General features: G+C 50.1%; 3 protein-coding genes across 27 annotated transcripts in view; 2 read left to right on the top strand and 1 right to left on the bottom strand.

The window, feature by feature from the left end:
• The first annotated feature begins 17,478 nt into the window (after window positions 1-17,478).
• SLC6A13 (solute carrier family 6 member 13) lies at window positions 17,479-52,117 on the top strand. 7 transcript variants are annotated; one of them, XM_040463068.1, is made up of 16 exons: window positions 22,100-22,300; window positions 22,809-22,969; window positions 23,258-23,376; window positions 29,770-29,904; window positions 32,501-32,641; window positions 36,889-36,973; window positions 37,645-37,777; window positions 38,680-38,814; window positions 45,356-45,459; window positions 46,363-46,487; window positions 48,229-48,341; window positions 48,667-48,804; window positions 49,575-49,677; window positions 50,129-50,229; window positions 51,218-51,388; window positions 51,681-52,117. In XM_040463068.1, exons 5-16 carry the CDS (start codon window positions 32,521-32,523, stop codon window positions 51,801-51,803), a joined length of 1,452 nt encoding a protein of 483 aa, XP_040319002.1. In that variant the 5' UTR covers window positions 22,100-22,300; window positions 22,809-22,969; window positions 23,258-23,376; window positions 29,770-29,904; window positions 32,501-32,520; the 3' UTR covers window positions 51,804-52,117. The 7 variants fall into 7 exon arrangements, with proteins under 7 accessions (XP_040318996.1, XP_040319001.1, XP_040318998.1 ...); XM_040463062.1 differs by lacking the exons at window positions 22,100-22,300; window positions 22,809-22,969; window positions 23,258-23,376 and adding exons at window positions 17,479-17,577; window positions 20,637-20,843; XM_040463064.1 differs by lacking the exon at window positions 23,258-23,376 and having other exon boundaries at window positions 22,092-22,300; window positions 22,814-22,969.
• Window positions 52,118-57,384: 5,267 nt separating this feature from the next.
• Window positions 57,385-84,538, top strand: SLC6A12 (solute carrier family 6 member 12). 10 transcript variants are annotated; one of them, XM_040462626.1, is made up of 17 exons: window positions 57,716-58,025; window positions 59,905-59,989; window positions 60,858-60,923; window positions 62,052-62,313; window positions 68,313-68,447; window positions 71,456-71,596; window positions 72,416-72,503; window positions 73,491-73,623; window positions 75,074-75,208; window positions 76,958-77,061; window positions 77,377-77,501; window positions 77,913-78,025; window positions 78,484-78,621; window positions 79,334-79,436; window positions 81,291-81,391; window positions 82,097-82,267; window positions 83,422-84,538. In XM_040462626.1, the coding sequence occupies exons 4-17, from the start codon at window positions 62,100-62,102 to the stop codon at window positions 83,563-83,565; spliced, it is 1,845 nt and encodes a 614-aa protein (XP_040318560.1). In that variant the 5' UTR covers window positions 57,716-58,025; window positions 59,905-59,989; window positions 60,858-60,923; window positions 62,052-62,099; the 3' UTR covers window positions 83,566-84,538. The 10 variants fall into 10 exon arrangements, 8 of the variants coding, with proteins under 8 accessions (XP_040318557.1, XP_040318564.1, XP_040318560.1 ...); XM_040462627.1 differs by lacking the exon at window positions 57,716-58,025 and adding an exon at window positions 58,066-58,638; XM_040462623.1 differs by lacking the exons at window positions 57,716-58,025; window positions 60,858-60,923 and adding an exon at window positions 57,385-57,502.
• A 10,831-nt stretch (window positions 84,539-95,369) lies between these two features.
• Window positions 95,370-136,957, bottom strand: part of IQSEC3 (IQ motif and Sec7 domain ArfGEF 3) — a 108,524-nt gene continuing 66,936 nt past the window's right edge. For 2 of the 10 annotated variants that reach the window (XM_040462993.1, XM_040462994.1), the window contains 11 exons: window positions 134,669-135,804; window positions 132,502-132,663; window positions 116,948-117,070; window positions 116,327-116,493; window positions 111,067-111,206; window positions 109,827-109,952; window positions 107,771-107,870; window positions 107,433-107,594; window positions 104,513-104,605; window positions 102,175-102,224; window positions 95,370-98,889 (listed from right to left, as the gene is read on the bottom strand). In XM_040462993.1, coding sequence (XP_040318927.1) covers window positions 98,455-98,889; window positions 102,175-102,224; window positions 104,513-104,605; window positions 107,433-107,594; window positions 107,771-107,870; window positions 109,827-109,952; window positions 111,067-111,206; window positions 116,327-116,493; window positions 116,948-117,070; window positions 132,502-132,663; window positions 134,669-135,804 — 2,694 coding nt within the window. In that variant the 3' untranslated portion in view covers window positions 95,370-98,454. Of the gene's footprint in view, window positions 98,890-101,672; window positions 102,087-102,174; window positions 102,225-104,512; window positions 104,606-107,432; window positions 107,595-107,770; window positions 107,871-109,826; window positions 109,953-111,066; window positions 111,207-116,326; window positions 116,494-116,947; window positions 117,071-132,501; window positions 132,664-134,668; window positions 135,805-136,957 lie in introns of those variants that run through there. The other 8 variants (XM_040462999.1, XM_040462998.1, XM_040462996.1 and 5 more) reach the window with 8 other exon arrangements.

Raw genomic sequence — 136,957 nt, 5'->3', positions numbered from 1 at the left:
CCACCCACCAACTCCAGTTATACACCACAGCACAGGGGAAGTGCCCTGCAGGTCCTCACCACACCAGGGACTATCCAAAATGACCAAGCGGAAGAATTCCCCTCAGAAGAATCTCCAGGAAATAACAACAGCTAATGAGCTGATCAAAAAGGATTTAAATAATATAACAGAAAGTGAATTTAGAATAATAGTCATAAAATTAATCGCTGGGCTTGAAAACAGTATAGAGGACAGCAGAGAATCTCTTGCTACAGAGATCAAGGGACTAAGGAACAGTCACGAGGAGCTGAAAAACACTTTAAATGAAATGCAAAACAAAATGGAAACCACCACGGCTAGGATTGAAGAGGCAGAGGAGAGAATAGGTGAACTAGAAGATAAAGTTATGGAAAAAGAGGAAGCTGAGAAAAAGAGAGATAAAAAAATCCAGGAGTATGAGGGGAAAATTAGAGAACTAAGTGATACACTAAAAAGAAATAATATACGCATAATTGGTATCCCAGAGGAGGAAGAGAGAGGGAAAGGTGCTGAAGGGGTACTTGAAGAAATAATACCCGAGAACTTCCCTGAACTGGGGAAGGAAAAGGCATTGAAATCCAAGAGGCACAGAGAACTCCCTTCAGACGTAACTTGAATCGATCTTCTGCACGACATATCATAGTGAAACTGGCAAAATACAAGGATAAAGAGAAAATTCTGAAAGCAGCAAGGGGTAAACGTGCCCTCACATATAAAGGGAGACCTATAAGACTCGTGACTGATCTCTCTTTTGAAACTTGGCAGGCCAGAAAGAATTGGCACGAGATTTTTAGTGTGCTAGACAGAAAAAATATGCAGCTGAGAATCCTTTATCCAGCAAGTCTGTCATATAGAATAGAAGGAGAGATAAAGGTCTTCCCAAACAAACAAAAACTGAAGGAATTTGTCACCACTAAACCAGCCCTACAAGAGATCCTAAGGGGGACCCTGTGAGACAAAGTACCAGAGACATCACTACAAGCATAAAACATACAGCCATCACAATGACTCTAAACCCGTATCTTTCTATAATAACACTGAATGTAAATGGATTAAATGCGCCAACCAAAGACATACGGTAACAGAATGGATAAAAAAACAAGACCCATCTATTTGCTGTCTACAAGAGACTCATTTTAGACCTGAGGACACCTTTAGATTGAGAGTGAGGGGATGGAGAACTATTTATCATGCTACTGGAAGCCAAAAGAAAGCTGGAGTAGCCATACTTATATCAGACAAACTAGACTTTAAATTAAAGGCTGTAACAAGAGATGAAGAAGGACATTATATAATAGTTACAGGGTCTATCCATCAGGAAGAGCTAATAATTATAAATGTCTATGCGCCGAATACCGGAGCCCCCAGATATATAAAACAACTACTCATAAACATAAGCAACCTTATTGATAAGAATGTGGTAATTGCAGGGGACTTTAACACCCCACTTACAGAAATGGATAGATCATCTAGACACACGGTCAATAAAGAAACAAGGGCCCTGAATGAGACATTGGATCAGATGGACTTGACAGATATATTTAGAACTCTGCATCCCAAAGCAACAGAATATACTTTCTTCTCGAGTGCACATGGAACATTCTCCAAGATAGATCATATACTGGGTCACAAAACAGCCCTTCATAAGTTTACCAGAATTGAAATTATACCATGCATACTTTCAGACCACAATGCTATGAAGCTTGAAATCAACCACAGGAAAAAGTCTGGAAAACCTCCAAAAGCATGGAGGTTAAAGAACACCCTACTAACGAATGAGTGGGTCAACCAGGCAATTAGAGAAGAAATTAAAAAATATATGGAAACAAACGAAAATGAAAATACAACAATCCAAATGCTTTGGGACGCAGCGAAGGCAGTCCTGAGAGGAAAATACATTGCAATCCAGGCCTATCTCAAGAAACAAGAAAAATCCCAAATACAAAATCTAACAGCACACCTAAAGGAAATAGAAGCAGAACAGCAAAGGCAGCCTAAACCCAGCAGAAGAAGAGAAATAATAAAGATCAGAGCAGAAATAAACAATATAGAATCTAAAAAAACTGTAGAGCAGATCAACGAAACCAAGAGTTGGTTTTTTGAAAAAATAAACAAAATTGACAAACCTCTAGCCAGGCTTCTCAAAAAGAAACGGGAGATGACCCAAATAGATAAAATCATGAATGAAAATGGAATGATTACAACCAATCCCTCAGAGATACAAACAATTATCAGGGAATACTATGAAAAATTATATGCCAACAAATTGGACAACCTGGAAGAAATGGACAAATTCCTGAACACCCACACTCTTCCAAAACTCAATCAGGAGGAAATAGAAAGCTTGAACAGACCCATAACCAGCGAAGAAATTGAATCGGTTATCAAAAATCTCCCAACAAATAAGAGTCCAGGACCAGATGGCTTCCCAGGGGAGTTCTACCAGACGTTTAAAGCAGAGATAATACCTATCCTTCTCAAGCTATTCCAAGAAATAGAAAGGGAAGGAAAACTTCCAGACTCATTCTATGAAGCCAGTATTACTTTGATTCCTAAACCAGACAGAGACCCAGTAAAAAAAGAGAACTACCGGCCAATATCCCTGATGAATATGGATGCAAAAATTCTCAATAAGATACTAGCAAATCGAATTCAATGGCATATAAAAAGAATTATTCACCATGATCAAGTGGGATTCATTCCTGGGATGCAGGGCTGGTTCAACATTCGCAAATCAATCAACGTGATACATCACATTAACAAAAAAAAGAGAAGAACCATATGATCCTGTCAATCGATGCAGAAAAGGCCTTTGACAAAATCCAGCACCCTTTCTTAATAAAAACCCTTGAGAAAGTCGGGATAGAAGGAACATACTTAAAGATCATAAAAGCCATTTATGAAAAGCCCACAGCTAACATCATCCTCAACGGGGAAAAACTGAGAGCTTTTTCCCTGAGATCAGGAACACGACAGGGATGCCCACTCTCACCGCTGTTGTTTAACATAGTGCTGGAAGTTCTAGCATCAGCAATCAGACAACAAAAGGAAATCAAAGGCATCAAAATTGGCAAAGATGAAGTCAAGCTTTCGCTTTTTGCAGATGACATGATATTATACATGGAAAATCCGATAGACTCCACCAAAAGTCTGCTAGAACTGATACATGAATTCAGCAAAGTTGCAGGATACAAAATAAATGTACAGAAATCAGTTGCATTCTTATACACTAACAATGAAGCAACAGAAAGACAAATAAAGAAACTGATCCCATTCACAATTGCACCAAGAAGCATAAAATACCTAGGAATAAATCTAACCAAAGATGTAAAGGATCTGTATGCTGAAAACTATAGAAAGCTTATGAAGGTAATTGAAGAAGATTTAAAGAAATGGAAAGACATTCCCTGCTCATGGATTGGAAAAATAAATATTGTCAAAATGTCAATACTACCCAAAGCTATCTACACATTCAATGCAATCCCAATCAAAATTGCACCAGCATTCTTCTCAAAACTAGAACAAGCAATCCTAAAATTCATATGGAACCACAAAAGGCCCCAAATAGCCAAAGTAATTTTGAAGAAGAAGACCAAAGCAGGAGGCATCACAATCCCAGACTTTAGCCTCTACTACAAAGCTGTCATCATCAAGACAGCATGGTATTGGCACAAAAACAGACACATAGACCAATGGAATAGAATAGAAACCCCAGAACTAGACCCACAAACGTATGGCCAACTCATCTTTGACAAAGCAGGAAAGAACATCCAATGGAAAAAAGACAGCCTCTTTAACAAATGGTGCTGGGAGAACTAGACAGCAACATGCAGAAGGTTGAAACTAGACCACTTTCTCACACTATTCACAAAAATAAACTCAAAATGGATAAAGGACCTGAATGTGAGACAGGAAACCATCAAAACCTTAGAGGAGAAAGCAGGAAAAGACCTCTCTGACCTCAGCCGTAGCAATCTCTTACTCGACACATCCCCAAAGGCAAGGGAATTAAAAGCAAAAGTGAATTACTGGGACCTTATGAAGATAAAAAGCTTCTGCACAGCAAAGGAAACAACCAACAAAACTAAAAGGCAACCAACGGAATGGGAAAAGATATTTGCAAATGACATATCGGACAAAGGGCTAGTATCCAAAATCTATAAAGAGCTCACCAAACTCCACACCCAAAAAACAAATAACCCAGTGAAGAAATGGGCAGAAAACATGAATAGACACTTCTCTAAAGAAGACATCCGGATGGCCAACAGGCACATGAAAAGATGTTCAGCGTTGCTCCTTATCAGGGAAATAGAAATCAAAACCACACTCAGGTATCACCTCACGCCAGTCAGAGTGGCCAAAATGAACAAATCAGGAGACTATAGATGCTGGAGAGGATGTGGAGAAACGGGAACCCTCTTGCACTGTTGGTGGGAATGCAAATTGGTGCAGCTGCTCTGGAAAGCAGTGTGGAGGTTCCTCAGAAAATTAAAAATAGACCTACCCTATGACCCAGCAATAGCACGGCTAGGAATTTATCCAAGGGATACAGGAGTACTGATGCATAGGGGCACTTGTACCCCAATGTTCATAGCAGCACTCTCAACAATAGCCAAACTATGGAAAGAGCCTAAATGTCCATCAACTGATGAATGGATAAAGAAATTGTGGTTTATATACACAATGGAATACTACGTGGCAATGAGAAAAAATGAAATGTGGCCTTTTGTAGCAACGTGGATGGAACTGGAGAGTGTGATGCTAAGTGAAATAAGCCATACAGAGAAAGACAGATACCATATGGTTTCACTCTTATGTGGATCCTGAGAAACTTAACAGGAACCCATGGGGGAGGGGAAGGAAAAAAAAAAAGAGGTTAGAGTGGGAGAGAGCCAAAGCATAAGAGACTGTTAAAAACTGAGAACAAACTGAGGGTTGATGGGGGGTGGGAGGGAGGAGAGGGTGGGTGATGGGTATTGACAATAAATTGACATATATTAACAACAATTTGACATATATAACATATATATATATATATATAAAACAACAATTTGACATATATAACAACAACAATTTGACAATAAATTTCATATATTAAAAAAATAAATAAAATAAAAACATAAAAAAAGATTTAAAAAAATAAATAAAAGAAGAAGAATAAGGATTACTGATAGATGAGTCCTATATATCCACTTGCCTATAGACCTGTTTACATCTCAGCAAGGGGTGCTGGCTTTGTGTGTTGTTTTACAGTTCTTTTCAGGGATATATTTAATATTCTGCTTTAAGTTCTGCTTTAAGTTCTATGTATAATGCACATATATATACATATATCCTATCATGTCTTAGAATGACATAGCCCTAAGATTTCCAGCTTTTCAAATGTCAACTTTTCCATGCTTCTTCTGCCAATAGACTAAATTGTTTCTAAAACATGGCTAATGCTTGCATGAAAAATGTGTCTGGGAAATATTATATATAAATAGTCTAGTTCTGCCTTGTTTTTTCTAGTAGTACTAATTAGGCTACCATTGCATAATAAATATTTGTTTACCAAGCAAAGGTTTGTCTGATTATTGGGATGTGTTGAGGCTATGGGAGATGAGTGGACAGGTGGAGGGAGAAGGAGATACTGTGCTGACTTCACATGAAATTCCCAGTTTTGAAGGTGTTTCTCTGTTAAGCTGTATTTTTCTTTAATTTTTTTTAATGTATTTATTTTTGAGACAGAGAGACCGAGCACGAGTGAGGGAGGGGCAGAAAGAGAGGGAGACACAGAATCTGAAGCAGGCTCCAGGCTTTGAACTGTCAGCACAGAGCACGATGTGGGGCTCAAACTCATGATCATGACCTGAGCTGAAATCAGCCTCTCAACCCACTGAGCCACCCAGGTGCCCCAAGCTGTGTATGTCAATAGTTGTTATCTTCACTCTCTCTGGCTTGCAGAAAGGGAGGAAAGAGAAAAACATTTGCATTAATCTCAAGGAGAACAGGTTTTTGATAACTAAGATCATGATGAAGGGAAGAACAGTAGATGAAAAATACAGTGTTAGAGTATTTTGATGTGGTTATAGAAGAAGCTAGAATGAAATGTGAAAAACCCTGGCATTAGGGCCTTTCTAATAGAAATTGAGGTATAAGGTGCTCCCTCTTCTGCCCCCCCCCCCTCCTTTTCAAGGTACTCCTTTCCAAGTGATCAAGAAGCACTACTTTTCTGGCTAAAAAAGTAGAGCTGAAGCCCAATGCCAAAGCAACTGCAGGCTCTGGTCTGGAAAGCAGACTGAGAAAAAGGTGGCAGGAGGGGAAGGGCAGAGTCATTACCACAGATCAGGTGCAGAATGGAGATCTGTGAAAATCAGAATGGAGTGGCATGTCACAGGATGAGACTCATGCCATCAGGCCTGCCATAAGGGACAGAGGAAATCCACAGCCTGTCACGGGAGAAGGATACCACGGGTACAAAATAAAGTGGAGGAAGAATGAAGAGTGAGTGACCCATGTTCACACGGCACAAGGTGAAACCACAGTCCCTCATTTCTTTAAAGTAGCAGGATAGGTTCCTAGAGCAGAAAGCCAGCAAGCATTCCTCTTGAATTCATGTCTAAAACATATTCTCAGGGGCACCGGGGTGGCTCAGTCGGTTAAGCGTACGACTTTGGCTCAGGTCATGATCTCACAGTCTGTGAGTTCGAGCCCCGCGTCGGGCTCTGTGCTGACAGCTTGGAGCTTGGAGCCTGCTTTGGATTCTGTGTCTCCCTCTCTCTCTGCCCCCCCTACTCATGCTCTGTCTCTCTCTGTCTCAAAAATAAATAAAAACATTAAAAAAATGTTAAAAAAAAAGGCACCCGTGCAAGTGAGGGACCCCAAGACATCACTAGCTTCAAGGTGTACCTATCTCTGCTGGGTGAAACAGAGGGATCTGGGGGAGCCCTGGATTCAAATCCCAATTCTGTTACTTAGTAGCTTTGAAATCTTGGGCATTTACTTCTCTCTGAAGCTCTCTGAGGCTTACCTATAAAACAGGGATCATGCCAATCTTTCTGGTTTGTCAATGCAAACCAGGAGAATGTATGTTAAAGCGCCTGGCACAGTGCCACAACTGCTAATATTGATGACTCTATAGGGTGCTACATTTTGGTAGGTATAGTTGTTGATGAAGAAGTGAACACTGATTATTCTGGTCATTCTTGTTTAGAGCTCTAATTCTTAAACATGGAGGAATGTGTCTTTAACTCATTTCGATGTTTCAAGGATCAGCTGAGTGGACTGAATACTTTGAGACTGTTTTCTTTATTTAGAAGACGGCACTGTATCATCTTAGAGAAGCTTCCATTCTAGGGATGCTAGGTCTGCACTGTAATCCTTGATGTCAGGATTGGGAAAATAATGACTCTTGGAATGACTGGAGCTGCTGAGAGAAAGAACTGTGGGCAGATAAAGTAGAAGGGGAACCATGAGAGCCACTTTTTTCCATTATGGCCTGAGGTCAGCTGTGAAAGATGCAGAGCTGAAGTGAAGCCTAGACATGATCTGGGCTTACTCTCTGATTTTACACATGAGCAACGGGGGCCTAGAAAGGTGAAGTTCACTGCCCAAGGTTATGGGGCTGATTAGAATCATTTCCAGGACTGGGATCGTGGAGTTCTGCCTCCCACGTTATCCGTTTTTTTTTGTTGTTGTTGTTTGTTTGTTTGTTTGTTTTTTCCCACCACACTGAAATTTGCTCTTGCCTCATTCTGCACTTATGCCCTTTCTTTCTGCCTCCTCCATGCGCCACCCCCATTGGTCACCTTGGAGGACTTGCCACACAATTCCCATACTGACTTATTTAGGCTTCTGCTTCTAAGTCTGCGAGTGTGTATGTGGAATTCGCCAATTGGTGGATTTCTTGATTGGTGGAAACCAAGAACTGAATCAGCAGTGTGGAGCCACCGTTGAAGCAATCACAACATGGAACAGTCAACAACAATACGGCACGGCAGGGTCCGGAAGTTTTGAGCACTCCAGCTTGACAGAGATGTTAAGAACCTGGAGAGCATCCAGGGACAGCACTGAAAACAGTGGGTGGAGTAAGAAAGGAGGATTCTTAGAAGAGATAAAAGGGATTTGTGATTATTTATCTTGGAGAAGAAAAGGCTGAGGGTGGCTTTCCAAAAGAATTTCAAATATAAGGCATCTTTCCCGAGGATGGAATGAGAGCTAAGATAACTGCCACAAGAGCATTTAGGCTACAGAGGTTTTCAACTTCAGCTGCTCATTAGAGTCATCCAAGGAGCTTTTGAAAACAGTCAATGTCCAAGCTGCACTTCACAACAATAAAATCAGAAGCTTTAGTGTCGGGAGCCAAGTGTCAGTGATTTTTAAAATGCTTTCCAGGTGATTTCAATGGGCAAACAAGAACCTGGGCTAAGAGTGAAGACAAAAGCCCCTTACCTGCTAAGGGTTATGTGATTATGGAGAGGCCCTGAGTGGAGTGTGTGATCTTCCTATTTGGAAATGGTTTAAGTATATAATAGACCCTTAGCTTCTTGGAGTGTAGATAGATATAGATAAACACATCTGTAAATATAGCTGTCTGTATCTACATCTATCTGTCTGTCTATCTCTATACCCCTTAGAGATAGGTTTTGATGTGGTAGCCTTTTTCAGATGCAGTAGTTCTCAATCCTGGTTGTGCATCAAGTTTAATCTTTGTTAGAATCAAGATCATATTTGTGAGAATCAGGGTCAGTATGCATTAAGATCAAATTGTGGAGCTTTAAAAACACAGAGCTATCAGGGCACCTGGATGGCTCAGTCAGTTGAGTGTCTGACTCTTGATTTTGGCTCAGGTCATTATCCCAGAGTCATGGGATCGAGCCCCACATCAGGCTCTGAGCTGAGCGTGAAACCTGCTTAAGATTCTCCCGCTTTCTCCCTCCCTCTATCCCTCTCCCCTGTTCACACTCTTTCTGTCTCAAAAACAACTGCCCCCCAAAAACCAGAGATATCTAGGTTCCACCCCAGAATAGTGAATCAAAATCTCTTAGGCAGGACCCAGACTATAAACTTATATATGTTATATATATAGTTAGCTAGATTTATATATAGTTAGCTAGACTAACTACATATAGATGTAGTTATATATAGATATATAAATCTAGCTAACTATATATATGTGGTTATTACATATAACTACATTATATATATGGAGTTATATATATATATATATATGTGTGTATATATATATAGTTACTACATCTAACTACATATACATAATGTACTTATATACATCTAACTACATATACATAATGTACTTATATACATATAACTACATATACATAATGTAGTTATATACAGCTATCTATAAATTTATGTAGCATAGCTCTATGGGTAATTCTGATGTACAGTCAGTGTTGGGAATCACTTTCTTTTTTTTTTTTAAATGTTTATTTATTTATTTTTGAGACAGGGTGAGCGGGGAGGGGCAGAGAGAGAGAATCCCAAGCAGGCTCTGCACTGTCAGCACAGAGCCCAAAGCGGGGCTCAAACCCACGAACTGTGAGAACATGACCTGAACTGAAGTTGAAAGTCAGACATTCAACCGACTGAGCCACCCAGGTGCTCTTTGAGGAAAAGTGTTTAACTGGAGAGGAGGAGCATGTTGGAAGGGAGAAGGGAGCAGAGTTGGCAGGGGTTCATGGGCCAGATTATCACGTGCACAGCCATCCACCTTAGTTTTAAACACTCTAACAGAGCAGGCAGCCTCCTGAGCTGCTGAGATCTTAGTGTAAAAAACAAGGGTTAGCGACACCTCAAGGAGGTCATGCTCTCATAATCCTTGCTTTCCTAGTTGCTCCAAGGCCCACTGAAGCAAGGTTTTCTCCAGACTCCATGTTCACGCATTGTGATTTCATATTCAGAAAAATTTACATATTAATCTGATAGAAGAGTTGAGAGGAGAATGGCCAGATGATGTCTATGTATTCCAGGAAATTTTTCTTTCCTTTTTTTAATGGAAGGAAGGGGAGAAAGATGCAACAAGAGTGAAGAATGTTGGGGTAGGGCTTCCTTCGAAGGCCAGAAAATTCCAGGAGATGGCAAGGGAGAAGCTGTGGCCAAGGCCTTTGAGAGGAAGGTGGGTTTCCTCCTCTCCACAGAGTTACCAGCTCCCGCTGTGTCATTTCAGCTCTGCGAGGCTCTGCATGTGGCTACCAGTGAGAAGAGAAGCCCCGTGACAGCTAAGACCTGCATTAGCACTGCCAGAACCTTGGCGTGGCTAGGCCTTGACACCCACAGTTGGGCCCCGTGTTCTCCTGTTGAACATAAGGCATTTCCCACATCATCATCAGACAAGGCCACTTTGTGATCATGATGGAAAAGACAAAAATAAGACCACTCTGTGATCATCTCTGAAAACAGACAAAAACATGAACGTTATCCAAATCACAAAAAATGGCTAACACGAATGACCACTGCTTCCCTACAAATTCCCATTTTTAGCTTCGCTTCATTCTTCCTGCTTTCTAGATAAAATTTAGCAAGAAATCTGGTCAGAAAATGATCTCTGCTTCCTAATAGCAACCAATCCACAGCAAAGCTCTGCTTCCCGAACCATCCTCAAAATCACCTAACACAAATTCATTTTATAATCAATCCTCTCTAACACCCTCTTACTGAGATCTCCCACCATCCTGATGGAGCACATTCTCCCTTGTTGCAATGAGTAATCAACCTGTTTCACTACTGGTGTGTGCCTGGTGTCTTTGGCTGGTTGGTATTGCTACAACACAGTTTGGGTGTGGGCCCTATTCTTTTCTAGTTTGGGGGAATAAGGATGGAGGAGACCCATATAGTCACACTCCTTTTTGGGGCCCCTTCTCCCTCTCTGGACTAAGGAAAGAGTCATCAGCAGTGACACATGAGATTATAGGCAGTACCTTGAGTTCCATATCCTCCAACTAAGTGATCAGTGCATCAATATATGTTCTTGCCTATCGTAAATAAACTCCTGTGGTGGTATTTAAAAATGGTTAGCCCAAAAGACTGTCCAAAGGTTGAAACTGTCGTGTTAACACGTTGCCACTCTGCCCTCCCTCACCGTAGCTCTGGGCTGTAGTGTCAGTGTGTGGAATCTATGTTGAGAATTTCTCCATTCACTCAGAGCCCCTTATCGCTCACGGTTAATCAGCCAAGAGTTTCCTGCTGAGACTAGTTAGTTACATAAATGTTGCAAACTCTCCTCTCTATTCTGAGAATGAGACAAGAAAATCAGGGGAACAGAGATCAGAAGAAACTGCATACAAGTAGAAAAGGACTACAATTAATTTTGTGGAGTTAAAAAGTTATGATTTTCCTTCCTTGGTAGGGAAGGTAGAGTAGTGGGGCAGGATTGTCAACACGTCGGGATAGGAGACAGCCTCTAATTAGATTGTTAAAATAGTCTTCAGGTCTGATGAAATTTTCAGTGAAAGCAACAATTTTTCTTGTCATTTCATTATTCACCTCTTTCCTAAGAAAGCTATGTTTAATCCCATGGGCTAGCAACGGCCCAAATAAACACAGTGCTACAGCTGTGCTTGGTAGCCTTTTTCTTGTCTTTTTTTTCCACCCCTCCTGGAGTTAAAGTGTAGCATGGTATTTATAAGTAGTGGACTTTGAAATCTTGCAAGCCTGAGTTCAAATGCTGCCCCACCATTTTCTAGGTACGTGACCTTGAGTAAGTTATTTACTTCTCCCTAAGCCTATGTGTTCTCATTTTTAAGAAGTCATAATAGCTGTTTCTGTCGTTGTGTCTCTCCCCCAAATGTGGGGCAACCCGATGGGTGGAAGCTTGCAGCACGGGAGGTGAAAGAATTCACCCGAGGCAGAACAAGGGAGATAGAAGTTTGTTGAATGCACTGGAAGGGAGCTGCATGCAGGACAGCAGAGCAGAGACTGTTATGAGGCAGGGGTGTGGGCTGTATTTAAAGGGGAGGAGGAGGAGGTGTGGGAATATATGTGATTTTCCTTTTTTGTTACCTGTGTCCGGGTTTATGTAACCCATTGGTCAGCTAGGGATTATGGATACTTTGAGGTGGGTCACCTGATAGCCCTGTCTGTATTCAGCCAAGAGGCTGGGGTCACCTCACTCAGGCTTCCATCGGTCAAGCCTGTTGCCCAAAAACGGCCTCTACATCTGTTTCATAGGCTTTCTCTGAGGGTAAAACGAGATGGTGCACGAATAGCACTTACACGGTGCCTGGCACACTGGAAGTGCCTGATACAACTAGTAATGGTGATGATTGACATTAATATTCTTTGTCATTAGTTTTATTTCTTTAAGACCTTGGGCTGACAGAAGTTAGGCTATCCCATGTGGAATCGAACACAGCATAGTGAAGAGTCATCAACATTTTCAGTATTACCTGTGTTACCAGGGCTTTTCACAACAGGGTCAATCAAGTACTTGAAAAGCAGTAGTCAGGGAGCAAACGATCGTCTTTGGGGAAAACAAAACAAAACAAAACAAGCTTTTTATATAAATTAGTTTTAGACTTAAAGAAACATTGCAAAAATAGTCCGGTTTCCCTTCACCCAGCTTTCCCTAATGTTAACATCTTACCAAACCGTAGTACGGTTGCCAGAATCGGGGACGTAACATCGGCAGAGCACGTTCAAAACTAAGTCCTTCTTCATATGCCACCAGTGTTTACACTAATGTCCCTTTTCTGTTCTAGCATCCTACCTAGGATCCTATGTGGGATCCCAGGTTACATTTAGTTATTATTTCCTTCAGTCTCCTGCGGCCTAAGACAGTTCCTCAGTTTCCTTGTCTTTCGCGACTTCGATGCTTTTAAAGAGTAGTAGTCAGTTATTTTGTCCAGTGTCCCCCACTCCGGGGTTGTCTTATGTTTTCTCGTGACCAGACTCAATCTTTGGTGAGGATACCACAGAAATGTTGTGTTTTTCTTAGTACATCATCTCCTGTGGTTCGTGATGTGCTTATTGATAGGTCTTATTATGGGAGATGTTGACCTTGGTCACTTGGTTATGGTGGTTTCTGTCTGATTTCTCCACCATGAAGTTATTGCCTCTTAGTAGTTAATAAATATCTTGGAGGAGATACTTTGAGACTATGTAAACTCTGTTCCTCCTCAAATTCTCACCCACTAATTTTAGCATTCATTGGTGGATCTTTTCTCCAACAATTATTACAGTGGTATTTGCCTAATGGTGAGTTTCTATTTCTTGCTTTCCTTCTACTTTTATTAATTGGAATTCTACTGTATAGGAGAGCTCTCCATTCTCCCCCATTTATTTACTTCATTGATTATATACTTATATTAGCATGGACTTGTGAATATATTTTTTCCTTTGGGTTAAAACCCATTATTATCCTTATTCATATTGTTGCTTGAATTGTTCCAGTTTTAAAAAAACATAATTTGTTGTCTAGTTTGTTCACTACTTCCTTTATTCCCTTTCAGGGTGATATTTGAAGACATCAAAGAGGTCAAACAGTTCCTCACCCCTGTGGTTAAACAGAACTAACTATGCCTATTAATTTAAAGATTTCCAGAGGAACCCACCACTTCCCTCACCAACCAATTCCAGTGTTGACACTGGAGTTGCTCAGAAATATTCTTTCTGAAATGAATCATTCTCCTAAAATTTATTTGCCCTTGTGTCACTCCTAGTAGAGACAAAAAATTGCTGGGGGAGTATATCATGGCATATTGGCATTTAAATATGCCCAGGTCAATTGGATAGAAGCCAAGACCTCCCAGGCCCACTTTCTCCATCGTTCACTTTATTTCATGCATCCTGTTTGGGGAGCACATCCTCCCATTTTCCTCACTAACAGGCCTGAGTGAGTCTTAGAACTTATGCAGACTCTTGAGTGAGAATTCTGGAGTACTGGTTCTAGTGTTACCTTTTCCCAGATTCTCTGACCCAGGAGACAAAAGGATAATGGCAATGTGAAGGAGATGCAAAGCTAGTCCTGCCTGATTTGTGCTTAACCCCAAACAGGGAGTTATGAAGAATTGTCATGAACACTCATTTTCCAGTGGTTTGCAAACTTTTTAAAACTTTGGTCAACCTAAACAAGGCAAATGACCTACAGCATTGGGGCGCCTGGTGACTCAGTTGGTTGAGTGTCTGACTCTTGATTTCAGCTCAGATTGTGATCCCAGGGTTATGGGATTGAGCCCTGCGTGGGGCTCTGCACAGAGTGTAGGGTTTGCTTAAGATTCTCTCTCTCCCTCTCCATCTGTCCCTCTCCCTTGAGTGTATTCTCTCTTTCTCTCTCTTAAAAAAAAAAAAAAAAGACCTACCACATCAATTCCTACTTTATGGAACAAAAAGAAATTGAGGGTAACAAAGATTTGGAGAGGAATAAAATAGCAAAAGAGCAATCAAAATGGTAATATGTGGGGCACCTGGCTGGCTTAGTCAGTGGAGCATGTGACTTTTGATCTCAGGGTTGTAAGTTCAAGCCCCACATTGAGTGTAGAGATTATTTAAAAATAAAATTGAAAAAAATGGTAATATGCAAGTGGTTATGTAAAAACAATAGGATCAACCAGCAAAACAAAACATTCCTTTACATGAGAGCAGCAACTCAAAACTAGCTCAGCCTGATCTTAATGATGCCCTGATCCCTGACAGTCTTTCCTGGAAACTGGGAACGCCAATTTTTGCACATAGAGGACATAGGAGGGGCTGTGCAACATTGCTAAAGGCTGTATGGTATCTTTATATATGTGAGATATATATATATATATATATGTATATATATATATATATATATCTGAGGCCTCAGTAAACTCAAGTTATCTGGTCTTTTTTTTTTTTTCTTTTAATTTAGAGAGAGTGTGAGTGAGGGAGAGAGGCAGAGGGAGAGAGAGAATCTTCAGCAGGCTCCACGCTCAGCACGGAGCCCATGTGGGGTTGGACCCTCTGGGACCATGACCTGAGCTGAAATCAAGAGTCAGACGCTCAACCCACTGAGCCACCCAGGCGCCCCTATCTGGTCATTTTTGAGTACAAATACCAGAGTGTCCAACTTAACAGTTCAGTTACAAGGTCATTAGTAAGTACCACTCAATGGTAAATAAAAATAGAAGTTAACAGTGTTGGCTTTGAAGACAGACTTTTTTGCAACCTCTCTCAGAGAAGATATTTGGTCTCTTGTTTTATAGTTAAGTAAGATGGAGGGATGGTTAGAAGGGGAGAGGAGACGGAGCTGCTGAAATACAGGAATAATAATCTCTGTGAGGCTCCTTGGGTATTATCATAACGCGCTGCCGTGCCCCTTGCTGCCATCCCTGGAGGGGATGTCGCAGATGAGACAGAAGAGAAATAGAAACTGTGTTAGAATCTCGGATTTACCTTCTTTTCTACTCCTCTGTGTCCTTTCAGGCACATTTTTTTTTGTTTGTTTGTTTTTAATCCCATTCAGTCATCCACCTCCACCACATGACTATTTCTTACTGTCTGGCCTGACATTCAAGGCTTGCTCTGTATTAGGCCCTTTACATATGCCCATTTTCTCCCGAAACCTCAACTCAACCCTGCAATGTAAGCACCTTTTCATAGATTTCTTGAAAACAAGGTTCGAGCAACAAGACCACAAACTGGAAAGTGATGGAGGCAGGACTCAGCCCTGGACCGTCTGGTCTCGGCGCCGAGGCGGTGTCCTGGCACTGCACTGCGCCCCAGCCGGTGGCTCTGGGGGGCTCTGCTGGCCAAAGAGGCAGCCTGCCTTCACCACGGCCCCTGGGCTGCTCCTGCCCCGACACTGAGTGCCCGGGACAGCGCCCGCCCCCTCTTCACAGCCGGCTCTTTCACTTAGGAGGACTTTAAGGCTTTGCTTTGTTGGAAAGTTTGGCACTTTCTTTTCTTATTGGTTTAAAGAGTTATTTCAAAAAATCAATTCTAGCACGTTATTTAAACATTCAAACCGACCCCAAAGCTTAAAAATTTAAGCAGAAGTGGAAAATGTCCCTTACTTCATTTTTCATTTCCTGACCCCAACCCCTTCTCTCCAGATAGAGCTACTATTAATTGTTTAGTGAATGCTTTTTCTGACTTCTCTTTTTTCTTTTTTAAGATTACTTACTTTGAGGGGCGCCTGGGTGGCGCAGTCGGTTAAGCGTCCGACTTCAGCCAGGTCACGATCTCGCGGTCCGTGAGTTCGAGCCCCGCGTCAGGCTCTGCGCTGATGGCTCAGAGCCTGGAGCCTGTTTCCGATTCTGTGTCTCCCTCTCTCTCTGCCCCTCCCCCGTTCGTGCTCTGTCTCTCTCTGTCCCCAAAAAATAAATAAACGTTAAAAAAAATTAAAAAAAAAAAAGATTACTTACTTTGAGAGAGAGAGAGAGAGAACAAGTGGGGGAGGAGCAGAGAGAAGGAGAGACAGAATCCCAAGCAGGCCACCACACCACTGGCGCAGAGCTCGATGCGGGGCTCGAGCTCATGAACCAGGAGATCATGACCTCACCTGAAATCAAGAGTCAGACGCTGAACCGACTGAGCCACACAGACACTCCCAGCTTTTCTATATGTATATAAATGTGTGTGTGTGCATGTATGTGTGTTGAGGAAGTTTTCCTGGCTTCTCAGTTGTCTGTAATCTATATATCTTTACTTTTTTGTTTTCTAATGAAAGTTTTCTTTTATTGAACTTTATGCATATAATTTTGCCAGTAAAACAAAAAGTACAAAATAAAAAATAGATAACATGGTACAACTTTCAATGATCGATAGTTTTTTCATTCTATCAATGTATTTTTTTTTAATTGAGGTGTAGTTGATTCACAGTATTACATTAGTTTCAGGTGTACATATGTATCTTTATTCTAATCATAGTCTACACCAAATCAGAACCTACAGAGGTGTAAGAGAAATGTACACTACAATTTTTTTCAATGGTTTTTTTTTTTGGGGGGGGGGGAGAGAGAGAGAAACAGAGTGCCAACGGGGAAGGGACAGAGAGAGAGGGAGACAGAATTCCAAGCAGGCTCCAGGCTCTGAGCTGTCAGCACAGAGCCCGATGTGGGGCTTGAACTCACGAACCATGAGATCATGACCTGAGCCGAAAGCAGATGCTTAACCAACTGAGCCACCCAGGCGCCCTGAGAAATGTACATTTAATCTGCACAGCACCCAACCCAAGGGACACCTATTCCTGATGTGTGTATAGGAGTACAGGAGCACTGGGGCTGGAGAAAGGGTGGAAGGTGGGATCCCTCTAGGGTGACCTTGAGGTTGCCGGTGGGGTGGGGGGCGGGCAGGAGCACATGAGCTCTGGGGGAGAAGACTAGCTGCCCAGCCTCACAAGCAACTGGCCTGACCTGCCAGGGTGTACTCGCACTCCCCAGGCTGTGAAATGACTCCGGTGTGTAAGTCTGCTGCTCAGGGGGAGGGAAAGTGGGGTGGGGAGGCAGGAGGAGGAATGTGGGCAGGGCCAAGTTTAGAATTACAAGTGCAAGTGCCGCAGAGGAGTTGGAACCATACTTTAAATAGCCAGCACCTTCCCCTTCCCCCTTAGATAATTCTTCTCCCCCTGACTGGACCTCTGGCAGCAGCTGCACTAAGGTTCGTAATATGTTCTCTCTCTCTCTCTCTCTCTCTCCCTCCCTCCCTCCCTCTCTCATTTTTCTGTTTCTGGGTCTCAGACTATAGGATGGGATCATAGGACTTACAACCAAAGGATTTTTTGATCCTCCTAGAATATATGTTTCTGACATTCATGTGTGTACATGCAAAGCCTAGATGGCTATATTCTTGGCTTTCTGAAACTGCAGTGGCTGTTGACTTAAGGGACAATGCGATTTAGAGAAAGAGAGCCCTAGATTGAGCAGAAAGGAAAGCTTTTTTCTCTGTGAAATGAGACAATGAGCAACTCTTTGACAAGATTGAAAGAAACTACAAATTTGAGTGCCTGTTATTCTGCTAAGTCCTTTACTTTATATGCATAACCTCATCTAATCCTCCCCACTTTTACAGATGAGTGAACGAAGGCTCAGAGTAATTAATTAACTTCTCTGAAGTTGGGCAGCGAGTGGTACAGCACAGACCTAAGATTTGTACCCGGCTTGTCTGATTCTACAACTCATGACCTTTTTGTTGCACCACACAACCTCTGAGAAACAGTACCCTAATGAGGCAAGGGACCCAGGATAGGGCTACTGTTTCTTCTAGGGTCTGAGAAGATGAAGGAGTGGAGGGAGATGGCGTGCCATCATTGGAAGACACCCATCGGATGGTAAAGGGAGGCTGAGAACCGGCACAAGACGTTAGACAACCTTCTCAAAAGGACTGAGGAAGCTTGCTTCTTGGGACCAGCTGCTTGGATTTCTCCTTCTCAGTGCACACTCTTTGGAGCCTATTCCCTAATTTATCAAATAAGCAAAGATCCCTACTGTTTCTTGACTTTCTCTCTAACTTTTTGAATCCTGAAGGTAGCCCCCGCTGAGGAAACTGAACCATAGGAGAGTCTGGCCAGATGGGGCTCCCAATGAGAAAGTTCTGTTAACATGAATTTTTCTTGAGGGGTACAAAAATGTCCATCTGCTTACTTCTCCGGGAAAGGGGCCACTGTGAAAAATCAGGGAGAGTCATTAGAAGATGCTTCTTTAGACATGCTGAGAGACGCCTGGGTGGCTCACCTAGTTGAGCGTCTGACTTGATTTCACCTCAGGTCATGATCCCAGGGTCATGGGATCGAGCCCCATGTAAGGCTTTGCACTGATCGTGGAGCCTGCTTGCGATTCTCATTCTCTCTCTCTCTCTCCCTCCCTCTGCCCCTCTTCCCTGCTCATGTTTTCTCTGTCTCTCTAAAATAATTAAAAAAAAAAAAAAGACATGCTGATAAACCTGGGCAGCCAATTAAATCGAGAGATTTAATTGAAAGAGCAGGGACAGAGTGGGTTCAAGTCCCACTTGTGCAATTTACTCGCTATATGACCACAGATATGTCATTTAACCTCTCTGAGCTGCACCTTCTTTATTTACAAAGCAGAACTAATACTGCTTATGTTTCAGGGTGGTTGTGTGGATTAAGTGAAATAAGTATATGTAAAGTGCTTTGTAGTAGTTACTCTTTACGTGTGAGCCATAGCAGATCTTATCTTCAATCTCAGTAAGAGTCTAGAATAGGGCAGGGGAACATTTGGAACTGTGGCCCTTTATTCATTTCATGTTGTCTTCTCTACTGAAATAGATTCCCACATGTTTCATCACCAACAAAGAAAAAGAGCCCATAGTTCATCTTTCTCTTATGTTGACTTCAGAGAGAGGTAGAAAGATAGCTGGGAAGGTCAGTCCATCTTAACTCAGCTTCTCCCATTCCTTTGGAAGGATTTCTTTTCTTTTCTTTCTTTCTTTTTTTTTTTGAAAGAGACCAAGAGTGAGCTTTAGGCGGGGGCAGAGACAGAGAGAGAGAGAGAGAGAATCCCAAGCAGGCTCCTTGCTGACAGTAAAGAGCCCGACTCAGGGCTCAAACTCACAAACTGTGCGGTCATGTCCTGAGCTGAAATTAAGAGTTGGACACTTAACTGACTGAGCCGCCAGGAGCCCCTGGAAGGAGTTTTTAAAAACTTGCTTTTATTTTAATGTTACAAAATAAATCATGTTCTTTGATGAAAACATAGAAAATAGAAATAAGGAAAATATTCCTATAATCCAACCACTGAGCGAGAAACATTTTGGTGGATATCCTAGTCTTTTTTTTTTTTTTTAACGTTTATTTATTTTTGAGACAGAGAGAGACAGAGCATGAACGGGGGAGGGTCAGAGAGAGAGAGGGAGAGACAGAATCCGAAACAGGCTCCAGGCTCCGAGCTGTCAGCACAGAGCCCGATGCGGGGCTCGAACTCACGGACCGCGAGATCATGACCCGAGCCAAAGTTGGACACTTAACCGACTGAGCCATTCAGGCGCCCCTATCCTAGTCTTTTGATGCATACACTTTATAAAATGTTTTCCAAGCATGATCATATCATATGTGCTATTTTATAATTTTTCACTCCACATATCGTGAACACTTTCATTTCATTACACTTTCTTCTGCAACACAATTTTTCATGATTATATATTAGTCCGTTGTATGTATGGGCCATAATTTCTTAACCTGTGTGTGTTTTCTAATTTTCTGCTGCTGTAAACAATGAACATCCTCAGTGCCAAATCTTTATCCACAGTCACAATTATTTCCCTAGAGTAAATTCCTGCATGGGAGATTGGTGGGTTTGAGGATCTTTTCCACTGTCCCCATACAGAATACAGACACTGGAGCACATGCTAACACAGACAAAGCTGGTTGTAGGATGGCGTGGAGAACTTAGCCCAGGGGCCATGTGAACTCTTCCATGTCCACAAGCCCCAACCCAAGAGGCCCTCCCTAGTGGAAAGAATATCTATACTTCAGCATCAATGCTTTCTTCCTGAACAGTAAAGGAATATACATTCTTAGCAGGTGTTACCCAGGCTTTACCAATATGAGATGCCAAGGAAGACGTGGGTCTATAGGCAAGGGGGTAGGAATTTACTTTCTCCTGGTGCACTTATTCCCTCGGGAGTTTGCTGGTGAAGGAAGGGGAAGGCTTTCCTCCCAAGGTTCCCAGCGGTAATAGAACACTCTGCTTGTTTTTCAGGTGGGATGGATAGCAGGATCTCGAGCACAGCCAGCAATGGGGAGACAAAACCAGTATACCCTGTCATGGAAAAGACGAAGGAAGATGGTACCCTGGAACGGGGGCACTGGAACAACAAGATGGAGTTTGTGCTGTCAGTAGCCGGGGAGATCATTGGCCTAGGCAACGTCTGGAGGTTTCCCTATCTCTGCTACAAAAATGGGGGAGGTGAGAGCTACTGCGCCACCCCACCCGTCCCTGGAAGGAGGATGTCTCCATCTCCTGTAATTATTGCCCCTCTGGGGACTCCCATGGGTGCATAGAATGCTGGAGTTGGACAGCCCCTTACAAGTCAGTAAGGACACTGCAGGAGACTGAGACCTAGAGAGATTATGTAACTCTCCCAGGGGTCTTTCTAGAATGCTATGGCATCATAGACATATGAACATAGGTTTGGAACCAGATGTATCAGAATTTGGATTCTGGCTCTGCTACTTACTCTCTGTGTAGTCTTGGGCAAGTTATTGAGGCCCTCAGAGCCTCAGCTGCTGTTCCTGTAAATTCAGATAGTAGTACCTGCCTTTAAGTTGCTGTAAGGATGAGAGGTAATATGTGTAAAGTGCTTAATAAATGGCAGCTGTGTTGAAGATGATGTTGATACTGAACTGTCCTGTGGTCTTGAGACTCCTTAGTCTTTGTGTTTTCCCTTTCTCTGCTGGCATTGTGACATTCTCTAAGCCAGTCATTACCCAACCCCTACCAGTGTCATAACCTTTGATACTAGTGGCTCTGCCTTCAAAACTTCCCACTGAAAGTTTGTGTGTATGCAGTATTAACTCTAACTCTTTCCTAGGGCTTTTTTGGCTTCTCATTCCTCCTATCCCTTCCAGCCTCCTAGAATAACTTTGCTACCCCACAGCAGTGGTGGTAATTTTCCAACCAGTAACTCACTTTCAGGGAATCCCAGACCTCTGTGGGACGCCCTGGAGGGATTTCTCAGGTACTGAAGTGTTCTGGCTGAGCAGTAGGTTACGAACATCTCCTTGTTGATGGGTAAAGCTTATAGGTGTTGGGGCTCCCAGATCTGGTTTGGAAGTGAGGTTGCAGCCTGGGCTGCCGGAGGGGGAAGTGCAGAGGTAGGTAACGCGGGGAAATGCTGAGGGCAGTGGTTATTCTGGGGCCATGAGGATTGGAGGGTACCCTAATGTGACACCCAGCCTTGTGCAGGGGAGTCAGAGCCTCCAAATGCATTGAGCTCAGTCTCCCGGTGGTTTCGGACAGTGGAGGTGGGAGGGCCAGAGAGGAGGGTACAGAGGTCCTCTGAGCCCATGGAGCCTATTCTCAGGATTGTGGCAATTGGAGGATTGGCCATGGAGTTGGAAGTTAATTTGTATGTTTCCAGAGGGGTGGGTATGGGCTGATGCGTCCTTTCTCCCCAGGGATTTCTGGCCAGCAGCCTGAAATCACAGGACTTTGTTCCGTGTGCCCTGTGAGGGAAGGAAGGAGGTCTTCCCACTTTGAACCTAGTCCTGGACACTCCACACGCTTCCCTTCAGAGAACTGGGTGGAGGGACAAGGCTGGTCCAGGGAGGAGGAGGAATCTGGGGGCTAAAGCTGGCCACTGGGACTCTATATCTGGAGCCTAGTAACCAGCTTAGCTCCTCACATGGCAGGAAGATTAGGAGGTGAGCGGCTTTCCCCAAGCCTCTCTGGAATTGGGTAAAGGTTGGCCTGGGAATTAGCAGGAGTGGCACGAAGACGTGGGAGGGAGTGATATCCAGGTCTGGCGCAAAACTGCTGGGCTGAGAAAGGTGAAGAGAAGGGAACCGTAATAGGAGCAGTGGGGGGTGTGGGCTCACCCTGTTGAGGGAGCTTGTCTGGCAGTGTTTGGATCTGAGCTCTGCCTTGGGACTCTGTGGTGAGTCTGTGTAGGCCTGGGAGTGTGTGACATTGTCTCCAGGGGAAATGCAGGCCCAAGAGGAGAAAAGAATCGGGGGCCCGTGTTTCTTGCTATGGGCTTGTGAGGGAAGAGGGTGGGTATGATGGCTGTGGCTGCTTCCTCCCTGGAGAGAGCCTGCCTTCCAGCATGCTGATTCCGATTGAGAGTGGAGACATTTTCAGGGGTCCCGGATCCAGTCAAACTCTCGGTTTAATCCCTAACACTGCCACCCACAATCTCTTCCCTTGATCAAGTGCAGGGTCTTAGGACTCCTCTTTTCCTTGATGGACGACAGCAGCTGGAGGGAAGTGTTCTGAGGGGCTTTGGAGCTAGAGACTGATGCCCAGGTTTGCTCTGAAGGGCATGAGTCACCCAGGGCCACCGGGGGAATTAATGGAAAGCCTCCTTTGCCAAGGTAAGGGGGACTAACCGAGGAGGTGTGTGCTCGTGAGAGGGACCTAGATATGCCTGGGTTTTGGGGTTCCCAGCAGCTTAACCTTTCTGTCACCACTCAGCCCCCTTCATCTCCCAGCAAAACAAAGTTCCCACAGAGAATGGGTCCCCACACTTCCTCTTCTCACCCCCTTGTCTGTCAAGGAACAAACTGATGCCTCTTTCTGACCCTTTGCTACCAGTATGGGGAAGGAAGGTGAGGAGAATGGAGACCACTTACATTGATTTGACCCTTTTCCTCCTGCTTTAGTGATTTTATTTAAACCCATGGTCCTCCAACTGGGACCTGGACTCTCAGGGGATGAGAGGAATGTTCTGACCAAGTTCTGGAGAAGGATGCTGGGGTCCTCTGGGGTGTATCATGCTCAGGTAATGGACCCTATCGGCCTGCTTCTGGGCTTCTGGGCCCTTTCTTCAACTTCCTAGCTTTAAACAGCCACTTTTGTGCTTGGGGCAGGAGGGGAAGATAAGCTTGGCCCTTTATTATTATCAATATTTGTCTAGTGGTGAGGTCAGAGATTAAAAAAGTCCCTAAAATATAATTTTAGTTCCAAACTTAAGAAATACAAATGATGTCTTCTTGGGTTCCTTCTAGCTTTAACATTTGGTAGATCCAATTTGAAGTGAGTTCCAGAGCAGAGAAAGGGCTGAAGCAAGAAGATGATAGAAAAGAAGGTAAACTAGTTAAACACTAGAGTTGAAAACCAGAGAAGCTGAGACAGTGATTTAAAGAAGCCCATCTAAAATCAGAAGAAACTGGTAGGCTTTTCAGAGAGATGGATGAGCGAGATGCCTGCCTCAATCATCTCCTAGCTGAGCACAATCCCTGCTGTCCGGGACCTGTGGCCAACCCACCCCCACATATCTTTTTGGAGTCTCCAGTCTCAGCCAGTTGCCCCAGCACACAGCCCACCAAGCCCCGACCCTGCCTGAGTCATTCAACAGCAGTTACAGGGTACAAACTATCTGCCTAGAATTATTCTAAGCTGTTGGGCTACATCTACAAACAGAACAGAACAATTCCCTGTCCTCGTGGGGCTTACATTCTTGAAGAGGGAGCCAGACAATAAACAATAAATGTAGTAAATAAGAAAATTATATATAGCATATCGGAAGTTAATGGGTGCTGTGGAAAATGACCAAGTAGAGCTGGGAAAAGAGGATCAGGAGTGTGTGTGTGTGGAGGGGGCACATCGAGAACATTTGAGCAAGGTTTGCCAGGAGCGAGAGGGCTGGTCATGTGGATATCGAGGGTAAAAGTGCTCCAAGCAGAGGACACAAAAGATTTAATAGTAGTAAAGCAAGAGGCTGACTGGCTTATTTGAGGAGTTGCAAGGAGGGGAGTAAATAGAAGCTGAGGTCAGAGAAGTAAATAGGACGAGGGTGGCAGATCATGTAGGTCCTTGTCAGCTATTGTAAGACTTTGGCTTTTGCTCTAGTGACATGGGGAGACAGGGCAGGGTTTTGAGCAGGAGCGGCATGATCTTACATTTTAAAATAATCTCTTTGGCTGCCGTTGAGAACTGATTGTACACGAGTCGGGGCAGAAGCAGACCAGTTACGAGGCTAAATATTTCGGAGTCATCCTTGAGTCCTTCCCTCCCGCTCCCAGACTGTTAGATCTACCTAATTACCCAGATTCTGGGGGCTTCAGAGCATGAGTCTTTAGCTGGAACCTCTCCAGCTCCCTGGACTCTGGCTGCCAACAGACTTGAGGAACCCAGAGTGCCTGGGACTGGAGACCCCACATGATGTATGCAGAATCTGACACCTCTTGTCACTTCCACTGCTGCTGCCTGGGCTTAGCGGTCCAAGGATTGCAGACTGAGCACTGCGAAGGAAGGAGTTGCCCTTTACTGTGATGTGGAAGGCCATAAGAGGAGCAGGTTTTAAGAGGAAAATAAGGAGTTGACTTTGGGGAACACTGAGTGGAGATATCTGTCAGATATCAAGTGGAGATGTCGACTAAGCAGTAAAACATATGAGTCTGGAGTCTGTGAGAGAGATGTGGATGGGAGATATAAATTTGAGAGTGATTAGAATTTTGATGGTGATAAAAGAGAGCAAGGACTGGGGGGAAGGGGAGGGACCATCAGGAGACAGAGAAGGAGAAACCAGTGGAAGAAAGATGATACCAGGATGATGAAGTGTTTTGGGAGGCAAGCATCAAATGCCGCAGATAGGTTAAGAAAGATATGGAGTGAGAATGAAGTGTTGGCTTTGGTGGCATGGAGGCCTTTGGTGACCTTGTAGGAGCAGTCCCAGTGGTATGGCGGGGCAAAGGCCGCTTGCAGTGGGTTCAAGATAATGGGGAAAGAAAATGATTAGAAATAGGAAATATGGGTGATTTGGGCAAAACTTGGGAGTGGGCAAAGTACATTTCTGCTGTCTGTGTTCTCCCTCCTGGGGAGGGATAAGCCAATATGAGTGCCGCGTAGTAGTGACAGTGTGCCCGTATGTCTGGCGGTGGTGGGGATGGGTCTCCTGACTGGAGAAGTGGCCCAAGAACTATTTCTCAAGCTCTCCACCCTCAGTTCCCTGGAGGGAAAAGCAAACATGACCTTCCACCAGGGCCTATCCCTTAAAGTTCTAGCCATGCAGATGAAAAGTCTCTGGATAACTCAAAAGGCATGATGTTGGGGAAAGGTGGTAGGAGAGGGTTTTGGCAAGAGAATTCAACTCTACCACAAGGGAATTTTAGTTACTTGCCTGCCAATCTCAGCCCAGACAAAAAGACCATCTGCCAAACATTTTATGCTTAATTCCTTTTCTTTTTAAAGATTTTATTTTTAAGTAATCTCTACATTCAACATGAGGCTCAAACTCACAACGCCAAGATCAAGGGTCTCATGCTCCTCTGACTGAGCCAGCCAGGCGTCCCTATACTTAATTTCATTTTTTTAAAGTAGCTCCACACCGGCTGTGGAACCCAACACGGGGCTGAACTCACAACCCTGAGATCAAGACCTGAGCTGAGATCAAGAGTCAGACACTTAACCTACTGAGCCACCCAGGCACCCTCACCCCCCACACTTAATTTCTAAGTCCAGGTTGCTGAAAACCAGGGGCAGAGGTCACTTGTGCTAAGAATCGTTGGTTTTTGCTAGTCATAGAACAGCAGCTGGAGATCAGTTACCTTGTGCGAGGACAGGTGCTTCCTTCTTCCTTGTACCCCGCCTCCCCCCAAGCCCTCTCTGCTTCTGATCTTCAGTCCCCAGACACCCAGATCCTGGTGGCTTCAGAACATGGGCCTTCCGCTAGGATCTCTCCAGCTCCCTAGACCTGGCTGCCAGCAGACTGAGTTTCTCAACACCTGGGATGCCTGGAGACTGCATGTGAGGCTACAGCAGAATGTCCCGCAACTGGATCTCTAGGAATGGGGATCTTAGAGGAGCAGGCTGTGGGGGAAGGGCAGCTCTAGACCATAGGGAGATGAAGGCAAAGAGGATTAAATGGTACCTGGCCTCAGGGAGAACTGGTCACCTTGCTGTTGCTTGTCAGTATGTAAGAACAGAGAGAAGAGAAGAACACTTTTTTCCTCCATGTAACAGTAATAGCTATTTTAGTAGTGTGTGATGATTTGTTACCATTTTCAGTTAATTACTCACCCCCCAGGAGTGGTCAGATTAGTGGTGACTGCAGCACATAACTGCTCATGTATGCTCACTGCTGTGTTGCTCATGTGGAATCTCATCTGTTAATGTTTTAAAATATTAGCTGGAACGTTACAGATGACACCACAGAGTGTGCTGCTTTTGTGAAGGGTGGCCTACAGAATGATTCCCCTCTAGGTTGGGCATGTGGCCTCTCCATCTCATGGGGGAACAGGCCAGGACCTTTTAGAATTTGGAGAAGGAGACTAACCCACAGGAATAGGGAGCAGGTAACTGAACTCCATCCTCCACCTCTAGGACTAGCTCCATCTTTTAATGGTGGTGACTGGGGCTGTGGGGAAAGAGGCAGAGTGCCCCCAAAGCACTCCCCAGTCTGCACCTGGCTCCCTCTGGGTCCCATCTCTCTCCTACCCCTTCCCTTTGTAGGACTAGTGGCTCTGCTTATTGAGTGTGAACCTTGCCCCTTGTGGCCAGCTGCCCACGTGCTCAAAGAGGCAGAGGAGGAGAGGCATAGAGCTGACCATGGAACCTACTGCAGTTAAACATTGGCTTGGTTTATTGGGAAAGAGCAGGTAGCATAAAGATAGGGAGGTGGGGCTTGAGCTGGGCAAAAATTCTCTTTCTCTCGGTCTTTCTGTCTCTCCCTCTTCTCTCTCCTTTTTTTCTGCCATGCTTTCAACTCTGAGCAGTAACTGTCCATATCAGCTACTAAGTTCTGTCTTCCCTTATTTTCCTTTCCTACTCAACAAGTCTTGGGTTGACTTATGGACTTATTAGGCTGAGGTGTTTATGATCTTTATTTCTTTGCCCTTCTGGTAATCAGGTGCCTTCCTCGGTGCCTGACTTATGGATGTGTAGACTACAGGCCAGAGATTTGAAAGGTGAAGGACTGGAGAGCTCTATTCCCCATTAACTTTCATTTTAAACCGTTTCATTTCCTCCATCCCCAGGTCTTTGGCAACCACCATTCTACCCTTTAATTCCACAGATTTGGCTTTTTAATTTTTATTTTAAGTTTGTTTGTTGTTTTAGTAATCTCTACACCCAACGTGGGGGTCGAACTCACAACTCCAAGATCAAGAGTCACATGCTCTTCTGACTGAGCCAGCCAGGCACTCCAAATTTGGCTTTTTTAGATTCCATATATGAGAACAATCAGTATTTGTTATTCTCTCTCTGAAAATGTAATGTCTTCGAGGTCTATTCATGTAATCTCAAAAGGCAGGATTTCCTTTTCATGTGTTGATATTTAAAGTGCATTTCTTTTAAGCAACATGTAGCTGAACCTCGTTTTTTTTTTTTTGAAGCCAATCTGACAATCTCTGCCATTTATTTGGGACATTTAGACTATTTACATTTAAAGCAATTATTCATACAGTTAAATTTAAATAAAATTATCTTGCTTTTTGTTTCCTACTTGTCTTATCAGTTCTTTGTTCCCCTTTTCCTATCCTTCTGCTTTCTTTTGAATTAATTGAATATTTTTTATTATTCCATTGTTGGCTTTCTTCCTTTGATGACTTATTAGCCATAAGCCTTTGTTATGTTAGTTGAATGATTGTTTTAGGTTTTGTAGCATACATTGGGTTTTTTTTTAATGTTTATTTTTGAGGGAGAGAGAATGGGAGTTGGGGAGGGGCAGAGAGAGAGAGAGAGAGAGAGAGAGAGAGAGAGAATCTGAATCAGGCTCTGCGGTGACAGCACAGAACCTGATGCAGGACTTGAATTCATGAACTGAGAGATCATGACCTGAGCTCAAGTCAACCAACTGGGCCACCCAGGTGCCCCTGTAGCATACATCTTCAATTTATCACAATTCACCCTCAAGTAATATTATACCACTTTACATATAAGAACCCCACAATAATACATTTCCATCTCTCTCCTCCTGACTTTTGTGCTCTTGTTGTTACATGTTTTACTTTTTCATCTGTTATAAACTCCACCTTACATTGTGTAACCAGTCAGTTAACTTTTCAAAGAGATTTGGGTGATAAGAAAAAAATTCTTATATGTTTACTTGTGTATGTAACATTTCTAACATTCTTCGTTCCTTTGTGTAGATTCATATATCTCTCTGGCATCATTTCCCTCTGGCTGAAGGTTTTTCTCTAACATCGCTTGTAGTACAGATCTTTTGGTGATGGATTCTTTCAAGTTTTGCTTGTCTTAAGAAGCATTACTTCACTTTCATTTCTGAACAGTATTTTTATTGGGATTTTTATATTTCTATAAAAATTCTTGAGCTTTGCTCGGGACCAGTGAAGTTATTTGATACTTTTGGGTTTTGCTTCTAAGATTTGTTAGGGAGAACCAGAGCTGTGCTCAATCTAGGGCTAATCATTCCCCACTTCTGAGGAAATACCTTCTCTCCCCAATGCCTTGAGAATTCTGGGACTATCCAGTCTGGCTAGTGGGAGCCAGCACTCTTCCCAGCCCTGTGTGAGCACCATTACTCTCAATCTTTCTGAATGGTTCTTTCCCTTAGTTCGGGTCATTTCCTCCTATGCAGATGCTGAGTGGCACTCAGTTGAAAGCTAGAAGGGAACTCTCCACAGATATTTGGATCTCCTTCTGTGTGCAGTTCTCTCTTCCCTGGTACTCTGTGAACTGCCCTATCTACCTTGCCAACAGATAGAGGTCCACAGTGGAGAAAATGCCAGCATTTCCAGAATCAGTACACTTGTCTCAGCCAATAATTATGAAAAACAGAAGGAGAAAGGATTACTAAAGGGAAATCTGATTTCAGTCTGCTAAAAGTCTCTCTCTACCATTAAAAGCAGTCATTTCCTTGGAAAAAATTATAGTCTGTGGGCTGTGTTAATGCTCCTGGATTCCATTATTCAATGAGCGCCTTGCTGTGGCCACAAGTTTTGTGTAATTAAAGTAATAATTGATGTTCGATGGGGAGCAAGCCTTGGTAGGTATAGATTGAAACTTTCAGTGATAAAAAGGGTGTGTTAGGTAACTTGGTGACTCTTGATTTCTGCTATGGTTCCAGATATCTGGACAGATGTCCCCTGCATTTTGCATGTCCTGCACCCCTGGGGATTCTGACTGGCAACGTGGGGTGGTGATGGGAGGAGATGAATGTGGACTATGAGGAGGGTGGTGCCAGGTAATGGAAAGCCTGTTTCCCACCCCACAGGTGCCTTTTTCATCCCCTACCTCATCTTCCTCTTTACCTGTGGCATTCCTGTCTTCCTCTTGGAGACAGCACTGGGCCAGTACACTAGCCAGGGAGGCATCACAGCCTGGAGGAAGATTTGCCCCATCTTTGAGGGTGAGTAGCCCTGTGCCTGATTCCAGGATATCTGCATACATGGTTATAAACCTTATTTGGAATGACTGGATTTAGTAGCCGTGCTACTAACTTGGGGTATATTAGAAATCTGCCAAGTAGGTCATGGAAATCTTGGGTCAAAGATCAGAGTGAGAATTCATCAGAATGGCAAGCAAAATGTCACAGACTTAAAGACTTTGTGTCTTTATGTTAAACCCCCCACTTGTGGATTTAGGGCTGAGCTAATCCCTTGGTCTCTGAGAGAATGGAGAAGATGGGGGTGAAGAAGGGAAAAAAGGCTTTAGATTAAATAAGTAGAGTGCAAAGCTATCTTAGCTATGTAGTTTACACATGCATAACAATGATTTTGTATTTTTCAAAGCATATTTAATTAATTACAAAACAAATAAAGAGAATTTTAAATGGCAAAAAATATTAATAATTCTACTGTCTTGACACAATTGCTATTTAGACTTGAGGGTGTTTAATTTCAATATTTCTCTTTCTATATGATTTTCTTTAAGTGTCTATTTTGAAATAATATATAGTCACAGAAAGTTGCAAAAATAGTATGGGGAGGTCATATGTACCCTTCACCCAACTTTCCCCAGATGTTAAGATGTTACTTAACTATTAAAAAATATCAGGACCTGGAAGTTAACATTGGTACTATCCACAGACCTTATTCAGATTTCCCCAATTTTCCAAGCACTCATTTATGTGTGTGTGTGTGTGTGTGTGTGTGTGTGTGTGTGCGTGTGTATAATTCTGTGTTATCTTATCACATACGTAGATTTGTGTGACCATCACTACAATCAATATACATACTCTTTTATCACAAAGATCTCTGTCATGCTACTCCTATGTAGTTACACCTACCCTGCCCCATCCTTAGCCCCTGGCAACCACTAATTTGTTCTCTATATCTATAATTTTGTCATTTGGGGAATGTTATATAAATAGAATTGTGCAGCCTATAGTCTTTTGAGATTAGCTTTTTTACTCAGCATGATGCCCTTGAGATCCATCCCAGTTCTTGTATAAAGAGTTCGTTTATTCTTTTTTAATGCTGAATAGTATTCCATGGTATGGATGTACCACAGTTCATTTAACCATCACCCACTGAAGAACATTTGTGTTGTTTCCAGTTTGGGGGGTTTATTTCATTCTTTCTGTCTCTCTGAATAGAGCTAACATATCTGTTAATCTGGAACATACCCGGTTTATGTTTCCACTTTTCAGTTTTTCCATCCTCTACCCAACAATTATTTTATTTTATTTTATTTTATTTTATTTATTTTATTTTATTATTTTAGAGAGAGAAAACACATGAGTGAGGGAGACAGGGAGAGGTTGAGAGAGAGAGAGAGAGAGAGAGAGAGAGAGAATATGAAAGCAGGCTCCACGCTCAGCATGAAGCCTGATGCAGGGCTTGATATCACAACCCTGGAATCATGACTTGTGCTGAAACCAAGAATCAGACATTCAATCAACTGAGCCACCCAGACGCCCCAACACAATAATAATTTAATGATTGCATAAACTTCAGTTGAGTGGGTATATCATAATTAACAGTTCTCTGTTTGGGGCTTTTTAATTATTTTCAATTACTTATAACATTTTTATATTCGGCTATCATGTGTATTTGTTGAGATAGCTTTCTGCCTCTTTTTGGGGAATTATTTCTTTGGGATAAATTTCCAGGATGAGGATTGCTGGATCAAATGGACAATCAAGTTGATGTCCCTTGGTCTAGCTTATTAAATTGTTCTATGGAAATGTTATATTGACTTGCCATGTCATTAGATATGAGTAAGTATCTTTCCCCCTTATCTTTAATGACTCCAAGGTATTTGTGGTTCCCAAACTTGTCTGCAAGTTGGAATCACCTGGGGATCTTCAAAACATCCTGAGGCCTGTATCCCATCCCCAGAGATCGTGATTTAATTGGTCTGGAGTCTGGTCTAGACTTTGAAATTTTAAAAATATTCTCAGGTATTTCTAATATTTGGACAAATTTGGAAATCACTGAGTTACATCATTTGTAACAAATTTCATTACATCTGGCTATACAGAAAGGTACCTCATCATTGTTTCCTTTTGCATACCTGCAATTATTAGGAAAGATCTATTTGTATTTCTTCTTATGTGAATTGTCTATTCCTGCTCTTTTTTTTTTTTCCCAAGTAGGCTCTACACTCAATGTGGGGCTTGAACTCATGACCCTGAGATCAAGAGTCTCATGGTCTATGAGCTGAGCTCAGCCAGATGCCCCTGTTTCTGCTCTTAACATGTGTTTTTATATTTCAGAAATATATCAGCCTAATTCCAGGGAACATTAACTATTGAAAATCAGGGAATTCTCAGAACCGGTAAAGAAGAAAATTCACAGGAATCCAGGGCACAGCAATGGAAGGCAGAAAGAAAAGTCTCTCCTCACCTGCTGGGGAGATTGAGGAGAGAGTCAATGAGCCTGGACCCAGCAATGTTTAAGGGCTCTGACAGTGGAGTACAAACCCCCTCCGAAACTGGGAGGGGTGGCTTATGAGAAATCTGTCCACTGTCCTTAGCCCAATTCTGCAGTTTTCCCCTCCAGGCATCGGCTATGCCTCCCAGATGATTGTCATCCTCCTCAACATCTACTACATCATTGTCCTGGCCTGGGCCCTCTTCTACCTCTTTAGCAGCTTCACCATCGACCTTCCCTGGGGAAGCTGCCACCATGAGTGGAACACAGGTAAGGTCATCTCTAGAGAGTCCATTTCTAAACACCACATTAGCCAAGACCGAGATTATCCTTATGTCCTGAGTATCCCCAACCGTAACTTGGCACACACTAGAAGTCTGCCAAGTAGGTCATGGAAATCTTGGATCAGAAGTCAGAGTGAGAATTCACCAGCATCACAGGAAAAATGTCACAGACTTAAAAAAAAATTGTGTGTCAACTATACTCAAATTAAAAAAATGATAATGGGGGCACCTGGGTGGCTCAGTTGGTTAAGCGTCTGACTTCGGCTCAGGTCATGATCTTGCGGTTCGTGAGTTCGAGCCCTGCGTCAGGCTCTGTGCTTACGCCTTGGAGCCTGGAGCCTGCTTTGGATTCTGTGTCTCCCTCTCTCTCTGCCCCTCCCCTGCTCATGCTCTGTCTCTCTCTGTCTCTAAAAAATAAATGTTAAAAAAATTTTTTTAAAAATAATGCATTCAACTCATGTATTATGAAAGCATGTGTTATGCAAATAGAATTGATTCCTTTCTATGTAGTTTAGCCATTTACTTATTTCAATTTGAAGTATGATTACTTAGGTGTATATATGTATTGTTTGTCCATTAGTTTTCTTTCTCATGGCTTCTTTCTGATACTATCCTAGGTCTTTCTAACTCACAGGTCATCTGGACTTAACCAGAGAATAAACTGTTTTGTATGTCTTCATTACAATTTGTAGTAACAATTAATTTCTCCTGTGCTTATAAGATTGCATGTGACTCTCTCGTAAGACAACAGGAACCACCTATGGCCATAGAACTGCTGAGTCTATTTGACTGAAAGTAACAACAATTAAAAATCCCTAGTGCCGTCCAAGAGAACTTATCGGTGATAATGACAGTGTTCTCTGTACTATCCAGCGTGGTGGGTGCTAGCTACTTGCGGTTATTGAGGACTTGAAATGTGCCTAGTGTGTGTGAGGAACCAAATTTTAAAACTTGTATTTAATTTTAATGAGCTTAAACGCGAACATCCACATGTAGCTGGAAAATACCCTATTGGACAGCACAGATGGAGAGCTGTCCTGCTTGGACCCTCAGCACTACAACTCTCAGTGCTGATCCGTCACCAAGGCCCTATATGTGCCATGATTAATTTTTTGTTGTTATTCAGGTAAGGTAGTCAGTTCTGAACTGGAGTCTGAGTCTTTTTCTTGCCAGGGAGGCACATTTTGCAATGTTTAGCAAGGCCCCTCTTGTCCTCAAACTTTTGATCCCTTCCTAGGCATTCTTTTGCTGATCTCTGCCACCTTCATTCCACCATTTTGCAAGTGAAGAGTCAAATCTTGGAGCTTCCTCCCCTGGTACCCCAAGATTCAATAGGTTTCCTTTCTTCTTGGCCTTTAAAGTTAATTTATTTTTGAGAGAGAGAGACAGCAAGCGAGGAAGGGGCAGAGCAAGGAGGGGCTTGAGTGAATCCAAGCAGGCTCTATGCTGTGAGTGCAGACCCAGACACCAGGCTCGAACTCATGAACCATGAGATCATGACCTGAGTGGAAATCAAGAGTTGGCTACCCAACCGACTGAGCCACGCAGGCACCCCGTGTTCTTAAATACATGTAGTATTACCTGCACTGAGCCCTGACTCTACTGTGGCACTTGCCTTACTTTTGGGCTGTTGGTCTGGTTTTCCCACAGGTCAGTAAGATCTTGAGGACAGAAAAGGTATCTTTATCTCTGTATCCTTTGTGACTAGCACAGTGCTGCCTACCTCATAAGCACTTGAAAAAATATTCGTCAGATCACTCCAATTTTATTTTATTTTTTAAAGTTTATTTACTTATTTTGAGAGAGAGAGAGAGAGAGAGAGAGAGAGAGAGAGAGAGAGAGTGAGGTAGGGGCAGATAGAGAAGGAGAGAATCCCAAGCAGGCTCCAAATTCTCAGTGCAGAGCCTGATGTGGGGCTCAAACTCACAAATGGCAAGATCATGACCTGAGCTGAAATCAAGAGCTGGACCCTTAACCAAATGAGCCACCCAGGTGGCCGGATGAGTCCAATTTTAAAAACCTTTTTTATTCTAATATCTTCTTTATCATATATTTTTTCTTTCTTTCTTCCCTCCTCCCTTCTTTCCTTCAACCCTCATTCATTCATTCATTCATATATTCTAATGATGCTGAAATCACCCTTGACAACCAGCTTGTCAGACAGTGATTTGATCCAGATTTCAGGGGAGTTCCTTTTGTAAAAATGTTGCAAATTTTTGGTGGCCTAGGGCTTTTGCTTCAGGGCACTTTTAGGCCTATATACCTTTGGGTTGACTGGAGGATCTCTGAGACAATTCTGAGGAAAATTCAATTCCTGAGCCTTTTGCTTGGCATTTTTGACATTTCTCCTAGTGAGTCTGGTTTTACTCAGAGCCTAGCGTCTTTCATATACAGAACATCTTGTCCTTTCAAGATGAAACAATACTTTTCTGGGTGTGCAGAAGCTTCAAGGAGAGAGAAAGGGTTTAGTGAAAAGAATGCCTGATTTACATTCATTCAACAGATATTTAATAGAGCTCCTACTATGTGCCAGGCTCTGTTCTAAGCAGTGGGGTTACGAAAATGCACAAAAACAAAGCTCCCTGCCCTCATGGAATTTTTGTTCTAGTGGCAAGACACATACCATAAACAAAATAAATGATTAATATGTATTATGTTCAAAGAAATGCTAGGGAGAAAAGTAAAACAGGGAGAAAGGATTGGGAGTTTTAGGGGTGGGAGTTGTCATTTTAAATAGAGTCATGGGGTGCCTGGGTGGCGCAGTCGGTTAAGCGTCCGACTTCAGCCAGGTCACGATCTCGCGGTCCGTGAGTTCGGGCCCCGCGTCGGGCTCTGGGCTGGTGGCTCGGAGCCTGGAGCCTGTTTCCGATTCTGTGTCTCCCTCTCTCTCTGCCCCTCCCCCGTTCATGCTCTGTCTCTCTCTGTCCCAAAAATAAATAAAAACGTGGAAAAAAAATTAAAAAAAAAATAGAGTCATCAGGGAAGGTCATACTGAGAGGACATAGGACTAATGCTCTGAAGGAGGTGGGGGAATCAGCCACTCAGATTTCAGGGGCAAACACTAGGTAGAAGGACCAACCAGTGCAAAGGCCCTGAGGTGGCCCTGTGCCTATAGCATCCAGGGAACAGCAAGGGGGTCGGTGTAGCTGGAGCATTTGACTGGGGGAGAACTGGGAAAGGAGGACAGAAGTGATGGAGGTAGATTGAAAAGGGCCTTGGAGGCAATTATAGGGGTTATAGCTTTTTTCTCTGTATGGGATGAGAAGCTCATTGGAGAGCTTTAAAGTGAGACATGACATAAAGCCACTTAAATTTTAACAAAATCATTCTGGCTGCTGTGTGGAGATTTGGCTAAGGAGGTAGGAGTAGAAACTGAAGGCCAGTCTAGGAGCCAGGGAAGGATGAAAACCTGCAGGGTTTTCATAGGGTGCTGGTAGTGGTAATGAAAAAGGTCAGATTCTAGGTAAGATTTTGATAGTAAAACATATAATTTGCTGAGCTGGATTCTAGCCCTTGCTTCGTCATTTATGAGCTGGAACCGGCCATTTCTAAGAAGATTCACTTTCTTCATGTGTATGATGGGGAAACACTATCTATCTTAATATCTCTAGGATTATTATACTAACACAATGTATAAAAGAATGTGAGCCCCATTGTGAAACTCCAGTGTCAGATGCAGATAGTTAAGAACCACGACTTACTGGGCACTTTGCACTCATATTTTCATTTAGTCCCCTGTCAATCCCACAACTGGATGTCACTACATGCATTCTAGAATTGAGGGAAGCGAAGTTAGAGAGCCACACGGCAAATAACCAGAGGGTCAGGATTCAAGCCAGAACTTTCTGACTTGTGTCTGTGCTCTTGGCCACTCTGCTCCATCTTTTCCCTAGAAAGCACTTTTATGATCCCTCAAAGGTTGTGACTTTACACAAGACAGTGACCTAGAAATATTTGTATACTTTGAAGAAGATGTCATGTGGAATATCTTTCCTGATGCCATCGATCATGCTTTAGTAAGAATATGTACCCAAACATTTAGAAGCCCACACGTACAGTCCTGTGGGGGAAGGTGAAGTAAGCTTGTTGAGTTCATCTTGTGTTCGAGGATGTTTTGTTTGGACAACTTCAGCCTGGTTCATTCCAAGACCTTACCTTCCTCATGACTCTCTCTAGTCATGCCAAATATTCAATGATCTTTTTCTTTCTTCCTTCCCTGGGACCCACGGGTAGACTCCTGTGTAGAGTTCCAGAGGACCAATGGCTCCCTGAATGTGACCTCTGAGAATGCCACGTCTCCTGTCATCGAGTTCTGGGAGTAAGTGAGGCCCCTCTCCCCATCCCAGTGTGGGTTGTGTTCAAAAGAAGGGCACAGGGATGGGCTCATGCAGGGCTGACCCTCAGGGGACCGCAAGAGAAGAATTTCCACGTCCTTCTTTGGTGGCCTAAGTGGTCACCTAAGTGGCCTTTTTTCTGGTGTGCTTGTATTTGTGGTTAATGCAGAACTGGTTTCAGAGATGAGAATTTTGCAACTCTCCTCAGGCTGTGCTTGCCTCTCCTCTCCCATGCACCCATGTGCATGTTAGCACACATGCATGTGTGTGCACACTCCCAACCCCTCCTCCCTTCTGCTGCATGCATATTGCCTCTTAGCCCCCCTCCCTAATGTTGATAATGACCTAGGACATGATTCCTAATATCAAAACATCCTGAAACCCTGGTTGAGAAGATGTGTGTTTGCACCTCCCTCTCTAGGTTAAATTGGTACTCAGCCTCCCAGAGCAAACTTACCTGGGAACAGTTTATATTTGCCTCCCTTTATATCTACCCCCATCTCTGGGCAAAGGAGAGCCTCATGGATCTGAGTGAAAAGAGCTGACAAGCCTTTGGACAAGAGCCTGGAGGCATGGCTCCACTGCCTGAGACACACGGGCTACAAAACTGAGGCTGGCAGCAAAAGTGGAGCCCGGCTCAACCTTCTCTCCCCAGGAGGCGGGTCCTGAAGATCTCTGATGGCATCCAACACCTGGGGGCCCTGCGTTGGGAGCTGGCCTTATGCCTCCTGCTCGCCTGGGTCATCTGCTACTTCTGCATCTGGAAGGGGGTCAAGTCCACGGGCAAGGTCCGTGCTGGAGAGCTCCTGGCCCCTCTCATCCCAGGACTCCCTGTCCTCCCTGGGGGCCTGGTCACCCAGGAGTTCTCCTAAGCTGTAACCTGGTCAGGGATGGGAGGGAATGATCTCGCCAAAATTTTGTGTGGCTCCCTTCCTTGATTCTGTGTCTCTCCTTGATTCAATCCTGTGGACTCTGGTACATGGGGAAATGGAGTGGAAAGGAGGGGGAGAGGAAGGCAGGAAGGACACTTCCAGATCTGTGGAATGTGATCTTGCAATACACCATGTGTGGGGGCACATTGCAAACTGGATACAGTTCGTGGCTCTTGTTTCACCCAACAGTTCTTGGGAGAAAGAATCTGCCCGAGACTGTTAATCTCAAAACGATTCTCAACCACCCTGAGAACCTGGGTTGGGGGGCACTCTTTGCCTTGGGTGTACAAGGTATGAGAGGGCTTTCTGAGTTCTTCTGGACTCTTGCCCTGGAGGCCTCCAACAAGGCTTCCTTCGTAATCTGGCTGCCCGGGTGTGCTAAGCTCGTAAGCTCTGTGAGGACAGGGATCATGTGTTACAGAGTTTTCATACCTGACAACCCTTGCCGTAATTCTAAGCACACTTGGTGGGAGAATGCCTGAGTTCATTCAGTCACTCGACAAGTATTTACTGGGTATGTGTCAGGAGGAGGGTGGGTACTTTAAGTGGGAGGGAGAAAGGGATAAGGGAGGTTGCGGCTTACGGCAGAGGGCAGATGGAGTTGAACAGCTGCAAGGGTTGGGTGGGGGAGGAGAGAAACTCTCTTGACCTCTTCTGTGAGTGTGGGGGAGCTCCGGCCTCCTGACTCTGCTGCTGGATCGCCAGGTCCTTCCTTCCAAACTCACAGGTTCCTTGTGTTTCATCTGCCCTCTGGCCAGGTGGTGTACTTCACAGCCACATTCCCTTACCTCATGCTGGTGGTCCTGTTAATTCGAGGGGTGACGCTGCCTGGGGCAGCCCAAGGAATTCAGTTTTACCTGTACCCAAACCTCACGCGTCTGTGGGATCCCCAGGTAAGAAGCCACAGACAAGGGCCATCACGTGGCCCTGGAGGCTGTTTCCGTGCACTGTGGTCCGGAATCCCTGCTCCCGGCCCAAACCCCAAGGCATCCATGGTGGTGGCGTAGGGGGGCTCCAGACATGTGTCAGCAGCTGTTTGTGGTCCCTGCTTGACTCACACCTCTCAGGGCTGCCTGAGACGTGTCCCTCGGGGCCTTTTACTCACAGGTGGCGGCCCTTTCCCCACCGTCTACCCCGTCCCCTTTTTGCACTTTTTTTTCTCTTGGTGATCTTTCACACTGAGCTTCCTCTCTATTTCTTCACCCTCCACCAGCTCCTCTGGTTCCCTCCCGTAGCCACGTGGCCCATTCTGAGGTGTCCCGGGCCCCTCCCAGCCAGCTGGGCTGGTATTGAGTTTCCTGTCAGTTGTCAAGAGGCCCCTGCCTCTTCCCTCCCCTTTGGCCCTTCCTTTGTGCCCACACTCTGTCTGCTTCAGCCAGCTTCCTCGTGGCTTGGCGCAGGGAGGGGGGTGGTGCTGCTTGCTGACTGGAGGGGTTTGTAAAGCAGGGCCTGAAATAAGAAGCCACTGCCTCTGACGGGTTTCTTATCTTCTCATGTTTGGCAGCCATTTTGAAAGCTGGCAAAGCCAGGAGGTGTCGAGGGCCGGAGGGGAGCGTGGGTAAGCTCCACCCCAGAGCCCCTAAAATGTGTTGCCCAGCTACGTGCCCCGCCTCTGCCTCCCTGGCACGGAGGTCGCCCTCCCTGGGGAGCATGTACAATTTAGAGATCCTCCCCTTGGGTCCTGGAGGAGTTCTCTGAGTTTGGAAAGGGGCCCTGAGGAGACATAGGGCGGGAGGCTCCCAGCACAAAAAAGACTAACCGTTGGATGGCTTTGCAAACATCATAAATAATGCGGTACCAGCACATTCCCTGAAACTGCCCAGGGGGAATAAGAGCAAAGGGAGCGGCACACAGTTCCACACTTTCCTCTGGGGCTGGGTGCTCAGCCCATGCAGAAGCAATGGGTCCCCATGATACAGAATTTTGGGTGATCCAGCAGCTGAATTTTTCTTAGGCCTTCCAGCCACCCCAGCCGAGTTAAGTTCTCCCATCCCAAGTTCTACCGGGCCTGCTGTGGCTCCCAGAAGTAGCCAGAGCACTTGCATTCAAAACCTCCCCCAGGGAATCCATAGCCTTGCATCCTAGGTATTGCTCAGTGACCTGGGGGGATTTGGGCTTATCCCACCCTCCCCCATTTCTTAAACATAGTGGAGGTGCAGATTGCTGTGGCGTCAGCTCCATGTGACGCACAAAGGCTGTAGTCAGGCTTTGGAACAAACCATAAAACTGTAGGTGTTGGCGCTAAAAGGACCCCAGAGATCATCTAGTGCAAACTCCTCATTGAACAGATGAGCAAACAAGGCCCAAGGTCACACAGCAAGTAAGTGGCTGGCCAAACAAAGTGTATTTTTATTTTGTGAATCATAAGCACTTTGACTTATCTGGGACCAAAGTGTTGTGGTGGAGAGTCCACAGCGAACAGGAGGTCATGGGGGCAGAGTTGAAGGACAGCTTTGAAGGCCAAGGGTAGACTCTGGCTTGGGTCTGTTGTGCAGGAGAGCTCCGTTGTCGTTCTGGAGCAGCAGAGGTGTGAACCAGTCGTGAAACCGCACAGTCTGCCTTTGTTGGGAGGTCAGGGTGGGAAGGAAGGGCTGTGTTCAGGCGGGGAGACAGGCAGGTAGGCTGACACAGAACTAGGAGAGAGGGGTCTGGGATTTCTGGAATGGATTTATGGCTTCTGTGATCAGTGCCTCATTTGTCCTGATCAGCTATTTATAGCCAACAACTATTGAGTGCTAACTATATCCCTGTCATTGTTAAGAGGCTTACATCCATTATTATAGCTTATCCTCACAACAGATCAATGAAGTATCCTCATTTCATAGATAGGAAATGAAGGCTTAGAGAGTTTAATGAATTTTCCATCTTCATGTCTGCAACTGGAAGCTGGGCCTGAACGCTGACAAATCCCATATACTTTATGATCTCTCTTTTAAAAAAAAATTGTTAATGTTTATTTATTTTTGAGAGAGACAGAGTGCAAGCAAGGGAGGGGCAGAGAGAGAGGGGGACACAGAATCCAAAGTGGGCTCCAGGCTCCAAGCTGTCATCACAGAGTGGGGCTAGAACCCACAAACTGCGAGATCATGACCTGAGCGGAAGTCATACGCTTAACCGACTGAGCCACCCAGGTGCCCCTACTTTAGGATCTCTTGAAAGCAAAGTCCCGTCTGCACATCTTGGTTTTTCTCACAGCTCATTCATTCAGCAAAAATTTCTTGAGCATTCATTATGCAGCAGGTCTGTTCTAGGTGTAGCGTTTGTTGTAGAGTAGCTTCTAGCAAACATGAAGAAGGTGGACCAGATAGCCTTCAACTCTGAGCGTTAATAAAGTCACGACTCCGGGTCTGGGTTACCGCAGGGAATAAAACCTCTTTTAATCTGCCTCTGGGATATTACCCTTCCAACCCCAGCCAGCTGTAGGCTGTGCAGATAGCATGTGTCTTCCTGGCCCTCTGAAGCCATGAGGAAGGAGATGTTTCAAGAGCCAGGCTTGGTCTGGGCTTCCCAGCAGCCTCACTGGCAGCCAGGTCCTGGTCTCATGCTGCAGGAAGCCTTTGTTGTCAGCGAACAGAGCAGCGGCCTGCAGGTGTGATGCTCCTGCCAGAGCCCTAATTGAATGTAGTTGGCACTCCCCAGGAAGTGCGATAATTCCAACTGGCATTTGCCTGGCACTTGAGAACGGTGCAAAATTCCTGCTAGCCAACACAAAGACCAAAGACATCTCTCTCTGCCAAGCAGTTGGTCTGGGAGTGGGGAGACAGGCAGAGACAATGCTGGGTTGATCTGGCTTTCTCCTCTCTTTCTGCCAGGCTTGCTGTGTGTCAGGCAGGTCACGGACTCTCTTCGTGTTCCCTGGGGCTCGTCTCTTTCACATTGAGGAGTGGATCCTGGAAACTCAGGACTCTACTGGGCGCTTGTTTCTTTCCCTCGCCTGGCCCTCTGTCCTGCTGCACTTCCATAGATGGATGGGGCAGCAGGCTGAGGGTACAGTGTCCAAAGAGCCCTTGTGGAGCCTTTTAAAGCCCTATGTTAAGCTATTCTAATGAAGGGTCTGTTAAGGGAAGAGGTTGGGTCCATTGATTAGAACGAGTCTTTTTATTTTGACATCGTACATTGAGATCTATGGGACCTCATCATTACTGAAAGGCGAGTTGCCTTTTTAAAATAACAACAACAACAACAACAACAACAACAACAAACAGCAGCAACAGCTAATACATTTATTATGTGCTTACTGTTTGCCAGGCACGTAACTGGTTACATGACACGGTGGTCCCCACACAACCCTGCGAGTTTGCCGTTAGCTTCATTTTGCTAAAGAAGAAATGGAAGCTAAGAAAACTTAACAAATTTGTCCTAACCCACAAAACTAGTGCATGGGGGAGCCTGGGTTTCATTCCAGGTACTCTAGAAGTCTGCTGTGTTGATGACCATGATATAAATCATCCAAAGAATATGAATTTGAGAGTTTTAAGGGATGCTTTTATTATTCCAGAAGGTGGGATAGGGAACTAATATTTATGTGTTAAGTATTTCATATATATTATTTTATTTGTTGTTATACCCATTGCCCTGATGAGAAAAGCAAGGTTCAGGGAGGTTAAGTGACTTGCCCAAGATCACATAGCTAGTAATGAATAGAGTTAAGAATTGAACCCAGTTCAATTTGACTCCAAAGCCCAGGCTTTTTCCATTGCACACTATTGCCGTCCTAAAAATACTGAATATAATAGTCCTTGGGATTGAACTCAAAGTTGGAAACGTCTCTCCTGGATCTTCTAGAGGTCTCTGTCTTTCTCTGCTCCCCCAAAGACCTCTTTTTTGCCCACATTCCACCAGGTGTTTTTCACACTTGTCTTATTCTCGACCAGACCTCTATTTCAACCAAAGACACACTGGGGTTTTGCTTTAGAAGCCAGGGCTGCTGGCGTGGTCAGGGAGCGGGTCGCCTGTGGCGGGGAACAGGACAGCTTGCTCTGCTTGTCCCTGTGGCCCTTCCTCTGACCCCACTGCTCTCTCCATCCCAGCAGGCCTGTCAGGCTGCAGCTGGGCCAAGAGCAGGGGGCTTGCCAAGCTCCCCAGGAGGGGGCTTTTGTCAGAGGCACCGGGTCTGCCCCTTGCCCTCCGAACTCTCAGACCTCCTGCTGCATTTTTTTCTGTGTTCTCATTAACCTCTGTTCCCACCCCAGTCTTAGTCTGTCCTCCTCAGGGCAGGGTGAACTGCCAAGGCACAATTTTTCTTATTTTTTTCTTCCCGAACCCAAGTTCGTGAAACCTCATCACCATGGGATCCTGCAGCCCGTGCCTGTGTGTGGGCAGCTGCAGAATGTCTCTGAGGGCACTGGAGGGTTTCCCTGGTAACTTGTGGGTCAGTCTGCACCCTGTGCACTGCCAGGCACAGGGAACAAACTTGGAAGATCTGACACTGGGCAGGCTCTCGGGCCATATCCTGGATGACCTGATGGGGAGAGATCGCGGGGGTCCGTGGCTGTGAGCCCCCGGGTAGATCAGGGCGTCTCCCAGCCCTCCATGTCTGTGCCTGGGTCAGGCCTCTCCCCACAGGCTCAGAGCCTCTTGCTGCAAGGCGCTGCGAATGACCTGCTGAGTGAACAGGAACGAAATAGAACAGAGCGACCTCCGGTCACTGAGTTTTCCTGCAGTGACCATTCTCACAGGCTCTGTGGGGGCACTTTTAGAAGAAAAAGCTTTGAGACATCTCAAAGGAGCAAATGGAGGACCCAAGGCACCCCCTCAAATGTCCGTGGCATCACACCGAATTTTGTGAGCCCCTCCTTCTCGTCCTCAGTTTCATTCCTAACTTTTCCTTCTCTAGCTTCTGAAATAAATCCCGAAACTGCCCCTCCTTTTCCCATTATAATTTGCTGTCAGGTTTAAAAAAGTTTTCCTGGTGTTTCCATCTTTGTGTGCTATTTCCTTGTTAGCCAGGGACCCTTCTGGATCTTCGACTGTGCCGCTTGCTGCTGACGCCTTTTCCCTGGTGGCAACTCCCACCTCGCGGAATACCTTGGGGACAGGGTTCACAGCGAGCAGAAGGGGCAGGAGACTGGAGATGGTCTCCCTTTTTCTTCACCAGCTTTCCCTGTGCTGTCCTGCTTCCCACAGAAATGGGACTATAACCAGAGGACTGAGTGCCCTGGATGGGTCCCTGATGCCAGTTCTCAGGGGCAGTGATTCCCACATCTGGCTGACATTAGGATCATTCAGGAAGCTCTGAAAATAATACAGATTTCTGAGTGCTCCTTCAGTCCTAGAGATCCAATATCTCAACTGGGGCTTGCCAAGGGGTCCCTGAGACCCACCACAATGCTGAGGAAAATGGGCACTTGGGTGAGGGTGAGTGTGACCAGAAAGCAAGGGAGGTTGGGGGCCGCGGAGATGGTTAGTGAGGCAGGGAGAGGTAGGTGAGGGACTGAGGAGCTTTGGACAGACAGAAGCTGAGGTTCTGGTGGATGTGGGCATTGGGAGCTTGACATGGAGGTAAGGAGAGCAGGGGCCTACTTGGGAGCTGCTAGGGCAGGGCTGGGCAGAGACCAGAAATGGCGAACACAGAGATGGTAGGACACCTGCCTGGTGATTTCTGCGCCCGTAGCTTAGTGCTCCTTTGTGGTGCTCACATCCTCTGAAGACGGGAGGTGCCTGGGGAGGGTCTGTGGCCCCAGGACCCCACCTCCTGCAGATCTGCAGAGTTGCCTAGTTCTGTTCGCCTTGATGTTCTTTCTCTTTGGGATGTTATTGTAGCTGTTGAATCTAAATCATAACATGCCGGGGCTGGGTCAGCCAGCTGAGACAACAGTAACAACCATGCCTTATGTTTAGCCACAGAGCTCCTTCCCACCCCCACCCCCCACCCCCCACCCCCCACCCCCCCCACCGAGGAGTACAAAGCCCTTACAGATGCATTTCTATTCATCCTCTTGACTTGGTCAGCTGCGGACTACTTTCTGTTTTTCAGATAGCAGATTTTGAGGCACACAGGGGCAAAGCCATATCTCATGTTGGCATTGATATTAAGGGCCTATATCTGTCCTTGGATTCCTTCTGAACTGGTCACACTGCCAGGAGGGGCGAGGATAGGGGGGAAGTGCAGGCAGAACCCAGGGCTGTATTTCTGTTATACAAAAGTTGGTGCTGGGTCTAGCCTAGTCCTAGGGCTCCCTCCCAGCCTCCTCCATTAAGGGTCCATTAGTCTTTTCCAATGCCCAATGCCCACGCCATCCTGGTAGTGCCCAAGAAACTCCATCTAGGGGCCCAGGAAGTAGAGCCCATTGGGACAGCAGGGTCACAGGCTGAGAGCAGGGTTCTCACCATTGCTAGCCGGTGTCTGGCTCAACCATGGGCCTGTGTGCCCCCATGGAGCCCAGATGGCCTGGCTCTCCTGGAGTGCAACTTTCTTGCCTTTTCCCCGTGTAGGTATGGATGGACGCAGGCACCCAGATTTTCTTCTCCTTCGCCATCTGTCTAGGGTGCCTGACAGCCCTGGGCAGCTACAACAAGTACCACAACAACTGCTACAGGTGACTGGGGGCAGTGGGGCCCAGGCCACCAATCTGCCTCTCTCAACTGCCCCCCTCCAGCATGCTAGATCAAGGGTGATTTGGAGGGTGCACCAGCTCATGGATTCACCTTCCCCCTACTCGTCTTCACCCCATTTTCCAATGCCCCAGGGCCACAAGTTGCTGAAAGGAGCCAACTGCAGCACAGGCAGGGGGATTGCTTCCAAAGGCTGGGATAGTTGCAGTTGGCTGGGAAACCACAGTGAGGGCCCAACCCTCCGGCTAACGGAGAGGTTGGTGGGCTGAAGCCTAAGGAGTAATTCATCATATACAGTGGAACCTTGGCCTGACCTGCTTTGTACATTTGCCCCAACAAACACTGAATCCTTACCTATTTTTACCTCACTGCTCCCCTTCCCATGTCCCCCTCCCTCTGGTTCCCTACTTGGTTCATATCAGAGCATTCAAGCTAATTTCAATCTTAGCTAAAAAAAAAAAAAAAAAAATCATGTCATGAATTACGAAATCAAATTTGGGGGATGGGAGTTATTTGTTGCTTGGGATTGTCTATGTCCATACCCTCCATATTAGTACGCCAAACTGAATTGTGTCCGAGTGGTAGCGTCCCAAGCGGTGTGGTGGCCATATGGCAGGGAGGGGAGGCCGTGTGGCAGTTTGTAGTTTTTAGACTAGCATTTTACTTCCTTAGAGCCTTATTCTTTCATGACTACCTTGACTGACTCCAAGTCTCAGCTAATGGAGTGGGCAGGGGGAGAGCAGAAGCTAATCCTGGCGGGCAGCCCCTCTTTGGCCTGCGTGAAGGGCTGGGGTGAGTGTCTGCCTGTCTGAGGGGCAGTGCTCCCAGTTCCTGTTGGCAACCCCTCTCTGACCCTGCCTGTCTCCGCCTTCCCACCTGCCCCACAGGGACTGCATCGCCCTCTGCTTCCTCAACAGCGGCACCAGCTTTGTGGCCGGATTTGCCATCTTCTCTGTCCTGGGCTTCATGTCTCAGGAGCAAGGGGTGCCCATCTCTGAGGTGGCCGAGTCTGGTGAGTGTTGTGGGGAAGGGTGCCAGGGGCGGCTTCTGTGAGTTTTGCTTGAACCTTTGCCAAGCGGGATCTGTACACGTTTCTATTGTCGCCAACACTGGGGGTGAGCCATAGTCATCTTTCGGTGGACGTGTCCTGGGAAGACCTGGGGAGCACCCTGACCCCAGCTTCAAAGGGTAGAGGCATAGACAGTGAGCATTTCCCACAGCTGGCCTCCACGTCCTTGCCCTGGAGGCAACCAAGGTGATGAGGTTCATGTTTCTCCTTCCAGAAACAGTTTAGGCATATATGAGTAAAAAGTGCGCACGCACACACACACACACACACACACACACACACACACAAACATTCATACATGCCTAGCACATATTACTACTGCTATTTCTTACTCCCTTCAAAAAGCTAACTGATAATATACTATATACACTGTTCTGGGCTTTTTGTTTTACTCACTTTACCTTTTTTTTATTTTTTTATTTATTTTATTTATTTTATTTTTTTAATTTTTTTTTTCAACATTTATTTATTTTTGCGACAGAGAGAGACAGAGCATGAACGGGGGAGGGGCAGAGAGAGAGGGAGACACAGAATCGGAAACAGGCTCCAGGCTCTGAGCCATCAGCCCAGAGCCTGACGCGGGGCTCAAACTCACGGACCGTGAGATCGTGACCTGGCTGAAGTCGGACGCTTAACCGACTGCGCCACCCAGGCGCCCCCACTTTACCTTTTTTTAAGTTTATTTATTTATTTGGAGAGAGACAGAGACAGTGCAACGGAGGAGGGGCAGAGAGAGGGGGGGAGAGAATCCCAAGCAGGCTCCTCACTGTCAGCAGGGAGCACAGGGCTCGAACTCATGAACCATGAGATCATGACCTGAGTTGAAATCAGGAATTGGATGCATAACTGACTGAGCCACCCAGCTGCCCTTGTTTTGCTCATCTTAAACTGTATCTCGAAGATAAGTTTATGGTGGCACATAGTTTCCTCCTTTTCACCATGCAGTGCTATTGTTGCTTTTAAACAGAATCAAGGATTGGTCCCCTACCTGGGTAAGCTGTAAATGTCCCTTGCCCTTCCCCTACCCCTATTCTTGAGGGCCACCGTCGTGCACTCACTAGCAAGGCAGTGTTTTATAACGTTCCCACAGCACATCCTGTCACGCAGAGTACCAAGCACTGGGATCCCACTGAGTCTTATTAAAAATCATAGCGTTTCACTTTTATTAAACATTTACTAAATGCCAGGCACTGTGCGAAGCATTTTGCCCGCACCATGCAGTGGAAAGCTTTGAGGCAGGTGCTAGAATTATCTCCCTCTCACCAGTGTGTGACACTGGGTCAGCTGCACGAATGTACCTGGCCTGCCGACCCCTTGGCTCTTAAGTTTGAAACCTCTGGTTTGGGGCAAGAGATCCTGAGAGTGAGCCTGGGGATTCAGGGTGGAGCTTGCAGGAACGCAGGTGATATGCCTGCTTTCCATTTTCCAAAGCCCTTCACACTCACAGTGTCTAGGTTCCATCCCTGCCAGTGAGAATACAGCGGGTGGTGCCTTGGAAATTTGGGACCCAGGTAGAGGTTTAGGTGGCTTCTCCTGGGTGAGTTTGGGGGTGATGATGGTAACTTTGGGGTCCAGTTTCCTCTGGCTCCTGTGATTCCATGGCCCCCGCTGGGAAGCCTTGGGATCAAACACGGCCTGGAGCCAGCCCAGGCACTGCGCTGTGTTCCTCTGCTTCTTGCTGTAGGCCCTGGCCTGGCTTTCATCGCCTACCCCCGGGCTGTGGCGATGCTGCCCTTCTCTCCTCTCTGGGCTTGCTGCTTCTTCTTCATGGTCGTCCTCCTGGGACTGGACAGCCAGGTACCAAGAACTGGCCGAGCAGAGCCTGAGAGATGGGTGGGTGTGTGGGGGCTGGAGAAGGGGGAGCAGGGGAAACAAGGCTGAGCCTGATGTCCCGAGGGGCCTTAAAACAGCCTGGGGCTGGGCGAATGTCAGAAGTGGATGCTCTTCTAGGGACCAACAAGAGCTCTGAAGGGGAGGTCCAGACTTAAGTGTACAGGACAGCTTTGGGGACCTGAGACAGGGATGCTGCAGGGCTGACGCTGGGAGCCAGAAGCCAGAGCTAGTTGGTGCAGTGTGTTTTGGGAGCTCTCTTTCCCTCCAATTCTTTTGCCCTCTCATCCAGTTTGTGTGCGTAGAAAGCCTGGTGACGGCGCTGGTGGACATGTACCCCCGTGTATTCCGCAAGAAGAACCGGAGGGAGCTTCTCATTCTCAGCGTGTCTGTCGTCTCCTTCTTTGTTGGGCTGGTCATGCTCACAGAGGTGAGGGTCTGGGAGGCTTGGAGGTGCGGACCGGGTGAGGAGGAGAAGCCAAGCTGGACGCTGCCACCTGTCAGGCGGAGCAGGCTGTGTGGGTTCAGGTCGCGGGGCAGGCCTTCCGGGCTTCAGGGCCCTGGGACACCCTCCTTTCCCAGCCACAGGAAGCACAAAGCAGGCGGCACCTTCCTCTGGCCTTTGGACACTGGCCACCTACCTTTGGGGGTGGCCAAGGGGTCATTTGGCTCCAGGTAAGCTAAGAGGTGTGAAAAAGATGGTCAGAAAGTCCTGGATTAGGACTGCCTCTCCAGCAAGCTCCTGTGATTTCCCAGGCAACTGAACCAAGTTCCAGGCACAAACTTCAAAGGAAGAAAGGGAGCCCTGGGGAAGGGTGATATTTTCTGTTTTGTCTCAAGGGAGACGGAAGGAGATGGAGCTTGCCAGCTTGACAGTATCGAGGACAGCCCCTGTCCGAGCGTTTGCCAAAAAAGTACACGCTTTTTCTTAGACTTCCGGGTCAATCCCTAAATGTTCTCAGGGATGAGCTAACAGTAGCTGTCTATTTTAGCTTCCTTCCAAAAATCATAATAAAAAATAATTACTGTCTCATATATGCCTAATGCCTTAGAGCTTACAGACTATGTTGTTTTAATATCTGTCTCCCATGATCCTCACCAGGTCTGCTCTGTCGAGGGTGTGAGGCCGGAGGCCATGGGCCAATCTGTTTCCTCTGGATACATTTCATTTTTTTCTTTCTTTAATCTCTTCCTGGGCAGGGCGGTATGTATGTGTTTCAGCTCTTTGACTACTACGCAGCCAGTGGCATGTGTCTCCTGTTTGTGGCCATCTTTGAGTCCCTCTGCGTGGCTTGGGTCTATGGTGAGTGACTCTTCCCCCAGGTCCCAACCCAGTACTCACTGTCACCTCAGGGCCTGAGAGCAAAAGACAGTCATCTCCTGCTCACACCCACCTTTTCCTGGGGCACCTCCCCTACTCAGCCTCAAAAATCTTCTGGTTGCTACTGCTACCATTGTCACTCTCCTGGTTATGACTGTACCCAGACCACCCCAAGTGGGTCCAAACCCTGTCCTATCCAAACCTTTTCAGCCCTTAACAGCCTTGGTAATCAGAAAGTTATTATCTTTGCCTAAGCCGAGTCCTGCCCACTGTTGTGCATGCCTATGAATTTCAGGGAAGAGATTCTCCCAGCAGCGATTTGGAAAGACAACCATGGTAGCTTCTGTTCATTGGCCTTTGCCCATCCTGCCTCTGCCTTCGATGCTAAAGAATGTCCTTTCTCCCCCTTCCTTCCTTCTCTTCTGCACGGTAGGAGCCGGGCGCTTCTACGACAACATTGAAGATATGATTGGGTACAGGCCATGGCCTCTTATCAAATATTGTTGGCTTTTCCTCACACCAGCCGTATGCACAGTAAGATAACCCTCAGGGGGTAAAACTACAGGAAGGCAAAGAAGGACGGTGGCCGTAGGAGGGTAGATAGGCTGTTAGCCCTGGAAAGGATGTGTCCATGAGGATTGAGAATCATTTTAGATTTTCACTCGTCCTCCTCTTGGATTCTAGAAAACGATTAGCGAGATAGATTCTTCTTTTCCATTTCACAGAAGGACAGACTGAGGTTCAGAGCTGTCAGATGGCTTGAACCCACACCACAGAGTGAGTCGAATGTCACAGGGCAGGAGCAAAACCCAAGTGTCCTGGGTTGCTCATAATAATACTATTAACCACAGCAATAATAACAGCACCGTCACAGGGCACTTACTTCGCGTTAGGCATAGAGCGTGGTACACATTTTAGCCCACTTTATCTGCACAAGAACCCCATGAAGCAAGAATTACCGTTAGATTCATTTTATAGGTGAAGCTGAAGCCAGAGAGGTGAAGCCATTTGCCCAAGTGAGAAAGTGGCCGTGAGCTACTTTGGCAGCTTGGCTTCAGAGCCTGAACCATAAACCATTAAGTGCTGCTTCCTTGGGCTCTATCTTGTGTGTCAGCAGTCCCCCCACGCGCCCACTATAGGCAGGGCATAAATGAGGCCCAGGGGGAAGGAGGCATGACCCTTGCCCTTGAGGCCCTGGCAGCCCCTCCTGAAGGTGCAGGAGACTTAAGCAGCCGAAAACACCAGCAGCCATGTGACCATGTCCTAGCTGAGGGCCGGCCATGTGTATGGGTGCCCGGGGGTGCGGGGACCCTGCAGGAACAAGGTAGGTGCCCTGGAAATACTACTGGGGGTGTGGACTTTGAGTAGAATGTGGATGGGGATTGGGGGTTGATTGACCCAGTTGAGCCTGGAGGCAAATCCAGTCTTGCAAGGGGACTGGTCTCTGCCAGCTCTCCCAGGGGGGCCGAGGGCACAAGGCCTCTGCTCTCCCAGCCCCTTTCTCTTCTCCTCTCATCCTCAGGCCACCTTCCTCTTCTCCCTGATCAAGTACACGCCGCTGACCTACAACAAGAAGTACATGTACCCGTGGTGGGGTGACGCCCTGGGCTGGCTCCTGGCTCTGTCCTCCATGGTCTGCATTCCTGCCTGGGGCTTCTACAAGCTCAGCACCCTCAAGGGCTCCTTCAGAGAGGTAGAGAGTCAGTAGGGCGGGTAGGAGCCCTAGAGGGTGAGGTAGGGCCCCCATGATGATACACAGATGCCTGCCAGCAAAGGAGCCCAGTGAAGGTGCTGGGGAGGCACTGAGTGCTTCCGAGTCTCAGAAAGAGACTGGAAGCTTCCAAGTCACAGGCAGTGATGACAGGGCCGGCACCTGTAGGGCGCATTTGCCTGTGGGGGCAGCAGGCAGACGCTGGTGGTGAGGGAAGCTTGGGACATATGCCCCTGACTCCAGCTCACCACCGCCACCTCCACGTTCCTTGCAGAGAATTCGCCAGCTCCTGTGCCCAGCTGAGGACCTGCCTGGATGGAACCGAGCAGAACCCTCTGCCCCCGCCACACCCAGGACATCACTGCTCATACTCACAGAAGTGGAGTCCCACTGCTAGGTCCGCAGGGCCTCGGATTGTGCCCGTGGGCCTGGCTGTGGGGACAGCTGCAGAAGGGGAGGGCAGAAGCAGCCCCGCTGTGCTCTGCCTCCTCCCGGGGCAGATGAGAAGGAGGGTTTGGAATCCACCTTGGGTTGGGCGCCTGCCACTGGAACGTCTCTGCTCCAGGGGTGGCTGTACAGGTGTGAGATGCTGGTATCGAGGGCACCCCTTTCGCAACAGGCCTTGGGAAGCCGGATGAGGGCCGGTGGGTGGAGTGACAGCCCCGTCCCTCTTACCCTTCATTCCATTAAATCCATGCTCTTCCCACCAACTGCCAGAGGCTCTGCCTGGTTCCTGCCCCTCTGCCTTGCGGCCTTGGCCACTTCCTCACTTTACAGCTGTGGCCTTAGCGGCCCCTCCCTCCTCTCTGTCTCTCCCTGCCTCATTGAGTACTTGTGGACCATGAGCAGAGGGGACTGCGGTGGTGAGAAGGGCAGTGGGGCCCGGCTGAGACCCTCCATCCTCAGACACTCACACCAGAGGGGTCTGTCACATTCTGTCCATGCGTCTCCCACAGCCCCTTCCCTCCCTCCTTCGCTCGGTGGAATAAGCCCGGCAATGGAGGGAGGAACGAGGGCGGCCTGAGCCTTAGCTAGAGGAAAGCAGAGGAAAGTGTGGTTGGGCTTCTTCCCGCCCACATTCCCCTTACCATGTCCCTCCCTGACCCCACCTGCCAAACTTGTGAGTGCGAGCGCGGGTGCCTGCGGGGGGGGGGGCGGGGCCCGGGAACGCGGGGGAGGCAGCCAGGGACTGCAGCAGACCTGAGGCCGCAGGCATGAGAAGCCCGGACAGAACGGGCACTACTCCAGTTCAGCCAGCAGAGGGCGCCCACCTCCAGAGGACCACCTCGCTTTTCTGCTCAGCGGACAGATGCCAGGCGCGGCACCGCCGGACGTGGCCACCAGGGGGTGGCACTGCCATGACCACAGCTCGCGGTCAGGGCTGGAGCTGCGCAGATGAGCTCTTGGGGGTCAGGCTGCAAAGAGAATGCAAGTGGAGGAAGGCAAAGCCTGTCCTACCTCGGGGTCAGTGGCGTGGCCTGGTCCCCAAGTTCTACCACAGGTGTCTGCAGCCTATACTGTGGAGCTGCGTGGAGCTGGGGTGCACTTATCTCTCGGGGTGTGTGTGTGTAAGTGCCTGAACACACACAGCTGCATTTCTCCCTGAACATGTGGCGGCTTTGGGGTCGGCCGGTGTCCCCACCTCTGTTCAGATGGTCCTTCTGGCGTGGTTCTGGGGGAGTGCCTGGGATTCTTGGAGCTGCAGACTGAGGGCACACAGCGTCCCCTGGGTGATTTTCCTAGTTTGTTTTACAGGTCAGTTAGTGGGAAAATGCACCGGAATCTTTGCCAATCTTCAGTTTTTTATTTGTGGCTGTTGGGAGAACTCGTAAAAGTTGGTGATCGCGGCCCTCCTGTTGGTCGGTGTTGGCTGCTTCTTCCTGGACAATGACTGGTTGGGCCTCCCTCAGGTGTGCCAGGTGGGAGAAGTCAGTCTGCTAGAGAAACATGCTGCAACTCGAGACACCACACCCCTGGCATCTCGCCCATCTGACGATATTTCCAGAACACCTACTATGTGGTGCTGTGCTATACTCGTGACACATGACACAGTGTCTTCAATACGAACTTGTGACAGACGCTGTTTTTTTGAAGGAAAAGCAAACTGGGCTCTGGGAAGGAACTCGCTGGTTTAGATGGGGCGGGCTGCGAACCCCGTGCTGACAGTGTGACAGCTGTCTCTCCATCCATCCATGTGATCACAGCTGCAAGCATCTGAGGGAGGGGTGCCAGTGTTTCAGTAATGGCGATTTGAATCCTAGTTAGGAGATTCATTAGTGGTGGAATATGGTGTGAAAATAATCCGTTGGCCTGAGCATCAGGAGATGTGGGGTCCAGTCCTGACCTGCTTCTAACTTGTCTTTGTGGAACTTACCCGAGATCCAATTTTAGTATATGTGCTGCCGAAGTGAGCACAGGAACTTACTTGGGATTCAGATCTTCATGTTTTTCAGACGGAGGTAATACTGTGCACCCGCATGCACGCAGTCTTATTGTAGGGCTCAAATGATGTCACGGGTGTTAGAGCCCTTTCAGTCCTCAGTGCCAAATGGTGTGAGGTCATTAAGCCAGTTGGGGGGACAGATGAGGGGGATATGCTCTAATTACCCAGGGCATTGACAGGCAAAGACGTGAGAGAAAAGCCACTTGCCTGCGTCGGGGCCAGGAACAGGGGCAGGAACTCCTGAACGTCGCTTTAGCCGAGATGGTGGGGCAGGGCCTCCTGTCTGTCCCATCTGCTTTCTCTCCCTGCAAGGCCAGATACCTGATCCTGCAGTTCTCCAAGGAAAAAGACACAAAAAGAAGGGGACCCTTCTTGTCTAGCAGCCACACCTGTTAGGGAAGAAAGACAGGCGTGGGGAGCCCTGGGCAAGCGATGGCTGAATGGGGAGGGAGGAAGCCCAGCTCACTGGAGTTGTAAGCGGGGCCCTTACAGGCGGGGAAGCTGAGCCCACCAGGCTGCCTTGGAGCCTTGGATCCCACACCTCAGACCTGGCGCATGTCACAGATCCATCCATGTGCACACAGATACCCAGTCCTCTGTTACCCTCAGATAAGTGTGCCCAACTGAGATACACCACAGTCAGCCCAGTATAGTCCCTCCCAGAGGCTTGCAGTCCCCGCTGGGGTCTGAGCCTTCTTACCTACCAGCTCTGTGACCTTGGGCCGGTTCACCGTTCTGGACCTTCACTTTCTCCTCTGTAAAATGGAAATAATAATACCTAGATCAATGTGTTGTTGGAGTCCAGTGAAAGGTGTAGGGGAGAGCTGCCCCGGGGACACATTCGAGCAAATTCATCCTCTTTCCTGTGGCTCCAGCCCCACGACACTAGGCCAGGAAGAGTTCAGAGGCATCTTTGCTGTCCCTACCGCCTCTCCAGCCGCAGGCATCAAGTCGTACTGGGCCCAGAAAAAGGCTACACATTTATGGGGCTAGGCGTTTTGCAAGGGTGTAAGGGAGAGGTAGCCCTAGAAGAGCTCTGCATCCCGTGGCCCCAGAGTCGGGCTTGGCACTAGCTGTATTGTTCAGGAAAAGCGGGACCTGAGTCCTTCAAGCCCTAATCTATCCCCTGGTTCCAGGAGAGCAATGGTTTTCCAGAAAATGGAAAACGGATGGATTTTTTCCCTCAGCTTGCATCCATCCATCCATCCATCCATCCAATGAACACTGAGTGTCTGCTCTGAGCCAGCACTGCATTAAATGCTGGAGGCAAAAACAAGGAATTATGAAGCAGTCCCCACCCTTTAGATATTTATGCCCTAGGAAACAACACACTGCAGGAACAAAAGTTACATACTCACACAGTAGGTGCCATGGCAGGCCTTCTAAAAGCATGCATGGGGTTAGATGAAGGTGGTGAGGAGAACATTTTATGGGGTTCACAGTTCTCACTGCTGCAAGATGACTGAGTCATTTAACTGTATTTCATCTTGTCTCTGGACCCTCCCCAGTGTGGACACAGTCTTAAGTAGGCTTTCCAAGTAATTTCAGGATTCCTACCTTTTGTAAAGATTGGGGTCTCTGGCCTCTGGGAGTTTACTAATTGGTCTGAATACCCAGTGGGGGTTGGAAGCTGCAGGGGCCAGGGTGGGCTTGAGTAAGGATGGGCTCAAAGTGAAAAGGAGGCCAGAGCAAACAAGGCAGCTGTTCTACAAGTTGAAGGTAAGGTAGTAAGACTGCCTGTCCGTGCATAGCCCCAGGTCCCTGCAGAAAGTCTGACACATTGTAGGTATGAAATAAAAAAAAATTTTTTTATTTAAAAATTTTGTTAATGTTTATTTTTGAGAGAGAGAGAGAGAGAGAGAGAGAGAGACAGAGAGACAGAGCACGAGCTGGGGAGGGGCAGCGAGAGAGGGAGACACAGAATCCGAAGCAGGCTCCAGGTTCTGAGCTGTCAGCACAGAGTCCGATGTGGGGCTTGAACCCATGAACCGTGAGATCATGACCTGAGCTGAAGTCAGATGCTTAACCAACTGATCCACCCAGGCGCCCCCAATTTTTTAAGTTTATTTAGTTATTTTGAGAGAGAGAGAGAGAGAGAGAGAGAGAGAGAGAGAGCAGGAGCAGGGGAGGGGCAGAGAGAGGGAGAGAGAATCTCAAGCAGACTCCGCTGTCAGCACAGAGCCTGATGTGGGGCTCGAACTCACCAACTGTGAGATCGTGACCTGACCCGAAATCAAGAGTCGGCTGCTTAACCAAAAGCCACCCAGGTGCCCCTGAAATAAAATTTTTGAATGAATGAATGAGCTAGGAAATCTAACCCCTGCCTCATCTGATTCTCTTTCCTCTCGCTTCCGTTCATGGAGAGGCTGGGTATTTTGTTCTGGGATGGCTGTCGCCACTGTTCTGTAATCTCATGGACTTTGGTGTCCCTCTGCACTACGGTGGACCCAACACGCAGGGACAGGGCAGATGCAGCAATGCAGGTCACACCGTCCCAGCTGAGCCCAGGGGTAACAGGGGTGTGAATTCTGGTTGAGGCCGTGTGGCTCTGCCAGAGCTGACCTTCCGGTTTCACAGAGGCTAAGAGTCTGAGGCCGGAGACTCGCTCTAGCTTTCTCTTGCTGGGGATCCCCACAGGACATGCTGAGAGGGGCCTGAGAGACACCGAGTGGGGCTGCTTGATGGAAAACTACAGACCGAGATTCTCACTTCACACCCCAGCCCTGCTGGGAAGTTCTAAAATATGAAGGGGAAGTTCATGCAAAGGGAAATTTCCCTTGCTCCCCACAACTTCCCCTCCCTCCTCAGCACCTGGGGCTGAAAAAGCACCTTCACTGTCTTGAAAGAGACACTGGCTGTTCTGAATGAATGACCGACCAGGGGACGGTCCTGTACTCAGCACCACGAGGGCATGCTCAGGAATAATGATAAGGACCCCGTTCTGGATGAATTCACTCATGGCGGGGGCATACACATTTATTCAACAAATACCAATTCACCACTGACAGCTGCCAGGCTGTCTCAGCTGTGTGCCTTAGTGCTGAGAGGTCACCAGAACATAATTGCTGCTGCCTGGGCCCAGACACCCATCATCCCAGCCCCTGCGTCCCGAGGACACACAATAAACACCAATGACCGCCCCCACCCCCACTCGCCTTTAAGCACCTACAATATCCTAAGCAATTTACCATATTGTCTTTAACCCTGAAAAGTAGGTAGACATTGTTTTGTACCCTTTACAGATTGGAAGACTGAGGCTCAGATCCTTGCCTAGCTGCCCTGACTGGTGGAACAGAGGAAGGGTTCAAACTCAGGTCCGTCTGACTGTAAACCTGTGTCCTTTCTAGATTAGGTTTCTTGAAGTATGCTGTGGGCACTTTCTCTAGGAAAATCCCAGGGAATAGGGTAGTGGTTGTGAAGGTCCAGAGCCTTGCCTTGAAACCACAGAGGGCAGGTACTTGGTGGAAAACTCCAGTGCGTGATTCACCCTCCTCCTGAGCCCTCGTCACTGAGGCCAACTCCCCTCCTAAGGTTGTCAGTTTCCACCGTGGGGTTGGTGGCTCCCATCCTACTCCTCTGGCGAGAGAAGGCTGCTCCCTGACCTGTACATCTTCATTTCTTCCCTCAGAAGTTGCTGGTGCTGGAGGGGCACGGTGAGAAGGGGGAAGGCGGGAGGGACGAAAGAAAGGAGGGAGATGAGATTGGGTATGAGTCTCTGAGCTGGTCTGGAGGGACCGTCTTGGGACAGCACCCACTAGGAGGGCTGGGGGGGGGGGGTAGCCCACAGCAGGAGAGAGATGGGGGTGGGGGGCTGGGGACAGAGGACTTGGCTTCCTGAAGTCGGATGTTGTAATCCTGGTGCACAAACTTTTGGCTTCAGTCCCTCCTGTTGCTTGTGGTATTTCTCTGTCCCTTCACTTCCCAATACACTGGTGTGTGTGAGTGCGTGCACACACACACACACACACACACACACAGAGCTGCTTTCTGTCTGGGAGTCCCAGGACAACTTGGACGGGATTCTGAGCTGGGAGGAAAAGGGAAGGAGAAGAGGTGGACAGTTTCCCTCTCAGGTCCTGTCTTTCTGGGTATTCTTGCAAGCCGCTTCCCCGGGACTGTCCTGGGGACCCAAGGCATGGAGCTGAGCTGACCACGGGAGCGGAGATCGGGACTGAGGTGAGCAGGAAGTGGAGGACTGGATGTGCCTTCGCAGTGCCTGAGAGGTGCCTCAGAGGGGCTGGAGGGCTGAGTCCCAGGTGGCAAAGCTTTGCAGAAGTGTGTGTGTCTGTGGTACAAAAACCTGGGACTGGAGGAAAGTCTGATGCTTGGGTCTCTTAGGACAAGGGGCATCACCCCAGCTTCCCCAAACCATGCTCAGAGACCATCCTGGGAAAGTACAGAGATCGGGGGCTGGCCCCAGATAAGCGGGGAGAGAGGGGTGGTCACCTGACTGACGGGGAGGGGAAGCAGACAGTGCCCAGCGATGTGGGAAGGGAGAGCAGACAGGAGAAAGCTTGGGCATTCCTGAGGGCCCATGACCTGCAATTAGCCACGCAGATGAGGGGTTTCTGCCCTCCCCCACAGGTGGGGCAGGGCAAGCAGGGAGCCAACTGTCTCCCAGAAGGAGGAAGCACCCTCAGCTCGGGGTGCCGGGGAGGCATGAGCATGCTTGTGCCAGGGAAGGGCAACGAGGGAGCCGCCGGGAGGTGCAGGCGGCCACCAGCTGAAGCGAGCAGCCCACAGGGTGTGAAGGACTAGACGGAGTTAGGTTTTGGTGCCATGCACACAGGTATGTGTGTGCAAAGGGACGTGACGGGAACAGCACCAGTGTGTGTACGGAAAAAGGAACTGGTATGTGGGTGTGGGCTGCAGCAGGGGCTGGGGCATCCCATTCGCCCCCCGTAGCCGGGGCTGGCCCGGGAGGGTGATGGGCTGCACTGGGATCCCGGCGGCACACGGGGGGCGGCATTTCCCCACCTGTCTGCTCCTCCGCTAGCCCCCGGCCAGGCCTCCGTCTTCATGCCCAGCTCCTGAACACGGTTAATTCTGGACTTGCTAGGCCTCTTGAAGATTTCCTCGATGGGCAGACTGAGCCCAGTGTGGGTGTAGGTGTCTTTGCTTCTGGAGGGCATGGATGTGCGGTGAGCTCCAATCCGTGCCCCGTGCCCTGCTCCAGCTTAGCGGGGGTGGGAAGGTGGTGCGAGCGGCTGGAGAGCTGACCGAAACGGGTGGACCCTTGGGAAGGGGGGGATCTCTGGAAGGCATCTCAACTGTGGATGACACCGTTGTTTATTCCTAGCACACAGCGGGGGGGGGGGGGGGGGCGGGTAGAAGGGTACCGTGGGGACGGGGTGAGGGAGGCGGAAAGGTGGGGCGTGCCATCCTCTTGGCTTCTTAAAAGTCACCCCAGAAGGAGAGCTCTGTACGGCTTGTTTTTGTGTCTGACATCCTCCTGGACACTTCTTCCCTGAGTCTAACTTGAATCGCACTTGCTGCACTGTCAGCCTGTTTCCCCTTGGCTTTGCCGTGGCTCTAGGCCAGCTTTCCTTCTCACATGCTCTTGCTTTCATTCTGCCATTCCGGTTTTTCATTCTAACACACAAATTATGATCTTCCCAGTAACCTTTAAACATTAAAAAAAAAATGTCATTATCAGCTCATCAATGTATGTTCTCTTGTCTCCCTTCCCCCATCCCGATACAACCCAAACCCTGTGCCCGAGCCGGGCTCTCAGATTTGCTTCCTCATCCTGCACTCGCCTCTGGTTTTCCCTCCGTTTACTCCTTTGCCCCAGCAGGTCTCCCCTCCTTCAACTGTCCAGGACAGCTGGGCCCTGGAATAGCTGCTTTTGGTCTGCGAAGTAAGGCTTGTCCCTTGACCACCCCCTTGGTGACCTGTGTGCTCGGGCTCACCCTGAGCTGAGCTACACTATAGCTCTTGGTACTTGGTACTTGGTCAGGCAAAGGCAAAAATCTCTCCTTGTCTTTCATGGATCTTATTTTTACTCCCCACCCTCCCAATGCCCTTGTTGAACAGGGATCATTCTCTCTTCCAGGGAGACTTAAAGCCCAGAGAGGAGGTGTGATTTGCCTAAGGTCACACAGCAAGTTAGAGACTCAGCTCCACCGCTTAGTGTATTGGTAAGTTTATTCAAATCATTCAAAAATAGTTTTCCTGAACACCTGGTGGGTGTCAAGTCCTGTTCCTTAGCCTCTCTGAGCTTCAATTCCTCATTTATAAAATGGAGTTAACGGTAATACCTACGTCAAAGATTTTAATGAAGATGAAATTCAGTAACGTACACAAAGAAGTGTATGTTTTTGGCACAACGTTAACTTTTGTTAATATTATTATTGGCTAGGTCTGGACTAGAACTTGGGTTTCATGTCTGGTGCTTTTCCATTAACATTTTTGAATTCATTCATTTATTCCTCCACTCATCCATTCATTTGTTTGATAATGAGTTGGGGGCCATTGGTCAGGGTGCCCTAACCCCAGTTATGTAACAGCATCTACAGCTCGTTCAGGTACCCGCCAACTTTTCCCCCTGGGGCCAGACTGCCCTGTTTTTCCAACCTGACACTCTGGCTCTCAAAGCAAACCCCCCGCCCCCCACCTGAGGTCTGACAGTCTCCTCTGAACCTGGGAGCTTTCTTCCCCTCCTCCCTCTCCTCCTCCTCCCTTCCTTCCTCCTCCCTTCCCTCCTCCCTGACACCAGAGGCCCAAGACCTCTGATTTCCACTGGGTGCTTCTCCTCATCTCCTGTCCTGGGCTGCGATTGCAGTGGAACCCTCTGAGTCCCCATACCAGAATTTCCCCCTGCCAGGCTTTCCCATTCCTGGGATAACCTGTACCCTCGAAGTCACCTTCAAAAATTTCCATAACCTCAAATGGCTCCTGCCACGCCTTTCTAACTGACTTGGGCTTGGGCTGTTGCCTGGGTTAAAAGGACCAACAAATAAACACAGACACTTCTTTTAGTAAAAAGAATCCCTTGTGTTTGTCTAGAGCCTTGGAGAAGCATGGAGCACTTGGTAGCTTCTGGTCACTTTGATTCCCCCAGCGCCCCTGGAGGTGAGGGGCAGTGGGTGGGCGCTTCCCTCTGGAGCCCGGGCACCTCCTCCTGGCAGCTCACTGGGAGCCAAGGCGGAGGTGGCCTCAGGGCAGCTGTGTGTAGGGGAGGGAGGGGAAGGCAAACACGGATTCCAGGACAACACCGCAGTGCTGCAATTTATCTCCCGGGGGTTGACAAACGGATGATGACAGGCACAGAGTAAAGCTGAGAACGACCACGTCATCTTTCTGGCGGTTCAGGGAGCTTTGGGCTCTTTAGGGGAGCAGGGACTGAGGAAGAGCAGTGACCCGCTGTCATGGGCAGCCACTTCTGGGTCTCCCACGAGGGGCCACCTTGACCTGGAGATGACCACTACCCAAGTGAGTCTCGCCCTGGGATCTCCCAACAGGACCCCTTGCGTGTTCTCAGGACAGAGGTATGCCAGAGAGAAAAGGAGCCAGGTTTCCCTCGAAGGCCGTAGGTACTTGGTTCTGGTGCCGATTCCGGGTCTCACCTGGCCTTGCTCAGAGGCCCCACCTTCTCCTTCCCTCCCAATCAGACACCCAGGGCTAGCTGGCTCCCATGTTTACCCTGAGCCGATCAATGACCTGGCACAGGAGTGAGCACACAACCGCTAGGGGAAGACCATGCAGTCACCTAAGCCACACTTGCCCTTTGACCTCCTATCACCCCTGGCAGGCTTCGATCCCTCCTGGGCTGGAGGCCGGAGGCTGGGCTGGCGCCACTCAGTGGACCCTGTGGAGCTGGGCAGGTGGGCCCAGCACGCATGGTGGCTGGCCGTAAAGCTCAAAAGGGACTCAGAATAAAAGACCCCGAGCCCTTTCCTCCCAGTCCACTCCTGCGTGGTCTTCATCTCTCGAGGCCTGGGTTTTTCCATCTGCAAAATGGACAAACTAAGATTGGCTCCCTATTTGGTCTCTGAGTTATGAGAGCAAAGTGTAACTTCAGGTGTAAAAGTCCTTGAGAGTTCGGGAAGAAAATCAACAGTCCGACAATATTAAACAATATTGCAACCATATGAGATATTACAGCAATGTTATACGGATGACAAAAGACGAGGATGGAGAAAGCAGGGGTGGCGGGGCACGCACTGGGGTTGCACGGCTCACCCCTTGTCCTCCCACCAGGCGCGCCTGTCTCCCCATCCTGCCCGCTCCCGGCTCGGCGGCGTGGCTATGGACAGAAAAATGGAAGTCCCCGAGGACGGGCCTCCTGTGGTCTCCTGGCTCCCTGAGGAGGGAGAGAAGCTGGACCAGGAAGGCGAGGACCAGGTGAAGGATCGGGGCCAATGGACCAACAAGATGGAGTTTGTGCTGTCAGTGGCCGGGGAGATCATTGGGCTGGGCAATGTCTGGAGGTTTCCCTATCTCTGCTACAAAAATGGAGGTGGTGAGTTCACTTTGAGGTAGGCGTGGTGGGGAGAGCCGTGCCTTGACTGCCAGGCAGGGCCCACCTGGGCGCCTCCTGCCTGGCGATGTGGTAAACCAGAAGGAGGCTAGAATGGAGTTTGGAGGGCTTGGGTCTGAGTTCTAGTTCCGCCTCAGGGTCTTCCTCTGTGAAATAGGGATGGTGCCTCCCAGGGCTCCGGCGAAGGTTAATCGAGGTAATGGGCAGGACCAAGGAATCTGAGTGTTTAGTAAGATACACTACTAACAATCCTTCATTATTCTGGACAGTGTCAGTGGCTGATAGGATTCGTTCATTCGACCTGTGTTACTGTGGACCTACCCTGGGCCAGGCAGTGTTCTAGATACAAAACAGAACATATTCCTAGTGCAAGGTGGCAGATGACAGACAAACAAGTAAAATGCGTGGTATGTTGAATGGCGAGTTGTGGAACGGTGAGAAGCAAAGCAGGGAAGGGGTGGGGCAAAGCTGGGTCATCGGTGGGGAGGGGGTGGGGTTGAAAATGTGGAGCAAGGTGACCTGCAAAGCTTTAGCTGAGGAGGTCACATTTGAGGAAAGACTTGAAGGAGGTAAAGGAGTGAATCGTATGGACAGTTCTCAGGTGAAGAACATTCCAAACAGAGCAAACAGCGAGTGCAAAGGTCCTGAGGTGAAAGTGCATCTGGCATGTTTGAAGAGGAGAGCAGAGACAGATGGGGGCAAGAGTAGGGGAAGGGATCAGAGAGGTAACAGGGCCCACATCTTGTAGCCTCTGCTCTGAGTGAGATGGGAACTGTAGAAGAATTTGATCAGAGAGGTGATATTACCTTGTTTATGATTTTTTTAATTGAAGGAACATTTTATTTTTCAGCACTGGTAATAAAAATGAGTAGGGGCATGGTGGGAAGGGGCCAGATTAATCTTTTTACGTGTACAGTTAAATGGTTTTAGCCTATTCACAGAACTGTGCAACCATCACCACAATTGATTTTAGAACATTTTCATCATTCCAGAAAGAAGCCCCGAAGCCATAAGCAGTCACTGTATTCCGTGTCCCTGCCAACCCTTGGTGACAACTAATCTACTTTCTGTGGCTATAGATTTACCTACTTGGAATTTTCATACAAATGGAAGAATTCATTTATATGAATTTATTTGTGACTGGAGAGATTCTTTTTTGATATCGTGACCTGGCTGAAGTCGGACGCTTAACCGACTGCGCCACCCAGGTGCCCCAAATTTTTATTTATTTTGAAAGAGAGATAGAGAGTGAGCGGGGGAAGGGGCAGAGAGAGGGACACAGAGAATCCCAAGCAGGAACTGTGCTACCAGCACAGAGCCTGATTCAGGGCTCAAACCCATGAACCGTGAGATCATGACCTGAGCTGAAATCAAGAATTGGACACTTAGCCGACTGAGCCACCCAGGCGCCCCTGTGACTGGACAGATTCATCTTTCCCTTTTGAAAATATCTTTATTCTTCTTGTGCAAATCGCATATGTATATTGTGAAATTAGAAACATTCCAGAAGGGTAAAAAGAAGAAACATTCCTATTTAAAGATAATCATTGTTTAGAAAATCCTTCTAAACACGATTCATGTTTAATTTGACAAGTATTTACGGAGTATCTACTATGTAACTTGTTCTGTGTTTCAAAACTTACAGTTATTATTACAAGCTGCTTGAACTAATGGCTCCAAAGAAATAGCGTTGGGGTTTCCTGGCAGGTCAGGGATATGGAGCCAGGCCTGGGAGTGGGGGATGAATCCTGGCCAGAGATCAGGGGAAGCAAGAAGAACTTGCTTCTTTTCTTTTCTTTTTTTTAATGTTTATTTTTGAGAGAGAAAAAGAGAGAGGGAGCGAGCCAGAGAAAGAGAGAGAGAGCATGAGCAGGGGCGGGGCAGGGAGAGAGTGGGCCAGAGGATCTAAAGCTAGCTCTGCAGTGACAGCAGAGAACCGGATGTGGGGCTTGAACTCACGAACTGAACCGTCCTAGGCCAGTTTCACGGACACACAGGGCGTTAATGCTCCAGCTAAAGAGGACTTAGGCTGAGCCCTCATCTCATAGAGCACGTGGAGGCTCAGAATGTTTAGCGATTTGCCCAAGACCGTAGAACCAGCTGGTAGCTGGTAGCCTGCTTCGCAGGCTCCCGCATCCTCTCCCTGCCGTCCGAAAAGGAGACAGGTTTTCGGGTTCCAGGGCCCACGCTGCCTCGTCCCACCTGGTGGCTGCACTGTGGCTGTGGCCTCTGTACTGTGGGGCGGCCTGGGGAGACAAGCACCTGTGCCAGTGTGCAGTGACGCTGGGCTGAGCCTGGGTCATCTGCGAAGAGGCAGAACCAGACTGCATTTCCTGGCCAGGGTCTGTGTTCATTTCTGTCCCTTGTGTCCTCACTTGAGCTCTGCCCCAACCTAAGTACCTGGAGGAGGCACACTGCCCACCCCTCCGCCGGCCCTGGCGTGTTTCCCTCACCTTTAACAAGAGACGCTGAGCCAGATCAAAGGTCCCGATCTGAGGTCACTGGTGTGTGGGGGTCTAGGAAAGTAGTAACACGTGTTCCTCATTGCAGACAACTTGATAATGGATCTGTGTGGGGGACATGACTTCACGGACCAACTCAAATGTCAACTCATTGCTTTAGGCTTTTACAATTGCACTAACTCATTGCGATAATAGGGTTTATCTCAAGCTGACCATAATTCTCAGTGGGCAGTTAAATATAGTTTTTACTGATAAATGAATCAATTATTATTGCTTAATAGATAATTATTATTAGTTAATAAATAGTTTTGTAGAGAAAAATCTTTCCAAAGGGATAAAAAACAATGTTATTGGTATAATAATATCTTTGGTCACAAAAAAGCAGGGAGTCACTAAACTAGATCATCTTCAAAAAATGGTTCACTCGGAGAGAGAATTTTATGAATTCTGAGTTTCCAGATGACAATGGAAACTCAGTGGTTCAGGAGTGTGTGCTTGGCAGAGGTAATAAGGCCTACCTTAGACCAGAGGGAGGGAGATTATAAACACGTCTCAAGTTATCCTGTCTTCACAGATTCCTGTGGGGCATCATCAGGCCTCTGGTGCCCAGAGTCTGGGCAGATGCCAAGAGAAATGTGGGCCAGGGCAATCTCCCCAGGTGAGGATTCTCAGAAGTTCATTAGAGGGGAGTGTGTTTGCAGTGATAGTGCGTTGGAAACCCAGGGAGAAAGCCAAGGATGGAGGAACCATCCAGGCGATCCAGGACCAACCTCCTCTCACTGCTGCCCATGGCCCAGGCCCTCACTGCCCTTCTGGGTGGACTCAGGCTGACGGCGGCCCATCTCCAGGCCTCCTGAGCTCTCCCCAGTTTCCGTGGGGCTGAAGTCTACATGCCAAGGCTAGAGCTGAGACTGTCTCCTTCAGTAGAGAGAAGGGCCTCCACACAAGCCAGCAGAAGGGGTCCATGGGTCACAGGCCGCCACAGACCAGACTTTGGGAAAGTGCCCTCTGGGAGAGCCCCCAGCCCAAACACTTCTGAACGCTGCCCCTCAGCCACCTAAGCCACATAAACTGGAGTCAGTGATGGTACCCGCACTGGGTTGAGGAATGTTCCAGCAGTACTCAGGATGTACCGGCAAGCCTGGGGTTAAAAAAGACGTCAGGACTCACAGAGTTACTGGCTGTTATGGTTCTGGAGGGCCCAGAAGACTCGCAAATCCTTCTGTCTCACTCTCACATATCGCTACTGGCAGCACAGATTGGTATGAGAGTCTGGGAGGGCGATTTGGAAATGCACGTCAAAGACCTTAAAAAAATGTTCAAACCCCAAAGGTGGAAATCCACCCAAATGTCCCTCAATGGACAAATAGACAAACATGTGGTATATACACAAGAGGGAATACTGTTCAGCCTTAAAATGGCATGGATAAACCTTGAGGGCACAAGCACTGTATGATCCCTCTTTATGAGGTGTCTAGAATAGCAATTCACAGAGAAAAAGTAGAATCGTGGTTACCAAGGGCTGGGGAGAGGCAGAGAACAAGGAGTTCCTATTTAACGGCTACAGAATTTCAGATTGGGTTGGGTAAGAAGGTTCTGGAAATTGATGGTGGTGATGGTTGGATAATAATGTGAATGTACTTAATGCCACGAAACTGTACACTTAAAAATGGTTAAAAAGTAAAATTCATGTTATATATATTTTACCACAAAAAAAGTGAAAAAAATATGCATACCCTCTGACCTACAAATTTGTCTACTGGAAACTTATACTGAAGAGCAAATTAGGCAAGTGCACAAGGCTGTGGACAACGGATCACAGCAGAGTTTCCAATAAAACAACCAAAAATGTCAGTGGGAGTACTGATGGAATAAACTAGGGTAGATGCATAAGGCAGAATACTATATAGCCATTAAAATTATGACATATGTATTTATTGATATAATAGGTTCTTGATGTGTTTTTAAATGGTTATCAAGTGATTATAGTAGGTTCTCACTTTTGCAAAAAAAGAAGTATGTATGTGTTTGTGTGTATGTGTGTGTGTGTGTGTGTGTGTGTGTGTGTGTATAAAAAACTGAAAAGGTGTACAATGCTTTTTCCCTTTGCACTTTCTATTTTGTCTACAAAGTAAAGTGGATTACTTGAGAGGTCTTATGATGCAGTGGTTAAAAGCACAGGCTCGGGGTGCCTGGGTGGCTCAGTCGGTTGAGTCTCTGACTCTCGATTTCAGCTCAGGCCATGATCCCAGGGTTGTGGGATTGAGCTTCTCATTGGGCTCCATGCTGATTGTGGAGCCTGCTTGAAATTCTCTCTCTCTCTCTCTCTCTGCCCCTCTCCCCTGCTCATACTTGAGCTCCCCTACCCTCTTCCCCTCTCCACTGCTCACACTTGAGCTCTTTCTCTTTCTCTTAAAAAAAAAAAAAAAAAAGAGCACAGACTCAGTATCAGACCAGCTGGGTTTGCATCTCAGTTTCCTCATCTGTGTCTTAGGTTTCCCATCTGTAAAATGGGGATAACAATAGTACCTACCCCACAGGAGGTGGCTTTGTTGAGGATTTTGATGCTGGTGAGGCATTTACAAGAATGCCTTACAAAGACACCTGGGTGCCTCAGTTGGTTGGGCGTCCAACGTCGGCTCAGGTCATGATCTCATGGATTGTGAATTCGCGCTGACAGCTCAGAGCCTGGAGGCTGCTTTGGATTCTGTGTCTCCCTCCCTCTCTGCCGCTCCCCTGCTCACATTCTGTCTCTCTCTCTCTCTGTTTCAAAAATAAATAAACATTAAAAAATTTAAAAAAAAGAATGCCTTATATACAGTAAGCAGCAAATAGGTGCTAAGTGTTATTATTGTACAGTAAACAATATTCCATGCACCCATGGATACACTTTTGAGGTGAGGTCACTATCTTAGTGACTGAAGTGGGCACTGATGGCTTAGGGTTGTCTTCAAATTCCATAATTTATCAGATGCTTTTTAGGCCTGGCCTCCTATGGGGGCCTGTAGGTCAGTGCTTTATCACATGGCTACTGAAACCCCAGTGCCCGGGAATCTGCCTGAGCAGAGGAAGGGCCTTGTCTGCTAAGACCCCAGTTCAGACCAGAGCCTGGTGGAGGGGAAAAAAAACCCTCTGAAAATTATTAGAGGGAAAATAATTTTTCCAAGGTGTTTTTGTTTGTTTTTCTCTAACATGTAACAAACTTGATAATTTAATAAGCATATCAAATTATACAGAACACATGTTTTTGTTCCAAAAATAATAAACTGACTGAGTTTGTGAAGCACACTGAGAAAATAAATAGTGCGTCTGTTAGGATTTCCACCTAAATTTTTACTCATTTTTCTTCAAAGGCCTTTCCTATCCTGAGTGGGGCTCAGACTGGAAAATTTCTGCCTGTCCCTGCCAGCAGATGGGAGGAAGCCAACTTGGGCCCCTGGGAGGGTGAGGAGGGTGACGAGCACTGGGGCACAGGTCTCCGAGGACTGAGGGCTCAGCTCCTGCCTCCTTCTTCCACAGGAGCCTTCTTCATCCCCTATTTCATCTTCTTCTTCACCTGTGGCATCCCAGTGTTCTTCTTGGAGGTGGCGTTGGGCCAGTACACCAGCCAAGGGAGCGTGACAGCCTGGAGGAAGATCTGCCCCCTTCTCCAGGGTGAGTGTTCCCTTTTGCCCTCCTACCAGGGCCCCCAAGGGCCTCTATCCCTCCATCACCCCATTCCCCTTCCTTTGGGGCCACCGCTTCCTAGTCATCTCCTCTCATCCCGTGCTAAGTGCTGTGGACGACCCAGGAAGTGTCGCCAGACTTTGTGGGGCCCAAAGCTTATAGATGCTGGGGAGGAAGGCATTCCTCAAGAAAGCACAAAATTGCAAGTGAAACTTCAGATGAGGAGCCTTGGAAGGGGTCCTTGCAAGTGAGGAATCCTGAGCTTCATCTTCCTTGGCTTCCTGGAAAGCTGTTCCTGGGTACATGGCGTGGTCCCAGAGTACATAACAATAGTCATGATGATGAAGATGATGTCGTCTAACATCTGCTCAGCCCTGCTATGTGTTAGGGCTCATGTAAGCACTTTACATGCATTTCCTCATTGAATCCTCCAGTAATAACTCTCTTAGTTATTTGTATATGAGAAAATGAGGTCATTCGCTAAGGATTTGAATCCAGGCCTCCCTGAGCTGCAAATTCATGCTATTTCTTGTGTTCGGGATTATGTTAGGGACAGTTCCTGTTCCCTCTATGGAGTTGCTGGCACTAGTGTGAGCAGTTTGGAGTGTCCTTCCCTGACACCATCTTTAATTGATTGGACCAGTCCCCTGGGGGCCAGTGGGAAACCCAATCCTGGTCTCCGAGAGGTTTCTTGCATATTTGAAATGAGGAGAGGACTCTTTCCCTCATGTCAGTCCCTAAGGGAGCCCAGGGACTAGGCTATCTGGGGTTGCTGCCCAGCTTGGTAGGCTGGACGGGGGTGGGCATGGTAGAGAAACACTGGTTCCTGAGCAGGCCGGGTCCCTGACCACTGACTGGGGGTTTGGTTGGGGTACAAGGCTGGTCTGGTACTGATCCCTCTTGGGGTGTCCATGGGGCCCCTGTAGCGGCAGCAGTGAGCGGCTGGGGCAGGGGGAAGCTTGGCCCACATGCATTTCTACTCATGAGTTCTGGCTGCTCCAGGAGTGCTGTGGCCTCAGCCAGAGCACAGAGTTTCTCAGTGCTCTGCTCCAGACCCCAGAGCAGCCTACTGTCCCAGCCAGCTGGGCTCTATCCCAAGGTCCACGCGAGCCCCTGGGTGTCCAAAACAGGGGCCGGCCTCTCTGGCACGCATGTACTAACTCTCCAAGGGAGTCACCACAGACAGGGGGAGCAGACTAAGCATTGGATGGGGGTTGTGGGGAGCGATTGCCGCTCCTTCTGTCTTTTCCAAGCTGAAGAGACTCCAAGGCCTGGGGTCTCAGGGAAAGGCTCACTCAAGGTGTGTGCACCTATGTTGGTGGGAGGGTCCAGGCTGCTTACTGCCTGCCCGCCACCTGCCTAACTGCACCCAGCCCACAGTTCACCTTCCAGGGAGCCTGGGCACACCCTGTGCTCGCCCACCCTCCCTCTTCAATTTGCACACAGGCACAAGCTTCCTCCTCTCAGAGAAGGGGCACCTCCCCTCCCCAGCCTGGCGCCCTGCCTTCTCCAGGGTCAGGTCGGTGTTTATGGGGCGGGTGGTGGGAGCACAGTGCGTTCCGGCGGGCGAGTGGCCGTACAGTGGCCCCTTGTTTGGGTGTGTGGGTGTCTGTGGGCACGCTCTGAATATCCCCGCCACCGGCTCCCCCTGGGGACCCTCCTCACCATCAGCAGCCCCAGCCACTGCCCCTCCCGAGGACCAAGTTGCCCTGGCCACGGCCACTTTAGGGCTCCCGTCCCCCAGTGCCTGGATGCTCTGCAGGGACCCAGATGCAGGAAAACACGGATGGCCTCTGGTCGAGTTTGCCAAGCCAGCGGGAATAGACAATCGGGGTGGGCTTGCCTGGCCAAGGGGTGGTATTGTTGACAGTCAGCATTGATTCTCCAACCTGCCCTGGGGATGAGCTGGCCTTCCTTAAGTCGTTCTTGAGCCCGGGCGAGGACTCAGGACTCAGGACAAACAGGCCTGTGATCTGTCCTCTGCCCAGCTTTCACACCTCAGGACTAAGAGCCTCCCTGGCAACGTGCTACTTTTAAAATTACTGTGGCAAAGATCCCACGTTTGCAGGAGCAGACGGGCTGGGTGGGGGTGACTGTGCCTGCCCTTTGGTACCTCCCCCCTGATAGGGAGCCACAGCCAGCCTCCAGGCTGCTCCTGGGTGTGAGAACGCCTCTGCCAACACTCTGGCCCCGCACTCTGCAGCGAGGTGGCATGTGGAGACTGACTCACGCTCCAGAGTTCTTGACAGTCAGCGACCACTTCTTTCTTTTTTCCTTGCTGGTTTCTTTTGGTTTTTGCACTTATCTTTTGGTTTTGCACTTTTTATTTTACAAGTAATGCATGATTGTCACAGAAAAACTAGAAAATGCAGATGGACAAAAGGTAAAAAACAAACAAACTTTAAAAAATGAGCCGAAATCCTATCACCTAGATAGACAACCACCGTTAACTTTTGGATGACAATCCTTCCAGACTTTATCTCATCAGAAAAAAAAAAAAAAAAAAGGTATACATTCAAATATATATTGCAAAAGTGGAAGAATGCCTGAGATGGTATTCTGTAACCTGCTTTTCTTACTTAGAAAAATATGCTGTGGGCATCTGGGTGTCCCAGGAGGTTGAGCGTCTGACTTCCGCTCAGGTCATGATCTCATGGTTCGTGAGTTCGAGCCCCGCGTGGGGCTGTGCTGACAGCTCAGAGCCTGGAGCCTGCTTCAGATTCTGTGTCTCCCTCTCTCTCTCTGCCCCTTCCCTTCTCGTGCTCTGTCTTTCTCTCAAAAATAAATTTAAAAACATTAAAAAATAAAAATAAATTTAAAAAGAAAAATATGCTGTAAATGGCTTCTGAGGCCAACAAGCAAACCACGGGTGTTCTGTTCGTTTAGTACCCAATGTCCTTCTAGCCACAGCTGGCAGCTTCTATGTGACTTTGTTGGGCTAACATTGATCTCTTGGATTCTATTTGTTGCTCCCCATGCCTGCCCTACTCCCGAAGGCATTGGTCTGGCGTCGGTGGTCATTGAGTCCTACCTGAACATCTACTACATCATCATTCTCGCCTGGGCTCTCTTCTACCTGTTCAGCTCCTTTACCTCTGAGCTGCCCTGGACAACCTGTACCAATACCTGGAACACAGGTATCCATCATTTCAGCCCCTGGGAGGGGGCCTCTCCTTAGGGGTTGGGCCTGTGGTGGCTGGTGATGGCGAACAATGACAGAGCACATGGTATAACTTGCCTCAAAGCCAAGTTCTGTGGCCTCTGGTGCAGTTTTGTGGGAGCCTAGGCTAGGTTCTCATTAGGAGAACCAAAAATCCAACAAGACTGTGAATGTTTTATATAACTCCAGGGGGTTATCCTCACTCCCTCTGTGCCAGGTGCTAGAAATCCAAGGGTGAGCACTGGCAACGTGGCCCCAGCCCTCCTTGAGTGTGTGGTCTAGTGATAGAGACAAGTTAATAAAACAATCACAAATTGCAATGGGTGAAAGAAACATTGCAGAAACTATACAGCAGTGGGAGGGAAAGAGCTAGCTGAGGCCTGAAGGATGAGAAGGACCCAAAATGTGAGCATAAGCCATGTGGGGGGAAGAGCAAGCCCAAGAACTCAGTCCATTCATCTGCTGAGTGGAGAGAGAGTGAGCAAGTTATAGGGGCAGAGGGGATCCGAGGTCTGTGTCAGAGGTTGGTGGGCGGGGTGGCCAGAGAAACAGCCAGATTCACTGGAACAAGAGCAGTGTGAGGCACATGAGGAGGGAGGCACATGGTCCCATGAACCACTTGAGTGGCTAACTCCTGGGAAATGGGGGCTCCAGGGGAAGCTCTTGGGACTGGGAATCGTGGGGACTGCTGGGCTGCAAGGTCAGAGGGTTGGAGGGACTAGGATGTGAGGGCATCTCTCCCCATCTGGTCCCCAGCTGATGCACAGCCTCCCGCCCCACCCTTTGTTCCCAACAGAGCATTGCGTGGACTTTATGAACCATTCAGGAGCCCGCACAGCGACCCGGTCTGAGAACTTCACTTCACCTGTCATGGAATTCTGGGAGTAGGTCCTGGGCTTGGATGCCATGTGCTAAGGGCCCCAAGCAGGAAATTTGGATGTCTGAGGTCTGGGACTCGGAGTACAAGCTCAAGCCTTTCTGTGCATGCTTTTCAGCACTTACCCACCTCCCACCCCCACCTCGCACATCACTGAGCCATGAGGGAACACTCGCATCAACCCACACGTGTCCACAGGTGCACGGCAAATAGTCTGTCCCAGCTAAGGAGAGCTGGTTGTGCACATTGCTCCCCAGCTTTGTGTTCAGTGATGTGTCATATTGGTGGCTTGAAACTGGCCAAGGAGGAAGCATTTGTACTGCAAAAACTGGCAAACACTATACTCACACCTCCACCCTTCCCCTGACTACACCCTTACATCTGACCATGCCCACGTGTCCACCTTCGTTCTGACACAAGTATACCTGTACCCTCACTCTTACCTAAAACCCACACTTATTTACCAACACTCACATGTGTCTACCTACACCCTCACACATTTACGACCCCATGTCACCCAAACCTCACACATGTCCACCAACGCTTACGCACACACATTTCCACTACTCCCTACACCCTTTAGGTACTAAAACACATTCAGCCCCTTTGTTTGATACCCATGTAGTTGTGCATCAACCTGAATATCTACTCTCCATCTACTTATCCATTTATTATTTACCACCCTCACTCTCTCTCTCTCTCTCTCTCTCTCTCTCTCTATCTATCTCTATCTCTCTGTACAACAGAGAAAGCTGGATGGTTAGAAAGACAAAGATACCTATGGGATTACGTGATTTGGTCTTCTAACGGCCAGGGGCATACAGACTACAGGTGGGAACATGGCATGGCCACAGGGGAGGTGCAGGGGGATGGGGTGGGGAAGCCTGGAACCTGAGATGTGTGGGGTCAGCTCTAAGAATCAAGAGACTTGAAGACAAAGGCGATTTGTGCCCCTGTAGCCTTTCACCTGGTTATTCATTTTTTCCATCCTCAGGAGACGTGTTTTGGGCATCACTTCAGGCATCCATGACCTGGGGGCCCTGCGTTGGGAGCTGGCCCTGTGCCTCCTGCTCGCCTGGGTCATCTGCTACTTCTGCATCTGGAAAGGGGTCAAGTCCACTGGCAAGGTGAGGTGTTCTGGCTCCTGGTAAGCTCTCTGCAGCCCCCAGAATCCATGGAGACACTCACAGAGTCCCTCTGGAGAACTGAAAGAGTAGTTTAGGGGAGAGGCATGGTGAGAGCAGGGGAAAATGGTAGGAAGAGTTTAGCTCAGCACAAGGAAAGACTTTCTCTTTCAATATTACTTTAAAAGACCTGTTTACATAAGAAACATGCAGAGCAAATTGAGAAGCATAAAAGTCCCCCTAATCACTGTTGGAGCCAGCATGGTGGCAGTTTGGATCTACTAATCCCTGTTAATGTTTTGCTGTATTGCCTTCTAGTTTCCTTTTTAAGTATGCTTGTGTATATCTGTATCTATTATGTGTGTATATTACACAATTAGGATCATGCACTTTTATGACTTGCTGTTTGCACCTAAAAACACAACAAGACAATGTTTGGTAAGAACTAGCACACAGAACTATCTTTGAGGTGGTGAGTTTCCAATAATCACGGGGGTTTAAGCCAAGAATGGACAAGAGTGGCTTATTGTATGTGTTGAGAGAGTTCAGACTTGAACACTTATTTTCAACCCAGGGAATCTGAGGTGGATGCCTCATGCTTTTTAAAGCCAGGAGTAGACGGGATGCTGACTTCTCTGATTAGCCTGTTCTTGGGGGGCAGCCTTGCCTTTCCACGGATTGTTGTAATTATAATAAAACTAGAAATAGTGATAATAACACAGATATTGCCATCCCCGCAGGTTAAGGAGCTAAACTTGGTCAGGGGCCGAGTAGACCCATCTGAGTGTCTCCATGTCCCAGAGCTCAGGCCACTGCTGCTTGCCCAACCCTAAGCCTGGAAAAGTGCAGTCTAAGTTTTGCCACAGGTCATTGCGGCGATCTGCTCCCCTCCCTCACCACGTCCCACACTCACCAGGGGCATAGGGAGACCAGCTAGGGTGAGGGATTAAGGGAGAACAGATTCTGGATTCTATTTTTTTTTCTACGTTTATTTATTTTGAGACAAACAGAGAGAGTGAGTGGGGGAGGGACAGGGGTGGGTGATGGACAGAGGATGCCTGATGTGGGGCGCGAACTCACGAACTGGGAGATCGTGACCTGAGCTGAAGTCAGACGCTCAACCGACTGAGCCACCCAGGCGCCCCTGGATTCTAAAATAGTCTTCGAAATGTTATGGCTGGAAGCTTGTACCCCTCCCTGTCTTTGTTCCCTCTTTGCCCTGCTGATGTATATCTCACAGTCTGCCTGCCAGGGCACCTAAGACCCACTGGAATGTGTAAAGGAAGACAGGTGCTCACACGCTCTCAGCATCTCTAAGAAGGTGTCGGACCCTGAGCTGGGTGTGACTCATGCTGCCTGAGGAGGGGGTTACAGAAGGACCACTGCAGACTCCCTGGTACCTCCTGGCAGCTGTGTCCCCAACAGCAGTGACCTGGCCCTGCTTCCCCTCCAGGTTGTTTATTTCACAGCCACATTTCCCTACCTGATGCTGATCATCCTACTGATCCGAGGCATCACCCTTCCGGGAGCCTACGAGGGTGTCATCTATTACCTGAAGCCAGATTTGCTTCGCCTCAAGGACCCCCAGGTAGGGGTTGTGCTGGGGACCCTTTCCCAGATGCCTCCCACTCCAAACCAGAGCTGTACTTTTGAAAATCTGTAGTTGCTTTTCTCTTGGTTTAAAGGCAATATATTCCCCCCTGCAAAAAAATTAAAAAGGGGCGCCTGGGTGGCTCAGTCGGTTGAGCGTCTGACTTCAGCTCAGGTCATGATCTCGCGGTCTGAGTTTGAGCCCCGCAGCAGGCTCTGTGCTGACAGCTCGGAGCCTGGAGCCTGCTTGGGATTCTGTGTCTCCCTCTCTCTCTGCCCCTCCCCCCCTCATGCTCTGTCTCTCTCTCTCTCTGTCAAAAATAAATAAACATTTAAAAAAAAGATTAAAGGCAATATATCCCCACTGGAGAAAAATTAGATAAAGGTGTCTTGTAATCCCACCACTCAGGTATCATCTCTATGAGCATTTTAGTATATTTCCTTCCAACTCTTTTTCTAGTTGGTGTTGTGTATCTTTGTTTTAATGTATTTGAGATATTTATATACAGAGAGATGCATCTTTTTTCATTTAAATTCCACTGTAAGCATTTTTCATGCTATCACATTCATTTGTAGAAGTCATTTTAAATCCTTGCATAATATGTCCTCCATCCATCATCCATTCGGTCACTTATTCACCCAAAATGTACTGAGGACCCGTTCAGTGCCAGGTGGCTCTCTGACCATGGAGTGGGGCAGTGGGCAAAGCAGACAAGGCCCCGTGTCCTCTGAACGCTCACCCCTGGGGTGGGGGTCCTCACTTTCTCAATCTCTGATTCTTGGACATTTAAGGTCATGTAGTTTTTTATGATCGTATATACAGCTGCATTGGACACCCCATATTTAAATCTCTTGCCACCTCTCTGATTATTTCCTGACGGCAGTCAGCCCTGGAATCACTAAGTCAAAGAGCATGTGCTTTTAAGGTTCTTGAAATGTACTGGCTTTAGAGAAATGTGGACTTTCTCCCCCAGTATTGGAGGGCACCCTTTTTTCTGCAGGGCCCATGAGAGATTCGATAATAATTTAACCTTTGGTAATTTGATAGATCAAAATAGTATCATTTTGTTGTCTTAATTTTTTTTTTTATTTTTTACTGCTGTGAGGCTGGACATTTTCCCACAGATTTGCTGGCCATTTGTATTTCCTCCTCTAGGACTTGTCTGAGCGCATTCTTTGCACCCCCTCCCCGTGGAGTCCTGGTGGTGTTTTTCTTTATATTTTAATGAAGTGGCCCGTGGCACTTGTTGAATGAGCCAGGTGCTCTCAGTTCTGCCCTGCAGGTAGGCTTTGCCTTCTCGGGGCACCGCCACTCCACCTGAGAAATTCAAGTACTTGGTGCCTACGAAGTGCCCCCAGAGGAAAATTTACTTAAAAAAAAATTTTTTTTTAATGTTTATTTATTTTTGAGAGAGAGACAGAGAGTTGGGGAGGGCCAGAGAGAGAAGGAGACACAGAATCTAAAGCAGGCTCTAAGCTATCAGCACAGAGCCAGATGTGGGCCTCGAACTCAGGAACCGTGAGATTATGACCTGAGCTGAAGTTGAATGCTCAACCGACTGAGCCATCCAGGTGCCTCTCCCCCAAAAGAGGCAAATTTAAACCTGGCCTGCCAGTGAAGAGATTGTGAGCAGAGAGTGGGGAATAAGCAACTCTGAGGGCACACCCAGGGGGGCCCGCTGGGGCTGAGGGGTGATGGGCGGGCACCCTCCCACTCCCTCTGCCACTTTCTTGGGGTCTCACGTAGGTGTGGATGGATGCGGGCACCCAGATCTTCTTCTCCTTCGCCATCTGCCAGGGGTGCCTGACAGCCCTGGGCAGCTACAACAAGTACCACAACAACTGCTACAGGTAGGGCTGGGCGGCGGGGACGCTGCGGGACCCCGGGGCACCAGACCTGCCTGCAGTGAGGTCGGGGAATCAGCTTCATCTTGCAGACTCAGTGTCTTCCTTCCCTCCTCTTCTTTCTTCCTCACGTTCTTCTCTCACCTTCCACTACGTGACCGTGGTCTTTCGCCCATTCTCTCTTCCATTTCTCTCCTCTCGCATATTTTGCCTTCCTGTTCCCTCTCCTCTCCCCGCTTGCTGTCTTTGGATCTCCCCTCCCTTGATGGATTTCTTCCTCTTTTTCCTTCCTGGTTCCTCTGCATTGGCCCCGCCCCGCAGGGACTGCATCGCCCTCTGCTTCCTCAACAGCGCCACCAGCTTTGCGGCCGGGTTCGTGGTCTTCTCCATCCTGGGCTTCATGGCCCAGGAGCAGGGGATGCCCATCTCTGAAGTGGCCGAGTCTGGTAGGTACCACTTTGCTGTCTGGGCCCTGAGGGGAAGGGGGGTCAGGGAACACAGATCCCTCCTACAGGGTCCCAGGCAGGAGTCCCAGCAGCTGGCTTATGAGAACCTTTCAGCATCTGGGGGCAGAGCTTGGGCCTTCTCATGGGAGGGAAGGAGGTGGGGGAGGGCACTGAGGGCGGGTAGCCCCACGGTTGTGTGCAGGGATGGATAAATGGATGAACCAATGCACAGCCAACTCCCCAGAACCAGAGATCAGAGTAAGGGGTGAAACTACCCTGATCCCTTGAACCACTCCCCTAAACGCTTTCCCCCTTCCCCCTGCCCCTCCACACACACAGTGTCTTGGAAGAAGGCTCTTCGCCAGGGCAGTGAGAGCCAGGAGCTCTCCTGACTGTGCTGTGTGCCTGCAGGTCCTGGTCTAGCCTTCATCGCGTTCCCCAAGGCGGTGACTATGATGCCCTTATCCCAGCTGTGGTCCTGCCTTTTCTTCATCATGCTCATCTTCCTAGGGCTGGACAGCCAGGTTCGTCACCCCACCCCGACCCTCCCTGCCCTGGTGACCCTCTTGCCAGCTTCTGAGGTTCTGGGCTTTCCCTTCCCCCCCCCAACTCCTTTTCCCCTGACCTACATTCCAAGCCCCACTCCACTTTCCAGGGTTTGTCCTTGCAGTTGGTTGGGTGACCCTTGGCCTCAAGACCTTCTTCTGTGAGGGGGGCCACCTGCTTTCTCCCCCCACAGCCCCGCCCCCCCATCCTGGGGACGGAACATATCTCCCCCTCCAACCCTCACTGCTGGGACCCTCGGTTGTAGAGATACGGCCGAGGGCAGGGCTGGCCACCCTGTTTCTGCCCCTGTGCCCCTTCCTGCGCTCCTGTGCATCAGCACGGGTGAGTGGGGTGCGAGGCGGCCAGGGCAAGGCCACGCCAGGCAAGGCCCACGGGCAGGCGGTGCCTCTCACCCCGGCTTCCCTCCTGCCTGCAGTTTGTCTGTGTGGAGTGCCTGGTGACAGCCTCTGTGGACATGTTCCCCGGTCAGCTCCGGAAGAGCGGGAGGCGAGAACTTCTCATTCTCACCATTGCCATCGTGTGCTACCTGCTAGGGCTCTTCCTGGTCACGGAGGTGAGCAGAGGGGGGTGGCCTGCAGGCGGGGCTCCAGGCTGAGGGAGCCGTGGGGTGCACTGGTGACCCTTCTCAGAGCCCACCTTCCTCACAGCAAGGTTGTGGGGACCACGAGGCAGAACCTACCTGTGTTAGTTAGCTGTCTTTCCGTGTCGGGTGACGGACACCAAATGCAAGCTAGCTTAAGCAGAAAAGGGAGCCTTGGGGGGGCCAGGAAACTGCAAAGTCTAGGGATATTTGGTTTCAGGCATGGTTGGATCCAGCTGGTCCAATGACATTGTCAGGAATGCCCTTCTTAGCCAGATTCCCCTCCTCATATTAAAGAAGGTGGGTGCAGCTTCAGGCTTACCTTCTGCCACCCACCCAACCCCACAGGAAAGAGAGGGACCTTCTCCAAGAACACGGTAAGTGTCTGGCCCTGGCTGTCTTTTGGGCCTGGAGAGGGGAGCGGAGCACTCTCAGAGTGAGGTGGGGCCAACTTCTAGGAGATACGATCCCGGGCAGGCAGTTCCCAGTGTCCCCGTAGCTGTCAGGTTGTTGTCCCGATGTTAAATGAAGGTCCTGTCTTGCCTGGCCAAACTGCCTTCAGATGCAAGGAACAATTTCCCATGGGCCGAGCAGGATGTGTGCCCAGATGGGTGTGCGCCCTGTCCCTGAGGAGCGGGTTCCCTCCCCCATTGGCCAAGGCCCAGCTCTCCCTGCCTCTCTGCAGGGCGGGATGTATATCTTCCAGCTGTTTGATTATTACGCTTCCAGTGGCATATGCCTGCTCTTCTTGGCAGTGTTTGAAGTGATCTGCATCAGCTGGGTGTATGGTAAGTGGAGGGGGGAGGTGGGGAGAGCCTACCCCTAAGGTTGTGAGAGGCGGGGTGTGCCAGCCCTCTGGTTTCTATAGGTCTTGGTGTTGCTGCCCTGGTTCTTTTCTCTGGGAACTTTGTCCGCCTCTGGGAACCCAGGCATTTCTCATTGTGGCAGACAGAGCTGCGGTAAGGACAAAACTGATTTCCTGCACTAGTGAGAGGAATCAGAAACAACAGTGTGCCGTTTTCTTGATGCGGAAACTGCTGGAGGCACTTCATCAGTGGGAGTCCTAGTCAGAAGAGATCTTCAGGGCCACGTAGTCTGAGCCTCCACACATTCCCACACTCCCTTTCTAGGTTACCACCCAGACCTTGCTTGAATACTTCCAGGAACAGAAAACTCGTTCCCACGTTTTTGAGGTAGCTTTTTTTGTTGTGGCTGTTATGCATTTCTTTCTTAAACTAAAGTGAGTTCTGCCTTCCATTGACTGCCCTCAACCTCCCTGACCCCCCCTCAGTGCTGGGGCAACTGGCCAATGGTGCTGAGTGCTGTGACATCCATGCCATTGTTGTGCCTGATGACAATAGAGGAGAAATCTTTATGCATGGAGTCCGTGTACTGCTGAATGCCAAGCAACGTGATGATTGTATCATACATTCTCTCTCAACCCACACAACAGCCTGTGCAGGGGAGGTGAGGCTCAGAGAGGTAGGTCTCTTGCCTGAGCTCACACAGAGAGTAAGTGGGGGAGGCATCATCATACCCAAACCATCTGACTCCACTGCACCAGGTTGGGGGGGAACACATTGCTAGTGTAACAAGGCTCAGGGCAGAGAGGGTAGGTGGGTGCCGTGTAGTGGGCATAGGTAGGAAAGCCACGAGAAGGTTTTTATTTTGCTACCCTAGGCCTTCTTTTTTGGTGTCCTTTCCTTTCCTGGGACAGGTCACCTGTCTTCTCACCTCAAGCATCTGATGTCTTTCTGATTTTCCCCTACTGCTCCTCAGAACTTGTTCTCAAAGAAGATCTGATAAACTCAATCACAGAAAGGTATAAGTAGCTGAGAAACCTTAGTATGTTACTCCTTCCTAGTAACATCTGGTTTTTAACTGGGGGAAAAATTTAGAAGCCAAAGGAATGACTCCCTAATGGTGGCATTTCATGCCCATCAGTGATCAGCGGAAAGTTCCTTTTTTTTTTTTTTTTTTTTTTTTCTGAGGAAGGGCTAGGGGGCCCTCCAACTGTCTTTCCCAATCAGCGGTCCTTTTCTTCTTGGGAGACTGGCTGGATCTGGATCTGGAGCAAACGTGGAAACAGAAGGACAGTAAACAAATCCAGTCAGTGTTTCCACAAACACAAAGTGAGCCTCTTAGCAAGATTTTCTAAGAACACAGAGTGGCTCCTCCAGAGTGTCGAATCTAAACTGTTGTTCCATTCCCAGAGGCTTTCTGGCCTTATGTGAGTTCAGCATGCTATGCTTGGAACAGTGGGAACTTTGCTGTTTTGACTTGAAACTGAAGTCATGTCTGAGGCATATATAAGTGAGCGTTTGCACAGTCATTGTGCCCATTTTAGGCTCACACCCACCTCTGTGGTTAGTAGGGTCTTCATTCCTAGACAAGGGGCCAAAGGATTTAACTGGGAGGTTAGGTGACTCTCTCAAGGGCGCCTGGCTTTTTGGTGGCAGCCCCTTCTTCCTCCTCGCTCCCTGCCTTGTGGTTGGGGTGCCAGGGACCCATTTCATTCATGTGCCTGGATCCGGTTTCCCCTCATAGGGTAGGGGGAAGAGTGCAAAGCCAGGTGAGTCCTTCCCAGATACCGTGAGTTCTTCCCTTCCTCCTGTTCTCACACTCCCCTCCCACCTGGGCAGGGGCAGATCGGTTCTATGACAACGTTGAAGACATGATTGGCTACCGGCCATGGCCCTTGGTGAAGATCTCCTGGCTCTTTCTGACCCCTGGACTTTGCCTGGTATGTACCCACCCAGCTACCCCTATATCTCCTCCTACATCCAGAAGACTCGGGGACAAGGGACAGGATGCCCGGGTTCTGGGGCTCTTTTCCTGCCTGTCCAGTTACCTTGGGAGGCTGGTCCATTTCCACTTCTGGGTTGGTTCTCCTGCCCTTCCTTCCTGGGACCATTTCATCTCTCTGCTTTACCATCATTACCCTCCAGTTTCTGCTCCCTTCCTTTCTCATAGCGCCTCCATCCAGCCGCCAGACTTCCCAGTTATGGTCTCTTTCTGTCTGCCTGCTCAGGGCTCCTCCCCCCCCCCCCCCCACCTCCTGTCTCAGCCCTCCATGGAGTGATGCCTTGGCCCACAGCTTGTAATGGCTTTTACTATTCTACCTCATTGAAGCACCTCAGTGTATTCATTTATCTATCTGTGTATTCTTTTAAGTTGATTTATTTGAGAGAGAGAGAGAGAGAGAGGGAAAGAGAGAGGAACCAAGCAGGCTCCTCACTCCACGCTGAGCCCAATGCAGGGCTCGATCTTATGACTGAGATCGTGACCTGAACTAAAATCAAGAGTTGGATGCTTAACCACCTGAGACACCCAGGCGCCCCCACTTCAGTGTATTTTACTTGTCCTCTGTCACTGGATATTTAAGCAGCTAAAGAGAGGATTTCAAGGGCTCTCTGTCTAATCTGCATCCACCTCTCCCTCTTTCCAGGCCACCTTCCTCTTCTCCTTGAGCAAGTACACACCTCTCAAATACAACAACATCTATGTGTACCCTCCTTGGGGCTACTCCATCGGCTGGTTCTTGGCTCTGTCCTCCATGGTCTGCGTCCCTCTGTTCATCATCATCACCCTTCTGAAGACCCAGGGTTCCTTCAAGAAGGTAGGGGCCAGGGGAAGTGATATATTAAAGGGGGTTGCAGAGTGAGGTTGCAGGCAGGGCACGATGGGCAGGGCGCAGCTCTGAGTGTGGGACAGCTCTTTGGTCTGATGAAATCTCAAAGAGAAGGGTCTTTGAAGACCAGTCCAATGGCTTCATTTCCAGAAACACTCAAAAGACCTAGAGTCCTAGACCTTCAGAATCTGACCTCCAGCCGATCATGTGGGCAGGTTGACCATGGGTACACTGTCAAATGCTTATGGAGGAAACTGAGTCACAATAAGAACTTCAAGGTGCCCAGACAGAGATTTATAGGGCACAAATTCCTTTCTCCCAGGAAATTAATAACCAGCTATCATGGTTCATTCCTGATTTCTTTTCTTAATTCTGCCTGGGGAGGCATGGGCAAAAGCTCCCTGTTTAGAGTTTAAGACATGCCTTCCCAAAAGGGGATAGCGCATGCTCCACAAAGACATTACACTTGCAGAAATCTATCTGGCCTACAAGTAACGGAAAACCCGACCTGCAATAAGCAAATAGGCTTATTTTCTTTTTACATCAAGAGACCAGAGATGGGTGCTGCTGGTGTTTGATTCAGCTGCTGAAAAGAAGTTGTTAGGGCCAAACTCTTCCTCTATTTCTGCACCTCCATCCTGAGCACGTCTTTTTATCATCATGCTTACCACTTCATGGTCACAAGAAGGTTGTCATCATTCCAGTCATCACATCTGCATTCAAGGCAAGAAGGAGGGGAAGAAGATGGCACCAATAACAGTAATAATAGTAGTACTGCTCCTCATAAAAAATAATAGGCACTTATTGACCAACTGACCCTGTGCCAGGCACTATACTATGAGCTGTGTACTATTATTATCTTCGTTTTACAGATAAGGCACAGAGGGGTTAAATGGGTTGCCTAAAAGTTGCATAGGTAGTAACATAGCTGGGACTAGAACCCAGCCCATTCATGCTCTTAATCGCCACGGGATTGACCGTCTCTTCTCTCTTCTCAAAATATTTATTCATGTATTTACTCATATCGTGCTGGCTGCCCCCAGTGTGCCTGGCTCTGTACCAGGCCCTGGGGATACAACCAGGATGAAACAGCTTTGTCTTTCTCACCGGTAGCACCCACTCGTTCCTTCTTCTCTCCACAGCGCCTGCAACAGCTCACCACCCCCGACCCCAGCCTCCCGCAGCCCAAGCAACACCTGTGTCTGGACCGTGGTACCAGCCAGGACTGTGGGCCTTCCCCAACAAAGGAAGGACTAATCATTGGGGAGAAGGAGACCCACTTGTAGGACGTGGCCAGCAGCCAAGTGGCCATTGAGCCAGGAACCTCTGTCAGGGCCACTACAGCAAACAGCCTTTGCCTCTGTCCCTTACCACAGTCCTGCTGAGCACCTCTGTGATGTTCATGGGTGCCCCCGGCCAGAGGCCACGCTGCTCTCTCCTCAGCGAGGGCAGCTCCTTCTGGTGGGCTAGAGGCGGTCCCACTGCACCACGCCATACTGTTGGAACACACCTTCTTATTTATAAAGGAGGGTGGTCTTTTTTGAGTCCACCATCTGATTCTAACATATTACACTGTGTGGAACTCCCACTGTAGGGATGTTCCTGTATCTGGGGATGTTACAGCTTACTATATTTGTGCTTTGGGAGGGTAGCACTGATGGGAATATGTATCATGCTTTGGCTTGGAGAGCCCAATGGAACACACCATGTTGGAAGTGACAACAAACACACTATTGGATTCTGACATTCCATTAGAGGGGTGCTTCATTAGGCTTAGTGTTCTGGAGTCAGTCCATGGGGAAAGAACTAGAGAAACAGCCAAGAGGCAAGCCTTCACAAGCCATCATTGTCTTAAGGTGTCCCTAGCTGCAGCCCTAGTTCCACATGCTTCCTGCAATGTTGTCCTCAACTCATGGAGCATTGGAATGGAAAGAACTTAGAGATGATCCCTAGACTGTGCAAATGCATGGTGAGGGTGTCTGTACTTTCCTATGCCTGCAACAGACATTGCTGATTGAGTCTTTCCCACCTCACAGTCCTTTCAAATACAGTGCTCCAGGTGCTCCAGTTGCCACTGTGTTTTTTTTGTCCAACCTCCTGACTTCATGGATGAGGAAACCGAGGACCAAAGAGAAAGTGACTCTTTCAAGTTCTGGCTCCTTAGGGCCAAAGATATGCCTAAAACCTGGTGTCCTTGTTCTCAGGCCGGTGTTCTTCCCCATTATACATATTTAACAAGCATGTATGGATTGCCTGCTACTGTGTGCTAGTTTTCTCTGCCTCACCCCATTTCTGTTTAGTTATGTTGTCTTGGGGTGGGAAGGAGAGTGGTCCCCTCTATAGAGGGGTGAGCAGCTCTCCCCAGATTGGCATCCTTACCTTGGCATTTTCTCTGCCATCCCATACTCATCTGGCCAGATTTCCTCTCTGGATCCTTTTGTTCTTGCCATTTTCCATCTCTCCTCCCCCCCCCCCCCCCCCCCGCTTCCTTGGAGTCTGAAAGACCTCTGGTCTCCCACAGAGAGAGAGGTGTTGTGTTTCGGACGCTCCTTTCCCCATGTCCCTATAACATTATGCCGGTTCCTGCCAAAGGCAAGGGAGGAGAAGGAGAAGAGGTGGGGTAGGCCACGCCAAGAGAGTTTCCTGGGGCAGGACCTGGGAGCTAGAAGAAGGGCAGCCACCTGTATAGAGAGCCATCTGCAATGATGCACAGATAGATGTCACCCAGAGCCACTGCCCAGTGGCCAAAGTAAAAAGCCATGGTCCAGCCAGGGTGACTTCCATCTTCAGAGTGCCTGGCGTCCTTCATCCAGAGCTGTTAGGGCTTCTCCGCTTGTGAGAACAAGTACGTTGGCACGCTGGGCACAGGCAGATGTCCAGACCCCTGGGTTCTGCCTCCCTTTGACTGCTCTGCACATCTGTGCTTACTTTTGTTGGACTAGTTAGTGGGTGAAGAAGGAGGTCCAGGAGAAAGGGATAGAGAGAAACTGCTTCAGCCAGATTGCGCTCCTGTATGACCCTGGGGACATGTGAGACAGGTTCAGGGCTTTTTGCTGCCACCTGGTGGTGGATGAGAGCAGTGCAGCCTCCCCTGGCCCTGCCTCCTCTGCCCTTGCAGGCTGGCTGGCTGTTTCTTCCCTGTATAAGCTCTCGCGCTCTGGAAACTAAATACTTCCTATACCCTCCTCCCATGGCCCAAGCAGGGCTCCCCATTACAGTTGGCTTGCCTTGGAACTGCCTAGCTGCAAGGGCATGGGGGGCGCTGAGGTCGGCCAGGCCTCTCAGCCCCCTGCCACCTCCCCATAGTGTGCTGTGTTTTTTAGCCTGGGCCCTTTCAGCCTGGAATATGGCATTTTCTATTGTAGGCGGTTGCCCTGTTCTGGACTCTGGCGGGGCACTCGCTTTCCCCAGCTTGTGGGGCCCTGAGCCTCAGCTTCTATCTCTGCAGACTGCAGACACCCATGGCCCTCACCCATTTTTCCTCTCTCCACATAAACTCACCAGGAGTTTCTGGTCCTCCGGGTTCCCTGGCTTTAAGCTCCCAGCCTGTCTGGGAAGGTTTCCGCTCTGGCTCTGGGGGCCCCCACTGGAGACAGCATGTCTGCAACCATTCCCCTCTCTCACTGCCTTTTCCACCCTGGCACCCAAGACAGAGCCTCTGTGGTCTGCGGTGGGCGGGGCGTGTCAGAGGGCCTTCATGGGGCGGTTGGGGCCGAGGGAACACTAAGGAAAAGAGACCTCAGACCGACTTCATAGCTTATGGAGTACCACTTATCAGGCCCACAACATGGGCAATGAGTAACAATATGACTCTTTTTTAAGTTTATTTATTTTGAGAGAGAGAGAGTGCACACGTGGAGTGGGGGGAGGGGCAGAGATAGAGGGGGAGAGAGAAAGAATGCCAAACAGGCTCCATGCCTCAGGGCTTGATCTCACAAACTGTGAGATCATGACCTGAGCCGAAACCAAGTCGGACGTTCAACGGAGCCACACAGGCACCCCAACAATTTGACTCTTCAAAGTGTCCAGAGCACTTTACTTCAGGAGTTTGTGTGTATGTATGTGTGTGTGTATGTGTGTGTATGTGTATGTGCGTGTGTATGTGTGTGTATGTGTATATGTGTGTGTATGTGTATGTGTGTGTGTATGTGGGTGTGTGTGCATGCGCATATATGCATAAAGAGCAGATGCAGGGCTATAACTTGGGGTCTGATTTCATCTCATCTAGGCTGTTTGAGTTTTAAACTGGTGGCCTGATCTGGCAACTATGATTTGGCCAGTATGATATTTAAAGAACAACTCTTGAAGGTGAACGCCTCCAGGCACTGTCCAGTTTGCCACAGGCTCCCCCAGTCCCTATTATTCATACCTGACCTTTTCACATAATCTGTGCCGTGGGGGAAGAACTGAGAACTCTGCAAGGGAGGGCACGGGAACACTTGCTTTGAGCAGGACGGGGGACCAAAGGCAAGTGGTCTCAGGCGTCCCTGTGCCTAGAAAAGGGGTGGTTCATGGCTTGTTCACGTATGGATTTCCCATTCTGTAAACCCTCTGATGTAATTTATTGATACTGGTCAACTCCCCCTCCCACCTGAGCTCTTCCCTTTCTCAAGGAAGGGGGATGGCTAAGTTTGATTTCAGAGATAGATATAAAGTGTCATGGGGCACATGGGTGGCTTAGTCAGTTGAGCATCTGACTCTTGATTTTGGCTCAGGCCATGATCTCAGAGTTGTGAGATCGAGTCCCGCATCGGGCTCCGCACTGAGCATGGAGCCTGCTTAGGATTCTCTCTCCCTCTTTCTCTGCCCCTCTCCCCACTCTCTCTCTCTCAAATAAAAAATAAAAAAAGTAAAAAAAAGAAAAAAATGCCAGGACACAGCAGCTCCCATGGTAGAGTGGACTCCGAAGCCAAAAAGGACAAGGTTAAGCTGGCTTTTCTGAAGTTTGGGGCCTCAGCTGCCTCCCCAGCCCACCAGCGCATCCAAATGTGCTTAGAAATCATCCTCCCCTTTACTGTAGGCAAAAGCATTTTTACCTGACTGGCACTCCTCCACTTTGTGAGGCTAAGACTGTCCCTGCTTTCTAGGCACCCTGAGTTCTTCCTGGGAATCCCTTCCCCACCTGAGGCTGGGCTTCCGGGGAGCCCACCTCCCAAGGCGGGGGTTTGCCATTCCCAGCTGCTCACTTTGCTTTCCCTGTATGTCCCCCTTGCTTGGCTGGACCTTGGTGCTGGCCTGGGCTTGGCCCCTCCCCCTCTCATCCAGTGTGCTGCCCTGTGTACGAGCTGAGGAGTGGACTCAGGTGCGCTCAGTCCCCTCCAGCCAATCCCCCTGAGCTGGGAGAGCTCTGGGAGCTGAGGAAGCCTTGAACTCTGCTGACACTGGAGCCTCTGACCCCTGGGGTGTGGACTTCCCATTTGCAGGCTGTGGTCTGTGGGGAGAAACTGCTCCCCCATCTAGCCTGGCACCCTACTTTTGTAGTTCTCCCACCCCGCTCCCTGCAGAGCCCCATAAGAGAGGGCTGGCTTTGGTTTGGGGCCTCCAGGAACAGCCTGGGCTCCTCCTCCAGCTCACCTCCCAAATCCATCCTTCATGTAGAGGCCACCTGGAGGGAGACTTTTAACTTCTGGTTGGGTCCCTTGTGTCTGCTGTCCCTGTAGACAGGAAGCACAGCTGTGCCCTTCTGTTCCATTCCAGTGTGGCCCAGGGATGTGGGTTCTTGAGCCTCAGATCAGAACGCCCCCCACTCAGTCAGAGAGAGAGAGAGAGAGAGAGAGAGAGAGAGAGGGAGAGAGAGAATGCTTACAGAGAGAATGCTTGTCAGCCTTGTAAGCTTTTAGCTGTGGAGGTGAGGGGACAAGGTTATGGGAATGGGGGTTAGGGCAGGGGAAAGGAGCAGAATCAGATGGTGGGGGTGGGGGGAGCTTGAGGCAGAGGGGCACAGACTAATGAGATTTTGGAAGAAGGAGCCAGGACTGGGGTCTGTGGGGGAAATATCATAATCACAGGGCTTGAGCTCAGCTCACTGGAAAGGCTAGCACGTTGTCCTAAAATAGGCAGAGGCACAGAAGGCGCTCTCTGGATAAATCTTATAGTCCACCTCCTACCTCCTACTCCCCTAAGGGCCCTGGTAACCAGCCTCCAAGATGGTCCTTAGTGATCCCTACCTCCTGCCACCCACACCCTTGATCCACAGTGTATCTGATGGAGTGGTGGCAAACGGCTTCTTCTGCCTTGACCTCTTGTGTCATTTGGGAAAGCCAATTGCCATGCCATGTGGACACTCAAGCACCCAGTGGACAGGCCCATGTGGAAGGAGCCAAGGCCTCCAGCCAAGGGCCATCACTGATGTGTCAGCCAGGTGAATGGGCCACAGTGGAAGTGGATCCTGCAGTGCCACTCAAGCCTTCAGATGACCACAGGCCTGGCTGACACTGACTGTAACCTCCCGAGGGGCCCTGCGCCAAAAACGTCCAGCCGGGTGGACTCTGATTTCCTGACCCACAGTGAGTGTTTTAAGCTGCTGAGTTTTGGAGTAGTTTATTAAGCACCAGCAGGTAACTACTATAGGCCCTTGGCTTCCCTGCATACGAGAATCCCCGTCTCCAAGGATCAGTTGTGGCCTCTTGTCAGAGGCATCCCTCAGCACTCTGGGAAGAAGATGCCTCGCTGGTATTCCTCCTGAGTCCTTTGCCTTTCTCCCACATCCTCGCCACCTCTGGCCCTCCAAATACATCCCCGGACCCTGGGCCTTGCCCTCTTCTCCCGGTTCTGAGGCAGGTGAGGCCTGCCTGCCACCCAGGTCCTCACGTGCCCACTCCCTGTTGACCACGGGCTGATTGGATCTGACAGGGAAGAAAAGCTGGTTAGCCAGTCATCAATACAGAGAGGCTGGGAGGACCACAAGCAGAGGGCTGCTGAGGGCCCGGCAGTTACGTGGGGCTGAGGTGGGTTGGTGCTGTGGGACCCGGCGTCCTGCATTCCAGCACTCTGTGCTTCCAGTGTGACCGCTGGCATGGTGGTCAGAGCTCACTCCCTGACAAGGCCAAGGCTGAGCCCCTCTGCAGGGTGAGCATCCAGCCCTGCTGATGTAACAAGAATCCAGTCCAAACTCCTGATGTGATCACGTCCTGAGGCTGTTTCTGCCCACACCACCTCACCAATCTGCTAAGGGCGTCCTCAGCGGCACCTGAGGGCCTGGCCCTGAGACCAGAGCTCGCACAGTCCACATCTGCAGTGGGTAGGCCCCCATAGAGAGACTCCGTGCCCTCCTCCCCACTTGGCTCCCGGCCTACCAGAGTGCGTGAAGGCAGCCTGCGCCCACCTGGCTGGTCCTCAGCAAGTGCAGTTGGGCTGGGTCTATTGGTGAGAGGAGGGGCCCCGTGAGAGGGTGGGGATGAGGCCAGAGAGTGGCCAGTGCAGGCTTGTGGGGCAGAGGAGAAACAGCCCCTACCAGGCTGCAGGCTTTTCCTCTGAATTAATTCTAATGATTTTTTCCTCTTGATTCTTCAGGGCTTTTTACAAATAATTGGACTGTCTGGAAATAGTGACAATTTGATTTCTCCGACCATCACGCTTTCATTTTTCTTCCTTTTCCTTCACTTGGTGACTAGCGATGGTGGGAGCAGGTACCGTCCCTTCCTTCCTAGTTATGAAAGGCGTTCTGATATTCCACGCCTAGGTGTGATGGCTGGTGTAGGTTTAGGTAGGTATCACTTATAAGGCCATGACATTTTCCTCCGTTCTAACGTTGCTGGTTTTGTATGTTTATTTATTTATTAAAAAAAAATTTTTTTAGTATTTATTTTTGAGAAAGAAAGAGAGCATGAGCAGGGGAGGGGCAGAGAGAGAAGGAGACGCAGAATCTGAAGCAGGCTCCAGGCTCTGAGCTGTCAGCACAGAGCCCGACTCAGGGCTCGAACTCACGAGCTGTGAGAGCATGACATGAGCCAAAGCCATGCTCTCGGATACTTAACAGACTGAGCCACCCGGGTGCCTCAATGTTGAATTTTATTGATTGCCTTTTCTGCATCAGTTGAAATGATCATATTGTTTTTCCCCTTTAATCTGTTAATGTAGTGAATTATATTAATGGGTTTTTCTAATATTTAACCATCTTTAATTCCTGGGACTAATTGAGTTCGGTCATGGTTTATCACATTCTTTGTTCTTCACTGCCAGATTCAGTATGTTATTTTGCCTCTACAAGTATTGTATTTATGCTCAGGAGCAAGAGTGGCCTGTAGTTTCTCTTTTCTCATATAAGCCTTGTCTGGTTTTGTTTTTGTTTTTAAGATGACTCCAGAAAAGGAGTTTGGGAAATTTCCTTCTTTTGTTCTCCTCTCTGAAAGAGTTAATGTAAGATTAGAACTATCTGTTCCTTCAGTGCGTGGTAGAATTTTGCAAAACCATTTGGCCTGGTTTTCTATCATTTTCATGGAGGGAGGTGATAGATTTTTAACTACCCATTCAAATTTCTTTAATGATTATACATCTCAAATTTTCTGTTTGTACTTGAGTGAGTTTTGGTAAGGTGTTTTTTTAGAATAGTATTCATTCTGTGAAGGTTTTCTTTCTTTCCTTCTTTCTTTCTTTCTTTCTTTCTTTCTTTCTTTTTTTATTTAAGAGACAGACAGCACGAGCAGGGGAGAGGGGCAAAAGGAGAGAGAGGGAATCCCAAGATGGCTCCACGCTCAGCACAGAGCCTGACATGGGGCTCGTTCTCACAACCCTGGGATCATGACCTGAGCTGAAACCAAGAATTGAACGCTCAACTGACTGAGCCACCCAGTCTCTCCCTGTGAAGGTTTTCAAATGTGTAATACGGTGTATAGTTTGGAGTTTTTTTGGAGTAGTCTCTACTTAAAACCACATTTCTGCAGTGCGGGTAGTTCCAACCCTTGTTGCCTTAACGTACTTATCTGTGACGACTCTCATCTTCATGATCAGTAGTCAAATGGGAGCTTTGTCTATTTTATTAGTCATTTCTTAGAACTAACTTCTGGTTTTGTTAATTCTGTCTATTGTGTATGTCTTTCCTATTTCATTATTTCTGCTTTTGTCTTTGTTATTTCCTTCCCCCTACTGCCCGTAGGATTATTCTGTTGTTATTTTTGAGGCTTTAATTTAACGTCTTAAATGAAAGTCTCCTTATCCATAAAAGGAAGCAGTTGGACTGACTTACCTGTCTGCTTCCAGGTCGGATGTTCTGGGACCCTGTGCCTCCCTGTGATGGTGGCACAGGGGGTGGCACAACCCCCTTAAGCCTGGGGGTTGGTGGGGAGGCCACTTCCTAGCCCAGATGTCTTAGAAGGAAAAAGGATTGGGGGTGCTGGGGGGAGGGAAGTTGGGAATGTGGGAATAAGAGCCAGCTCTCCTGGTGGCTTCCTGCCTTCCCGCAGCTAGTTCCCACAACTTTTCCAGAGTCTGCCTTGAGGTTCTTCAGGGTCATGGAAGCAGGAAGCACCGAGGTGCTCAGGGCTGGCTAATGGGGTTAGGGCGCCTGGTTCCCTCGGGAAAGGAGCCACCCAGACCTGCAGGAGGGATGGAGGGACAGAGGAAAGAGTTTCCAGCCCTCCTCCTCATCTCCCGACCTAGTTCTCTCACCCTCCAGCCTCTTCCAGAATGGAATTTTCCCAGTGGAACCAGTTCTGACTCCAGGCTGGGACATGGGGCCTATCGCTGGGCCTGGCTCCTTCCTGGGAAGGGGAGGGGAGCACATAAGAGCTCAGCCTGTGACTCCAGGCCACTGGGCTCTGTCTGGGCCCCACGTGCTCCTGGAGGGAACACATTCCCCTGTCCCGTGAAGGGTCTCTCAAGACCAGAAACGCCTGGTGGTGGCCTCTCCCAGCCATGCTTTGCCCAGGGATGGAGAGCTCTTCTGAGTTCTGTCCCCCCTGGCACTCCCCACCTGCATCTGTGACCCTGGCTGCTGTCTTGTACCTCAGTGGTTTGCTCTGTGGGTCAGAGGAGCGAGGGAGCTGGTGGCCAGTGAGTAGAGGAGTGAGGGGACCTACTGGGCAGGGTGTTGACAGGGTGCTGGAGCGGTGTGGAGCCCCAAGAAAAGCGGTCCTGAGCATCAGACGGGCAGAGCATCGCTGAGCTAAGGAATAGTGAGGCATCCTCCCGAGCCATTTTCCACAGGCAATCTGACAACAGTGGGCACGAGCCCCTGCTGCTGGTGTTTGAGGAGACTTCCTCCCTGGGACCCAGAGTCTGGCTGGGCCTCTTGCTCTAAAACCCCCTCCATCCATGGCTTCCCTCAAGGTGGCTCCACAAGGACACCATGGGTGGCTGGTAACTGAATTTCATCCCAGGTGTCAACATTTGTTGACTGGCGGTGATTCCTGAAAAGCAGTGGTCAATTAGCCACATCTGTCAGGGCTGGGGAAGGAAGATCGGCTCGCCAAGGTGCACAGTGGTGTTCTGCCTGTCCTACTGGACAAGAAATCAACCCTACTACAGTTTTGTGAAATTCACTCTGAGGTCAGAAAAGGTGCCAATCCCAGGGCCTTGTGGGTAATGGGCCATGGAGTCCATGCAGTTATATTTTATTTATTTATTTAATGTTTATCTATTTATTTTTGAGAGAGAGAGAGAGAACACAAGCAGGGGAGGGGCAGAGAGAGAGGGAGACACAGAATCCGAAACAGGCTCCAGGCTCTGAGCTGTCAGTGCAGAGGCCCACGATGGACTCAAAACCAAGAACCATGAGATCATGACCTGAGCCCAAGTCGGACACTTAACTGACTGAACCTCCCAGGCACCCCCTATTATATTTTAAATTGCAAACCTGAGTCCCCTTGGTTTGGGGTGACAGGGAAGACAGGGAGGGGGAAGAGTGCTGCCTGTGGGCTCATGGCGCCCTGGGGTGGGCTCCTCCCCATCAGGAGAACCATACGGGAGCCCTGGGTCTGGACAGTACTGCCCGCCGGCAGGACAGCATTTCCTTACTGTGGGTGTTTCTCTTCTGGGGCCTGCACTGGTGGCCTGGGTCCTCCTGCTACGGCCCAGCCCTTAACGCCACCCCTACCCGGCCTGCCTCTGGAACAGCCTGACAGCCTGCTTTCAACCCACCTCCTTTCCCGCTGATTATCATGCCCATCTGTCTGGAGTTTTCCAGGAGAAGCCTAATTTTATTATTTCCTCAGTATAAGTAGTTCTTCAAATGCATTTAAGTAAGAGATAGTAACGATTTTCATGTAAGTAAATTCATATATTAGGAAATATCTCGGTTTCTGCCTCAAAACACTGTGGCCATTCAACATTGTGGAGATGGTCTCTGAATTGCTCACCTGCCCTCAGACCTGACCTTGACCTTGTTGAATATGCCTCCCCGCAGAGGCCTTCCTTGACTGTTCACTCTGACACAGCCCTTCCCTGTCACCTCTAGCGTGCCAGCACTCACTATGTGAGAGTGGTCTGTGTGTGACGGTACCACTCTGTGTGAGCTCCCGGAGGGCAGGAATTTTGTCCCATTCACTGTGTACCCCCCACCCCCAGGCGGGGGCCTGGTGCATGCTGGGGCTTCGCAGCCTTGCTGACTTTCCCTGGATTCTAGCGCTGGCATCTCGTTCTGGCCCATTGCTCTCAGCTACAAGCCTATCCATCCCTGTCTCCCTTATTGGAAACATTCTAAGTCAATGGCTGATGAGTTTGAGTTTCCCCCCAAAGGGTCACTACCAGGGAGAGTCACTGGCCCTGGCTCTCCAGCCCTGTGGAAGATGGATCCAGGGGTCTCTGTTAGAGACAATGGTCTTTCTCTCTTGCTGAGCCAGGAATGGCCGTTCCTTCCAGATGACCTCAGGGGCCGGCAGGCTTGGAGAATGGTGGCTAGCCTGTGTTCTCACACAGCAGCAGCCCTTTTGGCCTTTGGCCCTCTCCCAGGCCTGGGCTGAGCTGGGTCCCCTCAGGGGTGCTCTCGAGGGGCCTGTCCTCAGATTCTTGGGTCAGAGAGTTCCCAGGATGGGACAGGTCCTAGCTGGCCCCAGGCTGCTCCTGGAATTTCCCGTTTCCTGGAAGGAGGGTAGAGGTCATGTTCCTCTCCACTTTTGCAGGGGATAATGGGACCCAACCTGGGGAGCTGTCTGGATTTCAGGGTGTTCAGAGTTCTGGTCACCAGGAGAGCTGGTTGCCCTCTTTGCAGGTGTCCCTGGCCCCGCCATCTTGGCTGGTTGCTTTTTTCCCATGGTGCAGTGCCTCTGATGCTTCAGCTTTGCTGGAAGGCTCTCTCCTCTCTCCTCTGCCAGGAGAAATCACTCTCTGTGAAGCCTCTGTCCATGGAGCCTGATGTGAGCACTGCATGTAGCTGTGAATGCTGGCCCAAGCCCCTTGTGTCTCTCCCTAGCCCTGATTTTCTTGTTTTCTCCTGCATTACAGCCAGCTTGTCTTCGTCTTATCCTGCCGCCACCAAATCTCAGCATCCCCTCCAGCAACCCACAGATGTTTGCACCCCCACACTCTGTGGTTCCGTGTACCTTCCCTGGTAGTGTTCCCTCAGTCCCTTCACTTGAGCCTGGTGCCCTCCACACAGGGCTTGTCAAAGCAGACCTGTGATTAGACAGTCAGGCTTTGGGGGGTTGACCATGGTCAGTGGGACCCTGGGTCCCCAACATGCCCCTGTTCTCCATTGCAGAAAGTCATGCAGGGCAGATGCGGTCCTGGTCCCTTGTCTCTCACTCTACTGAGATGCACACCGCCAGTCATGGGGCCTCCTCCCCCCAAAACTGCTCCGGTCTCCACGGTTAGGTGCTCTCTTACCTGGCTGACAGGTAAGTTGGTGGGGTCAGCTCCATGGCCCTGCATCCCCAGCTCTGACCCATCATATGACTCCCCACACCCAAGTCTCCTTTAGTTAAGTTGGGGCTTCCTAACCATGTCCCATGGTGGCACAGAGGTACCTCCTCCTGGGGTGAGGGGTGACATCACTGTGGCCAGAAGAGAGCAGACTGGCAGCCCAGTGCTCAAAGACCTCAGGTCGGAGGGCCTCAGAACAGCCTCTGGCTTTGGCCTCTGGACAATCAGACACTCTGATTTAAAGTGGGACTTCCCTCTGAGAGAACAAAACAAATGCAACCAACACAAAATTTGTTCAAGTGACATATTTCAATATAATCTCTAAAACTCTATGAATTGAACAGATAAAATACCTCTGGGCTATTTTGTTACAAAATATTTGCCATTTGGATTAGTCGCTGGGTGCAGCCACCCTGCCTTTCCCTAGAGAGGTTTCTCTCCAGCGGGGTGAAGGGGCATATGCAGGGAGGTGGGGTGCAGCAAGAAGGTATATACAGCAGAACACAGGGACAGATGGACGGATGGTTACCAGGGAAGCCTATTGGACACAAAGACACATTCTGGCAGGCTGTGGGGGCACAGGTGCAGGGGTGGGGGTGTCAAGGATCTCAGGGGTCAAGGGCTCAGGGCTGATCAATACGTGTGCCCTTGGAGGCAGGCAGGCTTCCAGCTCAAGCTGCCAGGGCGGGTCTTACTCCAGGTGTGGGGTGGGACTTGCCTGAAACCATGTGGGAAAGGGAGTTGTATTTCCCATTCTTGATTCTGGAGTTGGGGCCAGATGGATAAAATTGAGCAAGGGGCCCAGGTCCTCTAAAATAAGGCCTAGAGAGTTGATAAAGTGGGGCCACCTTGGGGTAATCGGACATGTACCCAGGACGCTGTGTCTGGGGGCCCAGTCAGCCCTCCATTGCCCCCACCATCTTGGGAGCCAGGGGGAGCCGAGCGCATCTGCAGCTGGGCTCACTGGGAGAGCTGGAGGCTCTGCCACGGCTGCTGCCATGGGAGGAGCAGGAGGCTTATCCCAGGTCTTTGGGGATGAGGCTCTGGGGACAGGGACAGCGGTGGGTCTCAACTTTAGCCTGTTGGCTGATCAGGGGAGGGTGGTTATAGGCAATGGGAACTCTTGCTTCCCCAACAGTGAGGGGGCCCCATTGCACCCCGCTTCAGGCCATCAGGAATTAAAAGGTCCTCATAGCTCGGGCTTGGTGCCACGTGCTGCTGACCCCAGGCTGGTCCGCCTCCTAAGCCAGGCCTCCCAGTGCTGCCACCGCAGTGATGGGGGGCGGGGAAGCCCCCACCTGGAGAAGGGGCCCTGAGATGCCTGAGCATCTGGGTCCTCAGAGAGAGGCTCCAGGCACATGTCAGCCCTGAGGCTGAGCCCTTCCAGGTTAGGGCTGTGGCAGAGGTGGGGGGAGGGGCCAGAGTTGGCACGCCCATCAACAGGGAGGTGGGCGCTGTCAGCGAGAAGCACTATGTGAGTAGGTGACAAGGGGATCCGATGGCTGAGACCGTGTCCCTTCTCAGCAGCTCCGGCACTCATGGTCCCCACCCTATGAGCACACTTAGCCGCCTCACAGCCCCTCTTCCTCCCTGCTGCCTACACTCCCTTCCAGCACGGCTTCTCATTTGAGCTTCATCCACTCCCTCCTGAGTCCCTGACTCTTGCGGCCTAGGCCTGCACTTTTTAAGGGTGATCCCTGCCTTGGCCAAGGGCACCAGAGGGGACTGAATCCTTGTGCTCCGTCTGTCAGCCAGTCTGTTCCAAAAGGCTGTGGATTGGAGCCACCTGTTATAGGGAAGACCCAGGACAGGGGCCAGGGCAACAAGGACGGGGGACATTAGCTGGGCAGCCACCGAGGGAGGAGGCGGCAAATTGGTCACAAGTTATGGAAACCAGGCTGACAAAGACACAGCCAGAAATAAACTCACTGGGTGACATCATACTGACGTCTGGGTGACCACACACACACACACACACACGCGCACACGAAACTAGGTCATCTGGAACCTCCTACAGTGGGGGAGGACTCTGTGCCTCCTAGCTGGCTCAGGGCACTCCCTTTAGGGCACAGGGTAGGCATCAGGAAGAAGCAGATTCACTTTAGACCTGCCCAATATTCACTGCCATCTCTTGGCATGCTTTGATAATGGGCTCCAAGTGGGACAGGATCTTAATGAAGGACAGCAACGAGCTCTTGGCACAGGACTGGAGAGTCCAGCCTGGTTTGGGACAGAACTTCCTTGAAAGGCCTGGGATTGGGGCAGGCTATGCTGCTGCCCCAGGTCTTTGGGGCTGGGCTGCCTGGGTTCCGTGGGGTCTCATAAAAGCTGACCTGGGAGGTCAGCGAGCCCAGCTTGGCTCTCCTTTGCAATTGAAGGGGTCTTTTAGCCACTCCTACTGGAGGCAGGTCTGGCACCTTCTGGGGTGGGGGAGGGGCGTCAGGGATTTAAAGGCTGAAGGGCTGGTTTGGGATGGCAGCAGGGGACGTGCAAGCACCTCTGGACCACCTGCTCCTCTCACCCGTGGATGTGTGCAAACCTCTCCTGGAGGAAATCATTCAAGAGGGAGTCTGGTCGTGGGTCCAAATTCTACCTCTGCTGGCTGCATTTGCCCCTGGGCAAATCACTGCTCCTTCTCCCTGTTTGTACTTCCACATTGGAAGAACCCGTGTGTGTTTAAGTCCACGCCCTGGGCACTTTGCATTGGCCAGGTCATATCTGGGGCTAGAAAACGAAGAAACCCTTTTAAAAGTTGGATTTTATGGATGTAGGACCTCACAATTCCATGGCTCTGCCGACTTGCTCTTTCCCTTTTAACCTTTCTCAAAACTTTCCTGAAGTCTGAGCAGCCTTGGGCAGGCAGGGCCCAGCTCCTGAGAAAGCAGGAAAAGGCCCTGGGAGGAGGCAGAGGGTGTGACCAAACTCCTGAGACTGCTGGGCTTCGGGGTGCAGCAGAGGAAGCCTCCTTACCTGGCCTGAGGCCTGGGACCTAACACACTCAAGACTCAGAAGCCGGTTAGGCCCTCAGCTCTTGCTTTCTTCAGTCCACGGCCCAAGTGGCCAGAGTGGTGGCAGGAGGAAGAGGAGGTCTGGATGTGCCTGGCTGTGTGGGGCCCCAGGAGAGTGAGGTGGTGTCTCCAGATTGGGGGGAAGGGGTGCTCAATGGAGTGAGGGGAGCAGGGTTGGGCGAGGCAAACCCAGGTGCCAGGGATTGGGATTCTCTTTCCAAAATGATGGTGATCAGTGACCAGTAGTGCATCGTGCCAGGGCATGGGGAGCAGCGAGCAAAGGGGCGGTGGGGGCTGCTGGGTGCAGCCGAGGGCCCCCCAGCGGCCAGCCCTCCTGGGACAGCAGCAGGGTCGGGGAGGGGGGGGCAGAGTCTACACCAGGCTCCTGGAGCCGCTGGAGTAGCGGCGCCGGTGCAGCAGAGAGCCGGGCGGGCAGTACTGGTGGGGGTGGTTGTAGGGGGGTGGGGGCGGGGGCAGCGGAGGCTGGTGGATGACCTTGACCGGGGAGCCTGGGCCACCCAGGGGTGTGGAGCCACAGGAGTCGGAGGAGGACGAGGTGTAGCAGGAGAGAGCCTGGCTCAGCAGGGGCTCCATGCGGGCCAAGCAGGGCTTGTCCAGGACAATGACCTTGACAATTTGCTGGCATTGCACCAGGGTCCCGGGGGGTGTGGGTGGCAGCGGCGGCAGCGGCGGGGGCTGCTCCCTCAAGGGGCTAGGCTGCGGGTCTGGCAGTGGCACCGGCGCTCCCCTCTCGGCCCCCAGCCCGGGGTTGTGCTGAGACGTTTGAAGCCTGTTGTGAATTGACACCTAGTTTAGAAACAGCCAGAGAAGCATGAAATGTTACAAGACTAATTCCCAGCTGCTAGGACTGGCTACCCTGAGCCTCCCTCCCCACCATTCCTGTCTCCTATGCCCCTCGGAGGCTCCCAGCCCTCACCTGAACCCGCCATCTCTCCACCCACCTGGAGGAAACCTGACTGCTGAACCCAAGCGCCGACCCTGGGTGGGGAAGGGAGAGCCCGTCTCCTCACCTGTGAGATGGGCACCTGGGCCAGCCGCCCCTAGGGTTCTGCAGTGCTCTGCAGTCACATTTCACAGGCAAACCTCTCTCTGCCTCCCTCTCTACCACCTCTGAGCTTGGAAAACAGGGGAAATGGTCTTTGCCCCCTCCTTGCCTCCCAGAGCTGTGTTGAGGGACAGTCAGTCATCTTTGAGCCTTTCAAGCCCCCTCCTCCCACCCGCTTTGTTAAAGGAGAAGCTTCATTGTTCTGTCGAATTACAAAGGTGCCCAAACCCAAAATGCCAGGGCCCCCTGAATACGTGATCTGGACCTACCGGATCCTCCTGGATCCCCAAGGCCAAAACCATGCATGTGAAAGCAGCCCAGACAGCCAAGGCCAGAGTGTGGTCCCTAGCTGCCTTTCTGGCCCAGCCTGCGTCCCGGTTAAACGTGTCCCGCTGCAGGAGAGGGTACCCAGAAAGGACTCTAATCTTCACCCCCTCTCTCAGCCCCTGGAAGTCACTGTGAACCAGCCTGGCTTCCTCTTGCTGGCAGGGGGAGGTTGAGGAAATGGGAGGAAGGGAGCTAGCACCTTCTGGGAGGGGAGGGGTTAATTCCTCACCCTCCAGCTCCCCAGCCTGTAGGTGCAACATGCCTCAGTCCCCTTCTAACACCTGGCCTTCTGGAGTGGCTGAGACCTTCACCCTGAGGACGCATCCTACTGCCCTTGGGCATCGTCACCGTCACCGAGGATGGGCTGCCCAGAAGAGCACAGAGGGGGAAATCGATGCTGTAGGGGAGGGGCCTTGATCGCCAGGCCTAGACCAAGATGGCTCAGCTCAAAACTATCTCAGAGACCTAAACCAGCAGATCCTATTGTCAGCAGAAGGTGCAGTCTCTGGGCCTGTGCCCTCCCCTTGGGCTGCTCCACAGTTCCCCAAGCGCCGGCTCCGTCCGCCCCTTCAATATCCACATTGCAGGCTTTGCTCTTCCCTCTCAACCTCCAACTTTGGCAGCGTTTTCTAGGCCTGAGATTCCCCCCAAAGAAATGAAGGAGCCCCTGAGTCCCTCAGTGCCCTGCCAGGACACAGGGCAGGCACAGGGCATTGCTGGGGGCCACCTTCCTCCCGGGGAGCCCTCTGTGGACCTCATTCTGGCAGAAGGCCTCTGCCCCCCGCTGCCGGAGGGCACTGGCTCCTTGCCCCGCCTGCATGGATTCTGAGTTGTTCCCCACGAGAAAAGTGGCCTGAACGGTGGGTGCAGGCTTTCTGCCCTCCTGCTCCCCCAGACTGTACAGCAGAAGTCTGACCGCCCTAATCCAGACCCCCTGAGCCTGCCTTCTCTTCCCAGGGGCCGTGACCCTCCCGCCCACACAGCACCGTAGCTTTTGGCTCCTCCTCGCCTCTTCTTCACTTCTCGCTTCCTGATCCCCTCCACTGTCTGCACCTCCCTCATCTCCACCCCAGCCTGGATCCCGTATCTCTAATGGTAAGTGAGCAGCAGGAAGTGACAGCAAAACATTCATTTTGACCCCCTTCTCACCTTCCTGCTGATGAAGGGGAGAGAAAAGAGAGAGAAAGAGAGAGAAAGAAAGAGAGGAGATGGAACATGAGTAGCAGGTCAGAACAGCTCAGAGAAGATGGAGAAGCGCCTGCCAGAGGGGCTCGGCCAGGCAATGACGAGAGAGGGCAGAGGACAAGAGAGCTTGGGGTCCAGCTGAGAGGCCGGGAGCAGCGAGGCTGCCCTCCGTGCAGGGGAGCAGAGGCTGGCAGGGCCCTGGGGCTGGCTGGGGGTGGCAGCCTTGCAGATAGCCACATGGCCCTCTGGCAGGGTGGGAGGGGAGAACGGGCCATCAGGTCGCTTGTCCTCCCTGGGCAGGTCAGGCTAAGGCACGGGCAGAGCTGGTAGAACAAACCGGAAGGCTGGTAACTTTGTGTGTTTATCTGCAAGGCTAGAGAATGGGCAGCTGCAGGAAGATGGGGAGAAGAGGGGGCAGGGGATGGAATACCCACCCTGGGGGCTTGTCAGCTGCCGGGGCAGGAAGCTCCTCCGTGTTAAAGGTGCCTCCTCCAGACACAGGTGTGTGGGGGGTGGGGGCCATGGGGAAAGAGGGAAGACACGGGGCTCCCCTGGGGCATCCTGGTGGGCAGACTCTTCCCTCAGACCTCTAAGTGGGGGCTTCTCCAGCTTGGGGTGGGGCTGGGAAAGGAGGTGTCTGTGTGAGAAGCTAGTAGTCCCTGGAAGCCTGGCAGAGGAGTGGGAGGGGAAGGCTCACTGGGGAGCAGTGGGGGAGGACTGGGCCCCAGCAAAGCTTGTAGGGGCCACTGAATGCCCCCCAGGTGACACTTGGGGGCCTGGCAAGGACCAGCTTCTGTGGCTACGTGGCTTGGGGATGGGCAACCCCCCTCCCACACGGACAGTCTTCAAATTTACGTGCTCCCCACCCCCAGTGAAATCCCTAGGATGACTCAACCCTGTTCTGCCTCATCAGCTCCTGCACACACCCCTACGCCATGGCCAGCTTTCCGAATGGACCAGCCGGTCCAGGGAGGAGCTCCACCCTCTCAGCTGCCCCCTCCAGTTCTCCACCTGCCCCAAGAGGCGGCTGAGGGCAGGATCCGGGGTGGAAGTGGTCACTGGGGCTGGACTCGAGGGGTGAGTCTCTGGAGGGGCCCAGGCTCCCTCCTATGGAGGATAGGGCAACTGAGGAAAAGGGAACAGTGGCTTCCCTGATAGAGCGGGTACTAGGGGGATCAGTGAGCGATCTGCTGGGGGAGTGGGTTGGGGGATGGGTGGGGTCGCTACGGAGGCGGCATGGGCATCTCTGCAGGTGTTGGTCTGAGAGCTCGGCCTCGGAGGGCACTCAGCTGGGGAGTGGGCAGAAAGTGCTGTGGCATTATTAGGTGCTGGAACAGTGGCATTACCCATGCTAGCAGTAACTTTTAATTGTATCTCTTGAAATTGGTAAAATGGTGAGTCGGGCTGGGGAGGCATTGATTAATACCTGAGAAGAGAAACAACAGAGACAGTGAGAAGAAGGACAAGCGGGGGTGCACGGAACCACTCACCTGGGCAACCAGGCCTCCACTTACCTCCACCGTGCTCTCCACCGGCTTCTCCCCCAGGGCAGCTTCCCTTTTGGCTTTGAATGCAAAGAGCACAGGGCTCACTCTCCAACCAGCCTGACACAAATCCCTGCCTCTCCCTCCCAGCCCCCACCCCACCCCTCCACCCCCAATACCAAGCATCCTTGCAGTTACACGTTGTGGCCAGAAGACTCTGGGTACCATGCCACTCCTGACGGAGGTGCAGCCCCAGGGCGGGGGCTAGAAGTCGGAGCCCAGTTCTGCCACTTAGTAGCTGTGCGACCTTGGGAGTCCAGCCTAGAAGATCTCTGAGGTTTTTTAAGCGAGCACTACTGAGTTTCAGCAAGCGTTGCTCAGTCTTGACAGCCTGAGCCACTGTCAAAGGTTCCCCGGTATGGACTGTGGAAGTTGGTTTTGCGGTGGCATTGGTTCTTGGCTCTCAGAGACACCAGGAGGCTCTGTGTGTTTGTGGCAACTGCACTAACCTGCCTCTTTCAGCCACAGGCACCTTGAGGGAGGGGCCGTGTTCCTTTTGTGTTTCTACCCCTGCTACTTGGCTGAGTGGTGGGGATTCAATGAGCAGGGACCTGTAGAGCACTCACCACAGGGCCTGGCATGCTTAGTTTAAGCTTAGCTGATGACGGCTGTGTAACTGCTGCTGGGACATTCTGACTGGGCTGGCACAGCACCAGGGACCCTGCAGATCTCTAGGGACATCGTGGTAGCTTTTTCTGGCTCAGTCGCTCCTGGCTCCCACCCCTGCCCCCAGCAGGCCACCCAGAGCCCCTCTGCTGGAGCCCCTGTGACTTCTCAACACAGTGTGCATGTGTGTGTGTGTGTGCTCACGCATGAGCAAGTTCCCTTGCTGTGCTCATCGCCCTGCTTTCTGTAGCACAGAGGGAGCTCTGCCGTTATTTGGAACCTAGGAGAACCCCACTGGGGAGGTGACTGATGGACCAGGCCATGGAGACATGCATCCTGGTCTGATTGGGGGGTGCAGCTTCCAGAAGAGGCATGCTGGGATGCAGAGTGGGGTGGGGTGTCAAGTGCTTAATCACAACTGAGGTTTGGCTCTGGAGTTTCAACAGCTGTGCAAACAAGCAGCGACTCGTATACTGTGACCTTACAGACATGAAGGGGCCGGCTGAAAAATCAGGCAGGGTGGAGAATTATGACTGCATGATGGCAGGTCAAACCCATACACAGAAGATGATATCAGAGTGAGAATCTCCATGCAGCTAAAACAGCCCCAGGTCTTGTCTGGAAAATGAATCTCATCTCCTAGAGAGTGACCGGTGCTGTGATGCTGTCTGTCCCGGCATCACGGTGTCATGGCTGTAACTGAGGGTTGGGGACCAGCCTGAAACCCACCGGAGTGTCTCAGCTCAAGCTAATGTCTTGCTGGAACCCTGGGCTTCTAGTGCTTAGCAGGGGATACACAGCAGGCACCCAATAAATGTTGGTTAAGTGAAAGAATAAATGGCTGAATTAATTAGTTAGTGAACAGTTCTGATGGTTTGCTGGGGGTTTGTTGGGATGGGAGTTAATTCTCACGCCATTTCGCCCTCTAATTTTTATTTGGGACTGCAGAGTGGGGGTGGAGGTAACTCTTCCCATGCCCCCTGTGGGTGGGGGTAAAGGTGAGGGGCAAGAGGTAGAAAGTAGGAAGACGTCCATGGAAGAAATAAAGCAGGTCTAGAAAACGTGGCCAAAAGTGGTCAAAAAAAAAAAAAAAATCTGAGGCTGGCTTGATGCGTCTGGAGTGCATAAGTCAATTTGAAGAAACCATTTGGGAAGTTAGGTTTGGAGGTTTATCTGGGTTTGGGGGCGGGCTGACTCTGGCCTGGGATAGGAACGCACTCGCGGCTCCTTAGGGAAAGGACTGGATGGGCAGATCAAGATTTCCAGACCCTCCTGGCCACTCTCCTTACCGGGCTCATGCTGCTTCTCTTTACTACACCTGTCACCCCCTCCGGTGAACCGGAGTCCCCAGACAGCCTGGGTGTGGGGTGGGAGGGGGTGGGTAGGAGGCTCCCCGACTGGGGTTAGGGCTGTCTTGGCCTGACTCCTCCAGGGAGAATGGTTGTTTTTCACAGGGACCCAGAGCCTCAGGACAGCATGTAAATCGACACATTCCTCTCACGCCTTCCTTCTCACTCGCACCACTAAGGCCCATGAGATTAAGCCTGGAGCTCCTAGCAGAAAGAAATGGCCATGGGAACGAGTACTTTCGTCACCCCAATTCCCCAGGAACCCCAGGCTGGGGGCAGAGGGTGGCCCCCGTGCAGGCCCAGGGCCATCGTAGGCCTGAGGCCTGGGACAACGGAGCAGAACCAGGGCTCACCTGTAGGCGATCCGTGCTTGGACTGTGGGTCCACCTGTGCCCCGCTGGACTTGAAGGACAGCGTCTTTGCTCCCTGCTGCTTCTCCAGCTCCCCTGCAGGACAGAGAGGCCCGTGAACAGAGAGGAACCCAGCCTCAAGCACAGTGAGGTGGAAGAGGAATGAGGAGAGAACAAGAAGAGGGGGGCTCCCTGACACGCTACAAAGTGTGGCCTGAGTCTGGCACCCCACTTCACAGCTAGAGCCTCGGTTTCTCCATCTCTGTGTGGGGGGAAGCTATTAGCTGCTTGAATGTCAGAGGCAAAAGAGAGGGCGGTGGGCTGCTTGGGTCTGAATCCTGGTTCTGGGGCTTCCTAGCTGTGTGGCTTTGGACAATTTACTTAACCTCTCCATGCCTTACCGGAGGGGACAGCGGTGCCCACTTCAAAGTGCTAAGAGGATTACGTGAGGAAATACATCAAAACCCTTGAGAACGAGGCCTGGCTGGAGGCAGGTGCTCAATAAATATTAGCTTTTATTATAGCAGAAACAAATTACTTGGACCAGCGGACCTCGGTGATGGCTGGTGACAGCCAGCCTGCCCACCTTGTGCCCAGAGGGACAGACCTTCCTCAGGGTTTCCAGAGCTCTCCCAGGGAGGAGATTCCCCACTGAGGGTGTCGGTGCGGTGCAGTCTGTGTGGCCAGGGCATCTATCTTGTCCACAACCTTGACTCCTCTCCCTAGACTGTCAACCTGTTCCTTCTCGTTCTCTCGCGGTGTTAGAGAAGCGCCAGTTACCATCCTCAGAGGTTTGACGATTAAATCACTCCTTCAGTGTCTCTTTTCCAGGAGACATAACTCAAGTTCCTTTGATTAAGGCCGCTCTCCTGGGTCCCATTTTCTGTCTCTCTAGTTGTCAGGAAGCCAGGGACACTGGACTGCACACTCCAAACCAGAACAGTTTGTCCTGACTGCTTCAAGTACACCACCAGTCAATACTTGATACTTCTCCTGAATGGGGGGTCGTCCCTCCCTGGAAAAGGGCTGTCTTGGCTTTGGAGAAATTAGCATCGTAATTATAAGCACAGAGTCTGAGGACTTTGGTGCGAATCTTGCTTTGTCACCGACTGTGTGAACTTGGACAGCTTCCTTAAGCTCTGTTAGACTCTTCTTATTCGTAAAATGAGGACAATCCTACCTGCCTCACAGAAAATTGTCCCAGGGATTAAACAATATGATAGGTCTGGCATTCAGCCCAGTGCCGGGCATGTAACGCATGGTAGCTGTTACTGTTTTCACTTTCTTTTCTACTTCCTTCCCTCCCTGCCTCCCTCACCAGTACTTCATCTTTTCTCAGCTGTTACTTCCAGCCAGACGTGAGGCTCTCTCTCTGCTCCCCTGCCCTCTAGACAGCAGGAGATGATATTCACTCTTGATATACTGCTTCTGGCAATGTCTACTCCTTTGTACTTTGGAAGGGACAGGGATGCCGCTCCCGGGCTGATGGGGGAAAAGGGATCTCTTCCAGCAAGCATGGGGCCCATTGGTATGCTGTGCCTCCTCAGGGCTGTGCAGAGCCATCTGTAACATTTTGACAGTGACAGAAGTGACATTTGAGGGTGTGTCCTTGAGCATGTTCAAGATCAACAGCCAAGGTGGCGTCTCTGAGCATCCAGTCCAGCCGTTGAAGAGTCTGTCTGTTATCCTGCTGAGCTCGCGGTTGCCCCCAGAGCGCAGACAAGGGAATGTACACCCCTACCACCCAAGCAGTTACCGAGTTGTACGGTCTGGTCTGGTGAGTTTTTGTTTCAACCGGATTTAACGGTTTCCTGACGATATTATACACGGAACGTCTTCTGTCGTTCTCAGAGGAGAAAGTACATGAGCCTCAGAATCAGACTCAAACGCAAGCGCCACCTTCTCCACTTCTAATACGCACGCCCTTAAACACATCCCTCAGCGGCCCTGGGTCTCGTCTGTGAACTGCGGACAAGCACCTACCTTGCGACCTCACTGTGAATGCTGTAGGCAAACTGCCTGGCACGTAGTAGGTGTTCCAAAAACGCTGATTAAAAAGCACTGCCCTGTCATGTTGGTCCCTTGCTCCCAAAACTCCCACTGCCTTTCCTATTGCTTAATGGGTTTATATTAATTTAGAACCACTTCCCAACAGAGTGACCGTATAAGGCAGACCTGAAGTCTGTCTGTACTTTCCGGTTTCGTTTCTGAATCCATTCTTACTAAACTTCCCGATAAAGGAGATCTATGCTTAAGCAGCAAAAGCTTGCAAGTGGGCACAGCTTGCAGGCCACTGCAGCTCTTTTCCTAAACCACAAAGTAACTGGCAAACCACCCGGACCTACAAAGACCCCACATAGTTTCTACAATGCCTGAATTGGAACAATCAAGAATCAAGGCATTCCTTAGGGGAAAAAAAAGAAAACTCCTAGATGAGGGATAGTCAGAAAACCAGGCTGGACTCTTCAAAAAGACCATCGCATGAGAAAACAAAATCGGGGGGACTATGATTCTAGATTAAAAGAGATTAAGGAAAATGACACAACTAGATGTAATGCGTGAATGTGACTGGATCCAGGGGGAGGGGCTGTACAAGGCAGTTCGGTGGGAAGAGAAGCGCCTGGGTCCCCAGGCCTTTTGGGTTTGCCTCCTTGCCTTGGTCGGCTGGCTTGAATGTGTTGCTCAAACACCAGAGTCCCCTGTTCCAAGGGGCACCCCCACAGCCCCACCGGAGCATGTGCACCTCGCTTTAACTGTGATGGTGCAGTGGGGCCGGGGTGGCCTCGGGATGGCAGGAGCGTCCTTGGCTCACCCCACACTCGCTCCACAGTGGGGCGAGGAGTCAGACTTGTGCCGCAAGCAGCCTGTGTTCCCCGCTGACCCTGAGCCCGCCCGCCCGCCCACCTGGCCACCGCATCCTTACACTCTATCCGGATCTGCTCCAGCTCTGTCACCTCAGCGATGGATTCCTTCAGGTCCTCCACAAACTTCTGCATCTCGTCCGAGCCCAGGGCACAGAAATGCAGCACCTGCTTCTTCTCAGAGCCCGAAAGCGGGGTCACCAGGGTGATGCCATGAGAGTAATCTGGAAAGCAGACCCCAGGCCCCCATGGCCGTGAGCAGCAGTGAGTGAGGCGGGAGCCGGCCCAGTGTGGAGAGTTGGATGGGGCTTTTGGGGTGCTTGCCCCCTTCCCCCTCCCTGTAGCTTCCAACTTCTCCCCAATACCCTTGGCCACATCTCCGGGGACGAGGGAGACTCACATTCATTCTCAAAAAGGTGGAACCCCATGCCCAGCAGGCCCACTGACTTGCAGAACGTGTATGTGGAGGAGCTCTTCTTCTTCGGGCAAAGTTTGAGAATCTGTTCAAGAGAGGGAGAGAGACATGCACTGAGCGTGTACACACATGTGTGCACACGCAGGCCCACGAGCACACAGGGACACAGGTGAGCACACACACAAAAAGAAACATGAACACACGTGCACGCTTATATACTTAGGGTACATTCACACGTTGACATCCACGCATACGTACACACACACACACACACACACACACACACATATAACAGGTATATAAATACACATACCGTATCACAATATGGGGTTTCTTGTATTGCATAAAACCCCTCAGTGGCTGTTCCCACTGCACTTAGAAGTGCACATTGCCCGCCTCTCCCCATCTGGTCCCTGCCTCACTCTGGCTTCATGTTCAAGCCCTGCTGTCATCCTTTCCGTGGCCTGAATAGGGCCAGCTTGGTCCTGCTGCAGGCCCTTTGCACATGCTATCCCCATTCCGCACCTCTCCCTGCGGCTCTCTGCATGGCTGGATTGCTCTCATTACTTAGATCTGAACTCAGATGCCGCCTGCTTAGAGATCTCCTTGAGCAGCCCATGGAACAAACAAAAACAAACCAAACCACATTGGCCCTAACCCCAGCCCCTCCTTCCTCCCTATCCCGTCATTGGGTTTCATCGTCTTCACACTACCTTTTTCCCAATTTGATACTATCTGGTTTATTTGTTTCCTTCATTATTTCCTATCTCCCTCCCCAACTAAAATGGAAACTTAGCCAGTTGCTCAGTACTTAAACACTTCTTCAGCACCTTCTCCCAGCTGGGCCCTGGAGGCACAGGAGCGCAGAAGCCAGAGAGAGCCGTGCCCCCAGAGTGCCTAACAGAGCTGCGGAGCAAGACCGGTCATGGGGTAAACCAATGGATTGATCCATAAAGCATAATAAGCAGAAGAAAACCAAAGTGAAGGAATAAATAAGGTAATTCCAGAAACTGACAAGTGTTTTGAAGAGAATGAAATAGGGAAGGAATAGAAGGTGACTGGGCAGGCTACCTTTCGAGGTGCACAGGGAGGGCCTCTGGGAGGAGGTGATGTTTGAATTGAGACCTGAATGAAGACAGGGAGGTGGCTGGGCAAAGTCTGGCAAGGTGGTGGCAAGAACAAAGGTCTGAGATGGAAGGAGCCTGGCCCTTGGGACTCAGCTCTCGAGACCAAGGTGCCAGCGCAGTCAAGCAGTGGAGTGGAGGGCGGGGAGGGGAGGTCAGAGATCCAGGAGGCCTCCAAGTGGGGGGTGCAGGCTTCCTTTGCCTGGCATGGGAAACATGGCAGATATGAGGCCCGATTTGTACTCTGGAAGGATCACTCTGTTGCTCTGTGCAAGGTGGAGCTCAGGGGTGGATGGTTAGATGTGGGATAATTTTAGAGATAGTGCCACCATGACTCATTGATAGAGAGGATGTGGGAGACGAGGGAAAGACAGAGACCCGATCGTGTCCACCGCTGTTTCCCAGCACTTACAAAAATGCCTGGTACATAGTTGACCCTCATTAAATATTGTGGAATGGATACCTATTCCAGAGAACAAAGAATGAGTACACCACAGACATGCACGCACACACGTGCACATACACACACATGCACGCATCCCCTGGGCCCCAGGTAGCGCAGGCCCCGCTCAGGCCCACCATCCCCCACTGGCTGTGGGATGAGAAGCACATCCTTGTCCTGTCCCGCCCCAGGTTTCTTGTACTGTGGGAGAGGCTCATGATCTGTGATCTGGTTCATTCCCACCATGACTGTGGAACCATAAACAAATCACTTGACCTCTCTGAGCCTCAGCTTCATAACTTACAAAGTAGCCCTATGTGGCTAAGCAACCTCACCCCCCATGATGGGACAGTGTCATGCAAGAGGAATCAGCCCTTAACTGTGGCATTCTGAGTGGCCCTCCCCGCCCCTCTCTGGGGTCAGGGCTAAGGCTGAGCTGGGCAGCAGGTGGCCCCGGCCTGGCCTGTGTACTCACCACCAGCAGGTCGTTGAAGAGGAACACCTCCCTCTGATGCGCGGCCTGCTTCTGCAGCTTGTTGACATCTGTCACCTCAAAGAGCCGGCTGCAGCAGACCAGGCGGCGGTGGGGCACCGACAGCACCTTTGGTGGAGGCAGGAACTTAGGGGAGGAGCCCTGGAGCTCACAGTCCTCCCCACCCCATAGCACCCACTTTCCGGGAAAGCAGATGGAGGCCAAGGTTTCTACTGCAAGGCCTGAACTTGACCATAAACGTCCTCTCTCCTCACCGGGGCTCTTCCCTTGTCATGCTTCTTGGGGAGCAAGTCTTGGGGAGAAGCGTTCATCACGCTGGAGTAAGTGAGATGAAGGCACGGGGAATGGAAATTGAAAAGAGCTTCCAGATTGGTCAGATCTGGTTGCTGTCAACCCCCATGACCCAAGCTGCAGCCTGCAAGGTGGCCCCTTTGTCCCTTTCTCTACTGCACACCCAAATGCAAGTGTGCAAGAGGGAGGGGACTGCAGGGATACCTCAAATCTGCCGCGTGTAAAACGATCTACTGCAGGCCTCGGCAAGAAAGGCTCTGGGCAGAAAAGGGCCATCCCTGCAGAGAGGAGCTCAGTGTAGAGCTCAGACGACATCCTCAGACTGCTTCTTAGGTCAGCAATTTAGGGAGGAGAAACTGGAGACAAATACCAGAACCCACTCTACATGCTTTCAGTTTATGGCATGAAGAGTCTCTGCTGACATATGAGTAGTAAACTACAGAGAATCATTGCCAACATAGACCATATTGCCTGCGACACAAGTCACAACTAAGGGGCACACCAGTGGCTTACCACAGTCTAGAGCCTACTTCAGCCTCTTTCCTGTCTTCTATTCAGTAGGACCTTCCAGGAAAGCCCAGTATCCATCCCATCCTAAGTCTCCCCATCTGGCCATCCAGATGCTTCAACCCTAGACCACTGGGCAGCCTTTCCCAACATCTCACCTCAGCCTCTCTGCTGCCATAGCTGGTAGCACTGAGGAAGTGAGGTAAGGGAAAACGGAGGGTGCAGTGTATGGCACAGAGTAAGGACTCAATTACTATGAAGTGAGCAAATAATGGAAAAGTGTCCCTGAAAGGGAAGGAAGAGATTGGGAGGAGATGTCAGCTGGTCTTGAGACAAAGGCAGGTGCGAGATGGGGGGCGCCTGGCAGCCATGGGAGAGGAAGTGGCTCCCACGGGGTGAGTGCTGTTCTGTGGTGGGCACTTACCGTCTTCATGCCCACAATGGACTTCTCCACCTTGGTGACATACGTGACGTGGTCCTCATTGGACTTGAGCTCCTTCTGCTGTATCCTTTCATAGATGCCCACCACCAGCTCCCTGGGGATGTCGGCACCGTCATCCACACCTATCAACATGGCAAGGGAAGGGGAGGCGAAGGAGGCGGAGGACGGATGTGTCAGAGGCCTGCAGCCAGAGAGGGAAGCTCCCACCAGGCTGATGTTCCGCAGGGGTGGCCTTGATTTTGCCCTGTCCCTGTTGCAAAACCTTCAGTGACTGGCTTCCCAGCCCCACTGAATTAAGGACAGACTCCTTAGCCAGACACCAGAACTACTACAATATGATCCCAACACACATTTGCAGTCTCATCTCCTGCTGTTCCATAACCAGAACATCCACTCTCACCTCCCTGGTCTCTTTCCTCATCCTCAAATACAGCCTCCATGTTCCCACTCAGGGCCTCACTTCTGTAGTTCTTCTTGTCTACCCCCACCCCACTCCCTGTCCCCCATGAGAACAACTTGAAGGCTGATATTGTCTTTTTTTTTTTTTAAGTTTTTTTAAAAAAAATCAATTTTGAGAAAGAGAGAATCTCAAGCAGGCTCTACACTGACAGTGCAGACCCCAACATGGGGCTTGAACTCATGAACGGTGAGACCATGACCTGAGCCAAAACCAAGAGTCACATGCTTAACTGACTGAACCACCCAGGTGCCCAGCTGATGTTCTGTCTTATTCTCTCTTGGATCTCCTCCCTCTCACACCTAATCCCCACCCCTGATTAGTTGTTAACTAAGAATGTGTGACAAGATTCTTCCTTCACTGGGAGCGTGGGGAGGTGGTGGTGGTGGTTACATGTTAGGTGAAGAGGAGCCGGACAGCCCCCTGTAGCAATGCAGGTAAGGACACTCTACTCCCATCTCTTACTTCATAGTAATAAAACTCCAGGAACAAAAAATACTGACTTGGAAACAAATTCTTTGGGAGGTAGAAAGAGAAGCCATAAAAAATTTCTTCATTCTACCTTTCCTAAATCTTTTTTTTAATGACTATATGCTTCTCTTATAAGACAGAAACATTCAAAATAAAGCAACTTTGGCAAGTGTCCTCAAAGGAGATTTCCTACCTAGTGAGAGGACATTATACCTTCTATGAGCAACTCTTTGTATCAATCCCATTTCTTCTACATCTGATCTTGGTTCTTCAAGTCAGGCAAATTAGCCCATGCAGCACCCCTGGGGGCCTAAAAGACACCAGGCTGGGGGCAAGAAAGAGCAGGGACCAGGACTGAACACACAGAGGCTCCCAGCCGAAATGGCAGGTTGCACACCTTTGCTCCTTCTGAATATTCTCGTCAAAGGGAATTTTTTAAAGAGGCATATACACACAAAGAGAAAGAGAATGGGGGAAGAAACAAGGACACCATATGACCTGGAAAGTGGATGCATGAGCAGTCCTGAGAAAGTGGAAATTGAAGCCGGCCGAGAAGTTACAAGCTATTCAGCACACCACAGAACCACCAAAGGGCTCTGGAATGGGTGGCAACAGGAATCCCACTTTTAGTGGAGGTGAGGTCAGGCTGGAAACAGGAAAATAGGTTGATAATCAGTCTAAAAAGGATTTAGATCTCCCTGTCCCTTCCTCTGCTTCAGCAGCAGACTGAAGGTCAGTCCTCTGGAAGAGGTGAACCAGGAACTCTGGGGTGGGGGCACCCAAGCCCAGTCCAAGGTGGGAGTCTGTGCTGAAAACTGGAGCATGGAGTTGATGTCTATGTATTAAGAGACCCTCTCAATCCTTCTTATCCGAAAGATCTTAGAATATTGGCAGCCAGACTCATACCCTCTGGTCAACAGATCGGACATTTCTCTTCTGGGGAATCAACCAACACAAGAGAAAAATCTGAAGATACTGCAGTAAGGGTGTCCCAATGAAACAGCTCAATTTAATCACCATATGAAAAAGCCCACCACTCAGAACCCCCCACCCATACTCACAGAGTTTTTAATCAGCCTTTTAGCTCACTCTTAAATATTTGAGAACAATCAAGTTTCATCAAGTATATATGGAAAGTCTATAACACAAGAGAGAAAGAAGTACGGGAAAAACAGAAAAAGGAAGCCAGAAGAAATAGAGGCAAGTAGGGAGTAACCAAAACAAACAGATACCATCAGAGATACATGAGAAGATAGTTGCATCTACAAAACAAGACTAAAATGCTATAAAAGGGGAATATTTACAGAAGAAAAGAGTTATTAAAAATGAAAAATATGACAGCAGAAATGAAAAAATTTGTAGGAAACTCGCAAGATAAAGCCAAGGGACATCTTCAAGAAAGTCCAACCAGAAGACGAATATGGAAAATAGAAAACTGTAAAAATTAGAACATCAAACCAGGAGATCTAACATCTGAATAACATGAGTGCCAGAAAGTACAGAGAAGATGATATCTGCACCCTCATGTTCACTGTAGCATTACTTACAACAGCCAAGAGATGGAAGAAACCTATGTGTGTATTGAGAGATGATGGATAAAGAAGGTGTGTGTGTGTGTGTGTGTGTGTGTGTGTGTGTGTGTGTGTGTATAATGGAATATTAGTCATAAAAGAGAATGAAATCTTGCCATTTACAACAACATGGATGGAGCTAGAGGGTACTATGCTAAGTGAAACAACTCAGAAAGAAAAACACAGTATGACTTCACTTATATGTGGAATCTAAATGCAAAACAAATGGACAAAACAAAATAGAAACAGACTCATAAATACAGAGAACAAACTGTTGGTTGCCGGAGGGGAGGCAGGTTGGGGGTGGGAAAAATAAATGAAGGGGATTAAGAGGTACAAGCTTCCAATTATAAAATAAATTGAGTCATGGGGATATAATGTACAGCACAGGAAATACAGTCAATAATACCGTAATAACTTTGTATGGTGACAGATGGTAACCAGACTTATCATGGGGACCATTTCCCAATGTATAAAAATATCAAATCACTATGACGTACACCTGAAACTAATAGGACATCAATTATACTTCAATTTAAAAAAGAACCATAATGAGGAGAAACATCAGGAAAATTTAGAAGACAAAGGAGAAAGAGAAGAGCCTGTACATTTTCAGAGAGAGAGAGAGAGAGAGAGAGAGAAATAATATGCAAAAGGTGAGGAATTGGAATGGCAGAGTAGCACTGTCCATTAAAAGACAATGGAGCAATGCCCTCAAAATTTTGAGTTCAGTGTTTCCAATCTGGAATTCTATGCCCAGTCAAACTCCCAATCAAGAGTGAAGGTAGAAAACAAATATCCAGACACACAAGTTCTCAAAAATTTGCGGCCAATGTACCTTTCGTATGGAAGAAAACTAAAAATGAGCCAGCTATGAAATCTAGGTTACAGGAACCGAACACAGGAACAAGACAAAGGAGGTGCCCGGATGATGGTGGAGGGAATCCCAGGTGACTGCATGCAGCTGGCCCAGCCACCTGTCGAGATAGGAGCAGAGACTAGAGGCTCTTGGGAGAGAGACCCCAAAAAGAATACCTCTCCGTGTTCCACGTGCAGAGAGGAACTTGACACTTAGGTTGGGGAGTTTGGAGACAAATCAGTGGCAGGTATGTAGAGAGTTGAGCAAATGGGAAAAGAACACAAGTATTCACTCCATGGAAAGGAGAAATAGAAAGGGTTTGTAATCATGCTATACTTCAAGACTCAGCTTTGAACTGTGTTTACCTAGTCTTAATACCATAAACACTGACGTCACAAAAAGAATGCTACAGCTGTAAGAAGATCATGGGGATTCAGGGTAGTTTTAGTGGGGGTGGGTTGGGGAAGGTGGATCAAAGAGGGCTAATGCTCATGTTCTATGAAATTGCTATGGTCTGAATGTCTGTGTTTCCCTTCCCCCTTTCATATGCTGAAATCCTAGCTCCCAAAACTGATAGTATAGAGGTGGGGACTTTAGAAACCAAGTTATAAAGGTGGAGTCCCGTGAATGGGGTCAGTGCCATGTAAAAAGGACCTCACAGAGCCCACTCCTTCCACCAGGCGAGTGCACTGTGAGAAAGCCCCAGCCGGAACCAGGAAGCGGGCTCTCACCAGACACCAAGTCTGCCAGAACCTTCATCTCGGGCTTCCTGGCCTCCAGAACTGTGAGAAACACATGTCTGTTTATAAGCTACCCAGCCAGTAGTATTTTGTTATAACAACCTGAACGGATTAAGATATAAATTAATAGATAATGCTTAACATTTTAAAAAATGAACAAGTAGCAGTGTATAAAAGAAAGCAAAGTATAGATACTATTTCATCCCATCTATATGAAATTCAAGAGCTACACAACTAGTCAATGGGGACGGAAGGTCAGGAGCCTTGGCATTCTGACAGGGGCACTGACTGGGCCGGGACATGAGAGGATGTTCTGGGGCCAGGGGAATGATCTGGAACGAGAGCCGGCTGTGATCACACATGCATATGAACATAAACTTCATCATGCTTTCAGATTTGTACACCTTACAGTTTGCTTTCATAGCAATTTAAAAAAAGGAATAAGAACAAAAAGAAAAAGGAAGAAGAAGCACGTGGTTTCGTGATATAGAAGAAATACGATAAATGGCAAAAAGAACGTTGAGAGTGGCAGAAGAGTGGCGACAGGGGCAGCGACTAATTTTTTTTTGTAGCAAGCCGTGTAGAATGATTTGACTTTATTAAATGATGTGCATGTATAGCTTCGATTCCTTAAGTGCTAAAGAAGAAAAAAAGCCAGTGAGTTGAGCACACATCACATCCTGCCAGTTTAGCTCTGATCCCTGCTAGGTGGTGCACTATGTCATTTAGAGAAGGACTTGGCTGCTGGGTGCCATGAAATTATATGCAAGGCTGATGTCCATGGACCCAAGACCTAAAAGCCTCCGTCTGTCGTGCGGTGGGAAGGGCTGGCACACATAGGCACCAGCTGTGTGGCCGGGGCCTAGAAGTCAACCAATGGAGGATGTTCCACGGAGGGCAAGGGGCATTGCCCAGGGGCCCTTGCCGGTTGATGTAGGGCAGTGGCCATGACTCCTGGAAACTCCCCCAATGCCTGGCATGCAAGCAACTTTTCCAGATGGCTGTGTGTGACTGGGACCACAGAGCAGTGTCCAGTGCCCCTGGCTGCTAGGGTGACAATCTACAGTCAGCTCAGACACAGAATTCACACTGAATAGAACGGAGCCTGAGCAGCGGCCTCGGCCCTCCTCCCCGTCCTCCTTACCTCTCAGGTTTCGGATAAAGTCCTCTAGCATCATCTTCCGGTCGGGCTTGATGTTGGGGCTGTACATGTCGGTGTTGAGGAGGATGATGGCAAAGGCGAGGATGAAGATGGTGTCGGGGTTGTGGAACTGCTGCACCACCTCGGGGTTGCACATGCAGTAGCGCTGGCTGCGGTGGGGACACAAGCGGGGTGCTGAGGCCCTTCTCCCCCTTCCCTGGGCTCCAGAAGTGGGGGGCCGTGGGGGGGACAGATGCCACTTCTCTGAGGGCATTGGGTCCCTGTAGCTTGGCCCTCTTCCCCACTGAGGGGACAGGGCCCGGTGTCACACAGCCATGGAGCCCGTCACCGCACCCAGATGCTCACCAAAGACTTGCTGGTCCATGGGGATGGGTGGGATGCACCCTGTCTACCTGGAGGGCCCGGCGCTGCTCTAAGCCTAGAGAGCTCAAGGACTCCTGTCCCTTTTCTTTCCTTCCCTCCTCTGCAGCCAGCCCCCCACCCTTCCCGCCCCACCAGGAGGGCTTCTCCCAGCCCCAGACGGACCCCCCAGCATCTCTGGTGCCCCATATCCCGGGCGTGTGTTTTGAGGGCTGTGTGAGGGAAGCGGGGATGGGGTCCTACCTGAAGGCCTCTATGAGTCGCTCTACCTTCTGGGCTTCCCCCTGCACGCGGATGTGGGCCTGGAACTTCCGCAGGGCCTCGTCCAGCTCCATGCTGGAGAAGTCCATCTCGTCCACCACACAGCTGAGGGCAGGTCGGGAGGGGGGGTTCTTGAGGAGAGAGGTCAGCCCCTAATCCTCTCTCAGCTAGAGGCAGCTGAGGAGTAGGGTGCAAGGTGTAGCCCCCTCTCCCACTGGACCGCCCACCCTGGTGGCCAGGATTCTCCCTCTGGTAACCTAAGAGGACCCTCCCTTACACCATCTTTCCTCCAGCACAAGAGCCCTGGGAGGCAGATGGCTGACTGCTGTCTCCATAGCTAAGAGCCTGAGACCCAGAGAGGCCAGGGGGGCTATCCAGAGCCACACAGCCAGAAGGAGGCTGATCTTCCACCTTTAGCTCCCAGCTCGTCTCCTCTCAGCCTCAGAGGGTCTCAGAGTCAGGCAAAGGTTTGAAATAGGAGTAAGTGCAATTTACTTATCTGCTCCTGTCCTGTTAGGAGCCTAGTTTCTCGTGCCCATTTGGGCTTCCGGGTGACGGACCCTTCCTCCCGTACCACCCCTCGGGGTCTGCCTCAGGCCAGATGGGAAAGGAGTGAGCTCATCCTAAGCTCCCTTGCAGCCAAGGAGCCCTGAGCTCTCAGGGAAGCTGTGGCCTCTGAAGAGTAAATGACAAATCAGCCTAATGTGGGAGGGGAACAGTGTGACAAACACGGCCGGGTTCTGAGCCTGGGCTTACCACTGAATTTTTTGTGTCTTTTGGTGAAGACTCATCTTTTAGGGCCTTGGTTTCTTTTTCTGAGGAGGAAAGAGGTCAGAGTCCTGCTCCCCAAGGGCCCTTCTACCTCTGAAATGCCACCTCTATCTAGCCCTGGAGAGTTTGCATCTGAATGTCTCCCTGCAGTGCCTGGGGAAATGGAGGTGGGGACGTGGTTCCAGTCACCCCTACGAGGCAGTGTCATTCCTCCCAGGGCCTCTCCTGTCCTCCTGCTGCCTTGCCCTCCTTTGGGGTGGCCTGTCCCCAGGGCCATGAGCAGCGGGCAGGGATCCAGGTCTGGCCAAGCAGCAGCCCTGATGTGCCCGAGAACTGCAGACGCTCCCATGTGCCACCAGGCTCCCAGAGCTGACTTCCCCCCTTTCTGCACCCGTGCTGTGGTCCAGCCTCCTCTCTCCTGGTCGTTTCATACCCAGCACCACAATGCCTGCTGGGGTCAGCAGCCCCTCTGCTTCCACAGCCCCGGCCACCACCGCCACAGGGTCACGGCCTGGTCGCTGCCTGCCTTCCTGCCCAAAAAGGCGAGGCAAGCTCTGGGCTCGAGCCCAGTGTGTGGCTTGGTGCCCAGCATACCGGGGGACTCAGGGAACATTTGCCCAGTGACCGTGTGAGCAGAGGGACGAGCCCTAAGCAGGACCCACTTCCTCTGTGATGCCAGCGCCTGTGCAAGGCCCACCACCTAGGAGACTCAGAGATCCTGACTCAACCCTGGCTCTGGTGTCAGTTTTTAGAAGGAAGCAATGGGAGACAGCCACACAACAGTGGTCAGGGGCCTGGTGGCCCCTTTCAGGGGGGAACAGAGAGGAGAGAGCATCACTGAGACTTCTAGAAAGGGGAGGCTAGGAGCTCCCTCTTGGCTCCCACAGGGGAGATGGCCATCTTCAGGCTGGGAACCCATCCTCCTCATAGTCAAGCCCAGCCTCCTCTCAGACTTACCTGCCTGGATAGTGAGAGAGAGGGTGGCACTGGGGAGGCCAAGGCAAGAATGTGGCCCAAGTAGGACAAGTGGCAATGTCAGTGTCTGGGTGTTTGAGATGGAAACTGGTGGTAGCAGCCCCCGGGTCCAGCCTGGGGAGAGGCCACTCTGATTTCTCAGCAGTTCTTGTGGTCCTCCCTGAGCATTCCCAGGCTGGCAAGTGAACCTCAGGAGCAGCATCATGGGGCCCACACCCATGTATCCCCTAGCCCAGCACAGCCAGGAGTTATGAATCGTGCACGACCGACCCAGACAGCGAGGCCGTCAGAGGAGGTGAACCAGTGTGGTCCTGCAGCAAGGGGACCGGAGCTAGAGCCGGGGAAGCAAGGATAGGGAGGGAGGAGACAGACGTAGAGGCAGTGAGAGACACAGAGGATACAGAGTCAGGTCAGAAAGACCAAGAGAACAGGGACAGAGAGAGAAGGCAAGAGAGAAACGGAGAGGCAAGGAGGCAAAGAGGAGAGAGAAAGACCCACAAAATGGGGGAGACGGAGACAGAGAACAAGAGACAAACAGAGACGAGGGGAGAGACAGAGACAGAGAGAGGAGAGAGAGGTGGAAAAGGACAGGAGATGGGTGTGGAGGACAGTACCACAGACTGGACAGGGGTGGGTGTTGCTGGGCATGGAGCAGAGGGCCCCCCCCCCCGCTCATCCTGGCCCCCGCCTAACTCGTCAAGGCCCAGGGGGAGGGCAGTGGGCCCCAGGCTGGCCAAGCCCAGAGGACCCCAGGATGGCCCCTGGCCTCCCAGCCTGGCGTCCAGCTGCTGCCCAGGACTCGCCCCATCAGCCTGTCCACCGCACCCCCTACCTGGCCTCCATATCCCTCAGAGTCTCTGTCCTGTGCCCCCTGCCCCAGTGCTCCAAGGGCGTGACCGCCTGAAGCCCGGGCACCGTGGTGGGGGCCGCCAAAAGAGGCAGAGGGGCAGCTGGGAGAAAGTAGGATCTGCTCGGCCAAGCACGATGGCCTAATTTCCAGGCCTTCGCTCAGGTGACACGCAGCCCGCACGCGCGTTCGCTCGCTGGCTCGCTCGGGGCTGCGGCTAAAAGCTCCAGTAATGAGCCCAGAGCCTGAGACTCAGCCAGGTGGAAACGCCAGTGCACAGACTGGGGAGTGCTGAGTGAATCAGTCACCGGCCACGGGGGCGGGAAGGACTTCATGGGAGGATGCCTGGGCCGTGGGGCTGAGAGTCTACACCCCACATCCTCAAAGACCCCGTGTGAGAGTTGCGAAGTGGCTTGTTAAAATGCAGCTCCCTGAGCCCCACCCCAGATCTACCCACTCGAATATGTAGAGGCGGAGCCTGGGAATCCGCATTCTTCACCATCTCTCCAGGCGATTCTTAAGAACTGAAAGCCAGTAGCTGAGCTGAGTGCAAGGGAAGGAGGCGGGTCCAGCCCAGGTGGAGCCTTTGCAAAGTGAGTCCAGCAACTCACGGGCCACCAGGGCAGCAGCTCAGGGGCACTCGTGCGTCCCTGGCAGGCTCTCAGAGGCTGCTTCTGCAGAGCGGTGAGGGAGGAAAAAGGTGGAGACGGATGCCGCGCCCCCTCCACACACACGTGGGCACACACATGTATTCCTGCCTTACTCCCTGCAGTTGCCAGCTTGGGGCATCAGTGTTCAATGCGGGCAGTGTCCTGGGGCTCTCAGATCCTGGGGAACAAATCTGAATGTGTTCTGCAAAACCCGCAGACAGGAGGGAAGGAGCTGTGTTGAGTGACGGCAGGGCACTACTGTCTCCAAGGAAACAAATGCCTTCCTCTCTGTAGAGTTGGGCTTTGGGCCAGGTGACCTCTCAGGACTGCCCCCGCTCTCTGAGAAGGGCCCAGAAGCAGAGCAGAGGGCTCCCGAACAGCAGGTGGCCACAGCGCCATTTCTGGCTGGCTTTGGAATAGAGCTGGCAATGACCGATGACCGACTGCTTCTCTCCCTCCTCCCAGCGAACCACTGTATACCTTCCTGGTGGGGCCTGTGGTCTGGGCTGAGGCTGTGCTCTCTCCTGACAGGCCTGTCCCGGCAGCCCCTCATCTCAGGGGCCTCTGCCATCCTGCAATCATCCACAACTCTTTTGCTCCTCCACTCAGCCTGATTCTCTTTTCTCTCCTGAGGTACGAGCCCAGGCTGCACCGTGACCCACTCCCCGCTCCTCTTCTCTCACTCTTTCCCACGGCTTCTCTTATTATTATTTTTTTAATGTTTATTTTATTTTTGAGACAGAGAGAGACAGAGTGCGAGTGGGGGAGGGGCAGAGAGAGAGGGAGACACAGAACCGGAAGCAGGCTCCAGGCTCTGAGCTGCCAGCACAGAGCCTGACGCGGGGTTCCAACCCACAGACCTTGAGATCATGACCTGAGCCTAAGTCAGGCGCTCAGTCGACTGAGCCATCCAGGCACCCCCGCCCCCCCCCCCGGCCCACGGCTTCTCTTATTTTGTTGTGTCTACCAGTATGTAAAATCTCCTCTTCCCCATCCTTCTTTGCCACCCTGGAATTGTGGTGGGGAGCAGATTGTTTGACAGTTTTCCAAATCCACCCTATGGCCTCCACCCAGGACAGCCAAGGACATCAGTCCCTCTTTGATCGTCTTTAAGGTGAAAAACATCACATGTTTCTGGGTGGTCTTTTCTGGTGTATAATCTCCCCATTTTGCAGAAGGCGAAACTGAGACCACAAAGGGGCTTGCGCCAGGCTTCCTGCTCTTGTGAGGCCTCTTCCCCCAGGGGGCCGTCTCCACTTCAAAGGGGGTCCAACACTAGCGGGGGAAGCGCCCTTTGTGCTCATGTTACTGAGGATTGTCACTAAGTGCACCCTGACTTCATCTTCTCTCTGCATCCTGTGCGATATTAACCATTATCCTGTTATTTTGTATTCCATGTGAAGAAACCAGCTCACAAAAGAGCTGCGCCTGCAGGGGGAGCTGCACACATCACATGCCTTGCTGGCATCTCCTGGGCCAGGCAAGCCTGCCTCCTTCCCCATCTAGTGTTAATGCCCTGGGAGCAGCTGTCTTACCCTGATGCCTGGCTGGAGCCAGTGGGGGGCCAAGGGGAGGGACAACTGGGCACCATCATGGTCACAGTCACGTGCTGGGAGTCACTTCACTATCGGCAGTCAGCACAGAAGCTGTGGGGCCATCCCTCAGTTTCAGAGCTGGCCTGGGCACCCAGAAGCCACAGCAGAAAGCAATCCCCAACCCCCTTTCTTCCCCCTTCCCCCCTCTGGTGCTTTCTCTGGCCCCTGGTGGTGACTTTTTTCTTTCTCCCCTCCCTCTCTCCCTCCCTCTCTTCTTTCCTTCTTTCCTTCCTTCCTTCCTTCTTTCCAACAAACATGCATTTCCTCCTGTATGCAAGACGCTGTGCTTGGGACCTGGTGTAAGTGGCAAACAACACAAACACAGACCCTATCCTGGTGAGAGAGAAACATTATACACAGAGTCAAAAATAATCATTTCATTGTAATTGTGGCAAATCCTATGTAGGCAAAGGACAGGCTTCCGTGAGAGGACAAAAGATGTATTTCATATTTTGGAAAGGCCCCTTTATGGACATGACATTGATCTGAATGATGAGGAGCTGACCAAGGGAAAGGGAGGGGTGGGGGAGCTTTCAGGCAGAGGGGGGAAAGCATATGCCAAGGCCCTGTGGTAGGAAAGAACTTCCAAGGACCTAGAAAGGTCAATGAGTCTGCAATGCAGAGTAAAGGGGACAATGGAGAGTGGCAGGCTATGGGGCTAGAGAGGCAGGCAGGGGTTTGACCAGACAGAGCTATGTGAGTCACAAGAGGATTTCGGAGTTTAGCCTGAATACAACGGGAGACAATAGGATATGATCAGAGGAGTGATACGAGCCAGTTTGTTTTATGAAGATTTCTCTGGCTATTGGGGGAGAATGAGTGGAAAAGGAATGGCAGGGAACAAGAATGAAGCAGGGGCCCTGTTAGGATGCTACTGCCAAGGCCCAAGTTAGGGCTGATGGAGCCTAGGCTAAGGTGGAGACCAAGTGGATGGGCGATCTGAGATACATCCTAGAGGAAGAACTGATGGGAGCGGGCAATGGAGGGAAGGTGGGAGGTGAGGAAAAGAGGAGTCAATGGTGAGTGTCCAAGCCCTGGCTTGAGCACCTGAGGGCCTGGTGGTGCTATTTTTTATGCCGAGTCCATGATGGGATGGACACCTATGCTGAAGGAGAGACCGAGACTGCAGATTTGGACACGTTATGTCTGAGATGCTCTTTCCTGTAGTACCAATTTAGTATCTACTAAACCATCGTCCTTAGCACCCAAAGTCTTGTCTTTCCTATTTTACAAATTATAACCCTGCCTGGACCCTTCTTTGCCTCGAGTCACTACCCCTTGCCTCTACTGTTCTTTGGAGCCAAACTGCTAGGTGGTCCCTATGCCTGCTGTCTCCACGTCCTCAATCCCATTCACCTTTCAATCCACTCCAGCCAAGCATCTACCTCCTGCATCCCACGGAAACTTTGCTTATCAAGGGCACGCCGGCCAACATGTTGCAAGTCCAATGGCACCAACTTTTCATCCCAGCAGCCTCTGGGCAGCACCGACATGGCTAATCATTCCCTTCTTGAAACACTCCTCTCTTGCTTCCCTCACACCACCCTCCCCTAGGTTGACTCTTTCCTCCCTGAAGGTGCACCTCCTTCACGAAGGGCCTCCTTCTGCTGCACCTCTACCTTAGGACTAGACACCAGGCTCCTTTTCCCCTCTTTTTCTTAAATGACTTTTTAAAAGTTTATTTATTTATTTTGAGAGGGAGAGACACACGGGAGGGGCAGAGAGAGAGAGAGGGAGAGAGAGGGAGAGGGAGAGAGGTTAGAATCCCAAGCAGACTCCACACAGCAGAGAGCATGATGCAGGGCTCGAACTCACGAACTGTGACATCATGACCTGAGCCAAACCGGTAACCATCTGAGCCACCCAGGCACTCCTCCCTTCCTGCTCTTAACAACCTCTCTCTAGGTGGCCTTACCCAATTCACTGGCTCTGATTGTCCCCTTCAACAGCTCTTAAGTGTTTCTCTCGTGATGCATTCACCCTTTTAATTTTATTATTAGTCACCAACCAGTTAATTCTTTTTGGTTGATCTGTATTGTTTATAAAAGACAACGTTGCTGAGTCCAGAGGGCACATGTAAACCATAGACTCTGCATTTGGTTGGAAGTTGACCAACACACTTCCGAGTGCCTCGGTTGCTGAATTCCTCTGGGCACTCTGGTCTGAATGGCAGTCACGGGGGCAACACTCACAAGACCACAGGTTGTGCTGGCATCTCTTGCAGGGAAGTCAGGCTGCCCGTATTTCACCTTTCAGCTGCTATTTAATATTTTAACATGTTCTCAGTAAATACTTGACACTGTCTGATTTGAGGAATTCTTCAGATGAAATGTCCCCAAACCCAGCATCTCCCCTCCCAAACTGAATAATACATGCACGTTTATTTGGTATAATTTCACAAATTACCCTAGAGAGCCTGAGAGCACAAATATATTCACATGCAAAGACTGTTCCAAATCCTTAGCAGCTCAGGAGGCTGTTTCCTGCGATCTGGCTGCCTCTGCTCTCCTCCAGCCCATCACCTGCCTCACCATGCCTCCAGGCTCCGAGGACTCCTCCCTCCTGTGGCCACTGCCCAGGCTGAGGGTCTCCTCCTTCCTCGAATTTCTCCCCACGACTGTGACTGCAGTAGCCTCCCTAACTGGCCTCCCTGCCTCCAAGTCATGTTCCAGAACAATCCTTCCAGGACACCCATTTGGTCCTGCCACTCACTCCTTTGTTTATATTTTTCAAGGGCTTTCCACATCCCTAGCATGAAGCCCAAGTTTCTCAGCCGAGCAAGCAAGGCCCTGTTAGCCACTCAGCTTCTGCCCCTTTCACGTACCGCCTCCCCTCCTGCAGTCTGGCTCTCAAGCCCGCATGGTTTTGCACACAGTGTTCTTTCTTCTTGCCGCCCAACCCCTACCTGGAGGTCCCTGTTGAGCGATCCGTCTCTCTAGGAGTCCCCCTCGACCTCCATGCTATCTCAGACAGGCGTCTGTCCACCAGTGCAGGTGTCTCCTCTGTCATAACATTTACCTGCCTGTCTTCCCACTCGGCTCTGTGCTCTTTCCGGCACAGGCAGTTCTTTTCCCCTCTGCATGTCTGGCGCACATACGAATTCGGTAACTGTTCCCAGGATGAATGAATGCGTGAGTGAGAGACCAGCTGGGTGAATGAATGGGACCTTGAGCATGTGCTCGGCTGGGGAGGGAGCCCAGGGGCCTGAACTTCTGGGAGCTCTGCCCGGCGGTCCAGGATTGCCAGGCCTGCTTTGCCAAGGTCATCTGGAGCTCACCCCGAGACTGGACGGAGCTGCCCGGGAAATGGCCCTGCAGATTCCAGACCGTGGGCGGTGAAGCAGGGTGGAGTACATGTGCTTCCCACTTCCTTCAGCCTCACGTGCAAGTGAGTGAGTGATGAGAGCCGGGGCTAACTGGTGCCCATTAAACCGCTTCCAACCGAGCACGGCTGCACCTGCCCAGGGAGGTGCCGCTGTGGATCCGCGAATGAGTGAATCAGGGGAGCGAAGCTTCTGTCCAGGCCTCCCTCTCTCTCTCTCTGTCCTGTGGCAAGTACCTCACAGGGGCTCGGCAAGCAGAAGCACAGATGTTCCCTGCGTCTGCATACACAGGTACGATCTGGCATAAAATTGTTTGTTAATACTGATCAATGTGTGGAGTCAGTGTGTTGCAGGGAAATGAAGCGTCATACACGACTGTGATCAAAATGAATTTCGTCATCTCAATTTTTTTAAACGATAGCAAGACAGCGTCTGGCAGACAAAGGAACTGACTGGGAGCTGAAAGTAGGTAATGATAGCAGCAGGGATTTTTAATTGGCCAGAAGAGACAGCAAAGATCTGGAAGGTGAGGCGCACGCAGGCTGGGGCTGGGCAGAGGGGGGTGGGCCGCTGCGGGGGGGGGGGGGGGTGGGTCGGGGTGGGGGCACTGTCACTCGGGGAGGAGACTAAGCCCGGGTTTCAGGATTAGGATGGAAAATGAAACCGCCTACTGCCATGGGATATAGGAACCTTGGTTTTATTTCTGCAGTTCTTGGCTCATACAATTCAATTAAAAATATCCCCATCCACCAGAGAGTTATTTTTGTTAGGCACAACTCATAACATGCCCAACAAAGGTCAAGGCTTTTTGGAAAAGTGCAACGTGGCTCAGAAAATAGAGCAGAAGGGAGCTGACGCAAGAGGACCTGCCAGCGTCCCTGATGGTGACATGGGAACAAAGAAAAATCTCGTCAGGGAGGGCCCCAGAAGGGATGGCTGCCAGTCACACCTTGAGGACTCAGGAAGCAAAAGAACCAAGTTTAAACTACCCAAGTGAATTAGAAGTCAATGCGGATGTCTGAGGTGATTTTCCCTTTGCTCGGCCTGGGGCAGCATCCCTGTCTGCTGGGGGGTTCTCGAACTTGAGTGGGCATCAGAGCCCCCCTGGCAGGCTTGTTAACCCACAGTTGCTGCCCCCAGAGTTCTGACTGAGCGGGTCTGGGCTGGAGTCCGAGAACTGACATTGCTAACAGCTTTTCAGGTGGTGATGCTGCTGCTGCCGTTCCGGGGACCACACTTGGAGAACCACTGCTCTGTGCCATTAACAGTGGGTGGAATGAGAAGTCAGCTGTTGGTGTCAGACACCCTTGGGGTTGATTCTGGCTCCCATCATTTAGCCTTTTTCAGTTCAGGTCCCTTAGCCTCTCCATGCCTCCCTTTTTCCATCTACAGAATGGAGCGGACAACTATAACATCTAGTGGGCAGGTGGTTATGAGTTTTGAAAGAGACATTTTATTATATTAAGTGCCTGGTCTGTAACAGACCTTAGGAAATGACAGTTTTCGTTAGGCACCTGGAGACCAAGTCTGAGTTGACATACCAAGTAAGCGAGGTTGAAGTCCATTCTAGCATAGGTATTAAGACCTTTCCCTCATGAACAGTTCCATCTGCCTGAAATTCCATCTCTAGACATTCATCTGACTCCTTAAAATGCCCATCTATCAGGGAGAGGGGAAACTGGTTCCAGCTCAGACCTCTTGAGATTTTATGAATCAGTTTCTCAGTCCCGCTTTCTTTTCAGATGAGCAGAGCGAGCAAAGGTGAGTCAAGGGACGGGATAGTACCTGATTTCGTTCAATCTGCCACTGGCCAGGGGATTAGTCATTTCTTCTCTCCCGGCCTCAGTTTCTGCCTGGGTGAGATGAGACGGCTGGACCAGCAGGCCATGCAAGGGGTCTTCCAGCACTACATTTCACCACTGGGGGGTCTGACAAAAACTACAAGGCATTTGGACCACACGTCCCTTGAGATAAGGCACAGGGGAGGACGGCTTGGGTTATAGAACCATTGTGCCTGCCATCATTGATCTCAGCCATTGGTTAGCTCTGTGATTGTGGGCAAGCTACCTAACATCTCTGTTCCTCTGCTCCCACGTTTGGCACAGATCAACGGCACTCACCTCACAGAGCTGCTGTGAAGACTGAATGAGATTTTGCATATATGGGTCTTGGCGCAGTGCCTGCTGGCACACAGCAAATGCTTGATAGATGTGAGCTGTCAGTGTTATGTCTCACAGCCTGCTCAGTCGCAGCTGGCCCTCCTAAAAACCCCAGGAGAATGTAATCTCAGGAAGCCCCTTTCCTAGAATCCTGCTCCCAGGAAATCCCACTTCAACGAGTGGTGGGTTGAAGCCACACCTGAGAATCACATAGGGATGTCAAGAGCCCTCCAGAGCCAGGACCCGAGCTATCAGGAAGGGGCTGGGTGGTAGGTCTTTGTATGAAAGCCCAACTTAGATGCTAACGTGACCAAGCCAAAGGGAGTCTCCACTCTGGACTTGTTCACCCCATGCTTGGGGTCCAAAAAATCTCCACTATAGAAGTAAGTGGGTCTGAAATGTTCATGACTCTTTATTGTTAAGGAAAGTCTCTCATCTGTCAGTGTGTGTGTGTGTGTGTGTGTGTGTGTGTGTGTGCTGGGGGTGGTGGGGGCAAGGGGGAAGGGCACTGGAGAGGTGAGGGGTCAAGATCATAAACTTAAAGACTTCACTTTTAGAAGAGACTCCCGCCTTCCATCCCCTGGGCGGCCGCAGTGTCAAACTTTCAAAGCAGTGGAAATAACCCCAAAGTCTATCCCTGCCTACCCGGGGCCTCTTCCACCCTCCTCCAGACCCACAGGGGTCTGCATGGGCCCCAGCCTCCTCTCTCCTTCAGTGGAATTCTTCAGAAATAAAGTAACCATTCTGAGGTTACACGTGACACAATGGGCAGGATATTCTCAAGTAATTTCTTCCTAGCCATGAAAGGCTAGAGCCTTCCAGCCTGTTGAGTTTGACAGACAATCTGTCTTCATTTCTGAATGTCCCCTAAGAAGAACAAATCTGTTACACTCTGGCCAACACATTTCCAAGGAAATGAAATAATGCAATCTGACTAAAATGTCAAACTCTAATATTGAACAAAAGATGGGAGTAGACACAGTGAGAGAAAGAACACCCAGGAAACTCTTCAACCCAAGAGCTGCCCTTCGCACACTGCTATGGAAAGGACAGACACTGCTGCCCTTCATGTGTACGTGATTCACATTGGAAAAGATCACCCAGCCCAGAAAAGAGACCACTCACAGCCAGCGTGGAACATTCCCCCATCCACCGGCCTTCAAACCTGCTGCAGTGAACATTTCAGAAGGGAAATAGAGCAGAGTCAAATTTCCCAGCCATGTGAAAACAGAGAGAGAAGCTTCCAGCACCAACGGATCCTAACCCCAGCTGATGTCTGGCTCCCTTTGCTAAGCCAACACTGCCCCTCTCTCCTCGGCACCAGAGGGGGCTTCCCCAGAGTGCAGGACGGTCCCCAAAGGAGCTCTCCCTTCCCCAGCAAGCTTCAGCATGTTCTCGTTGTCCAGGGAACAGACCTGATCCAAAACCAGACATGGGGTGGTCCGAGGTTTCCCTGGCCAGGGTGGGGAGGTGTTCAGTGCCTTGTGTTTTCAAGTGGGAGAAATAATAACAGAAATAGCTAATATTTATAAACAACTTCCTAAGCATCAGTCACTGACTTAAGCACTTTACATGCATTTAAAAATTTTAACTCATATGACATGGGTAATATTTTTCCCATTTGACAAGTGAGGAAACAGGCTGGTTTCTCCCTTAAAAACAAACCAAAGCTGGGGCGCCTGGATGGCTCAGGCGGTTAAGCATCCAACTCTTAATTTCCGCTCAAGTCATGATCTCAACATTCATGAGATCAAGTCCCGCATCTGGCTCTGTGCTGACAGTGCAGAGACTGCTTGGGATTCTCTGTCTCTCCTTTTTTCCCTCTGCCCCTCCCACTCTCTCTCTCTCTCTCTCTCTCTCTCTCTCTCTCTCTCTCAGAATAAATACACTTAAAAAAATAAGATAAAAAAACCCAAAACTTTCCTAGGTAACCAGTGGAATGGATGTGGCCCTTTGCGCTCATAATGCCTTCCATTATTATCTGATAATTCCTGGTTAAATACATTCCTTCTTGGAGTGTATCTTCCATGGAAACAGGGTACTAAGCAGTGAAGAGATCAGCTTCCAAGGGCACCAAGGGTCAGATTCTGGAGGCAATGTCACCACATCAGATGTAGGTGCTCAGACATAAGTCAGCACCTGAGGTGGATTCTGCTCAGCCCCTTCTCTCTTCCCTTCCTCCACAGGCCCACAAGCAGTTGGTCGTGGTGGGGGTCCCACCCCATCCCCTCCTAGAAGCCTCTGCCCTCTCCTCTTCTTGCCTGGCTGCATCTTGGAGAGTGCTGGGGCTGGGGCTGTCTCAGTCTCCAAGGGGTTGGGTGATTTATGTCCTTTTATTCAGCAAGCAGCTTTGTACAGAACGGACGCGACATGCTGAATGTCACCAGGCGGGGGCAGGGAAGCTGTGTGGAATCCCAATGAAGCCTTTTCAGCCTGAGCGAAATGGCACTGGTGACTTTGTTACTGTGTGTTTTCTCTGGTGGGAGGAAGGAAGAGGTAGCAGACCCCGAGAGGGTGCAGGATAGCTGGCTTGGGTGGCAGGGAAACCCTCCGAACCCCAACGTCTGGCTCCCCGGCGAGTGCCTGCCCCTTCCTGGCTCTCCATCTCCCGTGGGCGCCCCACAGGAGACAAGCCAGCCGGTCAGCAACACGCACTTGGGTGAAGAGGCTCCTTTCTGTGGAGCTCTCACGTGTAGCGGCTGAGCATGCCAGGGTCTCAGCACCCGGGGCCTGCATGGCTGCAGAACAAAACATGAGGGGCTGAGGCACCCACTGGGGCAGACTGGGGCTTTGGTCTGCACTCCAGTCTCCTGAAACCACAATGCCTGCTGGAGGTTCCTTGGCCCTTTGTCTCCTTTCCATACTCCTCCTGTCCTCTCTCCCCTTGACACCTGGGTCTGTAAGTTCCCCCCAGGCCACAGCCAAGCCTATTCCTCACTGCCCCCATCCCACATTCTCACGGGTGCCCAGCTCAGCCCCATTCCCAACACGGAGTAGGCACTCAACGTCTGTGGAACGAATGGAGAACTCTGGTCCCCCAGCACTGCTCTGGAGCCTGCGGGCTGCTCTGGGATGAGCCGGTAGCATGACAAAGCATGACCTAGATGTTTAGGGCAAACAATTCTGCATGATCCCAGTGTGCTACAAAGGCTCTGCGGAGTGGGAAAGACCACAGATTCACAGGAGTCAAAGGGACCTCTGGGAGCACACAGCCTGACCCTCCCACTTTACAGGTGAGGAAACTGAGGCCCAGGGGAGGCCTCCCAGCATGCGAGGATCAGAGCCAGGGTTCAGAGCAAGCCCTCTCAGGCCCGGCTTTCTCCTGCCACCACACACTGCCCTCTCATCCAGAGCCAGATCCCCACCTCAGCTGCTAGCCGGGTCCCCAGCTCGGGCTGCAGTGCTGATCTGTCTCCAGCCCGCACACTCAGTCTCCGGGGGAGGATGGTAATCAGTTTGCACTGTGCTGTGGAGGCACCACCAGGGCTGGAGGAAAAGCATGTGTTCCTAGCATTCCAGGTCACTGTGGGCCTAGCAGGTCAGAATTTCAAGGCCAGACACACAGGGACTGGGGAAGGCAGAAGAAACAGCAGTCAGGGCCTGTGCCCCCAGAGCAGAGAGACAAAGCAGGGTCACCCAGGGGCGGGGGCAGCTGGGAAGAACTAAACGATGAGGCACAGCACCCCCCCATGCCCCCTCCTAGGGAATGGAGGAGTAGAACGGGGACAATAGCCAATGAAAAGACCAGAGAGATGAGCCAGATGGGAGAAAACAAGGTGAGGAAAGAGACAAAGAAAACCTGATCTTTCTCCTCTTTCTATCATTTCCTCAGGGCATCCCCTCAGGGCCCCCTGCATAGCAGAGGTAGTGGTGGGGAGGAAGGGGAGCCCAAGGGAGAGGGAGAGGAAAGGAGGGGGAGAAGGAAACCCTGCACACTTATCAGTTTACTTTTCTTTGCAGGCACTCAGAGCATCTTAAGACCTAATGGAGGGGGGCGGGGTCGGAATGTCCAAAGCTGCCGAGAGTCAGAGGCAGGACCTGGGTTCGGTCAACTAAGGGGCATCCGGGGATTTCAAGGTCCCTCAGCTGGGTCCAAGCCCCTGCTCTTTGGACTGTACTCAGTGAAACAACTACCAGTGAATTTAGAAATGTGATAGGGATTCCAGAGGACAACTGGTCTACCCCTCATAATCCAAACCCTCCACTCTACAGGTGTGGAAATGCAGGCCCAGAGAGCAGAGACTTGTAGAAAGACACAGCACCAAAACTCCTTCATAAACAGAAGCCATGTCTCTGAGCTCCGACTCCAGGGACATGGACAACCCTGCCAGTCAGCCCATGCTCCCAAACCCTTGAGCAGGAGCCCCCTGCCCCCATGTAGCAGGCCCTTGCTGTTCTGAGAGCAAGTACAAAGGAAAGAGGTCTCTCAGGAACACTTCTGAGGAAACACTTCTGCTGACTACCCAAGAGAGAGGGGGGAAGTGGGGCGGCGGTGGGGGGGGGGGGGGCTTCTTACAGCATGGTGACCTTCAAGAAGGAAGTGAGCTTAAGGAGACTGGATCAGGCTTCATGGGGCCTCACCCTCTCTTTGCCAGGGGAGAGGTGGCTCCAAGGCCCCAGGGATGCCACCCCATGCCCTGTGGCTCCCGGGGTGGTGAGTGTGAAGAGACTCTCATGTGCTCAAGCCTCCACATGAACAAAGCTGAACGCGGTGGTCCCCTCATCCTGCCCCCATCTATTGATCTTGGTGGTAAACATATCTTTACAGAATCACTCTATTTCTTGCTCTAAAAACCCTCAGTCTAACTTCTTTGTTCTGCCTCCTGTTTGCCTCCACCAATATGACACTGAGTCCATGTGGGGAGCAGGCCAGCCTCTGGGGGCTTGGAGGCGGGGCAGATGCCCGCTAGAGGGTGGGCTGAGGCCTTTCACCAGGTAGAGATGGCCCCAGTGCAGACATAGTCCCCTTCTTTTCCAGACTCATTCTCTTGCCCCCTGAGGGTAGCAGGGAGGGAGGCCTTTTTGTCTCCTTTGACCATTCCTGTACCCCTGGTTCCTTCAATGGTACCCTGCCAGAGGGCGCTCAGTAAATGTCTGCAGGACTTTGGAAGGGGAAACAGAGGCTGGTCAAGATTGGGCCAAGACTCCAGGGGTCCTGCTCACTCCCCTGCATCCTAGGGGACCCTAGGTGGATGGGCCAGGGAGAGGGGCACTCACTCCAGCACATCGCGGTTGAACTGCTTCTTGCTGTTACCCAGGAACTCCCCGATCATCTGCCGGCTGAGGCCCTTGCGCTGGAGCAGGAAGTGGGCCACTCCAATGGGGGTGTCAGGGATGAAGCCTCGGGAGATCAGGAACTGGATGCCTTTGTCAGGGTTTCTAGGGGTGCGGGCAGAAGTGGGAAGAAGGAGTAGAGAGTGAGCCAAGGCCATCCATGACTACTTTCTTCCAGCCCATGGAGCCCATAAAGGTGCCTGGAGGTTTCTGGGAAGAATTCCTATGAAATGCTAGGATTCCTTCCACTGCAGAGGGGCTCTGGATCCAAAACACCTCTCTCCACAGCCTCACCTTCCTGCACACCTCCCCCCCACCCACCACACACACACACCAGGAGTGAAGGTAGCATGGGGAGGGAAGGGGTTGGAGGAGGTCTGGCCAAAATGAGTGAATTCCGGAACAGGTGGAGAGGTGTTCTTCTGTGTTCCCTGAGGGCCCTGAGGCCTGCCACCAAAGCCCTTCCTCCCTGTCTGTATTCTGTTGTCTATACTCAGTTCCCAGCCTGGAATCTGGAAGGACGGTGAGACTGGGGGACTGAGGTGAGCTCTCCTACCACACTGTCCATAGTGTCCATAGACTCCTGCTCTCCACCATTTACTTTCTCAGGCTCCAGTCTCTACATGTGGGTGTGGGTGCCGTGTCTTCAGGCAAATGTACTCACAGTATGGTCTGCACATCCATGCTGTTCCCTGAACTGTGTCTTATTGGTTCAGGAGAAGACAAGTACGGAGAGAGAGGGTAAGCATTTAGAACCTTTTATAGCACTTTGACATTTTCAGGATAACCAAGCATGTGATTGTTTTTCTAGCAGTTCATTTTTATTGCATTTTACAGAAGTATCAGCCCACAATATGTCAGGTAAAAACCCAAACTGGTCCTTCACCACAGATAGTTTGAGAACCACTATCTTGAGGGATCGCGGTATCTGTGTGCGTGTGAGCGTGCACGCAGAAGTCGTGCTGTGGAGGTGTGAGGGTGGGGGCTGGGCTCACCAGGGGGCAGCCTGACTTGGAGGAAAGAACGATGGACCAGCAGCCAGACCGGCCTGAAGCTCACCGGCTACGTAACCGTCACCGTGTGCAACTCGCCTGACCTGTGTGAGCCTGTTTCTTTTCTATAAGATGGCACAGTAATGCTACCTGTAGATATTGTTCAGAAGTTAGCAAGATGTCTTATGCAAGGTGAGCCATGAACAGGCGCTATTCCCCCCCTCAAGCTTCTTGAGACCGGGGGATGCGTCCTACTCGTCTTTGTGGTCGCCATGTCATGGCACTCAATAGATAACAGCTGAGTGAATAGATGCACGTCCGTGTGGCTGGAAGGGGTATTCTATTTCCTGGCCCAAGGCTCTGAGGAAGGGGTGAATGGAGGGTGGAGATGAGTGAACCTATACTCGAGGCTTCCATGGTAGCGACATGTGCTTGCCACCAGCTGCATACATTCTAGTTGCTAGGACAGTTTTGACTGGGTGTCTGGCTGGGGATGCCATTTTTCTGCTTCCGTTCTCCTGTTCTCTTTCTGTCCTCCCTCTGTTTGCTTCACCCCAGCTTCCTTGTCTCCCCCTTTTATCCACGTCCCTCTCCTGCCTTTAATCTGTATTCCTTATTCTAGGTCACTCCTCTCCCACCCCACTGGCCTTTGCTCACTGCCTCCTCGCCCATCCTCTCCTGTCTCCTTGACATCCTCCCCAGAAGATAATGCTGTTTCCCTAACTCCGTGTCCTACCTGAATGATTTCTGCTCAATCCTCATACGACCAGTACTATTATTCACTGAATACTGTATTTTCTTTTAAATTCTCTCGCTTTTCAAGTCCTAGCTTCATCGTAAGCAGTAATAGTGGTGAAAGCACGGGGCTCGATGTGTCGTTTTGTCCCTAATCCTTAAAATACATTTGTGACAATGAAAAATAGAACGAGTATTCCTACACAGTGTCTCAAGGAGCAGGCAGGGCATAAACGCCACGTGGGGGGGAGGGAACTGGGATGATGAGGGCAATTACTTGGCTCCCTGCTCACCTTTACAGGTCCTCCCCCTCCGGCCCCCACCCCCGCCTCTCCTTTGCGGCCCCGGGAGTCCCTTGAGCTCCAGGGCGGGTGCTCACTCACATGTTGAAAAGGTTGAGGCCGATGCGATAGAGCCGTTTGCGCAGCGTGTCTGTGGAGAGCGTGGGCGACTTGCAGCTGGCGGGGTTCTCGCAGTGGTAGCGCGGCAGGCTCAGGATCATGGCCTGCAGGGCCTCCTTGGAGGCTGAGGCTGATGCTTCCGAGCCCGACTTGGCCGACTTGGTGGACGTGCTGCTGCTACTCAGCTGCTCCGAGTTGTCGCCGGCCTCGGCCTCCGTCTCCTTCCCCGCCTCCCCGGCCTCCTCCTCCTCTGCCTCTGCCTCTGCCTCCGAGACCGCTACCGCGGCCCCCTCCACCACGGCCTGGGCAGCCCCAGGTGGGTGCGCGCCCAAGGCGGCGCTGGCTCCGGCCTCTGCGCCCGTGTTCTCGGCGGGAGCACCCCCCTGACCCGCGGTGGGGGCCTCGGGGGGCTCCTGCCCCGGGGCTTGGCCCTGCTCCGCTTTGCCCGCAGGCGCGGGCTCTGCCGGGGCCTGGGCGGTCTGCGCGCCCAAGCAGTTGGCCACCGACAGAGCCGTGGCGGAGGAGACAGAGATGTTCTGGTTGGCGATCTGCACGGTGACGTCCCGGAAAGCCATCATGAGGGTGCTGCTGTGGCCCTGGGGCAGGCCGGCGACCTCGGCGGCCTCTTCCCCGGGCGCCGGGCGGGCGCTGTTGAGCTCCCGCATCTCGGCCTCCAGGCCGGGTGGCCCCGCGCCCGCGTGCAGGGCCTGGTGGAGTTGGTAAGCGCCACTCTCTTGCAGGGAGCACATGGTCTTGAGGCTCCAGGTGCTTAGGGCGTCGTCGATGGACTTGGCCAGGGACTGCACCTGCTCGGTGAAGGAGTCCTCCAGCTCGGTGAGCGTGCCCGCGAAGGTGGGCGGCAGGGAGGGCGAGCGCACCAGCGGCAGCCCCATGAGGCCGTAGCCCTCCATGAGCGCCTTCTCAGCCGCCAGGCTCTCGGCCGTGGGCGCCCGCACCTTGCGCAGGGAGATCCGCCGCGGCAGGCGGCTCTCCAGGAGGGAGTTGCGGATCTTCTCAAAGTTCTTGCTGAGCTGGTACTGGCGGAAGGCGGTTTGGATGGTGCAAGCGGCGCGCCGGGACACAAGGTGGCCCCCGTACTTGTGTTCTAGCATTTCAATCTGCGAAAAGAACCAGAGAGGAAGAGCGCAGTTAGGACTGGGAGTCACCGACTAAGCTTTGGCGGGGCCCGGCAGGGCACAGCTGGCGGGTACGGAAGGGCCAAGTCTGAGAACTCCCAGCGTGTCATGGATACTTGCCAAGATTCCTAGAGAGGTAGGATGTGGGACTGGCTTCCAGGGATTGGCCATGTCCTGGGGGCAGGGGACAGGTGTGTTACTTCTGCTTGTTGTAGTGGTTACTTATTTTTTTTATTTACTTTTTTAAATGTTTGTTTATTTTTGAGGGAGAGAGAGAGAGAGAGAGAGAGAGAGAACGCATGGGGAAAGCAGAGAGAGAGGGAGACAGGCCGAAGCTGCCTTCAGGCTCTGAGCTGTCAGCACAGAGCCTGAGGTGGGGCTGAAACTCATGAGCTGTGAGATCATGACCTGAGCCAAAGTCAAAGGCTTAACTGACTGAGCCACCCACGAGCCCCTGTGGTGTCATTTTTAAATGCTCATATCAGAGATGCATATGGAAACACTTATGGGTGACACACAAGTTATCTTGAATTTGTATTAAAATACTTCATCAAAAAAATGGAACTGTTAGATGAAACAATGTTAATCGTAGTTATCTGGGAGTTTACTACAGTATTCTTTCTACTTGTGTGTACATTTAAAATAATAAAATAATACAAAATTAAAAATTAAAAAGAAATGCTAAAAAAAAACCCAACTTGCTGCTACACCTTGTTCACCTGCTTTCTTCCTCAGCATTCACATCTGTGCATTGAGGAAATCCCTGACCCTGGGATCATCATAACGGTTGGGACTAGCGTTTGATTAACGCTGTGTTCCTAGCACCCAGCCCTAGGGCTGGCACATAGTAGATGCTAACTAGATGAGATATGAGCGACCAATAATATTTCACCATGTTTCCCAGGGTCATGGAATGGGACAGATAGAAAGGCTAATTTTGTCCCTCAGTACCATGTTTCAACCTGCCTCCTGTTGAAGGAGGCTCACCAGGGACGGCAGCTGGAGTGACTGCCTCTCACAATGCCAACAATTTCCTGGGCTCCTTCCCTGTGGGTGCCCCCCACCGCTGGACCAGCAGAGGCACCCTTCTAGACCAGAAAATCTCATAGATACAACCCCAAACCCCAGGGATAAT

Source organism: Herpailurus yagouaroundi, unplaced genomic scaffold (genome assembly GCF_014898765.1).
Source record: "Herpailurus yagouaroundi ecotype Mexico unplaced genomic scaffold, PumYag 355, whole genome shotgun sequence".
NCBI classification, from domain to species: Eukaryota; Metazoa; Chordata; class Mammalia; order Carnivora; family Felidae; genus Herpailurus; species Herpailurus yagouaroundi.
The sequence above is the reverse complement of the archived record's forward strand: the minus strand, read 5'-3'. Positions and strand labels throughout refer to the sequence as shown.

What these genes read in the sequence shown, in the direction of transcription:
- SLC6A13 (XM_040463062.1), top strand. Translation starts at nt 20,642, where the DNA reads ATGGATAGCAGGATCTCGAGCACAGCCAGCAATGGGGAGACAAAACCA. An exon ending in CCACCATGAGTGGAACACAG is followed by an intron (nt 32,642 to 36,888) that starts GTAAGGTCATCT and finishes ACCCACGGGTAG; the next exon opens with ACTCCTGTGTAGAGTTCCAG. An exon ending in CTCTGAGGTGGCCGAGTCTG is followed by an intron (nt 46,488 to 48,228) that starts GTGAGTGTTGTG and finishes TTCTTGCTGTAG; the next exon opens with GCCCTGGCCTGGCTTTCATC.
- SLC6A12 (XM_040462623.1), top strand. Translation starts at nt 62,100, where the DNA reads ATGGACAGAAAAATGGAAGTCCCCGAGGACGGGCCTCCTGTGGTCTCC. An exon ending in TCCTAGGGCTGGACAGCCAG is followed by an intron (nt 78,026 to 78,483) that starts GTTCGTCACCCC and finishes TCCTGCCTGCAG; the next exon opens with TTTGTCTGTGTGGAGTGCCT. An exon ending in TGACCCCTGGACTTTGCCTG is followed by an intron (nt 81,392 to 82,096) that starts GTATGTACCCAC and finishes CCCTCTTTCCAG; the next exon opens with GCCACCTTCCTCTTCTCCTT.